Raw genomic sequence first — 144,179 nt, 5'->3', positions numbered from 1 at the left:
TGATTGATGATATAGATAGATGATAGATAATATAGGTAGATAAATAAATAGATGATAGATAGATAGGTAGGTAGATAGATGATACAGATAGAAAACATAGATGATAGATAGATAGATAGATAGATAGATAGATAGATAGATAGATAGATAGATAGATAGCTGGATGACAGTTATTTGGTGGATGGATGGATGGATGGATGGATGGATGGATGGATGGACAAAAAAAAAAACCAGACAGACAGACATTAGTGGACAGAGCTCTAAAAGGGTAAAGCTCTCTGTGCCCTCCCCTCTGCTCTCCCTAAACTCTGAATGCCACCCAGGTAATGCAGTGGGCATCATCCTCCCTTCAACATGTGGCAAATACAACCTTTCCTACATCCCAGATTCACTTTCTCCAGAGATGCTGAACCCATTTCTGCCTCTGTGGGCTTAGAATTTAGCATCAGATGCAAAATGATTTTCCTGTAATTATTCCTACATAGTATTTTTATCATACACAGTTGGAAACCACCATCCTCAAGTTTTCTAATACAGGCAAATGAATGCAACATGAATTCACATTCCTAAATGCCTTACTGGGCAGTGTTCTAAATGACTGCTGCACTTATATTTTTCTGAGTACTACCACTGGTCATGTTTCCCTAAGACAAGCCACCTTCCAGAGGAGACATTAGAACATCATACAGAAGCCATACTTTCTTCATCCCACAGCAATAAAGACATGTTCACACAAAACGGCTCCAGTGTTTAAGGCAACTTTCTCATCAGAGAGGGAGAATAAATTAAGAATTACCAGGGACTAAGCAAAGGGAAGGATGTTTAGTGCCTGAAATTCCATGTGTTAGAGATGTACTGCCCAAATTTACACTTTCAATGGCATTTGGAGCTTGGGACTCCAGGAGTGATTAGGGTTGAGGGACTCAGAGCAGGAGCACTAATGGCATTCATGGCTTTATAAAATCGGGTACACATACTAGCCTTGCTTCACCATACCTTCTGGGACATGATGACACAGCAAAGAAGCCCTCAAAGGGTAGGGCAGATCCTTACGCTTGGACCTCTAGTCTCCAGAACCATGGACTAAATCAATGGTTCTCAAACTGTGGGCCACAACCCCCCTGGAGGTCACATATCAGATATCTGGCATATCACATATTTACATTACTATTCATTACAGTAAAAAAAAAAAATCACAGTTATGAAGTAGCAAAGTAATAATTTTATAATTGGAGGTCACCACAACATGGGAACTGTATTAAAGGGTCTCAGCATTAGCAAGGTCAAGAACCACTGAACTAAATGAACTTCTGTTCTTAGAGCATTCCAGGCATTTCCATGGCAACAGGAAACAGAATCAGACAGTAAGAGATGCTGTGGTGATGGAACTATTCTGTATTGGACTATATTAATGTCAATACCCTAGTTGTGATACTATCATGAAGCTTTCTAAGATGTTACTGTTGGAGGAGATGGGTAAAGGGTACACCATGAGATTGTGTTATTTTTTCTTATAGGTGCATGCAAATCTACAGCCATCTCAGAGTTTCAAATTTAGTTTCAAAAAGAGGGAAAGAATAGAAGAGATGCCTCACATATAGAAAACAGAGTCAGGAGCTATCTGAGTGGCTGAGTCCAGTGAATGAGGAGGAGGTTCATCAATCATGACCCACCTCTACCATCCCCCTCAGACTGCAGAGGTATAGACACTTCTTGAGGAAATGAGAACAGGAGATGGGGAATGAAAGCTAAACCTGGAACCCCACAACAATAGGAAGGAGACAAGGAGAGAGAACACAGCACATCAGGTTGGATGATCTACTTTCCCATCTCTGGACCTTGTGTTAGAGAAAGACTGTGGTGATGTATTGTCTACCCTAATAAACTTGCCTTAGGATCAGAGGACAGAGCCAACCACTAGATTAGACATAGAGGCCAAACAGTTGTGGCACACACCCTTAATCCGATCTCTCAGGAGGCAGAGATCCATCTGGATCTCTGTGAGTTCAAGGCCACACTGGAAACAAAGCCAGGCAGTGGTGGCACACACCTTTAATCCTAGTACTGGGAAGCATACATGCTTTTAATCCCAGAAAGTGATGTCTGGGCAGAGAAAGGTATATAAGGTGTGAGGAAACAGGAACTCACTCTCTTTAGGTTGAGGGTTTCACAGAGGTAAGAACTAGTGGCTGGCTGTTCTGCTTCTCTGATCTTTCACCCTGATATCTGGCTCTGGGTTTTTTTGTTTTTTGTTTTTTAGCTATAACACCATTTAAGATTTGAACAACATCTGGTACCCAACATCAACTTTCCCATATCTGGACTTTGTGCTAGAGAAAGACAATAAAGAAGACAACAGAGGGGCCCCTTCCCTTAAGAGTTCTGGAAGATGTCACCAAGCCAAGTGGAACCGGTCAGCTTAGGGCTCAGCGGAGGGCTCAGTGGGATCAGGAGTACTAGACTGAAGATTCCGTTTTGTTTTTTTGTTTTTTTTTTTAATTTAGAGAATACTTTATTACTTTTTGTAATCAAACCCACGTAGATAAGACCTTACATATTTAATACAGTGTGTTACCCCTTACAAATGGAAAAAAAATTAAGTTCAACATTTCTAGACCAATATGGCTGTTAATTTCTGTACAATGCCAACTCAACACGGTAAACTGGGGTACTTTTTTCCAAAGTTGACAGCACAGCTAGTTTCCAAAAATTCAAATTATATATATGTATATATATTTATATAAAAAGGCCAATAATAGCAGTATGTTATACATCAATAGCAGCAACAGTCACTTGAACAAAATTGTAGAGACATCCAGGCAACTTTTATAGCGCGGTTCGTCCATCGGTTTGCGTCGAAGATTCTGTTTTTAATCCACTTCTAATTTATTTTTTTTAATCAACTCTAACATTTGATCAGGGAGGCATCATAGCAAGTAGATCCTAGGAGTTTGGGAGTGTCATTCAGAGACCAAAACCCCAATTCAAGAAGCCCAGCTCTTTCCTCTACTGAATTCACAGACTCACACTTGTGGAAAGAACTGAGAGAGAAGGAAGACCTCTCTACCAGCCAGAGGGTGCTGCTGGGGAAGGTGTCCTCATTACACAAGGACCACGCAGACTGTGCCCTTTGAGTGCCTGTGGACACATGATTAAGTGTTTGTTAAAGTGCCATGCTGAGCGAATTGTTATAGGTAATGATGGAGCCTGAGAGAGGGATGGTTAGCTTGAAAGAAGCCTGGAAGTGGAATATGAGAGAGTGATTGTTAGCGTGGCAGAGGCCTGGCATTGGAACATGACAGTGTGATGGTTAGCATGGGAGAGGCCTGGTGTGGAACATGACCATGTGATGGTTAGCATGGGAGAGGCCTGGCATTGGAACATGACAGTGTGATGGTTAGCATGGGAGAGGCCTGGCATTGGAACATGACCATGTGATGGTTAGCATGGAAGAGGCCTGGTGTGGAACATGAGAAGGTGTTGGTTAGCATGGAGGCCTAGCACTGGAACATGAGAGGGTGATGGTTAGCATGGGAGAGTACTGGCATTGGAACATGACCATGTGATGGTTAGCATGGAAGAGGCCTGGCATTGGAACATGACCATGTGATGGTTAGCATGGGAGAGACCTGGCACTGGAACATGACAGTGTGATGGTTAGCATAGGAGAGGTCTGGAAACTTTGAAGCATAGCTGCCATTTGACTATAAGCAGCCACACAAAGATCAAAGAGTCTTGGAGAAAGCGAGGGTAGTTCTATGGAACTCAAGGGTAGTCTCGTGGAGGTGAGGAATCATCTTGTAGAGTCAAGGATGATCCTGTAAAGGTCAAGGAGAGTTTTGTGGAGGTCTCTGTCTTTAAGATACAGTGTGATGCGAAAGTCTTGGTGCAGCATTGAGTCAGTCTACCCAAGTAGGGTAGACAGAGAACAGAACCGACACTCAGCTCTAGATACATGGAAGGCTTTCTCTACTTTGGCTCCCCTTGTACCCTACTAGCATTTGCTCTGACATAATCCTAGATATGCTTGGGAATCCATTTGATTATATGAGCATGAACATGGCTCCTACAGGATTAAAGGACCAGGGGACAGACTCAGATTCAGATTGTTCGGGAACTGAAGCTTATAAAATGTGGGCGAGGACCAGCAAGGTGGTTCGGCAGGTTTAGGCACTTGATGCTAAGGCTGATGACCTGAGTTGATGAGTCTCTGAGTTCTGTCTCTAACCGACTCCTTTAGTTGTCCTCTGACCTCCACAAGCACCCTGTGATATGTACATGCATGTGTGCATGCACACACACACTACATAAATGTGACAAATAAATAAATACGGATGACACTTTACGTGTAAATATTTCACAAAACACAGGACCAGAGAAGGACTGAGCAGGCACATGAAACCTGAGTCATGCCTTGTACAGCAAATCTGTTCTGGCCAGGGTTGCACCTCATTTTTCTTTGACATCTGGCTCCCATGGACAGCCAGAACTTGCTTAGGAACAAAGCAAAGATTGAGTGGTTCCCCACAGAAAGAGCCAAGGATGGATAACTACGGCGTTTCTTAGCCTTATAGTTAAATGGGTAGTTTGATTCCTTCCATTTCGATGGCAAGCACTCTGGTCGTCCTCCCAGGACTGACCTCACTTGCTATTTTTGCCCGAGTCCCCGAGCTGGGCATCAGAGGGCTTTCCAGGCTGTGATCACCAGGTCTATGGAAGCACACGCACGGAAGCTGGGAAGCTGGTCAGCTGGTCATGTGCTATTTGCGACCAGATTAGATAAATCCTCCAAGGTACGTGTGCTTTCATTTCAATGTTGGACTGCAAAAGAACCAAAGAAACAGAGTGAAAATGAAAGCCGGAGGTCAGTTTCAAGTGTGGGGCAGAGGGATGAGGGCTTTTTCTCAGAGCCAAAAGCCTTCTCTCCCCAGAGAACACTCGCCATCAGTAAGCCTGCCTATTACCAGACTCATCCTTCCCAGCATTGAAAATATGAAAGAGCCTATAACCCACATATCCCATTCCTCTAGACACAGAAGATTCTAGAACCATGAATCGTTGTTTCTTAAGCCCATGCCTAATTTCCCAACTGCTGTCCTGATTAATTCCCCATTCCCCAGGTGGAGTGCGTCCACCTACCTAACCCCTGATCCTGAGTGTCCCTTGTAGTTCAGATGTGTCCCTCAAAAGCCTCCAGATCCCCCTTCATCCACAAGCTCCCTGTAATCAAAGGCATCCAGATGTACAAAATAGAACCTCCACTTCCTCTTCCCTACTCCAGAGCCACAGCTGAGAAGTTAGTTAGTAAACTCACTAACCTCACTTCCATCTCTGCAGCTCTGACTTAAGACTTTGCTGCCAAGAGGGGCTCCCTCTTCAACAGAACTGGGTCGCTACTCAGTCTGGGAAAATGAGGTGCTTGTGGACACTGGTGGACACACAGAATGCTCACTCACTAACATGTCCTAGAGAATTCAATGGAGGTGGACAGGCTACCACAGTTCCTGCAACCAGGAGTAAGAAATCTTACAGAAAAATGCAAGGTCAGACAGCAAAATAAAAAAGGCATATGTGGGATAGAGGCCGAGTCCTTGGAGCACTATGAGACTCCTTTTACCTCTAGGGGACGAAGAATTCACTAGTGCACTATAGATATGACAACTGAGCATCAACCCCAGAAGAAAACAAGCCAAACACATGCCCATGCCTGCTCTTTCTCTTGATCCCCACAACTCCTCCCCAGACAGAGCTGACGGGAGTGGTCATTTCTGCAGGGGTCACTGGAAGGTCACTGTCACCGTGTTCTTCAGCTGAATCTCAAGGAGGTTCCTAAGATGATGAGGTCATCTTGGATGCCAGTCAGCTGATTAAAAATAATCACATCCCATTTGTGGAGAACTTGAGCGTTTTGTGGGTGTAGAAAGTCTAAATTTTTTATATGATTGTCTCATTCTCACTGTCACAGAGATAAAAAGAAAACTAGATTATTTCCAGCACCTGCCGTGGAGGGCATATTGATGCTGGTGGCTTTTTTTTACATTTTTCTTTTTCTTTCTCTGTTTCTTGTGTGCATGAGTGTGTGTGTGTGTGTGTGTGTGTGTGTGTGTGTGTGTGTGAGAGAGAGAAAGAGAGAGAGAGAGAGAGAGAGAGACAGACAGACAGACAGACAGACAGAGGCAGACAGACAGACAGACAGACTATATATGAATGGGGGTGTGTGAGTGTGTTGTGAGAATGTGAGTGTGTGAGAGAGTGTGGGGGGGAGTGTATTGTGAGTGTATGTGAGTTTGTATGTGTGTGTGAATGTGTGTGTCTCGAGTGTGTTGTGTGCGTTGTCTGCGTGTTGCATGCACTTGTCACTGCAAGAATGTACATCTGTTCATGCAGGTGTCTGCGTGCTTGCCTATGTGTTGAGGTTGGAGGTTGATGTCAGATCCCCGTCACCGTTCACCTTCGTCTTTAAAGACAGGGGCTCTTGGTGAATGTGAAGCACATTGGTTCAGCTAGACTGGCTGAACAAGCAGCTTTAAGAACCTGCTCACCTCCGTTATACCCTTCTGTCCTAGCGCTCAGGCCACAGGTACACACCACTATGCGTGGCTTTCTACCTGGGTCCTGGTGATCCTAATTCAGGTCTTTATGGACGCCCCAAAGACACTTCACCCACTAGTTACTTTCCTATTTCTTTTTCCAGCACTGGTGTCAAGTCTGGCTGCAAGTTTTTTATCATCTCCATGTTGAAATGATGAAAAGAGTGCAGTGTAAGACACCAAACACAAGGTCATTTTCCAAACTTCAGCAGCTGGGAGACGGACAGTCAGGTGCTAATTGTGGGGCTGTTCAACTCCAGAGCCGGTCTAGCCACTGCCTTCCCTGGGACCACCTATGCTCTTAGTCCCTCTAAATCCATCTTCCCGTAGACTCCCACAGACGCAGGCAGGCAGATCTGGCAGCCAGCTCATCTCTATCACTATTCAGGCTGACAGCAGTGAGAGCGGAGCGGAGGTATGCTGACACACAGGTCAGTCTGTCCAGCTTGACCAATGCCAGGGTTTCTCCGTCAGCCGTGCCGGAGCTGTGTGCTGGGAAGCTGGAGCCTGCCCTCCTGCTCTGCTCGTGGGCCACACACTGTAGTCCATGTAGGCATGGTGCTGGACACACGCTCCCCGTCACCTCTCTCTTCCATAATATGTTCCTCAAGGACACAGGGAGCCCAGCAGCTAGTGTCATCCAGAGATGGCATGTCACAAAGACAGAATGACAGCAACTGCTGGCTCTGCAAGAAGTCTGTCCTGATGAACACCCAATCCTTGAGACCAGAGATCGCTGGGTTTTTTTTTTTCCTAACGTGCCTGACCCATCACCAACACTGCTGTCCTCCAAGTGATTATTGATTTCAGATATATTTCAATCTCACAGCCAAGAGATTGCTCTACATTTCATTTTAAATGACTAATAGCCAAGAAATGACGGATAGCCACATACTGTTTTCTTATTAACAAAATGCCTCCACAGACATTATCACAGGATCTGTCCTGTCATGCTTCATGGGGAAAGGAATGCCTCTCTGTGTGGAACAGAGGAGGGAAGGAAAGGGCAAGATTGTGTGCTCATCATAAACACTTCCTTCCACTAGTGCAGAACCAAGATTCCAGCCCAGTTTCTTTGACTAAAAATATCACATTTCTGATGCTTCGTCTTAATGTTCCAACTTAATGAGATTTAGAATAATCTGGCAAATGCATCCTGGCATGTGCAAAGAGGATTATCTTAAGGTAACTGATGTTGGAAGAACTGCCCACTATGGGTGGCATGATCCCCTGCACTGTGATAAGGTCAGATAAATGCAGGCATCCATTGCTTTCTGATTCCTGATTGTGGGTGCAAGGTCAGCTGCTTCGAGCTCCTGCCCTCTGACTCCCCTCTCCTGATGGACGATACCCTTGCATCATAAGCCAAAAGGAACTCTCTCTCCCTTAAATTGCTGTCATCCAGGTATTTTCTTATATCAAGCAGAAACCAAGGCAAGGAAGAACTTCCCAGTAACTCAGGCTCTTTGTTTCCTTAATACTTTGCCTATCCTCCAAACAACTCAGAAGCACATCCCTGTTTTGATGTGTCAAATCCAGAAGAAAAGGAATAAGAGTGAACTCCGTGGCAGAGACCCTGGTTTCAAGCCCCAGGAATAGAAAATATAGATCCAGAAGAGAATGGGAGTCCTGGAGGGAAGCTTTGATTGTTCTTTATTCTATGTGTTCTGAAAACACCAGTTGTTTGCTGAATGTTTTTGAGTGAAAGAATAAAAACACAGAAGGATTAACTGTTTGCCCCCAAATCACACAGCCAACAGTGGTGAGGCTGGAAACTGAACCCAGTGTCTTGATGTAAACCAAGCATTGACTGACACCTAGACCACCCTGACTGTCATTTGAAGCATCCACCCCAATGTTGATGCTCTAGAGGGAAGGGAGTCAGGACCCCAGAATCGAGGGAACTCTTTTTCGTCTTTACCAGTCAATACAATTACATACTGTAATGTCCTTTTTCCACTGACGAATCAATTAATTCCGAGATCAATGCTATAATTCATCCAGGACTATGGTGGAGGAACACAGAGGGTCAGGCAGCCTCTCTCTTCCTTGTAGTGATTGCACCGAGCGTAGGGAAAAGAACAGTCACGGAGTTTGGATGCCTGCTAAGTCTCTCACAAGGGACAGTCTGTGAGAAACTGATTTTTTTTTAATTTTATGAATTGGAAAAAATTATTGACTTCAAACAGCAGGACTTGTCACTACTTAGCAACTGAGAAGTGAGAGTCATGTCCAGTGGTTGAAAGACCGCTGTGCAGTTAGGTTTTGAGGTGACATGAGAAGTCAGAGAAAGCAAAAACCCCAAGGGTGTACAGAGGTAGAGGGTATTTTGCAGAGACCATTGGGGTTGATGGCCTTTTCAGTAGAATATCAAAAAGCCTCAACTTCTCAGCTGAAGGAGACCATCACAGAAATTCACCACTTCTCAAAATGCAGAAAAGAATTTATCAAGAGGTACTGTGGTGGTTTGAATAAAAATAGCCCCCGCCCCATAGGCTTATAGGGAGTATCGCTATTAGGAGGTGTGGCCTTGTTGGAGTAGGTGTGGCCTTGTTGGAGTAGGTGTGGTCTTGTTGGAGTAGGTGTGGCCTTGTTGGAGTAGGTGTGGCCTTGTTGGAGTAGGTGTGGTCTTGTTGGAGGAAGTGTGTCACTGGGGCTGGACTTAGATGTTTGGGATGCTCAAGCCAGGCCCAGTGTCACTCTTTCTTCCTGCTCCTTTCAGATTTAATGTGGAACTCTCAGTTACTTCTCTAGTACCCTGTTTGCCTGCATGATTGCCACCATGACGACAATGGACTGAACCTCTATAAGTCAGCCCCCAATTAAATGTTTTCCTTTATAAGAGTTGCCTTAGTCAGAGTGTCTCTTCACAGCAATAGAAACTCTAAGACAGACACCCAGCCCCAACTGGAATATCTGTAACACAACCTCTAATACTCAGGGAACAGTATAGAAGAGGAAGTGGAAGGACTGTCAGAGCCAGAAAACCAGGCTGTCTGCCACGAGATAGTGTTTTCTATATACGACATGGAGCTGTACCCAACAGTGTGGCCACCTAAACAAGACCTGCACAGTGACACCAGCTGACATAGCAACATGAATGGGAGAAATGTCATAGGACCCACGCCTAGCTAAAAAAAAAAAAAAAAAAAAAAAACTACAGGAAAGCAATGGTTGCTAAGAGAGGAAGAGTCATCCTGTCCAGGGACATGCCTCCTGGTACTGCAGGGAACACCGATCAGACATGTCATGCGGTATCAGAAAATGAGCACATCCTAGATATGCAGACCTCAGAGCAGGCACCGTCTCCTGTGTCTATCTCAAGCACAACCTCGACCATCATCTCTTCCCCAAACCCTTCCCCCAGCACCCCAGAAGGACTGGCCTTCTCTGCCATGTACCTGCTTTGGTGTTGGAATCCCCTACGACATCTACATTTCACTCCTTTGCCAAGCACCAGCTCCCCCTTCCTGGAAAAGGGTGCGTCCTTGGCAGCTCTCAGTGCCAGCGCCTGGTGAGCTTTAAGTGCTGAGTGGATGGTTAGTAGATAATTGATACGGCAACATGGATGGGGGGACTCCCATAGCATTCCCACCCCTAGCTGAAAAGCTATAGGCAATTAATGGGTCCTGCTTCTATGCAGGGTGAGTAAAATAAGATGCCGCAAAACAAGCAAAAACATGAACTTGAGGTTCATGGAGCCCACAATGTAGATTTCAGATTATCCAAACAGCAGCTGATTCTATAAATAGTCACTGTTCACCCCCCATGTACCAGACAGGAAATTCTCAAACTAAAATCTTCTAAAAGAGTCCTACTCCTGTAGAAAAGCCAGACAAATAAACCACTAACTGCGGCACATCCCAGAGTCTCCAGGTTCCCTCTTTTCCTGACTAACATAGATGTTCCCAAAGTGACTGAAGCCTAAGCCATCCATGCATGAGACATTCCCTCTGTCTTACAAAGCTGCTGTCTATATGCCTTGTTAGTAGACACCCGAGTGTGTGAGTTCTGGTTGACAATTTAAGGAATATCCAAACTAGGAGACTAAGTCAACCACAGGGTGGACCAGCATGCCTCAGGCCCCAGGTGACATGGGCAAGCACAAGCCTGTGAGCCAACAGGCAAGAATCTGAGAGAAGGAAAAGGGTGACAGCTGGGTACACGCCTTGAGGGGGATGAGCTGCTGAGGACAAGGGTCCGAGGAAGGAATGGGTCCCAGTAGATAAAAGAGAACTGACGTGGAACAGGTATGCTTCTTGTCTGGACTCTTTGGTCTGGCTTCCTGCCACCCAGCAGGCTGATGGAGAGGAATGTCACATCTGAGGTGAGCCGTGAAGGACTTGTTTGCATCTCTGAGATCTGTCAGCAACAGGATTGTTCTCGCATTCAATTTCACAGATGGAGGAAGGCTGGCCTATAACAGGAAACATGTTCTAAGAGACAGGAGTACTTCAGGCCACAGAGACAGCGAAGGGGGACTGGAGATCAGTAGTAGTAGGTGGTCCGTGTTAGGGTAGGCAGCTCAATGGAAATGACATTTAAACTACAGGTACAGGAAAGGTGATGGGTGTGGAGCAAGACAGCCTTGTACAGGAAAGTCAAGTATCTGCTCAAGAACCTGGGTGAGCCAGATGGGGGTGATACATACTGGTAACACCAGTATTTGGAGGGCAGAGGCAGGAGGATCACCATGAATTCAAGCTAACCTGGCCTGCACAGTGATTTCCAGGAACAACTTGAGCTACATAGAAAGATCTTTTCTAAATAAATAAATTTTAAAAGTGGGCCCTCATGCTTATGGGCAATGGAAAGCTTGGTGAATACCTCACAGTGGCAGTGTGGGGTTATAAAAGGTGCAGGGGAAGCAGGTGGAGAGCTCTTGGCCATAGTTCCCACCCACTTGACCCACAAGGACTTCATCATGGAGTACATCAGCATTTATCATCTTGGGGTACAGAAGTCACTTTTTCCCAGTCATGTTGTCTGGGTTCTTTCTTCCCCCAAACAGAATTCCCTTGATAGATGTATTCACTATCTCCAGTGTCCCACAGGCAAATGGCACGTAGTACAAATACCATGGCATTGCTGAAGAGATGCCCACTGAATGGCCAGCACTGTCCAGGGCATAAATGTCAGCTATTAGCTCTTCTTTCTAATGTAACCTGTCACCTGTGTTCTTCAAATGTGTGGTTGCTTCTTGGTGACTTCCAGAAGATGTGAAGATATTACTGTTATGATTCCTTCTACCTTATTTGCCCTCCCATGGTTTCCATGGACTCCTCCTCCTTCCTTCTCACCTCACTTACCACCCCCATTCATCCTTGGGAGAAAGAACACACCTTTCACCAAGCTCTCACAAAAGTCTTGTGCAAGGGCACCTGAGGATAACAGATCCATGGAAAGTCAGCAGAAATGTTTACCCCAAGTTTCCTGCATGTCAGGCTATGACAGCTTGCCTTCTGTCTCCAGAGCTATGTTCATGTCAATAAATCTGTTTAACTCCCCCCAGCAACCTGCTCTCTCTTCCCAAGACAGAGAAGCTGTGAAGAATTGGGGTTCTGTCTGAATTGCACCACCACCACCCCCAGGGACTTTTGAAGCACACCTTGCTACATCACGCCTTTGAGAACTTTGTCTGGATTACATCTAAGTTTAAAAACTCCTTTGCTGCCTTCAATGTTTTACAGCAGCTACAGTTGTATGGGAGGCAGAACGCAATGTGTATGTGTATATGTGTGTGTGCTCATGTGTTTTGTATATGATATGCGTATAGTAGGTATATCAGTAGTGTGTGATATGCATGTGATATATGTAGGTTTTATGTGCCATTGTGTGTTTGTGTTGTATGCTTGTCTGTGCAGTGTGTGTGTGTGTGTGTGTGTGTGTGTGTGTGTGTGTGTGTGTGTTGTGTGCTTGTTTGTGCAGTGTGTGTGTATGGTATGTGGCATACTGTGTTTTGTGCTGTATGTGTTGGGTGTGTGAACAGTAGGTATGTGGATAATGCATGTTGCATATATGTTGAGTGTAGTTTATGTGTAGGGTGGTGTGCTATGTGGTTTGTGATGTGTGTGAGGTATATGTGTGTGTGGCAGGTATGTGGTGTGTGTGTGTGTGTGTGTGTGTATGATATGAAGCCTTGTTTCTGTGGGTGTAATTGTAATGGGGGATCCAGTTGGTCCCCTAACTTTAGGCTCAGGTAGAGTCCTCTCTGCCTGCAGAGACCCTTATATCTGAAAATGCATTGTGCAGTGGTTGAATAAAGCACAGACATTGGAGACTCAAAGACTCAAAATCAAATCCCAGATTTAACCATGTATATGACAGGCAGACAGGCAGGCAGGCATGGTTAATGGCTTCAGTTTTATTGGTTTCATGTACAGACTACAGAAGACAGTGTAAAGAGCAAATGAAAAAAGCAGATACTAAACACTGAGCTTGGTATTCGGCACATGGAAGGACTTCATGTAACAGGCTTAGGATTTTTGTCCTGCTTCACCTAATACATGTGAGATCTCTAATACACTCAAGGTACCAAATATAACCACCCAGATACCCAACATGACTCCCCACAGAGGCAATACGCACATTCTCTTCCTTCCATTGGTGGAAGAGTTGAGAGGAGAGTAAGGAAGGAAGCCAAAGACTCTCAAGACTGTTGTCACCCAGAGCTTAGTATCCCAGAAATAGCCCCTACAGAGAGCCCTACCTCCCTAGAGTACAGCAATATCACTGGAGTTGTACCCTCTCCCAACATCACCTATGTTTCCCTATGGCTCAGGAAGGCAAGCATCCCCACGGCCATCAGCCACATCCTAACATCCCATTCACTCTGCAGCTACTTCCTGCCCTTATGGACCTTCAGATTCCCAAACTGAAGAAAGCGCTTGGAAGGAGGAGTTCAGAGAGTTTCCAAACTACATCACAGTGTCCCCAAGGAAAGTAGAACACAGCTGTGAAGGAAGAGACAAGGATGTCCTGGGACCACCCTCAGTCCGCAAGGGCCAACAGCTCTAAATGGATCTGTTCAAGGTACCAAGTGCCAGCATCCCACAGATTCAACATGAGCAACAAGTACTACTCAAAGCTAAAGTTAAAGGCAAAAACAATAAAATCCAGTTTGAGTCTGACTACCATTATGATACAACCACCTCCCCATGAGGTAACAATAAACCATTTACACAGCTTCCTACCCCACACAGCTACCCCAGTTCTCCAAAAACCAACTTAAGTCACAGAACAAACTAGAAGAAGGCATTTCAGGACCTCCCGAGTCTTTGAAGAAGCCCAGAAGTTCCAGGTTTCCAGTTGTATCCCAACTCTAGTTTGTCAACAGTTCACTGGGATGGAAAGGACACAAAACCAATAAATTTTACCACTCCTGGGGGTCATGTTGGATTTGGGGTATTTTCCCTTCCAGAGCAAAAGCAGAAAGAATAGCAGGCAGCCTCACCATCTTGAGGCCAATGTCCCTTGAGGACACACAAGAGACGAGAGGTCTCGAAAAGGAATAAACTGGTAGATTAGCTTAGGGGAGGTGTCAATATCCTGGTGGACTTTGACACACCCCCATGGATCGGATCTGGCTGATCATGGGCCATGCACATGCCCAGAAGACATGAGAGAAGACCATGTTCCAGATCTTCAGAGCCTGCTGCTCATTGTGTAGGGATATGAGAACTCATCAAATACAACCAGAGGAGGACGAAAGGCTGCGTAGATGAGCTAACAGCATGGGCTCTGAAGCAGTCTCTTCCCAAGCTCCCTGCCACACAGCCCTCTCTGGTACAGACCACTTGCTGGAGCGCAAAACAGACCCAAGTTCATCTTATAATGGATTAAAATGAGAGATTTATGTGAGAAAAATGGCTGAGAAAATTCTTCATATTTAGAGGTTAAACAAAGTAATACTTTTTAAAAAAAAATGAGTCTACATGCACAAACAAGATATAGTCATCCTGACTCAGCACTTGCTCTCCAAACGGAGCCAACGACTTTGCAAAATGGAGTCACCCAGGGCAAGACAGCCTAAAAGCCACCACACAATATCGCACAGCTTGATCTCCACACACTACACTGGAGAGATGTGATCTCTTCCCAAACTGATCTAAACATAGTTTCTGCACAATCCCTATCAATATCCTAGCAGAATTTTTAATAGAATTGACAAGCCAATTTACATTTCCATGGCAATAAAAAAAACACAATGGTGAAAATGAAGAACAAACCTGGTGATTACTACCCAATTCCAAAACTTAACTCTGATGCTATATTCCGACAGTGTGGAAGGATGGGTGTAGCCGGCTGTGTTCAGTGAAACAGACTCGGGTGTCCAGTAGACTGTCCTTCATTTCCTGTGATCAGTGGATTAAAAACAGATGTAAAAATACTCAGTAGATGTCACTTTCAACAAGTGGCAAATGACGCTGGGGAGATGGGAGATAAATATGCTTTAAAACAACAAAAAATGGGTGCCTTTCTCAGTCTATATTACAAAAACTAATTGCTGATGGATCACATGTTAGAAATGGCAGTTCAAGTGAGAAGACTCTAGAACAAATGGGAAAAAAAAATCGTTGGGACATGAAGTTAGACAGAATGCTATGAAACAATACAAAATGAATAATCCAGAACAGGAAAACACCAGAATAAAACGAGGCTGGATAGATGGGGGGGCTTAACAGTTAAGACTGCTCGCTGCTCTTGTGGAGGACAAGGTTACATTCCTAGCAGCCACATCAGGCGGCTCACCATCACCTGTACCTCAGGTTCCTAAGGATCCAAGACCTTTTTCTGGCCATCACAGATTCCTGCACATATGCATGCATACACACAGAGATGCACACACATACAAATAAATAAAATCACTTTAAAAAGTAGAATCAACTACATTGGGTTCCACTAAAACATTAAGGACACCTGTACTTCAAAACACATTAAGAAAATAGAACACGGCCTGAAGAGAGGGCTCACTGATTAAGAAAGAAGTCAGGTTCAGTTCCCAGCACCCACATGGTGACTTACAATAGTCCATAACGCCAGTTCCAGGGAAAGCCAGTGCCCTCTTCTGGCTTCCACTGGTACATACCCATGCAGTACAGTTAAACTTACATACATGCAAGTAAAACCGCTCATGCTCATTAAAAAAAAAAAATAAACCTTAAAAAGAAATGAACCAACACAATGGAAGGAAATGATAATAAATCAGGTGCCAAGTGAAGAAGATACATTGAAACTTTTATTACACCTTGACGATTCCATAATAAGATGTCAAATATACCCAATAAAACATGGGCAGAGGATGTGAAAACATCATTCACCAAGGAAGACACACAAATGACCCATAAACATGTGAACCAGGACCAGGACTTAGCATTAGTAATTGAGACGTTCCAGAACCTCTAGAAAGACTGTCATAAAAGCAGCAGGTGATATGATACACTGAGGGGATGCAGAGTGACCAGGAACCCCCCACTGAGCAATGAGAGCTTAAGACAGAGAAGCCGCTTCAGAAAACACTGTGCACGTTTCTCGAAATGTTAACGTGCTTATGAAAACCAGCGGCTCTATTTCTAGAAACATCCCTGGGAGAAATGAAGATAGACTGTGACAACATAAATTGCACATGAACATAGAGTCTGTCATTGTTCATAACAGCCCAAGCGGCAGACAACCCAATTGTGCATCACGGAGTGAGTGGGTGATAAAATATATTATAGTCATGTATCAGAAGCCTCAGCAACCAAAAGAACAAAATACTAATTCCTGCCAAAGCCAATGTAACCCAGGCTGGCCCCCAAATCACTGTGTGGTAGAGGAGAGAGGCTAGCCTGTAGACCCGGATCTTCCTGCCTCCAGGTCCCAAGTGCTAGAATTGGAGGTAAACCTCCATATAATGTGTTGCCCTATAAATTTTCTAGAACTCACCGGTGTGTACACTTTCAATAGGTGAATTTTATGAAAAGTGAATTAGGAAAAAAACTTACAAAATAAAAGCAGATGGAAGTCTTGTGAAGATCAGACAAAGAATCCCTGCTTGAGACCCACGAGCTGAGTGTTCTTCTAGGCAAAGAATATTGTCTATGGTGATATTTGTGCACCCCAATAAAGCTTATCTGGAGATCAGAGGACAGAGACAACCACTATATTAAACACAGAGGTCAGGCAGTGGCAGCACAGGTCTTTAATCCTAGCATTCGGGAGGCAGAGATCCATCAGATCTCTGTAGGTTCAAGGCCACAATGGAAACAGAGCCAGGCATGCTGACACAAGCCTTTAATCCCAGCACTAACCGTAGAGGTATGGAGGGCTCTACAGACAGACAAGAAATGATAAACCTGGGTAGAAAGAGGAAGTGATGTAGCTGGGTGGAGACAGGAAGTAAGATGGCAGGGCACAGAAAGGTTTATAGGCATGAGAATAAAAGAAGTAGCTCTCTCTTGGCTGAGGATTTCCTAGCACTAAGAACGTGGCTGGCTTCTTTCTGCTTCTCTGATCACTCAGTTTTCACCCTAATATCTGGCTCTGAGTGTTTTATTAATAAGACCGTTTCGCAATTCACCTTCCTTTCAGACCAGTCCCCAGCCCGCAGGACACGCTAGAGAAGCAGTTCTCAACCTGTGGGTCACATCCCCTTTGACACACACCTCTATCTCCAAAAGTATTTACATTATGATTTATAACAGCAGTAAAATGACAGATACGAAGTAGCAATGAAAATAATTTTATGGTTGGGGGGTCACCACAACTTGAGGAACCGGATTAAAGGGCCGCAGCGTTGGGAAGGTCGAGAACCACTGATCTAGCGCATAGCTTTGTGCTCCAATTCCAATCACCCAGAGGAGTGCGCAAATGAAATGCCTCTGTGAAAGTCCTAAGTGGCACATCACGTCCGTTCTCTACCAGGGATGCCAGGCTTCACGTGAGCTCCCCTGGCCTCTGACGCTCGCCTTCACCTCTCTGAGGCCCATGTCCTTGGTGTCTCCAGCCCCCTGTGTAATGGAGACTCTAGGTTCTCCGCCCCCTCACTTCCGCCCTCCCTGTGAGGTGTGAAGCAGTCTGAGGAGACTCCCTGTCTAGGTTCCTCTGAACTTGTCAGTTCCATTTGCTAAGTGGTCCAGCTCCCTTGGCAACCTGTAATTTCTACATCTCAAGGAGGCCCCTTTGTGTGTATCTCTCTGCTACCGGGTTCAAGCTGAGCCAATCCTCAGATTATCCACACACTAACAGCTTCATAGTCTAATAATGCTTTCAGTGGCATTTTTAGGCAGGAAGTCCAATGTATGGTAATTTTCTGATATTAAATTTACCAGTTAGAGTGAATAGATTTGACCAAATACATAACAAGAAAATGCTGTGTGTTTTCAGTTCCGGCTTCTTTTGCTCCATGGCAACAGCAGAGCTGTTTTCCACTTCTACAAGCCCTCTAGATAAGGACTGTATGCACAGACAGCTAACATAGACCTGCATTTCCATTAGGGCTGATAATGGCTCCGCCAACATGGATTCTGCATGTGAAGCATCAGCCTTGCTCTACTGGCCTCTCTCTCAGCAGGCAGTCCCCTTTCCTGGGGGACAGTCTCTTCTGGAAATGGGTGCTGTCCTGAGGACACATAGAGAGTTTACCTACAAGGATGTAGATTACCAACATTCCACATGCAAAGCATGAGCAAAGGGCTGCAGTGTGAGCTGAGGCTGATTTGTAGAGATCTTTATGGCAATTGCATTGCTTCTGAGATATGAAGGGGCATTTCGTCCTTTAAAGTTAAGGCTTAGCCTATACAATACCATATTGCAGAGTCCGAACTGCAACGTCAGAGAGAAAAGATTATAAACAAAATTGACAGCGTGAAATTTATGGTTATGCATCATACCTGCCCTAGCCACATTCTCCTGTGGAGGCCACAAGGCTTCACAGATTATACCCCAACTCTGCACGATTTCCATCCTCACTTCAAAATCAGTGACTAGACTTACTCATCCAAACCAGTCTGTTTATTGATGCCAAAATGATCACTTTAAAAAAAAGCCACTGCCCTGTTCTCTACTTCTTACAGGCTCTCCCCTCAAGTAGAATACATTCTAGACATCCACCCTGTCATCCACATTCAATTGCAGCCTCTGCTGGGATGGGGTCTCCTGCAGGGTTCAGTCAAAGGTCAAATGATCCACCTGTCCCTGAGTGAACCATTCACATATGTCCACAGATCAACCCTCAGTGCATCCTCTGTGGGCTTCTTCACCCAGAGGTGTTTGCTACTGCATCAAGCCTCAGCTACACCCTGACTTCCTCCATGACAACTTAACAAGTTGATCTCTTCCTCAAAGTCAATCACATCCTTCTGTCCCAAGAGAACTTCACAGATCCATCGTCAGAAGGATTTGCCTCAATGCACTCCTGTGGTTCATGTCTCACCATTACAGAAAGACCACACACTTCTCCGGTGTTTCCTTTGTTTTTATTTGCTATAACCCACAGGATAGAACAAAAATAACAGGAAAGAAATGGCAGCTAATGGAAGAAGAAACCATGAGGAACAAGAGAGACGAAGATACAGTGACCTGACGACTTGCACCACAGAAGAGGCCTTAGGTCACCGGAGGTACTGCTGAGGAGAATACAGACATAAAGAAAACCCTGGAGATGAAGCTTAGTGTGGCATGGTGTACCAAAGGTCTGTGGGTACATGGTGGACTTGTCAAGTAGACAAATGTGTGTGTGAATCAAAGTGTTCTTCCGTTTCAAGCCTTGAGATTGATTACCCCACCACATTTTCTACCCCTTCCCTACTTCCTATTCCATGGAGACGCAAGCCCAGGCTTCCACTACCATGGTGTCACCTGTTTGTCACTCTGTTCTGGACATGGTAGACTGTACCCCTGAGACTGTGAGCAGAAACGAACCTCCCTCCTTCAAGTAGCCGATTGTCAGATATTTGATCACAGAGATGAGGAAATGAACGTAATGCCAAACTCTTCAAATGCACAGTTCTGGAAGTTGGGCCTAATGTGAACTATGGACTCCAAGTGATAAAACATGTTTGTGTAAATCCATCACTGGTAACAAATGGACCATGGGGTGCACTGCTCTCAGTAGGTAACACCGAACCTGTGTGGACACAAGGGATTGATAGAAACTAGATTTCTCCTTTATTTTTCCCTGAACCTAGAACTACCCTTAAATAATAGAGCTTATTAATATTTTTAAGCAGGGAGAAGATGAATCATCAGAGAAGCTGTGAAGGAGACATTGCTCCTGACTCACACTTTGCAGAGTTTTGCCACAGGCGAGAAGGGAGTCACGTGTCTTGTCTGGGGCTCAGCAAGTCTGGATTCTATTCATAGATTCCTCCAACCTGTCTGCTCTCAGTTCTGTCTCTACCTCGGATTCAGAAATACCAGATCACCCCAGTTCTTCAGCCTTTCAAATGCCAACTGATAATTTGATCGTCACCTTTACCTGTTTTTTTTCTTTAGTGTTGAACTTTTTCAAGTCTGGAAAACTAGTTATCACTAGTCCAGGTTCCTTACTATATTCTCCTGTCCCAACCTGCTAGTTTTCAGGCTCAATTCCGTGTTTAACAGTACTTTAGAAGAAAGTGAAGGTGACTATCTAGCACACTACTTTAACTCAGCACTCAGGAGGCAGAGGCAGGCAGATCTCTGTGAATTCAAGGCTAACCTGGTCTACGTAGGAAGCTCAAGACATCCAGAAATACATAATGAGACCCTGTCTCAAAAACAAACAAAAACCAAAAATATACATATATTCACACCTATATGGATATATGTGTATGTGTGATACATAGGTGAACTTTGGAGAGATGGCTTGATGATTAAGAGCACATGCCGTTCAGATCCAGTGAGGGGTTCCAGCACCCATGTAGCATGGTTCATAACTATCTAACTTCAGTTTTAGGAAAGCTGAAACGGCCTCCCAGCTTCCATGAGTACCAGGCACACACATGGTACAGGAACATAAATACAAATACTCACACTCATAAAATAAAATATATACATTTTTTTAAAAAAAATGCCGGGCGGTGGTGGCGCACGCCTTTAATCCCAGCACTCGGGAGGCAGAGGCAGGCGGATCTCTGTGAGTTCGAGGCCAGCCTGGTCTACAGCACAAGATCCAGGAAAGGCGCAAAGCTACACAGAGAAACCCTGTCTTGAAAAACCAAAAAAAAAAAAATTAAAAATGCCATCCTCGATGGGAATATGGGTTTTTCATGAGGCCAGAGTGGCCTGCTCAAGTTCTAAAGATGTTTTCTGGATCACGGGAACATTAGTTCTGAGATAATGGTGGCAAATCCACCTATAGCTACAATCTGGACAGTTCGTTATTCCTAACAAACACCTTAGCAGAGCTGTAGGGATAAATGACTATTAATATTAATTATTTACTTCAATAACCAAAACCACTTTTCAAATACACACATGCACACCCACACAACCTAACCTACAGTGTGACTGTATTAAGAAGAACCACCTCTGGAAGATGATTACACCTCCAGGGTGGAAGATGATTACATCTCCAGGGTAGAGCCCTCACGAACAGATTAACTCCCTTTTAAGGAGGCCTGAAAACCTTTCAGCCCTTTGCCCATGAGTATGAAGAAGTCACTGTCTGTGATGATCAGGCCTCACCAGACACGTTGACCTTAGGCCTCAGCTCCAGAACACTAAGACACTGTATACTGTTTGTAGATTTCCTGGTCTAGAGTTGAGGTGGCTCAAAGGGACTACCATGTCTCCAGTAACTCTCGGGGAACAGTGGGAGTCGGTCATTACAGAGGCGCAGCTCTCTGCCATCCCTGCGGGCTGCTGTACAGGGCCTCCTCTTATTTATTCCACTTTCCCCAGCAAAGCACAGAAGCCCTGAGATTTGACGGGAAGACAGCTGGTCTCATGAATTAGCTGTCTCTGAATGTGGAAAATTGCTGTGTTCTCCCAAACCCTCTCCCCAGCTGGTTAAATGGAGACAAACTGAGACAATTATTATAATTTTGTGCAGTTGTGGGAGTTTTTCTGCAAAAGTTACAGTATTTCTATATTTTTTACATTAGAGATAAAAAGAAATAAATGAGTTCAATTTGCTCAGCACATCAATTACAGGGCTTAAATTGTCTCAGAGATAACGGAGAAGTCGGGGATTTGGAATTCAGAACCATTCTGGGATAGACCAGCTCTTCAGTCAGTAACACAAGCAGAGCCATGTGGTCTTGTAAGAACCCGGATCTTCTCTTTCCTGTGATGTTTCCTTCCAAGTTCCTTCTTGCATTTCCTAAGTTCTCAGCAAGGGGAGTGACCACAGGTGAGCCAGAATGCCAGCTTAGTGAAGACGGGGGCGTGGTTTCGAAAGGGAAGAGCATTTTGCTGAGGATTTAGTCCCTATCATCTCTTACCTGTCCTTCAGGGAGCCTGTGAGAAGGGAAATGGTTACTAACATCAGAAAACGGAGGAAGGCAGTTTGCTGGAGTCTTGTGACTACATCACAGACCAAAGCACATGTGTGCATAGTAGTTGTGGGTTTTGTGGCTTCCCTGCTATTTTCACTGAGTTTACACCTTTAATCCTCAGTGACTCTGAACATACATTTGCATGGAGAAAGAAGTAGAATTCCAGAGAGATTCAAGATCACCCCAGAGGACCCAACCTACAGGGAAGTGTGCTCTCCCATGTATGACACTTTACATGGATGTCCTAACCATCCAGCTTTTTCTGCCTCCACATCCTACAGACATAGTTAGCCCCAGCTTCGTCCCTCGAAACCTCTGGGCAGGAAAGCTTGTTAGCATCACCAAGTATGCCCCCTTGGCTTTTGGAACACAGAGATACTTCAAGCTTAAGAGTAGCCACACCCCTCAGGGCAGTACCACTTTGCACATGCAACAGACAGGTGTTCCCTCCAAGCTCTGGCATATGTACATTTCTTCTCAAAGCCAAAGGAATTCTATCTCTGGGAATGTGCAAAAAGGACAGCATCTAGGAAGAAGTGTGAGATCCCAGAAGATTAAAGTTAGGAACTAATGGCTGCGAATAGATTCATAAAAAATACTTCAGAGATTGCTGTGGCCATTGCAATGATATGGCATAAACGTGGTGCCTGAAGACAACATGGGTGTCATCACAATGTCTCATTTAAATAAAAAATCTAATCTGTTTAACCACACTGCGCTTTTGACTACATCAATGCCTATATAATGCTAGTTCACAAATTTCAACAGGTTTCTTTGGGCATCTGGTATCTTATCAAATATTCAGTGCTGTTCTGACAAGAGAGATGGAGGTGGAAAGTGGGGGGGGAGGGAGAAGAGGGGGGAGGGGAGGTCTTCTCAGCTCTCCCACAAGCATTTCAAACAAATGCTAAGTAGGTTCACACTGAACTATTCAACTCATGGTCTCAATGCTTCGAAGATCAGCTTAGTAATTTTACAATAAAGTAAATCATGAACGCTTGAGGTTAGAAAGAGGATAGCTTTGCTCATACATACATGTGTGTACAGATTTACCTATGCTCCCAGTTACGTACATAGACATGTATACAGATACATTTAGCTGGGAAAGCAGTTAGACTTTCCTGGTCTACTATCTTCTGATTATAATGAACCTTTGACCACACCAGCCACCCCCTTTTAAACCACATATGAGTTTATACTCATGAGATGACTTGTGGCTGGAGGTAAGTAGGTAGCCTCTAAGCATGACTGGACATTTGAAAGATCAAGTTTTAGAGTGCTAAGACTTTCAACCCCACTCCCAGACCTCTAGGGGGCATGGCTCCTTTGGGGACACCCATAGGGCAGAATGTCACTTGGCACCTTGCAGTCCACTATGTCATCTTTTTTCCTCCTTGAGGAGTTCCCATCACCTTCAGGATAGGGCTGTAACCTGGGCATCGATATCCTTTCTGTCCTATTCCCTGCCTCTTTCCCCATCCACATCCCTTCCGTGTACCCTTGACAAACTGCCATTTCTCTTCCATCCTTTGCATTTTGGTTCACAAACTCAAAAGCCTTCACAATACCCCAAGCCTGGAGCTGTGACTTTCTCAACCCTAAAAACATCCTCAGTTAAAACTGCCCTCCGTGGGAAGTTCCTGAAACTCACTACAAAGATGACCCTCTACGCCTTGCACATTGTGACGGCAGCCGATGAACCCTGCTCTAGAACAGTAGTGCATGACCTGAGCATCATGTCTTCCCATGTGATTTACAAGGTAAGGACCACATATAACTCTTCTTCATATGTGCTGACTGCATCTGACACACTTAGACACTCGACATGTCATTTTTTTTGTGGAAAACTATCAGTGAATATCAAGCCAAAAATAATGCCACTAGGGCTTTGAAGATTGTCCCTACATCAGGTTTCCAGAAGAGGTCAAGGGAACATGCCTATCCTTTTCTCATCTCTCAGCTGAAGATGAAGGATGCTTTCAGGCCCCATTGACTTCATGGTAACATCCCACCAGCAGTTCCAACAACAGGGTCATTTCCTTGACATACCGCTGTTGAATGAGATTCCAACTCTCATGAGTGGGACAACTTCAGAGTTTATGACATCTCCCCATGCCACTGTTCAAATGTTGCTCAGCCATTGACCAGCACCTACAGTCCTATCAAGAGATGGAGTTCATGAGGAGGTTCACACAATCTAGAATGAGGTTTAAGAAGCAAATATGTTATTGCCAAAGGAGCAATCACAGCTTAGCACGAGGCCAGGTAGAAATTAAAATAGAATAACATAGAAGAAACTAAATTTCCTTTTTCTTGACAGGTGAATAAAACACCATTTTCATTATCCATACGTCTGTGGGTGGACATCAAGGCTAGTTCCATTACTTCCTATTGTGAATAATGCACTGATAAATATGGATGTGGAAGTATCCCTGTGGTAGGATATAAAGTCCTTTGGGTGGTATAATTGGGTCATGTGGTAGGTCTACCTTTAGTCTTTGTTAAATCCTCATGCTATTTCCTATAGTGCCTACACCAGTTTGCATTCCCTCATTTTCCCACCAGCATTTGTCATGGAATTTACTGGAAAATGAATGGATCTGGACATCATTACATTAAGGGAAGTGACCTAGCTTCAGAAAGACAAATACCACACACACTCTGCCCTTTGTGGACCCTAGTTTTATATACATATATATGTACATATATATGTATATGTATATGTATATATATATATGTGTGTATGTGTGTGTGTGTGTGTGTGTGTGTGTGTGTGTGTGTGTGTGTGTGACAATCAATCATGTACCTGGAAGGGGAACCATGAGAGGAGAATAGAGGTGTCAAAGAAATGGAGAAGGCACCAGAACACTTGTGCCATGAAAGCTGATGGAGGCTGTGAAGGTGAAAGGCACAAGGTGCAACAGGGGATGAGGGAGAAGAGGTTCAACCAAAAGAATGATGCTGGAAACTCTCCCCAAGAAACCTAATACTCTGTGTGTGCTCATTTTTAAAATAAAAGGGGGAGGAAAAAATATAAGTCCCGTGTCTGCAAAGAAGTGTTTCTCTGTGCTCGAGTGTCTCGGGAAGCTGAGACGTGACTAGGAGCAGGACCTGCTGCTCTGTCTTCGCCGCCTCCTCTCTCGTTGCTAATGAGCTTCTGAACTCTGCACTGTTGGAAGAAAGATATTGGCATCACAGTGACAGCAGTAGGGGAAGCCAAGTCTACCGAGAGGTTTGAGATGCATCTATTCGAACGTCTATCTCTTTACTGTACAGTGGGCCACAGCATCTCAAATGGAAGCGGTGATTAGCAAATAAAAGCTTGCTGCACAAGCCAGACAACCAGAGTTCAATCACTAGAACCCATGGTAGAAGCAGTGAATCAGCTCCTCTGATCTCCACATGCGGGCCGTAGCACACAGATGCCCATATTCATAAACACATGCACATGTACCACACACAAACAACAACAATAATAAATAAATGTTTTCAAGATCTTCAGTAGATGCCACAAGTTGTGGATAACCCATCCCTTCATAAAAAATATTTTGAGCAAAAAAAACTTCAATACAGAAAAAATTATTTGTAAAATCTATATTTTTATACATTTCTATTGATACAAAATTGAAGTATAAAAAGCTGGAGAGATGGCTCAACCATTAAAAGCACTTGCTACTCTTACAAAGGATTGGAGTTTGGTTCCCAGCAGCCAGGTCAGGTAGCTCACAATCACCTATATATCCAGCTCCCTCTGCTGCCCTCTTCTGGCTTCACAGGGCACCTGCACATGTGTGTGCACACACACCTACAGACAGACACATATACATAAATGAAAATAAAAAAATTTTTTAATACAGTGTGAAAGAGGAGGTGTACATGATCAAGATACACTGTATACATGTATGAAACTGTCAAAAAATAAATAAAGTATTTTTGAGGGGAATATAAATAATGAAACAATAAAACCAAATATTTTAAATGAGCTGAAGGTAAAATAAGAGCTGCTGATTTAAAGGTTTTCCTCTTTTATTTCTAGAGCAAAAATGTGTGTGCGTGTGAGCGTGTGTGTGTGTGTGTGTGTGTGTGTAAACTACATGACTGAATAAACATTTTTAGACATGTTTAAGGTTTTTTTTTTGTTGTTTTTTTTTTTTTTTTTGGTTTTTCGAGACAGGGTTTCTCTGTGTAGCTTTGTGCCTTTCCTGGAACTCACTTGGTAGCCCAGGCTGGCCTCAAACTCACAGAGATCTGCCGGCCTCTGCCTCCCGAGTGCTGGGATGAAAGGCGTGCGCCACCACCGCCCGGCTAGTTTAAGTTTTTCAAACAGAAATGTAAAGATCTAGTTTCCATTTCAACTCATTTTAATCCTTAGCTTGATAGTTTTCCATAGATGAAAGATATGACTCAAAATACACACGCAAAGGATCCATTGACAATTGTTAGCTCCTGGGAGAGGGAGGATCAGTTCTCTTTCAGAGTGCAGCCCCTGGAAAGTAGACAATGCTCCAGTGGAAAGGCCCCAAATCCAAGAAAGCACAAATTTGTCATGATGGGTAAAATATAAGTGTATATATATATAAAATGTATATATGTATGCATATGTGTGCATATATACATATATATTCATAACGTTGAGTGGATGATGAATGGGGTAGATCTGAGAAGAGTTGGGGGAAAGGTTGAATATGATCAAAATATACAAAATTCTCAAAGAATTGATAAAATTATGTATGTACAAAGCAAAGAAGTATACTGTCATGTGTCTTAGTAAAGCATATTATTTTCCAATTCTTTCCAGTGATTACACAGACTTTACTGAAAAAGAAAAAAATTCCTGAATTCCATAAGTAGTCACAGTCATCCAAACCGCAGTCATATATATAAGGGAAAAAATGCACTCAAATCAAACTTCCAAACTCTTTCTAGAAGTACAGCTCAGTGGTAAAATCCTTGCCTAGTACACGCAAGGCCCACAGCTCCACCCAGATTACCTGCTCCCAGAGAAAGGGAAACAAACCCTTAGCCAGGAAAGTTTTAACTGGCATTTAATTCTGTTGCCAAAAAAGATATCTCTTTTATTTCTCAAGCAAGCATGAATCCCTTTTAAATGATTCATTAGTTTTAGCAACAATCAAAAAAATCAGAAAACAATCCAAACATATCTGATCATTCATGCTCAATGTTCTCTGCTCAGGAAGCATTTCTTTCAAAATCCAGCTAGCTCACTTTTTAAGCATCACATTACCTTGAAGGGACAGAGTCAATAATAGACATAACCAACTTGGATGAACATATTTGAAAAGAGGAAACATATCTAACTGAACACTCACAGAGTTCAGATTGTCACTGCTCATTAAGCAAGACAGTGTGACAGGGATTTTTATAACACAGCTTGGGGATCATGAGCAATACAGGGAATATTCAACATGTGTGGGGAAGTGTGCCTCTGTTCCATGCAAGTATTAAATCTTTTCTGTAAGGTACTTGTGATGGTTAATCTTGACTGTCAACTTGACGGGATCTGGCTCAACTAAGAGGCATGCCTCTGGACGGGTGTGTGAGGGCATTTCCAGGAAGGATTAAAAGAAAAAGGATTAGAAGGAAAGACCCTCTGCCAGTATGGACAGGCAGCCTAGATATAAAGAGATGGGAAGACAAACCAGGGACTTCCTTGCCTGCCTCCCCTTCTTGCTGGTGAGTGCATCCATTCTATTACTGCTGCTGCTCTTCGCCAACATCAGAATCATTGAATGAAGACTAGAGTCTTCCCGGGAGGCCTTTAGTGGTAGATTAGGACAGAGGAGACACCCAGCCTCATGGGCTTCAGTGTCTCTATGTGCAGACTGCTATTGGTTGTAACCTATGGTAGTAAACCTACTTTACCACGTGTGTACATTCTAACAGTTCTCCCTTTCTGAGGAACCCTGCCTCTGAGGACCTGACCTGCCCCTGGGTTTTGCCATCCATCCCCCACAGACACCAGGCGCACACTGCATGAGCTGAACATGGCTGTATCACCAGTGCGTGACACCTCGTTAGAACACACATCTTCAGATTCCGAATACTTTCAAGTTGTGCTCCCTGAAGAAGCCATCCGTCCTCCAGAGTATGAAAGATGAAAACGGCCACTCCCCTCTCCTGCAAAGTGTGCAAAAGTTTTATGAGGGCACCTGCCTTGTAACCTCAAGCTCATGGAGGACAGACACTCAGTGACAGGCGGCCTGCAGTGCTCCACACACCTGAGGGACTGACCACTTTGGGGCGGGGTTTGCTCTTTTCTTTCCTAAGGTCTCCTTATCTCATATGCCCCGTGCACTGTGCCATGGGCTGAAACAGCACACTTGTCTTACATCGTGCTGGACATCCTAATACACATATTACACCTCCCAACAGGTCATCTGTGCCCCGCCCTGGGGCCCAGGCCAGCACTTGATAGACTGCTTTCCCAGACAGTCAGTACTTTAAAATAATTTACAGTGCCTATTATATGATCGCAGATGTCTCAAATACGGCCCCTGGGCTTGACGGGATATTTAAGAGTCCTTCCGGCCTCACGAATCACAAATGAAATGTCTCATATGTTCCTATAAGAAAGCTTTGGGCTTGATTTTGTTGGAAAGGCCTGAGTTTCTTCTAATAAAAAAGGAGGGAGTCATGAGGTCCTGCCTACTCCCTGACGACCTGCAGGAAGCTCATGGTTGCTGATGGTAGGGGAGGGAGAGAGAGAGAGAGAGAGAGAGAGAGAGAGAGAGAGAGAGAGAGAGAGATTAATTTTCTTCAGTGGTGTAGCTGCTGGTAAGTGCCCCATGCTCTTGCAAACTACTGCTCATCTGTGATCCTGTCAGTGACCTAATTAAGATCATTGGGTTATAAAAAAGGCATAAAAGTGGGAGATGAGTTAAGGGGAAGTGGAGTGGAGTGGGAGAGCAACAAGAAAAAGTGATGGGGGTGAATGTGGTCAAAGGTCATTATATGCATGTATAGAAATGTCAGTGCATAATTAATATGCACATATGTTTTTCAAATGGGGCCTCCCAGCCCAAGACTATTTAATATCCACTGACTCCCCTTGATACCCTCATCCCATGAGGGGAGCAATCTCCCTTAGAAAAACACTTTCCCTAAACTAGATTTGGATACTCTTTTCTTTGTTTCGAGGAAAGGAAACCTTGAGACTCTGAAGCCATGATTTGGACTTGGTTTGCAAGTCCCTGAAGAGAAAGTGTGCTTTGTTCCATTGCTGCAGAGATTTCCAGAGCGAATATCTCCTTTGGATGGCTTTCCCCAGCACAGGCCAAGATATGGCACCTCTGAGATGCCATTTAGAATGTGGGCTGCATTTAGAATGTGGGCTGACACCTTTTTCTGGCTCTCTTGACTAGACTACTCCCCAATGTGGCACAGGATGTGTGTCCCCAAGCCCAACCCAAGTCTAACAGAGTCAGTCATGAAGGACCATAGAGGGACCTTGAGGCCAAAATGAAGCTGCCTCTTAGGGATGCTAGAGGGAATTCTTGTTCTCCCTAGAAAACACACCAGAAGTAGGTTTTCAGGGATGGTTCCTCAAAAACATCACTTTTCTTTCTTCTTTAAAAAGAAGAAAATAATATTTGAAAAGAATATTTTTTTTAAAAGACCCAAAATATTGTCCCTGTTAATGGAGTCAAGACACCGTTGGATGTAGACTTTTGTATGTGGTGACCACTGTGTGGTCCCTACGAGAAGATCCTTGACATTTTCAGAGCATTTTAAAGACTTAATTTGTTTCATTTTTCTCTCAAATAGGTAAAGCACTAGAATACTGCGCCTTAAATAACCTGGAGATGTCAAACCATAAACGAGCAAATGCCTTGAACACGAATGCCTTTGTACTGGGATGAAAGCAAGAAACTTTCAGAAAAGTCTTAGGGGATGGGAGAGCCAGTCACTCTGAAACTGTATGAGGCTCTGGGTTCTGTCCCAAGCATCACAATGAATGAATGAATGAATGAATGAATGAATGAATGAATGAATGAAAGAAACAGGTAGTATGTTGCATAGTAAGGTGTTTTCCCCATACTCTGGAAACAAAAAGGCCAATGAAATCCCTATTCCTGCCCTCACCTGTCTGTCACTCCTAATGCACTGTGTGGCAAGCTGAAACAATGCATGCTAAACACCGCTGGTCAGATGAAAACGTGATCACATTATGAATATGGCTTTTGTCTCCAGAGCTGAGAGGAACAGACAGGGAATGAGCCTGTTGGGGGCACAGGGACACAGCCCCATGCTAATGCATCTTTAAGAGGGCTGCATTTCAGAGAGGGGGATGCTTTCTAAAGGGCACCAACCTGGCAGCAATCCCGTGTTCTCCAGTATCATTCTCCATCTGGTTTGATTTGAGAACTGGGAGAATTGCCATTGTGAGCTTGCAGTAAATGTTGAATGGCCAAGTAGCCAAGGTTGTTCCCTCCAGATACAAGCCTTCCAACACACTTGCTCCCATCCCCTGCACACTCACACACTCTCACAGTCACATAGATAGAGACAGAGAAAGAGAGAGAAAGAGAGAGAGAGAGAGAGAGAGAGAGAGAGAGAGAGAGAGAGAGAGAGCGCTTAACCCAGCTTTGTTGCCAGAATAAAATGAATAAAATACCCATGGACAACTCATACTAATGTGACTTCACTGCACAATTGATGTGGTTGAACAGAAAAAGAATTGCCAGAAGTTTCTTCCAAAGAAAATCAGTTTGACCCAGAAAGGTAGCATGAAGTCACAAAGCCAAGGGTTTGGAGACTTGCCTTTAAAGTTATCTGTGGCTCCTGGAGATCAACAGCAAACTCCAAAGCCAGGCATCTCCCCAGTTAGCCTTTGACTGCCCAGAAGCCAACTGCCTGGGGCACCAACTGAGATGCCCCCGTGAAAATGGAATTGACAAGTATCAAAGCCTCTAGCACTCAGAAAAAGTACATCAAGGGGACCAAGACCTCCTACTTAGGTATCCTATTATATTTAGAAATCCAGTCTTTTACCAAACCATCCTGAAAGGTTCCAGTCTTGTTTATATTTAGGGCTCCACCCACTCATGAGTAAATAAAGGTCTGCTCTGCCACACTCTGAACTAAGGTATTGGCAATTCAGACACCAGCCCCATACTGCTTTCACTTTTAGTGTCCATGAGGTACCATTTGTTAAGATATCCACGCTGGGCTAAGCTCACTACATTTGCTGCCTCTGATATCAAAAACGTATTTTGTTATTTTATCCCCATCTACTGCTGGAAAACCTAAGGTTCAGGAGGTCAAGAGACTCATGGTCACAGCTTTAAACGAAGGGCAGAACTTGCGCTTGGATCTATCTGCTCCTCTCTTCTGCTACCTGAACCACTGGGTGTGTCCCTGGTGGTCTGCCAGATTCAATGGTAGAACCAGCACTTCCCAGCCTTCGTTCTTGCCTCTTGTAGGACCATCCTCAGCTGCCCGCCATGCCGGCTTCACCTAGTGTTATTCCTCTGGCTCCCACAGAGCGTCTTGGAAATACTCCAGAACACACTATCACACATGTCCTGATGTCATCCCTTGTCTCCCTTCTTATTCATGACCACCTTCTAGCATGGTCATGAGTGTGAGCAACATGGTGGCACCCTACAGGGGACATATGGGGGCCGTGAGGCTTCCGGTCCAGCCTCCTGTGCAGTTGAGCTATTGGACCATGTTCTAGGCCTTTCCTATCTGTGAACCTCCTGCTCATGGGAGTACTAGGGTACCAGGCAGAGCTTTTTGAACTCAGCATCTTGATAATGAAGTCAGATCTGTTTTGAGGACAACCTACATGGCATTATTCTTTCTTGCCCTCTAGCTGTGGTGACTGCTTCAACTTTTGTCTCTAGCTTTCTCTTCTATGGGTTAAGTTTTCCGGGAATCTGGGAGCCTTACCTGGGTACCAAATGAGACAAGCATAGCCCATTGGTATACAGATGTGTAGAAGGCCCCAGTTGTATCCTGTCCCCTCACCACACACACACACCACTCTCTACAAAGTGAGCATCTCTTATCTGTGTGTGTCTGTCTTTATGAAGACAGAAGCTATGGTCTGTATGTGTGGCTCATGGTTAAGCCACAACATGTTTCTCCCTCAAGACTGAGCATACTGCCATTGGCCAAGAGCATCCTTTCCCAGCAAGGCTTCAAAGTTTGTGTTTTGCCCAACAATTTCAGCCTTGGGAAATACAGAGAGCAGGCAAAGGGGCTGACTGGAGGCATCGCTCAGGTCAAGTGGTGGGTATTAGGATACAGCAATCCCTTCAGGAAACACTGTGATGCAGGAAGGAGAGGGGGAAGGAGAGAAATGGAAAGCAGCTGCCCTCGACAGTGAGCCAGGCCCCATGGGGACCAATTTTCTTCCTCGTTTATACCATGCCAAGCAGCCAAAGGATGCTTGCAGTAGATTCAAAAATCAAGAAGCCTCGGAGTGGCGAGGACACAATCAGGCCAAAGTGTGAAGGCACAGCCACATAAGACACACCTGGGGGCCTCCACCTCCCTGGAGGCCCTGCGGATCCCAGGCGGTTTGCATGTTTCCTGTTCCTGCCAAGTCTGGTCACCCATGTCTTCACTGTCTTCTACCATTCACATAATGCCTACCATTCCAGGGTGTGCACTTGGGCACTCTGCTCTGTGTCAGCCACTCCAGCGAGTATCAGAGATGCAGCAGTGAAGAAGCCAGGGAGATGTCTTTGGTTTCCTACTCTCCTGGGGACAGACCGACAGGCAGGTGCTGGATATTCTAACTCCACCAGCTACTTACCTTGGCAGAAGCAGGAAGCACTGTGGGACATGTAGGTCAGGGAAGGAGTCCAAAGAGGGCGTGACCCTTGGGTAGCACTCACCCAGGGGTGGGAGGAAAGGCTTCTGGAAATGACAGAGGACGCCCAGGATATTAAAGGAGAAGCAGGATGGTCAGGGGAGACAGAGGAGTCAGGCAGAGGGGATGGGGAAAGGACAGGAAGGTGGGAGGCAGCCAGAGCCTAGGGCTTCAAAAGGGTTCTGGGATCATCACCAGGGAAGAGACATGATGTAACTTTCTTTTGGATCACCATGGCAACGCAGTTAAGGATGGATGAAAAGGCACAAGAACAGGAATGAGACTATCAGTCAGATGAAAGAGAAGAGCAACCTTGGCCTGGGATCAGAAGCTGGGGTATGATGGGAGCAGAGACCGCAAGACTGGCCACAAGATACATGAGGAGGAGGAGGAGGAGCCCTATACTTGCGGGAGGCAGGGGGTTGACTAACAGTTGATTCACCTGGCAATTGCGGAGGATGGGATTGTCATTTTCTGAGACAGAGAAAGCAGTAGCAGAAGACCAAACGTTTGGCTTTGTTCACTGTAGGTTGAGGTGACCCACAAGGTGGGGATGACAAGGACACCATTCGGTGGGGAAATGCCTGTGCACATGTGATGATTAATGCTTAATTACTCAATGAGACCACCTAGGGAAGGAGTGCAGGCAGAGAACAGAAAAAGTCCAAGGACTGAGCCTAAGGTCTCACCTTCCAATGTTCAAAGAAACAAGGAAAGGCCTTACAGCAGAGGTTCTCAACCTGAAGGTCACAAACCCTTTGGGTCAATTTGTAATAATGAAATTACATCCTGCATGTCAGATATTTACATTATGATTCATAACAGGAGAAAAATTACAGCTATGAAGTAGCAATGAAAATAATTTTGTGGTTGGGGGGGGGGGGTCACCGCAACATGAGGAACCGTACTGAAGGGTCCCAGCATGAGGAAGGGTGAGAACCACTGCTGTACAGGAAAGGCAGGAGGGAGAAAAGAGCTCAGAGAATGAACCCAGGGCAGAAATCACGTCAAAACAAAAGAGTCCTGAGCGACTGTGTCTGTGGCTCCTGATAACCAACCATTGACTGAGCAGCACAGGAGCCCTGTTGCTGACCCCAAGGAAAACAGTTTCAGGAGAATGAGAGGTAGAGGTACAGCCTTGTTTCTGGCTCCCCAACAAAAGAGGCAAGCTGCCCCTGCTCTGTTCATTAGCTGCACTCATCAGAGGCACCTCTGGAATTGGTTCCTGGCCACACAGTTCTTACAGGACCTCTTTAGTCTCCCCCTCAATTCCTCCCTCTCTATTTACCCATTCCTTCCTTGATACCTTCCCGGACTCCTGTCACCTCTTAATGGCAGAAACAGCAAGGGGGGGGGGGGGTGGCTCTCAGGCTTGACTGGGAAGGCCGGGCCCGAACTCTGACCTGTGCTCTGGGTGACACTATTCAGTAGAGAAGTGTTCCGAGAAATGTTCCTTCTCTGTGAAATGTATCAAGATCTCAACCTCCTGAAAATTCCCATGACTCTGTTCCATAGACCAACTTCCACGCTCACTCCCCACTCTGGTGTCCAGTCTCATCTTAACTCTGAGGCTTACAAAAATAGGAAGAACACACTGATGGCTGTATTTTCCAACAAGAACTCACACTCACTAGGCATGTACAGAGTTAATGTGCACGTCTCTGTGCAGAAGCGGTTAGGACAATTGGTGAGAACATGGCATCATCATGAACATGCCAACAGCTGTCAGCCCCAGAGCTCTGCGTGTACCTGGTAGGGCTATTAGAGAAAGAGGCCCCCAAATCACAACACAACACAACACAAAGGACCCTTAGCAAAAGCCAGCAATATGCTTTTGGACAGCCCTCTGCCAAACATGGGGTTACCCCACAGTGAGGGGACACAAGAACTTTTTTTTCCCTAACTTCCCCATTCTTCCACCCACCCCATTCTGTCTCTCAGATAAAAGGTGAACTGGAGAAATTTACATTTCTATTCCAGAGAATATTACAGTGTCAAAAATCAGCTTTAACTGTCATCTCAACAGTCTAGAGCACTGGTTCTCAAGTTGTGGTAGTTGAGACCCTTTGGCCCTGAACAACCTTTTCATAGGGGTAGCCTATCAGATATCCCCCATGTTGGATATATACATTATGATTCATAACAGTAGCAAAATTACAGTTATGAAGTTGCAACAAAAATAATTTTATGGTTGGGGACCTCCATAACATGAGGAACTGTGCTAAAGGGTCGGAGCGTTAGGACCGCTGAGAATCAACCCCGGGTCTGGTGTCACCTGAGAAGAAAGTCTTAGCCAGATTGTCCTGTGGGCATGTCTGTGGAAGGCTGTCTTGATTATTAATTTATGTATGAGGCCCCAGCCCATGGAGGACAGCATCAGTTCCTAAACAGGAGTCCTATGCCATCAATTATCTCATTTAAACTAGGCATGGTTGCGCCTAGTAGTGAGCCAGCAAGTAGCCTTCCTCTGCAGTTTCTTTAAGTTCCTGCTTGAGTTCCTGCCCTGACTTCCTCGGTGATGGACTGTGACCCAGAAGTATAAGGTGAGTAAACTTGCTCCCTTAGTTCCGGTCATAGTGTTTCATCACAGCAAAGGACATCCAAAGAGAACACACAGGAAGGACCAGTCAAGCTCAGCCAGTACTTTTACATCCTAAAAGGACAATACACAATCCCATCCTGAGGAGGAAATGTAAGCAGTTTGTATTTATACTATGCTACCAATGGCCTCACTCAAAGCAGAGATTGAATTCTGATATTAAAAAATGTAAACCAAGCCTGAGTGTGAACTAAGTCTTCTTTTATCTCTCATCACACAGCTGCTCTTGTGATTTGAAACAGACATCTGGGTACACCCCTTGTTTACAAGCATGGCTTTATGTTAGCTAGGGTTGCTGTGTGGCTTACGAATATCAGAAATGCATGTCTCATCTTCTGGAGACAGAGGTCGGAGGTCAGGTGCCAGTCCAGCTGGGGTCCAGCAAGGGTCCTGTTCTAGGCTGTAGATTTCAGCTTCTTGCTGCCTCCTCATAGGATAGAGAAACGGTAGCTTCCTGGCATCTTTTTACACAGGCACAAATGCTGTTTGTGAGGGCTCCACCCTACAGTAACCTTATTACCTCTATTGATACCTCCTAATGCCATCAGAAAGAAGATTCTATTTCAACTTACAATTATTTAAACTTTAACAGTCTTGTCCTTGGCATGGGGTCACACGGCTAGAAGGGGAGTCCCCAGTCATCACAGTCCCCAGACTAGAAATTATGTGCTATAATATGTCCTAATTTCTCTGGCTCTGTGTCTCTCTCTGTCCTTCCTTATGCCTGTCTCTTCCTGTCTCTCTCCATTTGTTTGTTTCTCTCTGTTTGTCTGTCTCTCTCTGTCTCTGTGTATCTCTGTCTCTCTTATCGTTGTCTCTGTCTCTCTTTCTCACACACACACAAGCTAAATCACTGTTTTAAAATAAGTTGCATTTTTCCTCCTATCTTATCGTCTACAAAAAAAAAAATGACAAAAAGTAAAAGAAAAAACTTAAAGGACTCTCCTGAGTTTTGTTCCCTAGACATGTCTTCAAAGGCTTGACAATCTTTTTGCTGAATGTTCTAAAAATGGATGTTATGTATCAGCTAAAAATATGATAATTAACAAGTGTGCTTGAATCACAGAATAGCAAACGTCATTTCTTCTGCAAGACAGGAGCGTTACTCATGAGCAGAGTCAACCTGAAACCAACGGCATTTGACAGAAGCCCACAACAGGGCACCTTGGGCTCGCCAACTCGCCAAGGCAACCTCAGTGTCCCCCTGGCGCACAGTAAAGGTCTCTGAGGGCACCTGCCACAGGATGCATGGAGAAAAAGGAGGAATCGTGAATGTCTCCCACCGGGTTGAACATGTGGCTCGCCATCTACTGTGTGGCAACCTGCCATCTCCCAGGCTCAGGTTGGATGGTGAAAAAAGAACAGAAAACCCCACTGTGGTACATTACTTCTGCTAATAGCTGTAGATTACAGGGGGAAGCAGGACTCGGCACCCTGGTATGTCACAGTGGTAGCCAGCTATACTCTGTCTTGATTATTGCTTTTTGGATGACAATTCAGCAAGCACAAAGGAGGGAAGATTGTGGTTAATGGCGCTTCCACATTCATTCATGCATTCATTCATTTTATTCACTGAACAGAAGTTGACTAAACTCCCGTGCTGGGTATCATGTTGAGTGCTGTAACAGAAAGATAAAAAGATCCTGGCAGTGGAGCAGAACAAGTCTGTGATAGGAGGTCCCTGCGGAACTCCAGTGGCAGAGAGGCAGGTATAGAGGAGGGGGTGAGGAAGCCTCCTCCATACACGCAGAGATCTGAGCTGAGCCTGGAGAGATGAGGACTGGTGTCCCCGTGAGAGCTGGGGACGCATCCTGGGCAAGAGGGCAAAGTCAGGTCACTCGGCATCATTTGCAAAACCACGGGGAGCTTCAGTGTCAGTGTGGTGCTCCAGGGGACTGTTCTTTGTATGGTATCTTCTCAAGCAGAATCATTGGCACAGGTCAAACTATGGAATCAACATCAGTTGTTCCATCCCAGAAGGGAATACAAGTTCCCTACCTACTCACTAATTCGACCAACACTTAGGATGATTTAAGTACCCAAGGAAGAAGGTACATGTGCCTTCAAGATGCTTGTTATCGAGACACTGACCAAAGGCATGTGTGTACACACACAATAGCATGGGTACTCATCAAGAGTCTTTCTGTTGCTGTGACCTAGGGAAGGAAAGGGTTTATTTCAATAACAGGTTGCCAGGGAAGTCGGGGCAGGAGCTCAAGCAAGTAGCTCAAAGAAGAAACCATGCAAGAAGGCTACTTGCTGACTCCTATGTGGGCCCATGCTGGACTAGCTTTCTTAAATAGCCCACAATCATTCTCCCAGGGAACAGTGCTACCCACAGTGAACATGACCCTCCTACATCAATTAATAGATATGCCCACAGGCCAATCTGATCCGGGCAATCCCTCCAAGGAGACTGCCTTCTCTTCTTGGGTGACTCTGAGCTCTACCAAGTTGACAGTCAACTCTAACTAGGGCAAAAAGTAAACAGCATAGATGCCTACCATGTAATAAATACCATAAATGCTTAGCATAGAATAACACAGATGACTAACATGGACCATATCCAAGAGGAAGATGTCACCTCTGTAGAAGGTAGAAAGGATCAATAGTATGGTTCACTTCATCATGCACCTGGCACTCTGGGCTTCACACTGGACTTATTTTGCCAATAGCACAGTAGAGCAGAACACAGATCACAGAACACAGATGACATTGCAACATGTTAACCAACCCTTTACCCCCACTTTGGAGGATCAGGAACACTTTCTCCTCTACATTAATCCTCAATCTGTCTCTGCACTTGCTACTCAGAATGTGACAATATCAGGTCTTGTAGAAACTTCTCAGAAATACAGACTCTCAGGCATGGCCTCACTCTTACTCAATTCATATCTGCACTTAAAAGACCTTCAGGAATATTTAAAAGGCATTCTTTCTCCAATATGACTGTGCATCAGATACCTCAAGAGAGTTTCAGAAATTAAAAGCATTTTTAAATTAACTGAGATGAATTCCTTTGATAATGGATGGAGGTAGGGCATTGTGAGTTTCTAAGCTCTTCAGATGATTCCAATATGCGGCCACATTTGAGAATTTCTGCTGTAAACAGTGTTCTTCTCTTCTTTTAACCAAAAAGCCAACGGCATGAAGGGGAGGGGCCTGGAGTTATTATGGATAAGCTGAAGAGAGAAGGAAATAGTAGGGCAGAGGACAGAGGGGAAGGGTGAATGGATGGATGGATGGATGGATGGATGGATGGATGGACGGATGGATGGATGGATTATGGATGGATGGATGGATGATAGATGGAGAATGGGTGAGTTATGGAGAATGGATGGATGCATGGATAAATGGACCAGATAGACTCAAAGGTAATGTCTTTTACCAGGTAACATCCACCAAGAAGGTGGTTTTGGTGGAGCTCCCAGAAAATGGAACCATCAAAAATGGCTGCCCTCTTCTGCTAGTCGAGTCCCATCTTCTTTGATGCCAGCAACATCCATAAGGACCCCACCCCAGGCCAGGATACCCACATCTTCCCTTGTGTAACCACAGGGACTTTAATGTTGATGTGATTCATTCTCGGCTTTGGCCCTGAGCTAAGAGACAGAGGTGAAGGAAAGGTGGGGATGCGTCCTGTACACCATGCATAGTGACATAATGTCATCAATCCAAAAAGGAAGACCGAGTCAGCCTTGTCACCAAACCAGAAAAGGTATCCCCAGCTCCCTAGAGAAAGCAGTATTTTTTCCTGAACTTTACCTTTTTAAAAGTTGTCTTATCCAGGATTCATCTAGAGGGAACTGAGTGATCTCATGCGTACTACCTCAAAGACATTGATACAGTAATAGTTTTCATAAAGACGTTATGTATAATATCCCTGGATATAAGCCAAGGCAACAACATTAAAATGCATGAAAATTCTTCTGTGGATGAAGAACATATGGTCCCAGTGTTTAGTCTGATGCCGGAATAAAAATGAGCAAGATAGAGGAAAGGATAGATAGTGTGTCCTTCAAACAGGTCCTCATACACATTGCTTCCACCTTCCATGCCCTTAATAAGGAGACAGGGCTTTCACTCACCTGGTATGGCTTTGTTTTGTCTCAGGGATGGAACAGAAAGCCCAAATAAGCAAACTTTAGGACTCCAGCCCAACAATGGAAAACAATAATGCTACCCAAGAAAAGGGCAGAAGAGGGGATGAGCCTTTGTGGTAAAGTTAAGGCAAAGTTACATCCAAATGACAGTCCAGATGTTTTCTCAATGGTTTGTCTGTCATGAAACATACATTAACCACTGGACAGGTCCTTAAATTCTATATACTGTGGCATAAGAAACATGATTATACTTTTCACAGTCTCCTTTTTAAATATCACAGGAGTCCGAGGGTCACAGTGTGTCTAAGAGGGTGGCTATGTTAAGCCACTTCTTATGAAGGAAATGAAATCTGAGTTAAGCAAGGAGACTGTCCATTAGGAAAGGTGCTTGGGGAATGGGGATGATTGGGACTAAAAGATGCCACCGTCCTTGAGGGATACTGATTGAAGACTGAAAGAGACCACTGAAAAGCAGTTTAGCTCAGGAAACAGGCAATGCTGACCACAGAGGGGAGAATGACAATTGGCCAGGCAGCCCCAAAGACTTCTGGAATGTGCTATCCCAGGAGCAGTCATGAGAATCGCAGGTTCATCCTCTTCACTCCAGGAGTCACACAGGTCCTCATCAGGAGCATGGCTTATGAAAGGATCATCAATCAGTTTGCCCTGCTAGACCACTAACCACTATCTCTGTTCTGCTTTTAATCCCCTCTGTACTGCAGGCCTCATGTCATCCATTGGCTGCCTGTTGAATCTCTTCTTTCCAATTGCCTTCACTTTTCTTGGCTTAAGCTATCATTCCTCCATTGGTCTGTTGAGAAATTCACCTAGTTCACTTCCTGTCTGCATCCCTTGGCTCTAGATCACATTCTACACTGAGGCTAGGGTGGTCTTCTTAACCATCCCAGACACCTTTTGTTTTAGGAAATGCATACCCACTTCAACTGGTTGGAATATAAATGTTTCCCTAAGATACAATGGGGAAATTCAGGAAGGTAAGAACGGAAGGACAATGGGCCTTTTAGGGTAGAGAGGGGTAATAGGATTTAAGGACTCATCTCTGGCTTTAGAAGCTGTATAATCCATCATTACTAAGTCCTTTCCCTTCTCTCTAATCTGCTAACTAATTTCCTCAGCTTACTATATCCCCAGATGGTCCCATCTCAAGAGGAAGATGTGTTAGAGACCCAGTATTCACCATCTACCCTGTAGAGACGTCGTAATACCTCCCACTTTCAGTTCTTAAAATAGGGAATCTCACTAGTGAATGATAAGTGATTAGCTGCACCTGACTAAGATAATTTCCAGTTCAGAGGGACATACCCATCATAAACCATGGCCATCAAAATCTGGCCTTGACATGAGAAATCAATATAGTCCATGGCTATTTGTTGCACGCCTGCTTCTGTTAGGTATTTAGCTGTCCAGTGGGAAGAAACAAGTTAGGCAATAGCATGAGTACACAGTACGGAAGTGCTGTAGAAAAGAAGATTACAGATGAGCTGGCGGGAGACAAGGGCAGTGCCAAGAAAGCCCTTCAGAGTAGATGTCATAGGCACTGAGTTCACGAAACGAAAGATGCTATCTGCACAGGACCGTGAGAAGGGCCTCGCTCAGGAGAGGAACGTGGGAGAATGACTGAGGTTGAAGAGAATTGTCACACGCTCCAGCTTAGTGGGAAGAGACTGTGTCAAAGGCAGCAAGGCTGGGACAGTCAGCAAGACAAAACCCGAAGGCAACAGGAACGTGTCTGGAAGTTCTGTAGGATACCAGTGTGCCTTAATCCGTGGAACCTAGTGACCTGGTTGGATTCTCATCTTCAAAGGTATCTCTGGCTGTGCAAGAAGCAAACACCGAGAGACATATGTAGAGGCAGGGAGACCCCTGGGGATGCGGTTTATGGTGATTTCGAGAGAGACAGCGGTGTGGCTTTGACTTGACTGAGATGAGCAGATGCACGTGCATGGGCTCAGGAGGTGTCATGGAAAGGAGCTGAGGGCTCAGTGGATAAAATGGGGAGAAACACGAATCAAAAAACACCCGGTTTTCTGTCTAAGCAGTTGGATGGTAATTCCAGGACCAGAGACTATTATGAGGGAACGTGAGTTGGCCCACACTTGGCTCACCACCTTCTCCCATCGTATCTGGTTAAGATGTAATTCCTCTTGTACATGAGGCCAGCAGTACAGAGGGGATTAAAAGCAGAACAGAGATAGTGGTTAGTGGTCTAGCAGGACAAACAGAGTGATGATCCTTTCGTAAGCCATGCTCCTGATAAGGACCTGGGACTCCTGGAGTGAAGAGGATGACCAGTTCCCCTCTCTGTCACTTCTACGTCAGTTCAGCACACGTGGGTGCGTTCAACACAGCTGCGGCATTGCCGATTCCACAGGGGACAGACTGTGGTGAGCTCTTCCAGGGACAGGCCTCAATGGGATACATATTGTGTATTTCTAAACTTCAGGATCCTTGACAGCTAAAGAGACGGAGAGATGTCACCTCGGTAACCTTGTGGAAGTCAGGAACTATGTCTACTTATTCCTCGAAGTTTCCGATCTCTGGGTTCTGTGATGCTCTGATGAGTGGACTAAAGAACAGCTGGGACATTTGCATACTCACTTAAAGGGAAGGTGGGACATGGTCATAGCCTCAAGGGATTAGTCATTTCCTAAGCGGGATTTCTGCGTCTTGAATTCCTGGAGAGAGGGCTCAAATTGTCAGTGTCACGTGCTTTGTTGGTGAAGGATGGGGGACCTGTCGGTACCCAGAAAAATCAGTCAAGTGTACATCTACAATCCCAGCACTGGGGAAACAGAGGCAAGAGGACGGCTGGATCTCATGGGCAGGACAGTGTAGCACAATCAGTGAGCTCCAGGTTCAGTGAGAGCCTTGTCTCAAAAAATAAGATGAAAAGCAATTGAGAAAGTTACCTGAAGTGGACCTCTGCTCTCTACATGTTCATGTACATATAACAAGCACCCACACAAACATTCACAAATAGTATGCACACACAATTTAAAATTGTTTTAAAAAAGTAAAAATACATGAGATAAAAAATATCAATGCGCCGGGTGGTGGTGGCGCACGCCTTTAATCCCAGCACTCGGGAGGCAGAGCCAGGCAGATCTCTGTGAGTTCGAGGCCAGCCTGGACTACCAAGTGAGTTCCAGGAAAGGCTCAAAGCTACACAGAGAAACCCTGTCTCGAAAAACCAAAAAAAAAAAAAAAAAAAAAAATCAATGCATAATATGGACTGAGAGGGCAGTGTGCAGAAGAGCTAACCCCAAATGCAATGCATTTCACTTGCCTGTGCTGAACTGAGAAAACTGGCCACAGCACCAACGCATGATCTCATGACAATGCCCAAGGCCGCGGGCACCTGATTGCCAAGTCTTAAATTTATCTGTGCAACTTTGCTGATTTTTACAGTACAAGTGACTCAGATTCAAAAGCGCTGGGAGTTTGTTGCCTCTTTTTTTTTTTTTTAATTAGAAGATGATGCTAAAATAGAAACATAGCTGAAGATGGAAGAGGTAATTATCTTTTTTGAAATCACATGCGAATCCAAGAAAGAGACATAGTTTTGTTTTGGTTTGGTTTTTTTAACTTTTCAAAGTCTCTTTATTGGAAAAATAACAAGCAGCCCCAAGTGCAGATTGATCCAGGCTTTTAGAAGACACAAAAAGAAGCCAGGTCCCCAATTAAACAAAACAAAATAGTGTCTCTGGAATGACACCAGTAAGACCTCGGGAACAATTAGATGTGACTAGCCAGGGAAATGGGGGGAGGGAGTTAGAATAAACCTTGGGTTTCTGTCTTGTTCCCTGAAAAACTGAGTAAGTAGAAAGATGTATGAAGAAACTAATCCCATCTTGGCTCTTCGGTAAGTGAAGGCATTCTACAAGCCACTTGAGCAGAGTAAAAGCTGGATGAGCTAGACCCCTGCAGTAGGTATGGGTGTGTGGAGAGTCCCTCAAGCCACAGGTATAGGTAGATGTGAGATATGCTCATTAGCACCCTGGATTATTGGGACAGTGGGCATGACACACGTGGGTAGGTGACTATCAGGGACTTCACTGAAGAGAAAACTTCACATTGTAGAATAAAACTAGACTTAGAACCAGGAAAATGTCACCAATTCTTTAATAATAATAAAATAAAAATTTATAGTAATGATAATTGACTATTATTATAATATAATTGATTACAATACAAGGACAGACCTTGAAGACTCTGTCATCTGTGAAAGGAGACAATGAGCCTCCTAGGCAGAACATTCCAGAACTGGATGACTCATAACATAGACAACTGATGTATGGAAAATGCATTAGGAAAAATATGAATTCAACCTCAACTCTAGGGTCTCGACTCTAGCTGTGTTACTTCTTCATTTGATGTGCGTATTTAAGGGCCTACTATGTGACTGGTCACTTCAGTCTGTCACTAGGAATACCAACTCAAGGCATCCACAGGCTGAAAGGGAGCAAGAGCTGGGAGAGTTACTCAGAGAAGGCAAACATATGCACAGCATGCAAAGCCAGGTATAGAATGGATGTGAAGAAATACAGATTATGTTTGGTCTATTGAAAACTGCTTTGCAACTGAATCACAAGATACAGGCGCTGTGGGATGGTCTTTCTGCATGCGGTGAATATGTGTTGCTATGATTGGTTCATAAAGAAGCTGCTCTGGCCTCTGGCAAGTCAGGTTATAGCCAGGTGGGAAATCCAAAAGAGACAGGAAGAAAAAAGACAGAGGCGGGAGAGATGCCAGCCTGCCGCCCAAGGAGCAGGATGCCAGCAGACTGGTAAAGCCACAGCCATGCAGCAAAACATAAATTAATAGAAATGATTTAACTTAAGATGATAGAGCTAGCTAGCTAGCAAGAAATGCAAGCCATTGGCCACAGTTTGTAATTAATATAAACCTCTGAGTGATCATTTTATAAGTGGCTGCAGGACTGTGGGGCTGGGTGGAACCAGAGAAACTTCCGGCTACATACAGGGGTGACTAACAGGAGACAAAGAGCTTATTTGAAGCAATTGGAAGGAAACACAGTGTCATAACCTTGTTCAGACATTATAACTTCCTTCATTCCAGCCCAAATGGTGCGAGGATGCTATTTTCATTTACTAAACAGCATTCTCCCAGCCTTGTGTTGAGACACTTTGCCTACATGCCTTGTGTTGGGTGACTTTGCCTGCATGCCTTGTGTTGAGACACTTTGCCTGCATGCCTTGTGTTGGGTGACTTTGCCTACATGCCTTATGTTGAGTGCCTTCTCCAGGGGCTATATGAATGAGTATCTGTTCACTCCAGTTAGGGCAGCAATGATGGATTCCAGATGAGTGAAACAATGAGTGTATTGGGTTAGTTATGGAATGTGCGTTAGGGGTTACTTATAGAAGAGCATGGAGCACTCACAGACATTGTCAAAAATTCCACCCCAACATGGGTGACAACTCAGAAGTTGCATCCTTGGAGTTTACTCTTCCATTTGCAGACCTCTCATTGGCAAGTGGTTATTGCCTTGGGAAGGGGACCTTGAAAAAGGTGTAACTTTCTGAAATTCTTGAGTCTTGATAATATCATCTACTTTTAAGTCTCCTAGGAGTCTCTACTCTCTTCATGAGGGAATGTTTCGGTTCGTAGAAAATGGCCACATAACACCTTGTGTCTGAATTACTCTTTTATTGTCAAAGAGCAAAGGTCTCAATGGTTGGAGGTCAGAAAAAAAGTGATAGCTAGATCAAGGTCCCACCCCAGAATGATTCCATTCAAGCATTTTCTGTAGAGCCCATGTATGGGCAAAATGTAGCCAGGATTGAAAAGCGATGGTTTTGTTTTTTATAAATGGTAGAAATGGCCATTCACTTACTTCAGGCTGTCTTTGGAAGATACTTAAAGGCTAATGAAAAATGCAAGTCTACTATTCAAGAAGCGTATTGGAAAACCATCAAAACTGAGCCCAAAGGACCTGAAGTTGCTCAGCTCTTCGTTGGGGACCTTAGGCCACCTCTCAGTTTTTGTTTCAGCACAGTGAGTCTGAATACTAGTCTATCTGACTGAACCCCTTCTGTCCATCAGCATAGCTTTACAAAATTGCTCATCCATATGGGGCTGGGACCTAGAAATCGACATGAGCTACCAGTACCCATAGAGGAGAATCCAGCTCATCATCAACATGAAACACATTTGAGGACATGCCTTGGTCACCTTTGCATCTTGTTGACAGCGTACCTGGTAGAAACATTGTTAAGGGAGGAACAGTTTATTTTAGTTCATGCATTGGAGGGTTTCTGCCCATCATAAGCGAGGAAGGCAAAGTGGCAGCAGTTCCACTCATGACAGTGAGAAGTGTGTGACAGAGGCAGGAAGTGAGAAATATGGCTGGCACTTGGGGCTGAACTTTAACTATCAAGGACCCACCTCTACCACCTTTCTACCATCCAGACCCCGGTTCCTAAAGGCTGCACAGCCTCCTAAAACAGCATTATGTTTAGGGACCAAGTGCTGAGGGTCATGGGAGTATACAGCAGGTGACAACTAGTGTTTGACAGGTCGACCCACCAAACAGGTGACTTCCTGTTGGGGAGCCCCACCTGGCAAGGCTGTGGGGTCACTGGCTGTGGAAACTGGTTGCTTTCTGTCTGTAACTTTCTCATGTGCCACCACTTACCTTCCTAAAAAGAACAGCTGTGGGGTTCCTTCCACAGCACTCGGTAATATGTTTTACATCTTTTGGGCACACATTTAGCTGTGGATGGTCAGGAAGATGATTTCTGTTTAAGCTGTTTAATTCTGATGTATAGAAATAACACCAGAATATTCTTCTTTACTGATACAGGAAAGTAACAGTATTCTCAGTCACAAAGACAGTTAATTTTAGACTTTAGAACCAATTCAAAACAGACTAAGCTGCCCCTGCAGAAAATATACAAAGACAAGATCCCGGGTGTTGTTTGCTGATGAATCAAGGTCAGAGATGAAGCAACTCTGGTAGACACGACTCCCTGCAACAATTCTCTTTCTGCATGTACCCCTACCACTCAAGGTTCAGCCAACTGCTGTGATTATGTCTTGAATTTCCATGTCAGAGGGTTACATGCTTGGCCAAGCATCACTGGCCAGTCAGCACGACCTTCCTAGCCTGAGAAAAACTGTGTGACTTATCTAGTTATGAGACTGTGTCGGACCCCTGAAAATGTAACATATAAATGTGCAGAGTTTGGCTACGAGAGGGGCGGAGGCAATGTAGAGGAGGAAGCAACACAGAATGTGAGTGAAGTGTGTGTGCGTGTGTGTGTGTGTGTGTGTGTGTGTGTGTGTGTGTGTGTGTGTGTGTGTGCTGAGTGAGAGATGACGAAGAAGAAGCGTGAGAGAAGGTGAGAGAAATGTGAGAGGATGAATGAATGGGGGTGTGAGTGAGCAAAGAGTGAACGATGTGGAAGAAGTCTGCGTGTGTGAGTGAGTGTGTGAGAGAGAAAGCTGTGTGAAAGAGCTGCTGCTAGGAATAGGAACTGTGTAAAGAGCTGCGCGAGAGTGAGAAGGAACTGTGTAAAGTGTTACACGGTGAAGTAAGAGAGAAAGCTACCGTCAGAACGCTTGTGTGTTTCCATACTCCTCAGACAGAGAAGAATTTTTCCTAAGCCCTCACTCCTCTGAGGCATTCTTTTCGCTACCCTGGAGCAGATCTGGGAGCTGGGCCCCCAAGGTCTGAGTTAAGCAAGTGTTCAAAGCATGAGCCAGCAGGGGACATTTCAGATTCAAGCAATATTAAAGATATACTTTTTTTAAAACAAATCTTTTCTTACAATTTATTTATCTTTATTTTATATGCATTGGTGTTTTGCCAGGGGTGTCCAGTCCCCTGGAACTGGAGTCACAGAGGGTTGTGAGCTGCCATGTGGGTGCTGGGCATTGAACCCAGGTCCTCTGGAAGAGCAGTCAGTGCTCTTAACTGCTGAAACAGCTCCTTTTGTTTGTTTTGTTTTTATCTTTTTTTGTTTCTGTTTATTTGCTTTTTTGTTTTGGTTTGGTTTTATTTTTTTTAATTTTCCTTTTGGGAGGTACTTCAAGGGTGAGGGGAGGATATGGGGGGACTAGGAGGTGATCCAAATTAGGGTACATGATATGAAATTCCCAAAGAATGAGTAAAGAAATTATATTAATTTTTTAAAAAAGGTATACTTTTTCTGGTATTTTATATATGACCTGTCTTGAAATGTGGACAGATGAGCACTAACATGTGCCTTTAAAAAAAATCAAAAAAACAAAAACAAACAAAAACTTTAGTATGCATTGGAGCTATCAGTTACCTGCTCAAATGTAACGTGGGCACCTCTGAGAAAGGTTATTTCTGTTTCTTCTGGTTTGGATTTGATTTTGTTTTTGAGACAGGGTTCTGCAATGTAGACCCGACTGAACTTGAACTCTAGGCTCTTTAGCTTCAATTTTCGGGCAGCTTAGATTATAGGTATGCATCACTGTGCCCGGGCAGAGATACATTTTTAAAATACAATATATAGTTCATTGGTATTGACATAAAATAGTCATACCTATGCTTATGGGTCTAAGTACATGTGACCTTTGGTGGGGGAAGACAGGATTTCAACAATGGCCAAGAAGACCAGCCTATGACCAAGAGCATCACCGAGGAACAAAAGCACACTCCTTTTATGGGAACACCACAGGAGGAAGAAGCTCTAGACCCCAGCTTTGGCACTGAGTTGAAAGGGATGTGGCCTTGAACTCATCTCTCTTTTCCCTAGGGCTTGGATTCCCCGCTAGGTTGAGTACCACATTGTTAAAGTCTTTTCCAATTCCAAACTGCATTTTTGTCATGGGGAAAAGTTTGCTGATGGAGTAACAGTACTTTATTTGGTCTTAGTTCTAGCTATTATTTATAAACCGGGTGACGGTTAAGTCGCGGCCTCCTTTGGTTTTGGAAAATGGTATAGAACCATTTGCTGAATGGAGTCACGAACAAAGCAGTTACTGGAACTTCTAGGGGCCCCTTTAAACTTATTGCAAAAGCAGCCATCATTTGCTGAGAATGTGGCAGGGACGCTTCATACACATCATTTAGTCAATCAACAGCTTACGTTTCTCTGAGGTCAGAAATGAAATGGGCACACTGTTTGTAAGACTCATAATAACTCATTTTTACATACAAGGAAACTTTGTGTTTCCAGCAGCACACAGATGGGGGAGAAATGTGCCAACGTCTTGAGCTGGCATTGGCTATTCAGATCCTCCAAAACTGATCGCCACTCTGTAACTTAAGAGAGACAGTGAGACCTCAGAGGCCTCCCCCTCTCTCTCAGTTACAGCAAAAGGTAAATTAACTGGTAACTGTAAAGACATTCTTTACACATGGAGGACACACACGAGTTAACTGCTACTGTTCTGAAATGGTGTCTCCCTTTTTGAAAAACAACTTATGTTATCACGAAGATTCACCCACAGTCAGGGAAAGGCTTTGCTCTTCAGTTATAACTTCCTAGATGTTCACTCTCGGGGATGCCCAGAGGCAGGTTTCCATAGTGACTAAATCCCATCAAGTTGACAAGGAAGACTAGCCACCACAGCTCCCAAGGACACCCTCCCCCTCCAGTGACCTACTTCCTCCAGCTAGTCCCCATCTCCTGAAGTTTCAAGAACCTTCTAAATAGTGTCAGCAGTAGGGACCATGAATTCAACACATAAGCCCAGGAGGGACATTTCATGGTCAGACTGACACCATCCAGCCCCACTTCCTGAATCCGAAGGAGTCTTGCTTCAACCAAGCTGCCCTGGGCTTGGACGGGCATGAAGAAGAACTTCTTTACTGTAAGAACTTGTCAGCTTGAATAATTAAGTCTCAGAATCCATCACAGGTCTCCAGAGCCTGCAGCCACCCACCCCTCACACAGCTCGTTTCCTCCTGTGTAACAAGCCCCTCCCCCGAGGGCAGCCACACCACAAACTAACATTTGGTTTGTGTTTCCCATCTGGAGGGCGGGCGCCAGTGTATGAGCTGGCAACCATCTACCTTGGATCAACTCAACTGCTTGAAATTTGTCCTTCTTAAAGTTTTTTAATTGGTATATAGTAAATATGTGTATTTATGAGTGATAATGAACATTTTGATACATGTATACAATGTGTAATGATTAGATTTGGATAATTATCACAATTATAACTTCAAACGTTTATCTTTGTGGTAGGAATGTTCAAACTCCTATGAGATATTTTGAACTATTCAATTAAAATTGCTGTAAGCCACAATTACTCTACTGTGCTTTAGAATATCAGAAGTTATTCCTTCTGCACACCTGACCCCTGAACCCGTTCACCATCCTCTCCCCACACATGCTCAACCTCTGTGAGCTAAATTCTTTTGGATCCCACCCATAAGTCTATACAGATAGCCATCCTTCTGTTCCCAAGGACCCTTGCATGCACACCTCCCCAGGGACCCTTGCATGCACACCTCCCCAGGGACCCTTGCATGCACACCTCCCCAGGGACCCTTGCATGCACACCTCCCCAGGGACCCTTGCATGCACACCTCCCCAGGGACCCTTGCATGCACACCTCCCCAGGGACCCTTGCATGCACACCTCCCCAGGGACCCTTGCATGCACACCTCCCCAAAGACCCTTGCATGCACACCTCCCCAGCACCAGTAGGACAGACACACACCACACCTGGCTCTTTGACATAGGTTCTTAGGATTGCACTTGGATCCTTAAGGTCATGTGACAAGCAATTTAATGACTGGGCCATTTCCCAAGCCCTAACTGGTTTCTTAGTTGTTCTGTTTATGGATTTCTACATACAACCAGGAATAAAATGGTAAGCATATTATCTGCATTATAATTAATATCCTCATTTTACCTTTTTATCCTATTGTGAATCTAACACCTATGAAGAATGTTGGCCTGGGCCTCCTTTTTTTTTTTTCCCTCGTGGAAAATGATGTCTAAGGTCTAGCTCTGGTCATGTCTACTGTTCCCCTGCTCTCAGCCTAGCCTAGGGAGTTCAAGAGCCCTGCCATGATCAAGGCTCACAGGATTGGAAGTGCCACTCTCTGGGCAGCGATCAGAATCTGAATATTGTATTCAGTCCGTTCATTGCTTTTCACTTCAGCACTCTGCTACAGGAAGTGAGGAAGCAGCTGTCGCGTGGCGGTGCCCTTGCAGACAGGGATAATGAAGCCCCTGGTGGACCCGTATGTGGTGCTGTGTATCATCCTGGGTCAGGCACCCCGCCCCAAACCCCAAGCCACAGGAAGGCATGTGTCCACAGGTAAGTGTTTTCACTAGTAAAAGGCCACTGTGATTATTGCTCGTACAGGACTCATATTTCGACCTGAAGAACGCAGGGGCTTTGTCGTCCCTAATGTCCGTGCACAGAGAAGGATATTTAAGGACTCTGGAATGACACGGCAGGAAATTGAGGTTCAACGCACCGCATATAAAGTGATGGAAAAATGGCCTCTTTCACTATCTCTTTTCCCCCCTGGGTCTGTGGTTCACAAACTGCACAGCATAAATTGTGGAGCAAACCATGCTGGAATATCAATAAACCTACATCGACCCGAGGCAGGAACTCGGCTTGCAGCGTGGGGATTTTTTTTCTTTTCTTTCTTTTTTTTTTTTTTTTTGGACTTTGGTTGGCAGCCAGGTAGATGAAAGAAACCAAAGAGCATAACAGCTTTGCTGCAGCAGCAGCAGCAGAGGAAGGAGTTAGAATTCAGGAAATGTTACCCCAGTGCCTGTCTGTAAATTCATGAGGAATGAAGTCTCCTGGAGGCTGAACGGCGGGGCTACTAAGGAAAACACAGGCACCACCCCAGAGGCCATGAGCCCCAGGTCTGTGTTCAACCCAACCACTGGAGATTTAACTGTGGGTTCCTTTAAAACTTACAGATGTCCTTAGGTCCAGTGCCTCAGAACACGACCTTCTTTGGAAGAAGGGTCTTTAGAGAGGGGATGCTGTTAAATGAAGTCATTAGAGGGGGTCTGATTCCAGGGTGCCTCCTAGCCATATACAAAAGGGAAATCTGGATTCAGACCTGCACTGAGATAAGGCAGACAGTATCCACAAACCTGGGCTGGTGTAAGCATGGGGGTAGGGGAAGGGCACAAGGCCACAGTGGTAGATCACAAGCTTTTAAGTCACTAGAAAGCCACTTCTGGTGTTGAGAAAAGTGTGACACGAAGCTCTACCTCACATTGTGGAGATCTTGTAGCCAGCAATATTGACCTACATGGGGCTGGGAGTGTAGCCTAGTGGGTAGAGTGCTAGGCTAGCATGCAGGAGGCCCTGGGTTCTAGTCCCAACACTGAATAAAAACACACATGAGCTAAGGCTGCAAGCCCAGAACTTGTCCAAATGCACAACACAATGAGAATGAGGTCAGCCTGAACTTAAAAACAAAAAGAGAGAGAGAAAAAAAATTGACTTAATTAAACTACCTCGCTAGCACCAATAGCAGAAATAAGATTCAGGTTCCCTCTCTCCCAGCTGAAGGCGAGTTCAGGAATCATGTTTTAGTGATGACCTAAAACATGCCACACATGAAATCACTTCATCTTTATAACCACCCAGCAGACTAGGTTGGCGGTGCATCAGCATCAGTAATCATATTTTGGTGACCACACTGAGGCCTGCAGAGTCTGGCCACTGCTCAATCACACTGGAAGTCGGCAAGCCACTATCAGCTCTCTGCTGTCACCTCTGTTTCCTCTGGGCTGTCTTCGATGTCACATATATTGGATAAGCAGGACTCTGTTCTGTAAATATTCATGACATCCATCAGTGTTATCAGCTGTGCGGGGTGAGGAACGTGCGCCACACTTGGTGTCCTTAGGCCAAGAGAAGGCAGGATGTTGCGCCAGGAACTCAAGCTATACTGAGGAAAAGGAAAATCAGGAGGATGAACAAGATGTGGGAGAAAAAAAGCAGAGAAAGGCAGAGAGGGAAGAAATGGCAGAAACCTCCAGTCAAGGGAGTTCAAAGTGCAAGGGGTTGAGAAAAGAGATGGTTCTAGAAAACTGGCCTGGCATTGGTGTCTTCGCAAGCACTGAGCTTGGAGCCGGGAGGACTAGAGGCTCTGGGGATCCTGCTGAAGAGTTACAGAAGGTTCCAGAGGGACTGGCGGGCTCACGGGGCAAGCTGAACAAGTCCAATGTCCTTCATACAAACCCACCACTGAGCACCTAAAGTGAGGCTGGACCACTATCACATTACCTCTGCGGCTTTGGCATCCTCATCTGCAAATGCGTAACGAACCATGGATGTTGATTGTGTTGACACGTGCACACGGCACAAGAAATAATATCTAGGACACACTCCCACACAGCCCGAGTTCCAGGGTTAACCTTAGGCAGATACCCGCTGAGACTGCCACTGGGTGGGGAGCTGGAGACTGGCTACGGGAGATAGTTTGCTGGTGGGAAGAGGGGGTGGGGGTGTGGGGGGGGACATTCCAAGGAGCAAGATAAACATCAGGATCGATTTTCCAGGCCAAGAAGAAAAATGCTTCTTTTGTAACCGTTTCTATTTTACCCGCTCTGTCGGAGGAAGGGAAGCCCAGGATTTCACAAGGGACAGGGGATCTGAAACTCCACCTTTGCTCCTGAAATCCATGAGACACATTTGCATTTTACTATTCCCTGTTGTCCCTCTTCTTAGCCTCCATCACACGCCCTGACTCCACTCAAAGCACTCTGCTGAAGCATTTTGTTCCCAAGGAGAAAGGTGGATTCGGGGTGGGGATCACTTCGCAGTGTGAGGAGCTGCGAGTGGGATTTTGGTAAATGAAAAGACAGACATTTTTTCCCAAGCTGGCCAGCGCTGTAGCCATCCAGGTTTCCCACTATTTACTGGGTTTCTTTCCTGTACTAAGCACTCTGCCTGATGGAGACACCAAGGTACTTCTACATTCAATCTTGTTCTGGAGCGGCAACTCTGATAGGGATGGAGAAGGGTGGACACACAGACCTTGACAACTTCAAAGGAGAGGAGAAGGCAGCAAGCTGCTGGCCAGTGATGATCCCAACCAGAGTGACCCAAGAAAAGCAGTGTGATTGCTAAGGTCAACACTGCCCGTCACATGGTGCAAGCAGAGTCTAGCTAGAAGGGACTATGATCAGACAAAGTGCACACCCAGCTCCCCTTCCCAGTCCCAGAGGCATGCTGGCTATTATCATATTGCATAAGTCATGTATTAGCTGGGCCCTTGTCTGTCAAGCCTCCCCTTGTCCTCGGGATCTTCCAAAAACATGCTTCAGTCTGAACCACAAAAATCAGCATCTTTTAGCTCACTTGTGATAGACGTTGAGCTCATACCTACTTCCTCACACTACAACACCGTCTCCTCTCAAGGAACCTTACATGAACACACGTAAGCTCTCCCCAGGTGGGTGAAAACTTTACCACAGGCCCCACTATGTTGTCAATATTAACAAGACTTTTGCTTGCATGACCATCTGATTCCATACCTCTAAGACTACATCTTCCCTCCTTTTCTAAAACCTAACACTGCCCTCCTTTCAAAGGTCTCTTCTGAAGAAAATGTAGAATTAGAGCTGTGTAAGATGAAGAATGTTGTCCAAGCAGCTCCTGATGGGAACTGGGGCATATGCATAACTCTGCCCTCTATGAAAACCATGTTGACATTCCTTTCTGTGGAAAACCACATTTGTGAGGGGTTTTGTCACCCTCCCTTCTACCTTTCATACCGTTCATTTCCTGCTTCTACCAAAAAAAAAGTAAAAGCTTAATCGGGACTGAATAAGATTAGAAAGGTTAATGCTGAGATGATTGACACCGCTCTGAGAATAATGCTTGTCATTCACAACCCTAAGTACAACTTTGAGCCTTCTACCTGCATTACTCAGAGTTGGACTTTCCATACCCACCGGTAGCTTTCAGGAAGTCGTTGCACACTGACGGTTCAGATTCCTGTGAAAGGTGGCATCTAGTCACTGTTCGATAGACAGATAAAGTGTGATGCACAGCCACAGAGCTGCCTGGGATTCCCTGAATTTAATGAAGATAAGGCACAGGGCTTGAGGTTGCACAGAACAACTTCTGGACCACTGACAGGGGAGTAGTTCACAGAAGAACCAAGTGTCTATAAATTGTGATGGTTGTGTTGTACGTGAGAGAAAGCCCCGGAATATACCAAAATAATGGAGCATTTTCTTCACATATATATGTGTGTGTGTGTGTGTGTGTGTGTGTGTGTGTGTGTGTGTGTGTGTGTATTTGTGTGTGTGTGTATTTTAAATTGTCAAAGAATAAATAAAACTGTTTCTTTATGAAAAGGTAAAGGACATTAGGCAAATGGAAATACATGTGCAGGGCAGACAGAGCACATATCCAGTGTTCTTGTTGGTACATGAGGGACAGGACCAACATGCAGACCTTCTCTGTTGGAAATTCTGGGTTTTCCATACTCTGTTGCCCTGTGTACAACACACAAGGACTTCATTTCCATTACCTGGCCTTGCCAGATAGATGGGAAATTACTTGTGTCTATGCTTGCCTCTCCAGGAAACCTGTTGTATGGCTTCCTTTTGATTTTCAAGCTTCATCTTGTGAGGTGGTAGAGAATCGGGCTTTGTCCACTAAGCATCATGACCCAGTGGAATTCTTCCATCAGAATCTTCAGAAGATTTGGAGAAGCCATAACTAGGATCCCAGATGTTTAGCCAAGGGAGGCGTAAGCAAAAAGTACAAGTAAAAATTTGAAATTTAAAAAGCTCTGAATGAAAACATGCATAGAGTGACATGAATACATTGTTACAATTCTGCAAACTAAATCTTGGAGCACTAGAAGCAACAACATGAGCGTGTAAAGGAGAGTGTTGGCAATGGTACCTTAGAGGGGTCTGCAGAAGAGATGTTCTGTGAGAAGTGTTCTGAAAGCTGTGTCATCCAGTAGCTCTGGGTTGTACCCAAAAGAAAAAGATCTCATGTGCCAGGAAATATGACCTGCAGTCCATATACCCATATGAACTCTAACTCTTTGGAACCATAGTTCTGAATAAACTCTTTCTTCCTTCGAATGCCTTCCTTGGTCATGGTGTTTTACCACAGCAATAGAAAAGTGTATATTAGATTGTAAGTCTTCTGAAAGAACCACTCTATCCATGATTACTCATTTTCCCCAATGTCCACTGTTCGAGTGTCTTCTTCAAGGCTCTCTACTAGAAACTCAATGAACATTTGTTAGATGAAAGGATGGACGGATGGATGGATGGATGGATGGATGGGTAGATTGGTAGATGGGTTGGGGATGAGTGGATGGGTAGGAGGATAGATGAATGGATGGATATGGATAGGTGGATGAATAGATAGATGAGTGGATGGATGGACAGATGAATGGGTAAGTAGATGGATGGGTAGGGGTGGGTAGGTGGAAGGATGGGTGAATGGGTAGATGGGTGAATGGGTGGATGGACAGACAGTTGAGTAGATGGATGGATGGAAGGATAGATGGATGTGGATGGATGGTGGGGATGGATGAATAGATGGGGGTGGACGGATGGACAGATGGATGGAAGGGTAGATGAAGAGTAGGTAAATGTTGATTGGTTGGATGAATAAATCAATGAGTAAAATGGTAGGGTGGTGAACAGATAGGTCACTGCATGGGTAGTTGCAAATAAATAGAGACATCTAATGCCAATGCCAAAAATAATCTCAAGTCCAATGCTTCAGGGATACTGAGCTGACTAATGATGCCACATTCCTTCTCCATTCCAGTTTGAGTCCTTAAAATCAGTCATTCAACATGATGGTTACAGGGCATGAATATCCAGAAGACAAACATGATAAACATCTGAGAGACTATGAACTGTTACTTATTCTCTCCCTTCCCCCAAACTTTGTCAAGTCATGCCAAGCCAGTGACGTCTCTGTGCATCCAACTATGTGCAATGAACTGTGATCAAGGAAAGTTTACTTGCCGCAAAGAATTGCCATTTCTAGAATCTTTCAGCTATTGCACTAATTTGCATTTTCCTTCAACATGAACTGATTTTTAAATTGAAGAAAAATCAACTTCTGCTTTGCACTTTAATGGGAGGATAAAAGTTATACAACGATGAATCCCACTGATTAGAGCGCCTGCTCATTTTCTGCTGCTTGCTAGCCATTTGGTAGCATTTTAATTTAACTTTCCACATGCATATTCTCCATTAATATTTATGAAATGATTACTAGCTGCAGCTTAGTCCTTAAAAGCTGGATTTGAAGCATTCGGGAAAGTACATTCACTAGTAGCTGAGAACAAATAATGCTCTAACAAGCTGTTAGAGGGCTTTCATGTCTTAATGCAGCTTTTCTCCCAAAAGTAAGAAAATTAAAAATCAGCATTGGCCTAATCAGCAAGGAGAAATTCCAATAATTACACTAACCTTTGTATATTATGGGGATCTTTAAACCAAGTACAATTCCAGATTTTGGACAGATCTGTGAATCTTCAGTACCCAGTAGAAAAAAAAGCAAAGCTTTTCTCCCAAGACCCAGGTTTGCATCATAACCACTGGAATGTGTCATAATTTCATAGTTGAGAAATTCTTTTATTCACACATGCTTTTAATTTTGCCCTTATAACAAATCCATGGGATGGATGGTGTTATTATCATTCCTATTTTACAAATTAGGGCACTTAGAGTAAGAAAACTTAAGCAAAACCATTCCCTTAGGAGACACTCTCTGGATGGCAGTCACAGACTTACTTGCCTCTTCTGTGCCCAGTACTTGCAGCTGGGGCCTGAGCATTCCAACCCAACCCTCTGGGAGTCCACGATCACTGTGGAGAGAAGTATTCAAGGGAACAGACGATTGCAAAAGGTGACAGACAGGACTCACAAGACCAGAGGATGGTGCAGGGTTCAATACAAATACAAAGGATAACTAATAAAAGCTGTAGTGGGGATGAGAAAGGTGGTACTGGACAATGAAGTTCACACACACACACACACACACACACACACACACACACACTAACTGAAGATTAACCCCAAGGGCATTTCACAGATCCATCATGGTCACATCCAGCACCAGAACTTTCTACTACAGAAGGAGCTAGGGATGGAGGGTTGCTTGGGGAAGGTAGCATGGTGCAGATTGAATAGGAATTCTAGGGGATTCAAGTTTTATGCTTTTGTTTCCTCTTTATAACCCACTGTTTCCAAATAGAGCTGCCCAAATGACCATGAGGTAGGACCATCCAGAAGGTAGGTGGCAACCTACCAGAAGCCACTATTTTTTAAGTAATGTGAAATTGTCTTTAAAAGTTTAGGTAACAATGACCTGGTAGGATACATGGATGGGGGGGGGGGGGGTGTTTGACAAAGACAAGGCAAGAACACCAGATAGGAATTCAGGAACAGTAACAAGGGCCTGAACTTGGCATATGGGGGTGACCTTGAGATGAAAACCAAGCTCCCAAAAGAACGGCAGAACCAACGGCTGAACCCCATTCTAGGCTCCACTCACCCTGCCTGCTATTTGTACAGATAGGCTCTGGAAACCAAGTCTGGAGGGGCTGGGCAGATGTACAGGAAGGCAGTGGCAGACTGCAGAATGGAGGCTCCATGTGTCGCTCACTGGGATTAGGGACAGTGACAAGGGCCTGCGTCCATCTCAACCACCTCCCAGGAAAAGGCTTCCTCTTGGCAGTCAGAGGAGGTGAGCATGATCTCCCTGTCTGAAAAATGATACTACCACTAACAGCAACTCAACATGCCCTCTCACTCTGAGATGTGCTACCAGGAAGTACATTTGAAGAGAACTCATCTGTGGTAGTGGAGACTGTGGAGCTCGCTGGACACTGGGGCATCTGGGGCCATGCTATGGAGCCTTGATCTTCTTCCTGTTTGCACTATACATTCTGTAGGGCAATGGAGGGGCTTCCTTCCAACACAGGCATCCTTTATTCCCACAAGCACAGTTCTCTTTGATTCCCAGGCTCAGATCCTTTCACTATGGTGGCAATTTTCATGTAAGGCACAATTTGTCACTGAGCCATTATTTGGAGATTTCTTTTTTTAAAAAAAGAGCAGTGATCAAGTTACCTCGTATAATATTGTGGGTTAAAAACAAATCGAACACCAGGCTGACCCATAAGCTTCAAGGGTGGACAGAGACCAGGACCAGAGAGAACAAAAGGTTTGTCAGTCAAGTTTCTGAGCTCTGTTGAGACCGCACTATGTGAGAAGAACTCTACCTTCTCATATACACGTATGCACACGTGAACATTGCTGTGGCTTGAAATGTCCCCTGGAGAGTTGTGTGTCTGAACACTTGCCTTAGCTTGGAGCAGGTGTTGAGTCTGACTGAAAAGGCATGGTGACTAGCTGCCGCACACTCCGGCTGCCGTAATGAGCTATTTGAACTGTCTACCACTGAACTGTGAGCCAAAAAAAAAAAAAAGACCCACCCTTTTTTCTTATGTTCTTGTCAGGTATTTGATGACAATAATACAAAAATAACCAATGCAAACATGTACGTACAGGTACACACACACACACACACACACACACACACACACACACACACACACACACACACATACACACCTGCCAATAGAAAGGACCTGGAACTTTCCCCACACCAGACGACGTCAACTCCTCATGACTTTGTATCACAAAGAATGTTAGCCTGGGATCACTTTTTTTTTTTATTCAGGACCAAAATTCATGTTCTAAGGGATGCCTCAGAGGCCAGCCATGATGCCCGGATAAGCGATGATTTCTGTCTCGCTAGCTCTCCCCATCTCACCTTAACCAGGACTTGCCTCTCATGACCTGGCATGATCACGGCTCTTTGCTTCAACTGTCTTTTCCTCTCCGGCCTTTCAGAACGTGTTTCCATCTGTGCTATCTCCTTATAACAGTTAAATGAAAACAGGTTCCAGAAGCCGGCAGAAATGAGACAGAGCTCCAGCCTTACACACTCTGAAATTTAGGACATGTCTTCCACATTTGCTGAGCCTCGTGTCCTCATTCTGTGAACTGGGATCTGGGTACACAGTTAAGTGCTCATTAAGTATTTACTTCCATTTCTTCCCATTGCCCTTCCTCCTCAGTACAACAGACACCTTCACAACATTGCTCCCTTTGGGATTCCAGAGACCACCCAAGTTCTCTGTGCCGCTTCCATTCAACGCTATTTGTCCAAAACACTTGAAGACACAATTCCCCTGGGATGACATTTCTGTGATGTCCTTTTATAGAAGAAAGATACAATATGGTATCTGTGCTCCTTACCATTGATCATCAACCTGACAGGATCTAGAGCCAGACTACAAGCCTCTTGGCACACCTGTGAAGAATTATCTAATTTAGGTTGGCCTCTGGCCATGCCTGTGAGGGATTATCTTGATTAGGTTAATGAAGGCACAAAGTTCCGCCCGAAAAGCTACAGCACTATTACCTGAGCTTTTGGGTCTCCATAGAAAGGGTATCTGAGCACCAGCAATCATCATTCTCCTATTTCTGACTGAGGATACAACATGACCAGATATCTCACCCTCCTGTCATGGAGACTTCTTCACCATGGTGGACAGCTTCCCTTCAAACAATAAGCTGAAACCAATCCCTCATCCTTCAACTTTGTCTTCTTATAGCTCTAGGGGAAGTAGCTAATACAGTATTCTGCTCATGAGCAATCTCACCTTCAAATATAAAATCTATGAGAGGCAAGAATTTAATGGGTTTTGTTATATTGTATCTGGAATTTCTTTTTCAAAATCTCAGTGTTTCTGCATGCCTGTAGTCTCTCTGAAATCAATAAAGCAAACCTATGATTTCTTGACACTCATTTGGGGGTGTATAACAGAAAACTTAGTCCATTAATTTGGAAGGTTAAAACGGGCACAGTAGGGTGAGGAGCACTGACATTCTCTTTCTACATTTTGAAGCAGTTGCCTGGAATGCTAATGCTTTGGGAAGGGCACTTATCAGCTGGGCAGCATGAAAGGGAATTAGCCGAAGAGCTCCCTTCTCAGCTCGGTGCACCCTGCGAACACAGAGCAGTGTGCTTTCATCTTAAAGGGAACTCAGTCCAGATCCACCAACACGAAGACCAAACCAGCATGGAAGATTTTGCACACTGCTAATTAGAAAAAAATATGCATTCCTTCTTTTCTCAACTAAATACTTCTGGATAGTCCTCCAAACCTAGTTCAGTTGGCCAGTCATCAACTACTGTGGTGGTGTCACCCTAATCTCTACAGCTGGCTTACATGCTGCTGCTGTCACCCAGCAGACCCTAAGCTGGTGGCCCCTCCACAAAGGCGTACTGCACATAGGTGGCTGGTATGTCCTTGTCACTGAGGCTCATGAGCACAGGAGCCACTAACATTACCCCCGAGGCCACAGCACCTAACACACCTCTTGCTATGTGCACAGCCACCATGTATCTGCTAGGCAATCAGTAGAGATGAGTCAGATGAATCAAGGAACTAAAAAGCTCATTTAATGGAGCATTTTAGCAAAAGGCTCAAGGCAGCATTGGGAGAACCAGTGCGAGCGTATGAATCACTGCCTGGGACACTGCATTCTAAGTTCTACGGGAAGTGAGAAATCATTGCGGTCATTTTAAAAATTGTATGCCAGTCATGTTTCCACCAGCAGCTAGGAGAGTGTGCTTCCTGACATTTCAAATAGTCCAATGTACTGTCTCCCAATATTCCCACACCACACAGTCCTGTGAGAATCCCACACCATACAGTCCTGTGAGAATCCCACACCATACACTCCTGTGAGAATCCCACACCATACACTCCTGTGAGAATTCCACACCATACACTCCTGTGAGAATCCCACACTGCACAGTCCTGTGAGAATCCCACACCACACAGTCCTGTGAGAATCCCACACCACACAGTCCTGTGAGAATCCCACACCATACACTCCTGTGAGAATCCCACGGTTCACACCCTCAAACTGTGGGACAAAATAAACCCTTAGTTCTTTACATCAGGCATTTCTTCACAGTGATCAGAAAAGCAACCAATCCCCCCTCCTTGAGATCAAAGATGATTGGGAATGTGTGAGGGAAGGGCAGTAACGCTCCTGACGGGAATGTGTCTGCACAGTGCAAAGCTAACAACAATGCCAGCTAGAATAGCTATGAGACTGGTGAGGCGAGAGAAAACATCCAGGTGGAAAGAACCTCAGCCGCTCCAGTTCCCAGGCTACCGCTGTCTTCCTCATGTTCAACACTAAGCCACAGAGGCAGGTGCCCCACCACGGACGAACTCAGTATCTGCCACAGCTTCCACAGCCACAGTTAGTGTGGAGGAATAGCCAGACAACTGTGGATGTCCTCCTAGTGGACAAGGTAGACACTGGACTCTCAGACCATGCAAAAGCAGCAGGAGTGACAGAGAATGGGCTCCTTGAAGGACTGACAGGTTTTCTTATGTCCCCTCATAGCGGCACATTAGCCAAGGCTACCTCCGTAAATGTATTGTGAGTATGTTGGGTAGAATTACTGCAAAGAGGGATTGCCATGATACCCCAAGACAGGGTGGAGAGATAAATACTAAGGTGGGACTTAGGTCATTTAATTTTTAAAATTTGTACTCCAAACCAGTAAAACAAATCTTTTTTTTATATTTTTAGCACAGCTTTAAGCATTTCTTTTTATTTTGTAGTATGCTTGAGATGCAAGATACATGATGTCCACAGTGGATGTAGGATTTAACAGAAGAGTCTATTTGAGATCTAGCTGTAGGTCTGAGGAGATGGATCAGTCAGTAGAGCAGTTGTGACGCAAGCATGAGGACCTGGGTTCGGATCCCCTCCTCCCACATAAAAAGCTGGTTATGGCAGTTCATGAAGGGAAGGCAGAGACAGGCAGAAGGCTGACTTTTTTTGGTGAGGTGATCTAGACGAACTGATAAGCTTCAGGTTCAGTGAGACAACCTGACTCAAGAATAAAAAGTGGGGTGCAATCAAAGAAAGACACCCAGTGGGAACTCCGGCCTTCACACGCACACATTTGTACACGGCCACTCTGGCAAGTATATCTAGCATGCACACAACTCCCCCAAAGATGGACCTAAGATCTGATAACAACTTGCCCGATTCGCTTATCCATGATGTGGGTATAATAAAAGCGATTTTAATTAAAATGAGTTTAAAAGGATAAGAAAATAAACGGTCATGAAAGGTTCTGCCAATCTCTTCAAAGTTTAGGGGAGTGTTGCACAAAGCTGATCGTACCAGTTGCTCATATAAAGAACCTCGGGTGACACGGTGACAAGATGATTCATAAAGACGGGAGTAAAATGCATTTCGTAGCTTACGCAGTAGTAAGAGCAGTCCTAACAAGATCTAGAATGTCCACCGCACAGTAATTGCTTGATTCTTGACATCCATCATTTGACATAGATACTGTGGCTCCCTCCACTCACAGATGAGGCGCTCGGTCTGGTCACTGACATGTACGTAGTAACGGCATCAGGAAGAACAAATGAGCTCCGAGGACAGAGACGGGTGACGTCACTGTTCAGTGAATATACGTCTGTCTTAGAGTTTCCTGTACTTAAATTCTCGCATGTGACCATTTGTTGAGATTTAATGTAACTACAACATTTTCTCTCTTCCCTCCAGACCGTCCCATGTACCTACCCTTCCCTGCTCTCCTTCAAATCCATAACCTCTTTTTTCACTAGTTATTATTACATGCACATGTATATGTGTGTATATATTTATATATATAATATACATGTGTGTATACAATATACACATGTATATTGTTTTATGGTGTGTATATGTGTATATGTATATATGTACACATATATGTGTATATACACACATGCATATATAATATATATGTGTGATGTGTGTATATATACATATTGTAGGGTTGACCATTTGGCACTGGATAACCATTTGGTGTGCTCTTTCCTGAGGAAGACCACACCTCTCCTACTCCCGGCTTTACTCAGTTGCCTGTAGTTCCATGTGCAGGCTTAAGCACAACTATTTTCACTAAAAGTTATAAATGGAGTTATACATGTTAATCTGGTTACAACCACAGTTTTTTGTTTGCACATAATGATTTTTTTTATTTAAAAAAATTTTCATTTTACATACCATCCATAGTTCCCCCTCCCTCCTCTTTTCTCACTCTCCTGTGGTGGTATTTTATATTAATATAATTATAATTAATATATAATATAATGTTTATATTTATTTATAAATATTTATAAAAATAAAAATAATATAATAAATAAAGCTTGCCTGGAGATCAGAGGAAAAAGGTCATCATTCACATTATGCACATATAGATTCACATCTAAATCTATATGTATGCTTATCTTTCCATTTTAGCTTATGTGTATAATTTCATATTACCTTGCTATGCTATAATTTCTCCACCTTTGGCTGGCATGATATGTGTAGTGATTTATGCAGTAATATATTATAACTCAATCCATGCATACAGCGTGCGGCAACAAAATCAGAGTAACTATTTCTAATTCCTCAAATGTTACCTTTTTCTGTCTGCTGTGACCTTCAAACCCTTCCTCTCTCGTACTGAAGTGTATAATTCATTGTCATAGAGTAGGGTCCAAAATACTCAGCTTCCGCCACCAGAGCATCTAGAGTCCCGTCTCCAGTCACCTCTATGACAATCATTCGTGCTACCAATCTTTGAAGCATTTTGTTTCGGGATCAAAATTTAATATAATTCCACCAATCTCTAACACTTCCCACTTCAGACTATAATACAATTAAAAATAGTAAAAAAAAAATTCAGCCATGGAGATAAATATGAGTAAAACTTTCCCAGAGAGCCACATAGAATCAGTGATGAGTTATAATTGTGATTGACTAGGTCAACAGTGACGGACACCTAAAACCAAATAGTAGAATGGTCTCTGGGAGAAAAGTAACTGTGGTACATGGAGGATCCAGCAGTGCTGGTGTAAAGGGGTGGGGATACAGAACCACTGACAAGATAAAAGGTAACATGGGAAACTCAAAAAGAATTTTCCATTTGTTGGAAGAGCTTCATTCACAGTGTGGTCTCCAGGATCATCACACAGGATTCAAACAGGATCAACAAAGTCTACTTACTCATCTCTCCAATGAGCAGCTGCCTCATCCATGAGGAGGGTGGATGAAGATAATTAGACAATTAGAGTGCCCATCAATCTAAGCATGATCATGGTGTGCTTGAGTAAATAGTAGAAACCAGTCCTTGGGCATTGGAGGGATGGCCCAGCCCATAAATAGCTTTCCAGGTAAGCATGAGAACCTAAGTTTGGATCCCCAGAACCTAGGTCAAAAGCATGGCATGATGGTTTGTGCCTCGAATGCCAGCATGTGGGAGGTGGAGACAGGAAGGATGCCCAGAGCTCGCTGACAGGCCTGCGTAATTTTACCAAACAGCTCCACGTTCAGGGAGAGACCTGTCACAGAAAACAAGGTGGGCATCAATAGATGGAGACACCGCCATTGATCTCCATCCTAGTCACACATGTGCACACCAGAAAGAGAGAGAGAGAGAGAGAGAGAGAGAGAGAGAGAGAGAGATCTTTTCCTGCTCCTCCACTTATTAGGCATCTACTTTGTCCCAGGCTTCCTGTTTTCTTTGCATTTCCAAGCTTATACAATAAACAAATGCATAAAGAGGCAGCCAGGTGATCAGACAGGAAACCCACATACACTTCAAGTACCTATTTTGTGCCAAGTACTAGACTATTTTCTGAAAACAGTTCACTAAGGATCAGGATCCTTGCCTTTAAGGATTGAATTCTAGTGAGAAAAGTAAGGTGTAAATAAACACACAGATATTAAATTGTTATGGATAGTGGTGTAGCTATGGACAGGAATAAAAATATATTAGGTATGAGCAGAGAGGGTCTCAGGGATCTGAGAGGTGAAATGGGGGCCAGCTCTGCTCTGAGGGTATCTAAGGAAGGAGCTTAGGGAACGAAAGAGAGTAATCAAGCTGTCTGTATTCCTAGGGGGAAAGTATAAAGAACAGCCTGTTTAAAGGTCCTGATGTAGAACTCAGCATGTTTGATGAGGGGGAGACCAGTGTATCCAGAGCATCCTGGGATGCAGGGGAATGAGAGAGATGGTTGGAAGGTGCACAACAAGGCATCATCTTCGCAAGGGCTCCAGTTCATTGTGATCCTTCCCGGAGTTGTGGATTGTGCTCTACCAGTGAAGGCTAAGGTGAGGAACAGATGACTCTGGCTGGCAGTGCTTGTATTTTGGCAGATTGTTTGGATGGTGTTGGGAGAAAGGATGAGCAGTGGGGGAGAGGGAAGAACTGGGCAAAAAGAAGGCATGGTCCATGGTGACAGTAGCTCCGACTGTGTCCCTTTAGCAGACAAGGAAACCGTCAGTTACAATGCACGGTGTCACCATGGCCTCCAGCCCTTAACAGAGCTCTGTGATCTCACGGTACATGTTTTTGAATCAATAAAATGAGATTTCAAGTGACTTGTCCAAGTGACAACTGTCAACGATAGGATGGGCACCTGATTTGGACAGAGTCAGCTGAGCTCCAAGCCCAAGAAGCTTTTCCGCCATGCCAGGATACTTCTCATGCCACAGCTCAGGCTCATGGCTGCACGTCATCTTCCCCTAATGATTCAGCTTTGACTGATAACACTAACGAAAGAGGAATGGAAGAATATTCTCTCTCACACACACACCGCTATTACTTCATTTTCTGATACTTAGAGGTCTAAAACTCATTTCGTAGAAAGAAAAATAAATGCAATAACCAAGAAAAGTCACAAGAACAGCTAAAACAATAGCTAATATCTTTAATAAAGGAGAAGTGAGTCCCTAATTGTTAAAAGGAAAGCCTTAGACTTAATATCTAGAAGTCATTTAACTATCTATCATGTTTCAGCCACTGCAAGTTCACAGGAGACACAGTCAACACGGACTAGGAGAATTGATGCCCACTTCACGTCCCCCAGTTTATTGAAAATAGACAGCAGCATCATATTCAGTCGAATGAGCTGGACTCCAAAGACAAACATCATGTATTTCCTTTCACATATGTAACCTACAGCTTATATTTGTAATATGCTATATAAGTTAGACACATACACAGGCATTATATATGGCATGAGAATGGAAGGAAGACTATTTGGGAAGGAAGATATTAGTGTGAGTAGGGAACTAGAGAGGAGAGGTCTGGGATAAGTATGTTCAAAGAACAGGTCATGCTTGAATGAACATGTCATCATAAAAATGCACCAGTTTGCACAATGATTATGCACTAACAACACGTTTGAAAATGGGTACAAAGAGTGCCCTGGTCATCTTCAACTGACAACTTGACACAGCCTAGAGTCATCTGAGAAGAGTCTTCTTCAGGGACATCAGGGAATTGCCTAGAACAGATCGGCCTGTGGTCATGTCAGCAGAAGGACTACCTTGACTGTGAGTTGATATGGGAAACCCAGCCCTTCGGGTGCAGCCCTACAGCAAGAAAACCATCAAGCAGCCTTCTCCTACGGTTTCTGCCTTCATGATCCTGCTTGAGTTCTTGGAGACTTACCCCAGTGATGGACCATAAGCCAAAATAAACCCTTTCCTTTCTTCCCGAGTTACTTATGGTCAGAGTGTTTTATCACAGGCACAGGAAGGAAACGGGAACATGAAGTTGGAGTATGTGACTCGTCCATGACCATAAAGGCAAAACAAAAATCAAGGTGACATTTTGACCTCTCTCACGAGGAAGGAGCCGCAAGTAGTGGTTGCCAGAAACTGAGCTCCTTTGGGCCCCAGCAATCCAGGATTGAAGCTACCAAGGAGTAAACATCTTGACTGGACAGTTCACTGTCACCCACCCATCTACCCACCAACACTGTAGGTAGAAACTTGGCTGATTTGAGTTGTACGTTGTTTCCATGATTGAAGAAATACACAATATTGCACTTGGGGAGGTAAGTCACATGGTAAAATACTAGTCATGTGATCATAAGGACCCACATTTGATCACTGGCACCCACTAAAAAGCCAGGCACCAGTAGCACACACATGTAATCCCAGGGCTGGGAATTAGAAACAGGTAGATTCCTGGGGCTTGCTGGCCAAACCAGTCTACCCTCATTGGCAAACCCCAGGACCCAGTAACAGAGCCTGTCTCAAGACGGGCAGCTTACACAGAATGAATGACATGAGCGACTGGCCTCTGGTCTCCATACAAGTGTTTGTGTGTGCACATGCACACACATATGCACACATACAAATATGCATGTATGCACACATTAGCACATAAACACAAATAAATAGTAACTACATCTTGATCACAGTTGAGAACAAAATGTAAAACATGCACAGGTAGAAAAGATGGATTTAAATAAGATAGGTGAGGAGCATGTGTTGAATCAGTCATCAACAGTTTTTATTCTCAGATTGCTTTGTCATAGACCAAAGAGTAGAAATATGAAGAGGGTACGTATATGTGCATGTGAGTTTATGTGTGTGTGTATTATTCATATGTTACTATATTATTATGTTATAATATGTTATTATATTATATAAATATAAATAACTATAACTATGTTATTGATTTACCTTTCTAAATTTCCCCCTTTTCTCCTTCATTTTTCTGTTGCACTCCTGCTAAAATAATTTTACTTTCCAAACTAGTATTTCTATTATCTTTGTGTTCTATTCCTGTGAATAATTAGAACCCCTCTTCTCTGAGAGATGGGAGACAGTGTCTGGACTCTTACAACTTATTAGTTCAAAGGGATCATATTTTTTTTCTTCTCATCTCTTGCTCATGGTTCACAAAGTCGGGAGCCTTCATAAGTGAAGAATAATGTTGGAGAAGCAAGCAAGAATATCATGCTGGCATTCTAAGGGAACTCTAGCTTCCTACCCCCTGTCAAAGACACTGGCAGCATCATCACTCTGGTGTGTAAGCATCAGAAAACAAATTAATATTTTTACTTCAATTCCTTGTAAGCACACAGCAGACTGACAGTTTTGCATCACTCAACATAAAAAAAACTTTATATTTCCCAAGAGAGTGGGAGGATGAATCTGAAGATGTTAACTGGCTAGAACATTCCAGAGCTTGGCCTGGTGTCTAGTATAAGGAGCTAATCGAGGGATTCTCCTTCCTGTAAGTTGGTTTCCAAGTAGTGGGGGAGTAAAGGATACCCATGCAAAACTATGCATCCTTTCACAGAGCAGATTAACTCCACATGAAACACGGATGCCTGAGCTGTTAGCCCTTCAGAGACCACAGATCTACCCATGAGCTTGGCACCCACAGCCCAGGAATCCCCACAGAAAGAGCACCTCTCTTCCAATGCGGAAGGATTTTTGCAGCCTGGTGGTGTATGGCCAGCTTCCATACACTCTGTACCCATGGCCATACTCCTATCAGTTTGATCCTGGCTCTAGTTCCGGATTGGTTGGATTTGTATTTGGTACCCAACATTCCAAGCAGACCCACTCACATCTCAGTCTGTTCTGAATGACAAGAGGAGACCTCACACGAGAAGTGACCCCCTAACCGAGAGTCCATAGCTCTACCTTGTTCACAGATTGCCGGGCCCTCTCCGTTGCTACCCACCTTGACCTTCTGTAGACACTGCTGTGGCTCTATCCTCCCAGGATGTGTTTTCCGCTGTGATACTTTCTTCCCATCCTGATGCTTAGAACTGACTGGCTCTAGCTTCCCAGCATGCTTGACACGGATGATTTAGGTCCCTTCTTCTGAGGAGGCCATGTTCACTACCCTAGTCCATTCAACTTTGCTTCCTGGGGGAAGGAAAACCTTACTATCCAGGAGGGAGAGAGGAAAACTGCCAGGCTGTGGAATCTGACAGAGGACCACAGGATGGTTCCTGAGGAACTACACCCAGTTAGGACTCTCACTTTCCATCACTTTAATGCCGAGTTCCTTGTTTTTATTTTATTTATTGATATTTAGCCTTTGATTTTTGAGACAGGGTCCCTTGAAGCCCAGCTGCCCTATCACTCACTCAGTAGCCAATGGATGATCTTGAACATCTGATGCTCCTGCCTCCACCTCTCTCATGCTGAGATTGTAGGTCTACACTACCACAGTCAGTAGACGTGGTTCTGGGGAATCAAACCCAGGGGTTTGTGCACACAAGGAAAGTACTCCAACTGAGCTTCTCCCACCTCATTTTTTGTTTTTAAATCCATAGGGCTTATGCTGTTCTTTTACTCTAACTGGCCATATTCTGAGGCCAGCAGGGTTCAACAGAACACATTTCTAACATCGGAGGTCCAGAGCCACATGTTACATGATCACATCGTCTCGATTCTTCCCCATAATGAACAATATATTGATAGAGGGTCCTATGTTCTTTGAGCTTGAAGAGGCACTCCCTTGTCTCCTCCCAACCTGCTTCCCTGAGTCATTCTGGCCCTTTCACTCTATAACAAGTACAAAGGAGACTAGAAAGCCCCTGAGGTGATGAAGAACACCGTGTCCTTCAGACCAGCTGGAAGGCAAACCATTTCCAATCACAGTTATTGTGGTCTGTTCTCATGATATAAACTGCCCAGAGTGGGAACACAAGGTTCATCCATGGAGCCAAAGCTTCCGCTGGATGACTTAAGGGTGGTGTCCATCGGCGGCTGCTGCTGCTGCTGCTGCTTCTTTCTCCCAGGGGCCTCAACCAAGGGGACACTTTGCTCTACCAGAGACACAGTCTGGAACTCTGGTGGGCTGCTTCCACTGGCCTTGCCCAGGAGCTGATGGCAGATGGTTGGGAGCCCCCAATTTTATGCAGCTCAGTATTTAGTTACTCTGCTTACTGTATACTTACGAAACTCACACATTCAAAACAAAAAGCTGTATGTGGCTGGGGTCTGGGAGAATATTCCTTGTAGGTGGGGTTGGCTCTGATAGTAATGTAATATTAAAGGTAGCAACTTGCAGTAATATGGTCAGTGCAAATGCTATTAGCTGATGTCTCTGGAGCATGTAACAGCTTATGAAGCAGTTTTAGATCCTTGGTCTAGCTTGAGCCAACCAACCATTCTGTTCTTCCTATACATCTCTATGATAATGTCTAATTTATAAATTAGGCACCGTCAGGGATTAATAACAATAACTAATTAAAAAATTCAAAAAGAAATTCCGTAATAAACGTGCCTGAACCACTACTCTTGTACTTTGGGCCCATTATTAAGGAAAACTGGAGTCACCTGAGCACAAGTGGTGGGACATTACAATAATCAATTTCATAACTAAGACAGCCACTGAGTAACTAGTGGGAAGTGTATATATACGCTGAACAAAGAGATGACTCAAGTACCAGGTAGGATCAGGTGGGGTGGACTGAGACAGTGGAGGATTCCATCCCCTACTCAGAGGGACTGGAGGGAGCAGCTGCGAGATTAACGTGAAAAAGAAGCCAGTGGCAGAGGACTAGAAACCCTTTCCCACTTGGGCTATAGGCCACAAACAGATCATGTGTTCTCCAAGAAGGCCACACCTCCTAATCCTTCCCAAACAATTTTATCAACTGAGGACCAAACATTCAAATGCGTGCATCTACGGTAGCCATTGTCATTTAAGCCACCACACTAGGGAAACAGCACAAAGGGGACAGGGGAAATATTGTAAGAGCCAAAGGACCACGAGATCTGCTGCAAGGCAGTATCTTCTAGATAAGACATGGGAGCGGCACCCACAAAATCTTGGCCATAGGTTGTCTAACAAAACTAGCACAATGATACCAGCTGACATGCCAGTGTGGATGGGGTAACTCTCTCTCAAGGCCCCACTCCTGGATGAAGGGCTACAGGCAATCTATGGATCCTTAAAGAGAGAGAATCACTCTATCCCAGTGATAAGCCTTCTGCTATCTTATCCAGTCCTAAATTGTCAGCCCACACACAGACTCTCTCTTTCTCTCTCTCCCTCTTTCTCTTTCTCTCTCTCCCTCTCTCCCTCTATAGATAGATAGATAGATAGATAGATAGATAGATAGATAGATCAATAAATAGATATAGAGATATAGAGATATAGATATAGATATATAATATCTTTCATGTTTGGTTAAATTAGATTATTCTTCCTGAAAGGATGAAATCCTTTGTTATATCAGTAACAGTCTCAAAGCCGGGGCTTAGCCCTTAGTGATCGACAAGTAAGTTAATCTTGCCTCCTCTACCCCAAAAGAAATGGTGTATTTCTAACTTGTTGGGAAAGCAGTGGAGAGGAACCATAAGGAATCAAGAGAAAAAAATATATACATAATATAAATACAGACCAAGGTTCTAAAGGGGCAAAGCAAATTCACTTTACAGAGCAGAGTCATTTTCAGGTCGTGACAAGGGACATACTGGCTTCTGGGAGACCCATCCAGGGTGGAAGCTGAGACAAAAATGACATGAGGCGAGGGTATAACACCCATGAGAGCCAGAGGGGGAGCTGGCCAGGCAGAGGGAGCCCTGAGCCAGAAGCCCAGGGGAGTAAGGAACTCTGTACACTGGGACCCAATGAGGTGAGGGGCAGGAAGAGAAGGTAGTGAGCCATGTCACAGGAAGCCTGGGACAGGCTACTGGAGCCTTTCCTTTCTGGTCTTTTTCTTTTCTTAAATTTTGTCCTTAGAGCATAGGGTGCTGAGAGGATCCTGAGAGCAAAGGGACCCAATCTCAAACGTGACACGAACTCTTTTGGCAACTATCCGCCAAGTGGATTGTTTGAGCACCAAAGAGTTAGATACAGGTTTGAGGAGAAGCTCAGTCATCCTGGTAAGAGGGAATGGTGCTTTGGTTGCATGGAATGGAATTGACAGGTACAGGGTCTGTATTTTTGAAGTAGCATTGATGGATCATTCTGGTAGATGGAGGTATGGAAAGAGATTCAAGTGTACCTCATAGCTTTTTTTTAAAAGTGGGTGATAGTTTCAGCTATAAAGAAAGGCAGAAACACAGATACAAAGACAGGGTGGTGTCAAGGTGATGGGTGTGGGTGTCCAGCTGAAAAAGAGAAATAAGCTCCATTGTTCTGTAGCACAGTAGTTTGCCAAGCACTAATAACAATTAATTGAGTAATATTCAAAAATCACTAATTCAGAGAATTTGAAATGTTCCCACACAAGAAAAGATGGAAGTATCAGATGATAGATTTTTCCATTTAGCAATATCTTACCGTTACACATTATGCACACACGTCCCAAGAACACCAAGGCACTACCAAGCACTCCAAAGGTGCCAGTTCTCCTAGAGTGTCCTCGTCCTCTGGCTCAGCGTGTGCTAGCTCAGCAGTGCCCCAGCTCAGTTCCAGAATGCAACTCAGTTCTTCATGTAACAAGAGCAAAATGAAACCAAGTTCTCCTGGTAGGTTTTTTTTGGCTGACTCATGGGGAGCAAAGAGGGCTTACGTCTCTGGACGGCACTGTCTCAGCATGCTGAGGATAAACCAAATGCTATTCAGCCATCCCTCCCCAATGATTCTTATTATTTTTAAATAAGGTCTGTTGTGTTCCCGACTATCCTTAAACTTGCTATGGAGCCTAGGATGGCCGTGAATTTATTCACCTGCCTGTACCTCCTAACAGCTAGTATAAGAGCTGTGCTCTTATAAATAAAGAAACCACCATGTTGGGTTTATGGAATGCTGGGAACCAAAGGCAGGGTTTCATGAATACTAGGCAAGTACTCTACAAACTGAACCACATCCTCAGCCCCAACCATAATGACTTGCACTGTCAGTGTTTGACTGTGCACATCATGTCCAGGGCTCAATCTAGCACTCTTTGTTTCGTCTTCATGAACTAAAGCCTGCACAGCACTCGCTATCTGGAGCACAGCCATCCATCATGAAGGAGGGAATCGCTGACTCGTAGCTTTTGCTTGGAAGGGGAGGCTCATCAGTCTCCCTCACCGTTTATAGACTGAATGAAGCACGTCACAGGGCCAACATTAAGTTCTGAGAATGCAAGAAGGAGTCTCCCCACAAGAAGCAGAGCCAGAGATGTATGATTCTGTCTGCAATCTGCTGCATCAGCCTTTTTAAGTGTGACCGTGGATGTTATCATCTTAAAATACTTTGGAAGACAATAAAGATTTCAGTATCCCTCATCCCTCTACTGCTTCTCCCATCCCCACCCCCGCCAGTATCAATACAGCTCTCCCTCTTGTCTCTTACAAGCTCTTTGGTTTTTAGCTATTAGCAATACACAAATTCATGGCACCAACTGCATATCAAAGTATTCCTTTTGAAAAAGAAATGCTGGTATCAGTTGTTGGAATAGTCATACTTTCTCTGGGGCTGGAGGTAAGAGCACTGTCTGTTCTTGCAGAGGATCCAGATTCAGTTCCCAGCACCAACATGGCAGCTCACAACCAACCATCCATAACTCCCGCTCTAGAAGATTTGACCCCCTCATCTGAGGAGCCTCTGAGGGCACCAGGCATGTGCAAAATGTGCTCCTAGACATGTAGACAAACAAAACATTCACATGCACACATTGAAAAATAAATCTTTAAAAAAATTTTTTTCTCCACTTGATCTGCAAGAAATCCTATGTAGTCGAGAGCAGGGAAAATCAGAAACCTGAATGATGCCAATGGTAACTTTACATCAACGTCAATAACAATTCCAAACACAAGAATAGGTATAAAAAGAAGTTTCAGTTTTGGAAAGACAGAAGAGCACCAAGTGGGAACATTCTGGGAGCTAGGCTTGTTTTATTCATCTACTGTTCACAATTGGATCTGTAGTTCAAAGAAAGTTCTAGCCATGACAATCATGAAGAGAGAGTAAAATCAAGAGCAACCCACTGGCCAGGAAGGACGCAAGACCCATCATCTTCATTTTGAATTTGAAATTAATAGAAGAAAAGAGCACCTTCCCATGGAACTATTGGCTCTTTGTACAATTTATGAAGTGCTTGATCAAATGATTCTCTCAATAAGAAAAAAAATCACAAAACCCTATTTTTATCTTTTTAATTGATTTATTTTATTTAGTTTTTTGAAACAGGGTTTCTATGTGCACAGTGTGTCCAGGTGCCTATAGTGGCCTGAAGAGGGTGCTGGATCCCCTAGAGCTACAGTTACAATAGCAGGGAGCCCCCTAACATCTGGAATGGGTGCTGCAAACTCAACTCAAGTCCTTTGCAAGAACACTCTTCTGGTGTTTGTTTATTTGCTTATTTTGTTTTGTGGAGTTTGATTTTTGTTTGTTTGATGTGTGTGTGTGTGTGTGTGTGTGTGTGTGTGTGTTTGCCAACTTTAAATAAACTATAGTGATCTGTGAAGAGAGAACCACAGTGCAGAAGACTGGATAGTAGACAAGCTTATAGGGCATTTTCGTAATTAGTGATTATATGGGAGGATCCATCTCACTGTGGGCAGTGCCACCCCTGGACAGGTGGTCCTGTCTGCTAAAAGAAAGTAGACTGAGCAAGCCCTGGGGAGCAAGCTAGTAAGCAGTAGCCCTCCATGGCCTCTGCTTCTATTTCTGACTCCACATCCCAGCCTTAAGTTTCTGGCCTGACTTCCTTCAGTGATGAACTGTAACCTAACTGTTGTAAAATGAAATCAATTCTTCCTTCCCCAAATTGTTTGTGGCCATGCTGTTTTATTTGCAGCAAAAGAAATCCTAATGAAGACAGCAGTATTCCCTCATAGCTCCTGAGCCATCTTGCTCTCAAAGGGCAGGAGATGCAATCCCACATCTGCACTCTGCTGTTGTTGCCTATTTCCAGTTTTACTAAGAAACATTGCCCAGACCAAAGCTAGAGCACTTTCTCTGCATTTTCTTCTAAAGCCGTGGTTCTCAACCTGTGGATCACAATCTCTTTGGGGGTTGCATATCAGATATCCTGCATATCAAATATTTATATTATGATTCATATAGCAGTAACAAAATTGAAGTTGTGAAGTAGCAACAAAATAATTGTATGGTTGGGGAGGGTCACCACAACATGAAGAACTGTATTAAAGGGTTGCAGCTTTAGGAAGGTTAAGAATCACTGTTCTAGCCGGGCAGTGGTGGCGCACGCCTTTAATCCCAGCACACTGGAGGCTGAGGCAGGCGGATCTCTGTGAGTTCAAGGCCAGCCTGGTCTGCAGAGTGAGTTCTAGGAAAGGTGTCAAAGCTACGCAGAGGAACCCTGTCTTGAAAAACCAAAACCAAAACCAAGAAAAAAAAGAAGCACTATTCTATAGTCTTACGCTTCACACTTTTAACCATTTTGCACTTATGTGTTTCATATAGTGTGAAATAGGGCACCAGTTTCATTCTTTGGACTGCAGAGTCAGTTTTCCAAACATCTTGAAGAGAATATTGCCACCCCTACCCCAACCTAACCCCCATTGTGTGTTCTTGTCATTTTGGTCAAAAAGCAGCTGACTGTAAAGACTTTCTTTCTAGACTTCTGTCCTATTCCAGCTGTTGGTGTGTCTGTTCTTATCCCCAGAGCCGGGCTGCTTTTACTACAGTAGGACTGGAATCACATCTGGAAATCGGGGAGTGCGGAGTCTCCTGCTTTGCTCCTTCTTTTCTCAAGGTTGTGTTAGCCATCCAGGATCTCTGTGTAATTCAAAGGCTTGTGTGCAACAAAGAAATAGGGAATGAAGAGACTTCTCAGGAAGGAAGAGTGTTTGCAAGCCACACCTCTGACAAGGGATTAATAACCCAAACATATAGGAAGCTCAAATAACTCAATGTACAGGAAATAAGCAGCCATCCACCACCTCCGCGGTAGCTTCAGCCTGTGGCCCCAGCAACATGAGAGGCGAGAACAAGAGAACTGGGACCTGGAGGTTGACCTCAATTACACAGTGACTTCAAGAGTTCAAGACCCGTGCTACTTGAAATCCTGTTTCAAAAGACAAAGAAAACTACCCAATTTACAGTGGGGCCAAGGGCTTGGATCAACATTTTTCAAACAAAGAGATTCATATAGCTAAAAGCTATGTGAAAATATGCTCAGTGTCTCCAGGTCAGAGAGATGCAGATTAAAATAGCTATGAAATTATTAGTCTATTTGCTGGAGGGGTTATTATCAAAAGGACAGACAATACCAAGTATGGTAGTATGGAAAAGAAGGACTCTTGCATGCTGTTTGTGGAAAGGTAGACCAATAAAGCCTCATTAAAAAAAGTACCTACAGATCTAAAAACAGAAGTAGTGTATGGTCTAGGGACTCAACTTCTGAATGGAGACAGACAGACAGACAAAGTAGGTAAGTAGGTAGGTAAGTAGGTGAGTGGGTAGCAGGAGGCACAGACAGATTGATAATAGGTTGATTGATAGGTATATAGATAGATGACAGATCATAGATAGACAGATATATATATATATATATATATGATAAATAGATGATAGATATATAGATATAGCTATATAATAATAGGTGATAGATGGATGGATAGATAGATAGGTAGATAGATAGACAGACAGACAGACAGACAGACAGATAGATAGATAGATAGATTTTCAAATGATTTTTTTTAATGTCAAAGAATTATTGATATTTCTGTGTTTGTGTCAGCACAATTCACAACAGCCAAGACCTGAATGCAAATCCTATGTCCATCAGGAGAAGAAGAGATAAAAAAAATAAAATGTTATGCAGTCTTTAAAACAATGAGGAAACTGTCATTTACAACTTAGGGAGAACTTGGAGACATTTTGCTAAGTGAAAGAAGCTAGGCACAGAAAGCTACTCTGTGGTCTCATGTTCGGGCTGTAAGATGATCATAATAGTAATTAATGTACATCACCACAGGAACCGAAAGCAGAGAAGGGGAACCAGAGACCAGAGGGGACTGAGGTGGTAAGAAAGGGAAGAGAAGAGGACAGAAGGAGGACAGAAGGAGGACAGAAGGAGGACAGAAGGACAAAGCTTCAACTCTACCAGAGAAGTGACTTCTAGAATTCTACCACACTGCACAGTGACCACAGCTGATAAAACTGCCTAGTGTATTTCAAAACTGCTAGTAAAACAGTGTTTTAAAGAAAAGACAGTGGTAGCATAATAAACATGTAAATTAGAGTCTTTTATGATATATGCATAGATCAAGCATCCCATTTTACCCACAAATATATCCACATGTATAATCACTGCATATAAATAAAAAATAAGATTTTTTTAAGAGAAAGGACAATGCATTCAAATATGTACTAGGTAAACAGAAGCAAACCAGCACTCACCTAAGGAAATAGACTTGACCTGACCTAAATTACTACTATAACAGTATGTTTTAGGAGGATCCAGTATAAGAGATTTCAATATTGGGAAATATGAATCCTAGCAGACAAATTGGATAGCTATTTGACTGTACATACTGAAAGCAAACACAACCCCCCACTACGAGCTTGTACGCTAACTCATCAGGGTGTCCCAAGTCCAAACAAGTAGTTCTCCACGGAGAGAGAGCTGGCTGGGCAGGCATACCCAGGGCAGGTTTGTTGGCAGGTGTCAAGTGCTGGAAACAGCTGCACTCATCATCAACGGGAAAATGAATCCATAGATGGGAATGTCAAATAATGGCGACACCTAAAGATAACCAGCCACCAGTATGCATGTGACACGGGTAATTCTAGAGAAGCAGACGTTGAGTGGAAGAAGCTTAGCACAAACACTGCACTGTTTGTATACAGTCCTAAAGGAGGGACATCTGGAGTTGGGAGATGGATTGGTGGGCAAAGCATGCATCACACAACTGTGGAGTATCAGTGGAAGTATTAAGGCAACTCCATGTAGTTAAAAGGGAGGTTTATTTGCAGGGTAACTTACAAGTGAAGGGATATGTAGGTAGAGTTTTCCTGCCTGGCCCACAGTCAGGACAAATCTCTCTCACCTGCCAGTCCCACAGCCGTCAGACCCGACCAAGTAAACACAGAGACTTGTATTGGTTTCAAACTGTATGGCCATGGCAGGCTTCTTGCTAACTGTTCTTTCAGCTTAAATTAATCCATTTTTATAAATCTATACCTTGCCACATGGCTCGTGGCTTACCGGCATCTTCACATGCTGTTTCTCATCTTGGCGGCTGGCAGTGTCTCTCTGCCTCAGCCTTCCACTTCCCAGCTTTATTCTCCTCCTTGTCCCGCCTACACTTCCTGCCTAGCCAATGGCCAATCAGTGTTTTAATTATTGACTAATCAGCAACACATTTGACATACAGAACATCCCACAGCAGGGATAGGTTACAGGGTCCGGGAAAGGTGTAGCGCAGTCCAGCGGTGTTCTCTGGAGAACTCTGCTCGGTCTACCTTCAGCATCCAGGGTCCAGGAACCAAGAGAGCCTGCATATCCGGATCTCTGATCTTAAGAGCTCCTCTCTCCGGCCCACCTTGTAGGCATGACAGTTACTGGAAGCCTCAATGGGGGTAGTACTTCTAGGTCAAAGCTGGAACAGCTACCCACTACAATGGGAATGGCAGTTCTGATCTCAAGTACAGTTGGATGTGATAGAGTGAGCATCCACAATGAAATGGGAAATGGAGACAGGAGAAGTCCTGAAAGCTTGTGGGCTAGCCTGGGGTATGATCAACCATCAGACTCTGTTTCAAATAGGTGGAAAGAGAGCTGATAGCTGAGCTTGCCCTTCACACACACACACACACACACACACACACACACACACACACACTGCAGTACCTGCATATTCTCCCTCCCCCCACACACATGCACACAGACACAAGGAAAATCTAATTAAAGTTTCTAGAAACCAAAATGAGGTTATTCTGGGGTATAATACTGATAACAAGAGGACAGAAAAGACTCATGGGTCCTGAAAACATTTCAAGCTTGTTCTCTATGGTAACTTTAAAGATATCCATGACATTCTGTCAGTTTGACAAATGTACATGATCTTTAAATACTTAATGTACATGTGCTACACACCAATTCAAAAACTGAAGTCTGTCATTCTTACAACATCAATGACTCCCAGGAAAAATGAATGTCCACATTTCTAACATAATCTTGGCTTTGGAAAGCGTAAAATAAAAGCCTTCCTGGTATCTGTCCAATGATTGGTGAGATCGAGTGAAAAGAGAACTGGGCTTTAAACATAGAGAAGTAAAGCAGGATGGGAAGAGCTGTGTTAGAACCCTGAAAGCAGTGCACACACTATAGCCTCGGCATGGAGAAATTCGGAATGATTAGCCTCTTCAGAACACACTCATGGATTTCCAGGAAATGGGAATGCTTTGTATAAATGTGAGGTTGCCTAACAGGCCCAGTTCAGTGAGTCATTTACATAATTAACATTTTTTACTCTGGAAACACACAAAGAAACTAGTGCTCTGTTCTCTCTGAACTTGGGATCCAGCAGGTTCCAAAGGAAGCCAGAAAAATCTGGCCTGAATTTGCACATCAATATCTAGTCCCGAATACAAGGGCAGGGGGGTTCAAGGATTCTCAGTTTTCCATGCAAGGGGCAGCAGTACTGTTTGTGAGGATGTAGCCCTGGCTTCCCTTTTTACCGTCCTTCATGCCATCCTCAATTGTCCCCAGACAGAATGCCTGTGGGATATAGACTAGTGATTAAAAATGTCTTATTCATCACTGTGAATGTCAGCCTCTCAGCTGAGACCAAGGAGCCCCAAACACAGAAGAAAGGCACAACGCTGGCATCCTCAGCTGGTACCTGACTATTATGTCAATCATTGTTGTGGCTTCTTGACCCCTGGGTGGCACCTTGGGATACTAACCTCGTGGGAACAGACTAGACGTGATTAGATCCTGCTGTAAAGCATCTCTATGTAACAGTTCACTCCTTTTATGGCCAGGGAAGCAGATTAGGGCCGAGGGCCTGGGCCGGCCACAGAGACATGTGATACTTGCATAGGCAACGTCATCAAGTGAATGACACCAGAGGGCTTGTCGCTAGTTTGGCCCTGTTCTATCACTGGTTGTACTCTACAGCTTCCTTCCCACAACCTGTATCAGGAAGGAAGGATTGCTTTTCTAAGTTAAAGACATTGTGGATCCTTATCTCCCAACTATAAAACCCTGATATGACTGCAGAGGTGATGGGAGAATATGTAACTGATCATAGGAAATTTAAGCAAATGAAGATAGACAGCACGCTGTTTACTTCTGTTGAATGTATCTCTTTATTCCATCAGGCTTGGGGGTATCATCATAAAAAGAAAAATTATTGTGATAACTCCTGGGTTTGGAAAACATGAGGATCAGGACTGACCAGCTACAGAAACCAGTTCCTATGGTTGTATGCACTAATTGGCAGCAAGGATGGAGAATCATGCACGTACTAAGGAAAGAGCTACAAGCTCACTACCACTGATCTGACTCTGTGTGTGCTTGTGCTAGGTAGCAGAGGTGGCCAGAAGACAGGACCAAATGATAGATTCAGATTCCTCTCTGGAATGCTGCAGATGATGGCCATCACATCTGAGAGGAGGCTCTAGGGAGTGTCAGTTTGAGATGGTGTGCTGTGAGTTTGTGTTTAGATGTGTTGGGTTTTAGGTGCTGCAATAAGAAGATACTCAAGATAAAGCCACCCTCTTCAAACAAGACCTGCAGAGTCATAGACAACAATAATACCACAAGAGTAGGCACCCAAGAAGGGACAGGAAAAGGAAGGAATCAAAGATTAAAATCAAGCAAGACCTGAGGAGGCCATAGACCATTAAATTCTCAGGTTGGAGTCTGGTAGATGTTTAACACTATAGCAAACACTTTTAGTTTAAAAGAAAACTACTGAAGAAAGTTAGTAGAATTTTATGTCCCCTGCCACTTGCCTCAGGAGGCACCATGGAGGCCTATTGTTTCCAAGCATAGCTCCCCCATTAGACTAATGACTTCTGACTTCTCCAGCCATCTGTCCCCATCTCTGGTCTTACTAAGCATGGGAAAACATCATCACCTCTTTTAAAGTGGGAACTAAGCTGAGGCTGAATCCAGCATTCCTCTTTGTCTAGAGGCTGCCCTTCCTGTTGTTACTGAGTGACAGTTGGTCGTAGCCCCCTCATCCACTTAACCCACATTACGCCACTGATGAGCAGAGCAGCCAGGGAGACCACTGCCATCAGCTCTGTTTGTGAACAATGCAAAGGAACTCACATGTGGGCAAATCCCATCCATTATCCTGGTGTCAAACGGTCAACAGGGGTCTAAACCTGTGCAGCACCTCTGTGTCTCCCATGCATTTTCTACTAATAAGGATCTGATGAGAATAAAAGTTTCTTCAAGACAGATCGGTCTTCCTGGTTTCAGGTTGAGTTGTGGCTCCGCCTAGCTGTGGGACTTTGCAAAGGCTATAGAGCTCTTCTGCATCTGGGCTTCCGACCCTGTGAACTGGGACAGTAAAGGCACCTATCACCTCCAGTGTGCGCAAAGCAAAATTTGTACAAAGCTAAGCAAAGACACTGAAATTTAATAGGCTGCCTTATAATGTTAGCATTCCCAAAGGATGCATTTTCTTCAGAAGTGCATATCAAACTTTGGAGATCACTGCACTGTGAGACAAACACAATAATTACTTCCTTATTTTTTCCCAATCATACTTGTTGTAAAAACACTTAAGGCTTTAATGCAAAAAAAAAAAAAAAAAAACACATTTAGCAGGATAAAGAAGAAAAAGTGGTAGGGATGGAGGGAAGGAGAGAGGAAAGAAATGAAGGGGGAAAGGAGGAAGGGTAGAAAGGGAGGGAGGGAGGAAGGGAGGGAGGGAGGGAGGGAGGGAGGAAGGAAGGGAGGGAGGGAAAGAAGAAGGAAGTAATTCAAAGCTAGATTAAAATGAAGCAAGACCTGAAGAGGCTTGTCATGTTTTGAATGAGAATGCCCCCATAGGCTCATATATTTGAATGCTTGGTTCCCAGTTAGTGGAACTATTTGGGAGCATTAGGAGGTGTGGCCTTGTTGAAAATGTGTAGCAGGCTTTCTCAGACCACCAGCCCCCAAATAATAACATGGAGACTTATTATTAGTTATGAATGCTCAGCCTTAGTTTAGGCTTGTTCCACTAGCTCTTATAACTTATTTTAACCTTTTTCTCTTCATCTATGTTTTGCCTCAGGGCTTTTTACCTTTCTTTCATTCTGTATTTCCTACTTTCCTGCTTCCTCTGTGTCTAGCTGGCTGGCAGCTGCCTGTACCTCCCTCTCTTTCTCCCTCCTCATCTCTCAAGCCTAGATCCCCCCTCCTACTTATTCTCTCTGCCCACCAGCCCCACCTATCCCTTTACTGCCTAGCTATTGGCCATTCAGCTTTTTATTAGACCAATCAGTTGCCTTAGGCAGGCAAGGTGAATCAGCAACAGATCTTTACATAGTTAAACAATTATTCAGCGGCATAAACAATGCAACACACCTTTACATAGTTAAACAAATATTCTGTTCCACAACAGAGATGTGTTACTGCAGGTGGGCTTTGAGCTTTCAAAAGCCTGTGCCGGTTCCAGTTTCACTCTCTGACTGCCTGCAACTTTCAGATCACGTGTGCTCTCAGCTACTGCTCCAGCACCATACTTGCCTGCCTGCCATCCTACTCCCTACCATTATGATCCTCTGAAACTGTAAGCAATCTCTCAATTAAAAGTTGCCTTGGTCATGGTGCTTCCTCACAGCAATAGAAAAGTAACTAAGACGTGTCCCTAGACCCTTGAATTCACGAGATGAAGTCTACTACACTATTAACACTGAAACTACAAGTTCAACTTGGGACTTCTGGCTGTCAACACAAAGTGGGAAATATGATCCAAGAAGCCCAAGCATGTAGCTAGAGTTTTCCCGCCTGGCTCACAGTCAGGACAAATCTCTCTCACCTGCCAGTCCCACAGCCGCTCAGACCCGACCAAGTAAACACAGAGATTTATATTGGTTAAAAACTGTATGGCCATGGCAGGCTTCTTGCTAACTGTTCTTACAGCTTAAATTAATCCATTTCCATTAATCTATACCTTGCCATGTGGCTCGTGGCTTACCGGCATCTTCACATGCTGTTTCTCATCGTGGAGGCTGGCAGTGTCTCTGACTCAGCCTTCCACTTCCCAGCTTTGTTCTCCTCCTTGTCCCACCTATACTTCCTGCCTGGCCACTGGCCAATCAGTGATTTATTTATTGACCAATCAGCAACACACTTGACATACAGACCATCCCACAGCACAAGCACCAAAGAGTCATAGAGGAAAAGCACAAGTCTTTGAGTTATAGGAGTGCCCCAATATTCACAGCCCAGTGACCACACCAACACACTAGTAACCACCTCCAGTGTGGGGCCCAGCCTGGTCAACACATGGCATCTCTTTAGGAGTCATAGCCCAGAGGACTCAACAGAATTCAGCCTAGGTGAGTCAACAGCGTCTGCCGTGAACATATTTTCATTTCCTCCAAAGCTGGACCCCTTTCCCACAGGAAGTCTTTCTTTTTTTCCCCTCCATTTGCTTGGTTCAGGGTTTGAATGCTAACAACTACTAACACCGTGATGTTTTTCTAACAAGCTGTCATTTGGGTGGGCTGTGCAGTGCTGGGCTTCTCTCAGCTATCTGTGCCGTCAGCGGTTTTCTTGAAAGAACTCAGGCAGAGTAGGATACTACAATCTAGGCTCCACTGGTCTGGGTTCCCCTACGGTTTGGACCCTAATCCAAACCATCTTTCTCTTAGGTCTCTGCTCCAGATGAGACAGGTGGGGATTCCCCTTATGCCCAGTTGGTCCTGCCCAGATCACTCCTCGGTTCTGCCATCATCCACAGGCACAACCCCCAAAGGACCCCAGATGTTATCCCTGCCCATGCCTCTACTTGGTCACACATTTTCCCAAGTGCTAAGAGACTTTCCGTAGTGGAGGCTGAAGATAATGCTTTTCCATGTAAGTCTCTTGCATCTCCTCTGTGGACATGACAGCTCCCATCTAACTCCCTAGACATCTTTTCAATCCCTCATCACACTTTACCTGGATTGTACTGATTCACATACACAGCTCAACTGCCCACTTCAACCAGGACTTTCTTGAGGCAAAACCCACACGAAGTGCATGAAATGATCTTTAAGCATCTGATCAATATTAACTATGCAAAAGACCTCTTTGGGGAGCAGAGCAGTGGGAAAGGGGTGATGTTCTCAAGGAGTTCCTCACAGTGTAGATGAGCTGAGTACCTGAAAGAGCATGATTGTTAATTCAGATCTGGGGGTGCAATGGTAGTCTAAGTTAAGTGCCCATCGCATCCAAGAAAAAAAAAGGTTGCCAGTGACAATTTTAGCAAATAAATTATTTATAGCAAGCAACATTTCTTTTTCGAGACAGGGTTTCTCTGTGTAGCTTTGGCATCTTTCCTGGAACTCATTCTGTAGCCTAGGCTAGCCTCAAACTCACAGAGATCTGCCTGCTTTTGCCTCGAGAGTGCTGGGATTAAAGGCGTGTACCACTACCACCCAGCTTGCAATCATCGTTTTTTAAAAAGACAAGAACCAGCCACGGCAAAGACTAATGGGAAATATTGATAGCTATCATAATTTTTTGTACTGAACATCCTAGCAGCCAAGCTGATAAAGGAAATAAGATGCTCTGTAGGGAGTACCAGATCTAACACACCACTTACAGAGAACAGACCCACTCGCCATCCTCTGTCTGACTGCTGACGGCACCTGAACAGGAACTGGGTTACATGGAGAAGAACAGAGCAGAAATCATCATTTTACATTACATAAGCAACAAATTCAAGGGAACAGTGTCGATCTCTGTGGAGAAAGTAGATCTCTATGAGACACTGACTAAATAACAAGCTGACAAGGATGTGGAGAAATGGGGGGAGGGAAGCATGCATGCAGTGTTCGTCACTTAAAAAGGCCAGATATGTGCCTCTCAGTTACATCCTCGGGATGGTTAATGCTGTCAGCTTGATAGGGTCTAAAACCAGCCAGGAGACAAGCCTCCGGGCACACTTGTAAGGGAGTATCTTGACTAGGTTAACGGAGATAAGAGGATCCTCCTTAACTATGGATGGCAGCTTCCTGTGGGACATCGCCCTGAACTGGATGAGAAAGAGAAAGTGGGCGGAGACTGGCAGCCATCCTCTCTGCTCCATAATTATACATATGAGTGCTCAGCTGCTTCAGGCTGCTGCTGCCTTGACTGTGCTACCAGAGTAGACTGTGCCCCTGAGCTGTGAGCTGAAATAAATCCTTTCTCCCTTGAGTCGCTTTGGTCAGGGTATCTTACCACAGCAACATGAAAAGAAACTAAGACGCACTCAGAAATTTACCCAAGAGAAATGCAGTGTTTGTGCGCAAGAAGCTAGGACACAAATGCTAATGGTAACGTGGTTTGTAATAGGCAACAATGTCAGAGGGGAACTTCAATGGCCTGCAACTTGTGCATGGTTCAACAAACTGGGGTAGGACTGTGACACGGAACACAGCACAACAGCATGAAGGAATGAGTCATCAACCCACGAGACAACCTAGATATATCTACAGAGAGTAAGACTGAGTAAAAAAGTCACTCTGCAAAGGTTACATACCACACAGTCACATTCATACAGAGTTCTTAAAGTAACAAAAATTTAAGAAACAGCAGATAATTGGTTGGCAAAGGAGCATGCCTGGAAGGTGGGGTAACATATGGAAATCCCTGGTGATGGAATGAATGTTCCTCTCTTGACTATAATGATGTCAACACTCTGGTTGTGACACTCCTGTTCCCATTGCTGAGATCTGAGTAGATGAGATCTGGAATCTTGGGCTTGCTCTTGTATGCCTTAAAATTGCATGTGATTCTATCATTTTGATCACAACATAAAATTTAATTTTATAATATTGAATCCTTAAAATGATATGTCTGTTTTGAAAAATATTTGGGCAAGGTTTTTGTGGTTTTGTTTTTTGTTTGTTTGTTCTGTTTTGTTTTGTTTTTTTAATTCAGTATAGATGTCAGTCCTCCAAAATGCAACATACCCCCCAAAAGACTGCATATAAGTATGTGGAGTGACTTCATTTGTAGTTTCTAGAAAAACTGAAGCAAAACTCAAACTGCCTTTATACTGGGGAATGGGTGGACTAGGTGTGGCCTGCCCTCCACATGGAATAGTCCTCAACAATGAGAAAGAACTAGTAATTCATGAACCAACAAGGGTGGATACCAAGTGCATCTGGCCCTGTAGAAGAAGTCATGCTCAAGCCACTACCCACTATATAATTTCATTTATATGGTATTCCTTTTTAAAATGCAGAAACAGATTGATGGTTGACAGGGACTGTGGGTTAGGGTAAGATACGAGCCACACTGGGAACACCCTAGGGCATTTTGGAATGATGGGAATGTTCTGTATCTTGACCGTAGTAATAGCTAAAGGATCACATGCGATGTTTTCAAAATCCATAAAGCTGTCAACTGAAAAAAGCAGAAATTTATAAACTATCTTTCAATAAAGTTTTTTTTTAAAAAAAGGGGGGGGGTCTCATGTAGCCTAGCTGGTATTGAACTCATTATGTAGCCAAGCCCCAGATGACCTGGAACATCTAATCCTCCTGCTTCTACCTCCAAAGAGCTGAGATTACAAGTGTGCATTGGGTCTACACAGTGCTGTGAGCTAACCCAGGGTGCTGTGCATGTTAAGTAAGTAGTCTACCAGCTGAGTTATGCCATTCCCAGCCCTAAATCTGAACTTAAATAAATAAGTGAATCATTAATTCTCTATTGTGATAAACTAGAACCCAGAGGTCTTAAGGGGCCATCAGATATAAACCGTGGGTGACATCACAGTATCAGGTATGTTAATCACTGTCTGTGCCATATTCTCCCCAGCTTACACCAGGATAACCTTACAGCTAAAAGTATGTCAGTCAGGTACATGGAAGAATGCCCAGCATGGAGAGATCCACTGTGAATATCACTGGCATGGGAAAAGATCAAAATTCAGTAATTGTGCATCACATCATCATGAATCAGGTACCATCCACATATATCATTGCTAGTAAAGGACTGGAGGATGAGAATTGCAAATTGCCAATTCAGAGAGCAATGGTTGAGTTGACAGTGGTGTGTACACTCTGTTCTTTAAAAAAACAAAAAGAAAAAAAAAACACCTAGCTTGGACTCCTGATAAAGGCCCCTTCCCATGTGGACAGGAAATGCCTATAAACATGTGAGCTGGGCTCAAATCTGCCTGTGGATGTAGTTTCTGATCCTTGGGTCATAGATGATGTGTGGTTTTCTATCCAATAGCTGCCTGGTGAGATGATTCATCTCTCAGGCAGCCAAGGCTCTACACTGAAGTAATAAAAACACAGGCAAGAAATACTGAAGCAAAGACCTGCCCTGCCCCCATCACTACCCCTAGCCTCCCCACAGGCCCAGGAGGAGTCCCTAGAGGAGCCATCCATACAGAAAACTAGTCCCACCTACAATGAGACCAGCTCAAATAGCCTGTGGGTGTCACTTATGGCCTCTTCAAGAGTGTCATCCCCACATTCACTCACTCAATGTATGTTTCTAGAGGGACCCAGAGTTCTTAACTGTGGGATCCAGGGTTCACCCTCCTATTTCCTCAAGGGATTCTAAGCTTTATCTTCCACACGAGGGTCAAGGAAATCCATACCTCTAAGATACCTCCCTCGCCTGGCCCACAGAGGAATGGGTGAGCTCTCCTTGGTGCCCCAGACTGTCACTGCCACCTTCTCAGGGGTCAAGGTCAACCTCCCTTAGCTGATTACCACTAACTCAACCCTAGTGACTGATATGTAGCAGAACTTTAGTATGTGTTTTCAAGGGAATGAAGAAAAGGAGAAGGAAAGGGATGTGGAAGAAATCAGCCAGAGCTCCGTGATAAGGGCCAGCATAGTTAAGGACACTCAAATTTATCACTTCTAAAATCGGTTCAGGGAGCCACAGCAGACTGACACTCTCCAGAGATATTGAACACTGGGAAATAATCCACATACAACTAAGAAGCACTGCTACTTTGAAGAGTATTCCTTCATTTGTTTAGTAAATATGAGGGACTTGCAGCAACAGGCAAAACAGCGTACATGATCCTCTTTAATAATCTGCCCAAATAACAAATCTGAAGACACCCATTCACATCATGAGGAAACAGGGGCTCAGAGAAGTCGAAGGAAATGGCCGATGGCACACAGCTAGCACATTGAAAACCAGAGTTTGACTCCCTGGCCCTCTGACTCGAATCCTGTGCTGACGGCCCTGGATTGGCCCTCATGTTCATGGCCTTTATTGTCTCCCCTCCCCCAGCCCTCCCCCTTCCTCTCTCTTTAAAAGTTAATCTGAGGGCATAATGTGCTCAAACGCAGATGAGAACAAAGGCCCCTTCTTGGAAGGCTAAGGCATGGCATCTTAATTGAAACAAGATAATTCAAACATTTACTTCACCCAACGTTTACAAATTCCATTTCATTGACTTATATGTTCACAACTGACTGTCATGACAAAGTCATTTTATTTTCACAGAAGTTAGGAAAATACAAAGAGGGAAAGATTTAGAACAAAGTGCCTTACAACACAGCGCAACCCTCTCTTGATGTTGTAAGATTTGGGATGCGTCTAAGACAAAACACTTTGACGCCATTCCCTGTGAGACCATGTCCCATAGGACGGACCCTTCAGAAGTCCTGGATTGCTGGGAACCATGATCCTGGCTTCCAACATCCCCTTCCTTTGTCCAACCCTGACATCATCTCCTAGAAGGACGCTTTTTACAAGATCAGGAAGAAACAATGGCTGGGAGTGTCACCGTCCCCCAGCCCCAGCCCCAGCACCAAGGAAAAGGCTGAGAACTTTGACAACCAAAGCCAAGTTTTCTCCCCTAGAAACAATCCCAGTTCATAGTGAATGCCAGCACTTAAGGCACTTTTTAAATAGAATGGAGGCAGCAAGCTCCATGTTAATAGGCAGAAATGCAAGCAGAGGGCTATAGTATGCACCTCCAGCCTAGGGCCCATCATCCTCGGGATGGTACAAAGAAAGCCAAGACCTCTGGAATCAGTGGAGTGGCCTTCGGCCACAGGCTCCACCCCTTGCATTTAAAATACCTGGAGTTGAGTTTTGGAATCCAGAAAATGGGTATCATTCCATCTATACCTCTACCTAATGGATTTGGCTATGACTCTGGTGACGTCATGCGCATGCAGCCACCTGAATGACTGTTTGGTGATGCAGTGAAGGCTGTCCCTGCACAGAACCCTCTGAGTCTTCTCCATCCCTTCTGAAGTAGATCCAGCCTTACCCCATGACACGATGCTGGGCAGGACCAGGAAAACTTCAGATACAAAGTGTAGTTACACAGGCAAATCTTGGAATTCTGAGAGACATCAGAAGGGTGTTCAACCAACCTTGGGCAGCTGGAGGCCTCAGAAAGACACAGGTGACCAAAAGCATGCTGGGAACGGGCTTGACCAGTGAAGAGCAGAAAACAGAACTCTAGAATTTGTATCTAAAACAGAACTCTAGGCCGGAGACTTGAGCTCATCTTCTAAGACAGTTGTAACCGATTACAGTCACAAGTTTAGTGATTTGTAGTGATATAAGTTTACCATTCCTTTACTGCTGACAATCATCCTTTTAATCCTGTATGGATTTCACTAGACTGAAATCAGTATGTTGGCAGGAGGTTCCAGGGGGGAAAGTATTTGCCCTCTCTCATCCTTTCATTTCCTGGAGTGAGGTCCTTGTATGATTGACAGCTGTCAATTAAAATCCCTTCCCAATTTAAAGGCTGTCAGCTTCCTTTGGGTTTTGGGCCCCTTCCTCAAACTCCAAAGTTAACAGCAGTGAGATGAGCCCTTCCTTCAATATCCCCTATCCCCTCTTATCTAGTTGCCTCTCTGGTCTACTCCTCTGTCCTCATCTTCCATTTTTTTCTCCCCACTGGAAGGGAAATACACAGAAGATTAAATGAACTACGGTGTGTAAACAGCACAGAGACAGTTAATACAGCCATCACCTCTGTCTAGTTCTAGACTATTCCCACTGCTTCACACTCAAGCATCTCCCTACTGATCACACCCCCCTCCCTCCTCTTCTAGCGCCTTCCAATAACATCTGGCTCAATGGACTTACCTAGTCCAGACACTTCATATAAATATACAATCTGACCGATGTGCCTGCCTTTATTCACTTGACTTGATGTCTTAGAGGTAGTCCATCTAGATCGCACCACATCTTGATGCTTAATTCCATCTTAGCACCAGATCAAATATCTTTGTACGAGTAGACACATTGTTTGGATCCACTGTCCATGCACTGGTGGGTATTTTTTTCCATTGTTTCTGCCTTTGGCTGTTAGGACGAGCACAGGTGTAAACCTATGCTGAGCACCTGTTTCTAGCTCATCAGGGTAGACACCATTCTTCCACTCCTCAGAGATCACATGGTGACATCAGACCCATCCAGACAATCCAAAATCCTCTCCCTTCACTGTGCCTGCTAAGGGGTTCTGTCACAGTTTTGCAGATTCCAGGCATGACAGCATGGGCACAATATTCTTTATTTCTCTGTGGCTGTGATAAAATATCCTGACTTCAGCAACTGAGGGGTGAAACGGTTTCTTTTGGCTTACAGTTCCAGAGAGGACACAGTCCAACAAGTTTGGGAAAGCAGCACAGTAGCAGGAGCATGAGGTTAGCCTGCTAACTAGGAAGCAGATTGATGACAGGAAATAGCAAGAAAGAACAGGAAGTGGAGTTAGGTTATAAAAGCCTCAAAGCCCACCCCCAGTGACACACTTCCTCCAGCAAGACTCTGCCTCCAAAAGGTTCCATAACATTCCCAAACAGCACTACTTGCTGGAGAGCCGATGTTCAAACACATGAGCCTGTGGAGGACATTCCATAGTCCAACCACAGCAGATACCCTTGGGAAGGGACTTTTCTGCCACTGAAATACTAACATCATCCAAGTTTGGGAGCAGGGTGACAGCTACAGGAGGCTCTCTAATATTGTATCGCCTCTGTACCAGAGTTTCTCAAAAATTGGGAAGTACATGCGGCTCACTTAGAAGAACAGAACTCCGTGGAAGAACACAACTGTTTCCCCTCCCCCTACCCTGAGAAGTAGTTCACTGTCAACTTGAGCCCTGGTTCTGATGTGGCAGCAACACCAACGTGAGCATGTACACCTAGATCCTTTGGAAGGAGCTTTTAAAGACAATCATCCAGCAGTTCAGAAATATCCCATTAATATTTTTAAATTCATCATCAAATACCAAGAAATTCCCAAAAATTCTTTTAACAGTCACATATAAGAGTTCGGAGTCCCTTAAGCTCCCATATAGGTTGTCCAGTCCCAAATAGTCAGCCTTGGACACATGTACACAGGAGCAATGCTAAAATGGACTTAGTAGGTTGTATATACATGTGGATATACAGACAGGCAGAAAGGTAGGGGAGTGGGTGTGTATGTGCATGTGTGTGTGTGTGTGCATGTGTGCATGTGTGCATGAGTGTGTGCGTGCGTGTGTGTGTGTGTGTATGTGTGTGTGTGTGTGTGTGTAAAACATTAATAACTAAAGGAAGTCATGAACTTGGGAGAGGGTGAAGTGAGGAGTTGTAGGGAAAGGGGAGAGAACAAGAGTGATGGACATGCATTGTCCATGTGTGAATTTCTCAGAAATAAAGAGAGTCTGGAGTTCCTCAGTATCACTGGATCCCAGCGTGAGAAATACGGGGCCAGTGTCCTGGACCAGTTTCCTCTCTTCTAGATCTCTAATACTTCGGCATTATTTGGCTCTTGGAAAGCACTCCAGAAATACTGAGAACTGAATAAGCAGAGGGTAGCTGGTGTGAAGAGCAATGCTGGCAGAGACCCAAAGGCCCACACACACTTCTTTAGCATGTGCTCTGCCCATCACTGAATCGCTTGAGAATCCTTATTGTCTATGTGTCTCCCTTGATGATTACCTCTTAATGTCCTCCCATACCTTTCACTAAGAGGGAGGAGAGGCACGTGCAGATCTCTGAAAAAGGACCAGGGCGATGTCCAGAAAAGTTTCAGAAGAGATGGCAGTGGAAACACACTTAAAGGCAACCACGATTCTTCTGTCATCCTGTCCACCCAGGAATGTACTGTGCATAAGATCAGAAAGAAAAGACATTTGGTGAGCCAGAGCATCGATGGATGAGAAGCAGCGCCAACTGACAGTGAGGACTGATTGCCCGGCAAGTGTATAAATCAAAGCTAGAGACCTGTTTGGTTGCGTATCTCATTGCCAAGGGTACAATGGGAGAGAGTGATTTGGGTCCATATTTTATAGGAAAGAAATCCCTTAAACCTAACTGGTATGTTCTAGTGTCAACGGTCTCCCTGGAATGAATTCAGAAAAAAAAAAAAAAAAAATAGGCTTTGGTCTCCAGAGGCATTCCTGAGATTTCTATGAAGCAAAGACTTTTCATTCTTGAAATGTAAATATAGGACTTTTCATGTTACTCTTTATAAATATCACTCGGCCCCCAAAGCTGATCTGTCTACCGCAAGGAAAGTTTGCCCCAGCCTAAATGTCAGAGTCATACAACTAAAAACACACCCAACAAATAGGCATTGCTTCCTACTTATGTAAACATTGCCTTTTTCCAACCTTTGAAAAATCTTCAAAATGGGCTCGCATCCATGTGTTTCAAGAGGGCTGTCAACGGGAATAAAGACGTGGTTATTTTTAAATGACAGAAATGCAAGAAAGTCCCTTTCTGTAAAGCAACTTGTGTTAATATTTGAGTTCAAACTAAGAAATCTCAAGGAAAAACTCTTTGCAAGTTGGTAGTTGCGGAGAAAAACAAGGCCCTCGCCTGTGTTTCCAGACTCTCTGCCTCTAGAGAAAGCTCACAAAGTGAGCCATTCACACAGTTTAACTGGGAATCCCCAGCACTCTTTCGTCATCTAGTGTCGCCCCCTAGAGACAGTCATGCCCCATCTCTGGGCCTCAATTTCTTCACCTGTTGGAAGATGGTAGCCAAAGGGTCTCCTCCACCAGGAGTCTGTGAGTTCTTGGTCACATAAGTTGAAGAACTCAAATACCTCCCCTGACCCTGGAAATGTGTCCAATTTCCAAAATAAACAAGTCCCGTTCCTTCCCCAAATACATACTTTCTTTAGAAAAATAAATTTCCCCTCTGAAAGTATGGAAACCATTCTCTTTTATAGACCAGTTTAATGTGATGGCGTTAAGTGTTTCCACCTGGGCCTAGCGTGGACTTGGCCACCAAATCAAGACACAATTAGCTGGTTCCATGTTGAGCCAGGTTATGTGTTTGAAAGACAAGAAACTGAGCTAAGGACTTAATGGCAGAGTCTCTGAGATCCCCAGAAAGAAAGAAGAAAAGCACATCTTTATTGGCAGTCAATATTCTGAAGGTCACACACTTTCAAGGACAAATATTTCCAAGCCTACAGTTAGAAACATTTGCCAACAGTGGCACTCCCCCGGTTCATGCGCCACAAGTGCCTGTGTGTCCTTCACCAAAAATACCTCATCTCTCTTCATAGGACCCCTCCCTTGACTGTTGCCTTTGCTGGGACTCTGCTCCCTCTTCTTTAAAGTTAATGTATTTGCCTTTATTCCCACCCATTCTATAGCCTCCCCATGGAGCCAGTGTGCATTTATCACTTTTCATTGCTGAGTCAAAACCCTTGGAGCAAGTCAACTTAAAAGGAAGAAAGGTTCATTTAGCTCCCTTTCAGAGGTTACAGTTCGAAGTCAGCTCCATTGCTGTTGGGCTGTGATGAGGCAGAACATCATGGCAGTAAGCGTGATAGCATTTGGTAACATGTGATAGCACATGGGAGCATGTAATAGCATGTGGTGACATGTGGTAGTACATGGCAGAGTGTGGTGGCAAGCACACCCAACCTTTAATGTTCCAAGACAACACCGTCATCTAAGAACCACACAATCAAGTTACGAAACAAGCCACTAAATAAATCTCATCATGTTTTAGAGAGTTTATGATTTCACGCTGGGCTGCATTCGCATCTGGCTTGGCCCTGTAGAGAGAGCCTGAGGGCTGTGGGAGGGCTACTGGTCAGTTAAAGCAAAGCCTCTCACTTGAAAGCAGTCAGGAAGCAGAGAAAAAGCAAAAGGAGAACAAGGTATACTCTTGAAAAGTTCCTCCTTCTAAGCCCCTCCTCCCAAGAGCTATGATATGACCAATCAGTAGATCAGTATCTACTGATGAGGTCAATGTCACCACGACCCAGTGGCCTCACAGTGTCGTCACCAGCACTGCTTCAGCATCTGACCCGCAGCTGGGTCATGACCCTGGGGAGCATCCATGTCCCTTTAAATGGCAACAAGAGCAAGGATCGGTGAACACCAGATGCTCCATCAAAGAGCAGAGAACACAGACTGAGCACCCATGGTGAAAGAACGTGCTTCACTCTGCTAAGAAAAGATGGGTTTCCTACTAAAACAACTAAGTAGACGCGGCAAAACCTTGGTACACCGTTCTTTGAGAACTGCCCTGGGTACCTCACATGTAAGGCAAAGGTCATTTCTTGATGAAGGGCCAGGGTTACGACACACTGTTTTATTTCATACATTTGTGATCCACCTTTAAAAAATATTATGGAGCAAAAACGTGGGATCCAGGCACAGAGAAAGTATCTGTGAGATCTCATCTGACTCTTCAGAGGTTCTAAAGACAAATGTGATAATGAGGAAGATGGAAGGGATGTGGACATGCTGGACCCCTGGGTGATGTGTACAATGCTGGCCCTTGTTGACTGTTCTTTCACTTCAATCCCAGACCTGCACTGAAAATAGACGCTAATTCTCACCCTCCTGTCCAGAGGAAAGTTCAGCTCAGAGAACATGTGGCTGAGCTAAAGTCCCATCACTCATGAGAATCCCTGTATAAGGTAAAACGGAACGGCATCTCCCAAGCCTGAATCTTTCTGCTCCCTAAACCTCTGTCTGCAAATGGCTTCACATTATGATCCGTTCGTCAACAAACATTTTGAAACACACCAAGAGTCGTACGTTGAAACCTTCTAAATAAACTGCCATGGAGATACTGACAATATTCTAGACCCTGGACTCAAGCACCATCCACCACCAAGCCCCCAGACAAGCAGACACCCTACCCTGACTGAACCCCACCTTCCTCGTGGCCCCAATGCAATGACAATGGGTTCTCTACAGGCTCACTGCTGGAATAAACGTCAGATGAACCCACGTGAGGGAATATCTTCCTTGAGTGTCAAATGCTGCAGATGTTTGAAGAGAGTGTGTCTTTGTTTCCACAGCATGTCTTAAAGGAAGCTGGGGCTTCTGAGGGAGAAAATGAAATGTGATGGGCTTGAAGAGGCCTGTGTTGTCAAATGCCCCCATCTTTCAATGGGTCGCCATGGCTTACAGAGAAAGCTGAGCCACGGCTGCTCACCGAGACCCCCTTTCGTGCTCCATGGGTAACATCAATGAAACTCCCAGAGAAACATACACACAACCACACACACACACACACACACACACACACACAAAGACATGAAGGTAGAAAGGGGTCTAGAAGGGAATCCTCAGGAGTGTGAGGGGACAAGAGAGGGTAGGTAGTGGATGGAGAATATAATCAAGACACATTATATACATGTACAAAAGCAAAATAAATGAAGCCTATTACTATGAGTTATTAGCATATGCTAATAATGCATGAAATATAATCATCACTTTTAGTTATTATATAGGACTTCAGCACTAGCTAAATATATTTTTTGCTAGATATTGATAACTTTCCATAGGCTTTGCCGCTAAAAGCAGAGATATGATGTGTATCTTTACATGGGGGAGACACCAGAACAGTTTTAGAAAGCCAAATGGGGGAGTGGCAGATGGGATCCTATTCCATTATATATAAGTATGAAATTTTCAAAAATAATATTTTAAAAACTGATGAAGTTAATAGAAACATATCTACTAAGCTCTCAACCAGAAGCCACATGAACACAACTCTAGACATCAGCACCCACAGCAGCAGGAGCCCAGGCTTGATGTGAGACATCACATGAGGCCACTGCCAGACTTAGAGGTCATTGGTTTCTTGGTGTCAGGACATAGTGGAGACCTGAACACAAGGACAGGGTCCTGCCTTCCGGGAGAATATTGGAGTCCTGTTTAGCAAGCATGATCTCCACAGCCAATAGGAAAGCTGTGTTCTAGCAGATTCGAGGCATAATGTCTGCAGCAGAGCTTTGAGGGGCAGTGGTGACCCTCTGGTTAAAGGTTCTCTTCCACATCCTTCCCTCCTGAACTCAGTAAGGACCGCACCCCCCCCCCCCCCGAAAGAAAACCTCCAGCCACACTTGTGTCTACTGATTCAGCACAAGGCCAACATGCCTGTAAAGTCCCATAAATCAGCCACCTGTCTACCCCAGTGTGAAGGGTTGACTCATGTCCCCACAGAACAAGATAAGATAAAGTCTTAACACTCCCTAAATCAGACTGTGGTTTTGTTTCGAAACAGAATTTCATTCAACTCACCAAGTACTCTGAGGTTCTCAGTGTGGGCCCTAAGCATAAAAACCAGTGCCTTATTCATCGAAAGGAGAAGTTTGGACACAGAGACAGAGAGCCTTGAAAGACAAAGAACGAACCACAAAAGAACCTACTAGAAGCTCAAATGGGCAAGGAAGGATCCTTCCCAGAATCCTCAGGGAACACGGCCTTGCCCAAATCAGTCTTGCATGCACAGACTCATAGACAGAGTAGACTCACTCTGCACTTGACTCTGAGCCACCTTCTTTGCGGTGCTCAATGGACTCTGGTTCCCGTTGAATTAAGATGACCAGCTTATCTAGAAAAGTACGAATAATCCCAATGACTACATGCCTAAAATCGTTGGAACTATGCCTTTAAGTATCCTATTTTGCACTCCTGTTTACTCATCTGAGCCAACAGGCCACCACTGCCAAGTTTGTCTAAAACAGTTTCCTTTATAGGAACTGTTCTTCTTTTCTTTTCTTCCACCAGTTCACTTCCCATCTACCCAGTTTTCCCTCTCTGCTCCCCAAGTCCCATCCCCTCATAGATCTGCCAGTGACACAAGGAGCAGTCCGCCAGGGTTTACTCCATGGGTCCAGCATTACCACATCAGCGTCAATGAGTAGAAGAGAGGCATCTGCCTCCAAGAAGCGGAAACGGGCATTTCTACACCTGTTCACACCTGCAGTGTTCACACTAAACAAAGGTGGAAAGTATTCACACACCCACCAACATATGGGTAGATAAGCAAGATACACCACGCCATCCAGGCATTGGAATGACAACCTGAAGAGACCTCTCCAAGGTCATAGTAAGTGTCAGAAGTCAGACACAAAGGGTCACACATTAGATGATTCCCTTAGTATAAAGTATCTGGAGCCATATTTGCATATGTAAATAAAGGGTTTATTTACATACTTACATATGTAAAACCTTACCACCAGACACACTGTCAACCTCAGGTCAAGCACTGCTGTGCCCTTTGTCAGGGGATGGTCATTCCCATCACTTGGATTCTCACACCCAACCTAGTGACCACTTCTCAAAGGGACTATCAAGGAGTAAGCATTCTGGAAGAATATAACTCATTCTTTCTTGGGACTTCTGAAGCCCCAAACTCAGATGTGATGTGCACAAATCAGATGGTACTGAAGGCACCCTGTGGTAGAGTTAAATGGTTTTAGCTATTTGCTTGGTTTAATTCAAGAATCAAAATATGGAGGTTTACTTTGCATGTGGCACTGTGCTAGACAGAGCATGTGGACTGGAAGATGCTCTTGCAGCTCTCAATAGTGTGTGTGTGTGTGTGTGTGTGTGTGTGTGTGTGTGTGTGTGTGCGCGCGCGCGCACACGCACGTGCCTTATTAGTTCACGGATGGTCCGATATTTTTAAGCCTTAGAAATTAGGTAGCCCCATCTAAGGATAGGAAGCAGAGTGATATATGTGAAGGCTTCACAGTCCCACATCCAGCTCTTACTTGTTGGTTGGCAGGATGAAATCTTGACTTCCAATGTGGAATTTGAAAAGGAAAATAACTACAGTGTTGGTTAGTTTTATGTCAACTTGACACAAGCTAGAATCATTAGAGAAGAAGGCGCCTCCTTTGAGAACATGCCTCCATAAGATTGGGCTGTAGGCAAACCTGTAGGACATTTTCTTAATTAGCAGTTGATGGGGGAAGGGCCAGTCCATTGTAGATGGGGCCATCCCTGGGATAGTGGCCCTGGATTCTATAAGAAAGCTGGCTAAGCAAATCATGGGGAGCAAGCCAGTAAGCAGCACCCCTCCATGGCCTCTGCATCAGCTCCTGACTCCGGGTTCCTGCCTTGCTTGCGTTCCTGTCCTGACTTCCTTCAGTGATGAACTGGGATATGGAACTGTAAGCCAAATGAACTCTTTCCTCCCCAACTTGTATTTTGTCATGGTGTTTCATTGCAGCAATAGAAACCCTAAGACCACCACCAATTCACAGGGTTTACAATGACTGAATGAGACATTTGACACGCCCAGCCTCAGACCTACGTAGGTAGTTTAAAAATGTTGGCTCTGATGACATTGACCATAGCTGCACCATGGTTTAGTGAAGAGCCGGGACAATAAGCAAGGTTTCTTTCCTTCATATTCCAGAATCTATTTCTGGACCTTCCAAGCTAAGCTCTCTTAAAAAAAAAAAAAAAAAAAAAAGTTTAACAGAAGAAGCGTACAGTGGTGGCAGCCAGGACTGACTTGGGTTCTTCATCTCATCTCTACCTTCTCCCTGGAAGAACATCCCCACCCCACGCCCTGTGTGTGGATTTTAGTATAGTTTGTTGCTATAGAGTATCAGTATATGTTCTGGAATTTGTTTCCAGTTTCAGGCTAGAGACATCAGGGAAGGGGAAGCAGAAAAAATGTAAAAGCCAAAGGACGGAAGGGTGATGTGAGACGCTATCTTTGAGATGTGTGGCCATTGCACTCATGAAATCAACGCAGCTCTAGTTACCTGCAGGAGACTTGCATAAGATCACAATAGTCAAAACTCCTACATGGATGGGAAAGGACTTCCAAGGCCCCCACCACCATTTGAGAGTGATCCACTGAGGTTCATAGGAGCACAGATACAGCTTTGGCTATGAATGGCACCACAAAAAGATTGGATAGGGGAGGTAGATGATGATGATGTAGACTATTTGAAAAACTAAAGTCAGGGCTGGAGAGGTAGCTCATTAATTAAGAGCACTTGCTGGGGTTTGTTTGTTTGTTCATTCGTTTGTTTCAGAGAATAAGAACTCAATTCCCAGCACCCACATCTGGTAGCTCACAACTGCCTCACAACTCGAGAGAATCCAACAGCCTCTTCTAGGTACTGCACAGACACACATAAATAAAGTGAATTTTAGAATTATGAAAGGCAAGAAAATGTATTCCAAGCTGAAGAAATGTCTTGAGAGTTAGAAAACAGGGACCATATACCAAAGCCCACTGTGGCTCCCCCTTTCCTTGTTCCCATACATCATGTGGTTTTCCCAGACTAATGAAATGCAGAAATACCTGCAGGATCCGCTATTGATTTCTTCACAGCAGGGTCAGAGCAGGTTTCCAGGGAAAGAAAAGGGTCCAGAAACAAGGTTTCAGCACTTACAATATGCCAGAATGCATTGAGTTCTCTGCAGTATAGCATTTAGTCCTTACAAGACCTCCACAAGCACACCTCTTCCTCATGTACAGAGCAGAAAGAGGTTCAGAGGGCAGTTGGTGAGCCAAGCTTGAACCCCTAAAAAGCAGAGAAATCTATCCGAATCTATAATCACTGGATGTAAGACAAGACTCCCTGACACTCCACACTGACCCACAGCTCATATCTAAATACCAAGAAGTTTCTGTTCTGTAAGTGACTGTGAAGTTGGGGAAATCACTGGGCATCTGAAGACTCAAGCGGGACAGGTAGATACAGAGTAGATTCACAGAGCTAAGTTACAAAGTGTGGCCACTAAAAGCAATTCTGTGGATTTTATGTAGCCAAGCTCAAATTCTTCCTGTGAGACTTTGTCCACATGGTAGAAATGTTTCTTTATGTCAACAGATTTGTTCCCAGTTCTAAGAGAAAGTCTTGCAAGACCGAGAACGGTCAGGTTTAAGCCTGTGTCTACCATGTCACACAAAAGCAATTATAGCATTCGTCCAAAGAGCTACGAATTCGACTGTGAACACTGTTAAATATTTACACAAACACATTGATTACCTACATTTGTAAGCCTATGGAAGCAGCAATCTGTTCTGTAACACAACGGTGGGGGGAAAGAATGCAAGGTTCTTCACAACTACAGTAATCAGTCATATTCAGCGCTCATTAAACTGACGCTTGAATCACTCTTCATTCTGTTTGCAAAGATGATTCACATCTGTGCCAGCACATCTGTGGGTGTGTTCAGAGGGAGGTGTGCTTTGGGCTAAAAATCTAGAGGGGGCTTTTGGCACTTAGGCGTCTGTAAACAAACAATAAAAACATGGGAGGCGGCAGCCATGAAACTTGTTTCTGTGGATATGCTCACTGAGGGCGTTGTTGACATTAGAAGTTTTGCGCATCACAGGACCCTTGAATGGGAACTGTCACAACTGATAGCAAGCAAGATGGATGTGTGTATGTATGTGTGTGTGTGTGTGTGTGTGTGTGTGTGTGTGTGTGCGCGCGCGAACACCTGAGTGCGTTCTTGCATGCATGTGTGTGTTTCTGTATACATGTTCATGTGTTGTGTGTGTGTCTGTGTGTGTGTCTGAGTGCTTTCATGCATGCATGTGTTTGTGTGCACGTGTATGTGGGTGTGTTTGTGTGAGTCTGTGTGTGTGTGTGTGCCTTAGTGCATTTGTGCAAGCATGTGTGTGTGTTTCTGTGTACATGTGCATGTGTTCTGTGTGTGTCTGTGTGTGTGAGTGCTCTTGTGCATGCATGTGTGTGTTTTTGTGTGCATGTGCATGTGTTGTGCATGTGTGTGTGTATATGTGTGTACACAAAGAAGCCAGAAGTCTTTCTCAACCACTTCTTAACCTTTTAAGGTGGTCTGGACAGTGACTCCCCAGGGGTCCTTTTCGCCCTGCCTCCCCAGCGCTAAGAATTGCAAGCACGTGACACTGCCCCTAGCTTTTGCTGTAGATACTGGGGATCCAACACCAGGTCCTTGGGCTTGTGCACCAAGCCCACCCGACTGATTCATCTGCCCAGCTGCCTTCCCACCGTTATCCTCACCTTGACTTTTGTTTGGATTCTGACGGCAAAAATGCACTGGAAGAAATCAGGTCCCCGAACGGTGACTGGTAGAGCTGCAGCCAATGGGCACACATGACATTTAGTCTGTATTTACAAGCTCATGTGGCAGAAAAACGGGTGATTTGCTTGCGTGCTGATGCCAATCTAGAGAGGCTCCACTTTGCGTAGTGCCCCTGTCAGTGAGTAGACGGAAGGAAAAGGAGAGCTTTACAACTGTGGCGGAGTTAGAAGAGAGTGCTGAGGTGCAGGGAGTCTAGCAGCGACCTGCTTTGTTTATTTCTGAGCACTACAGAAACAACTTGTGACTCCTGTATAGCCGTCTTCTCCCTCCCTCCCCCTGTAAATCAGCTTAAAAAGGGAAAATAAGACCCCCAAATGTTAATAAAAATCCTAATGCCACATGCAAATATTACCCAGAAACACAAGGGGGAAGTGACTGGTGCTCTGTAGAGCCCGTGTGGCCATTGCTGAAGGAAATGTACGTGTGTGTGTGTGTGTGTGTGTGTGTGTGTGTGTGTGTGTGTGTACATGTGTTGATAGAAGAGGGCGTTAAAGATCCAACATGAACAGAAAAGGGTGAATTGAAGTCCTAAGGTTGCCTGATTTTGACAGCGAATGACAGGAAATCACTGGTACCAAACAGATTCTGCAAGTCAAAGGCTTGATTCTAAAATAAAAGGTCTTAGAAGTTGTGGCTTGGCACAGGCTTGGAGAGGACAGCAAGGCTCAGGCCAGTTAACACACTGGCAACTGCCTCCCCTGGACTCAGCACTCTAGAGTCAGGTCCAGGGCAGAGTTGACCTGCCAGGGAACAGTGTGGGCGGTCCTTCCGAAGGACCTATTTTTCCGGTCGTGCTTGGCCTCTCTTCTGCCTGCCACTTCCATGACTAGATATCACCAGAACCGCAGGGAAGAAAAGAGGAAGGTCAGTTTCATGAAAGGGAAGACGGGGAAAGGTTTGTTAGATGCCACACCCAACAGATGGCCTCCTCAGCACTAATAATAGTCAAGGTGCCACACTTGGAAATGTTACTTCTTTCTTAAAGTACATGAGAGCTTCTCCCTAACATAATGTCACCTGCACACTAATACATGACACACATTTGGAAAGGAAAGAGGGCATGAGAGTGAAGAGCAAGAGATGGCAGCTGGGCATGGCACTGAGCCAGAGTTCACCCAGCCAGATCCTTCCCCTCCGTCCAGGTACCAGGGAAGGAAGGTGCCTGACACCGACGTATCGCTTGCTCTGTGTCACCTCCAAGCGAGAGAAAATCGTCAGGGTGGGTCAGACACTGCAGCTACCAAGACTTCAAATGATCTAGGAGGAGGATCTTCAAAAGTAAGATCTTATTCGCACACGCACGTGCACACACACACACACACACACACACACACACACACACACACACATGCACGCACGCACACACACACACACACACACGTTTGTTGACACATTTTTGTGTGCGTGTGTAAGCTACCGTATTGAAAGTGTGCCTGTAGAGGTCCAGAGACAACCTCAGGTGTCAGTCTTCCACTTTGTGTTTGTGACAGATCCTCTTGACAGAATGGAACTTTACCAGGTGGGCTGGGCTAGCTGACAGGGAGCTCTAGAGATCTGTCTGTCTGCCTGCCTCCTAACTCTCCAGGGCTGAAACATAAGGGCAGGCCACCATGCCTCGCTTTTTTACATGGGTCCTGGGAACCGAACTCAGGTCCTCATAATCATGAGGCAAACGCTTTACTGAATGAACCATCAGTCTAATCTTCCCACGCCGGTCTAAGAGACCACCCATGGACTTTGCTCTCAAGTATCCAAGTCTGAGAAAACACCTTCCATCCCACGCTGGGATTATCGAAGTGTGCTGCTGCTCCACCACACTGTCCCTACCCAGAATAAAGAGCCATTCCAAACCCTCACCATTGGCTTAGCAGCATTTTCACATTTCTTCTGGAAGACTAAGGGAGTATATGCCATGGTCTCAACCGAGAAAACAATTAAATTGGTGGTGTTGCAACTGCTGTTGTTTTGAAACGTTTCTAACTTTGGGGGAGGTTTCTGGAGTATCTGTTTCGACACTGGGTGCTCGGGCAGCATCCACAGCTTCTGTGTGAGATGTGATACACACTTGTGGAGACGGGACTGTCTGCCAGACTGCGTAGAGAAAATACTAAATTGAATTCCGCCTGACCGGAAATCCATCCACCTTGGTCACATGACACAAAGTCAGTTCCTGGATTGGCATAGGAAACCACTGGTCAAGAGTCTCTCTGCTAGAAGACATCCCAGACAAGAACTGGTAAGTTTAGGAGAGTGGGGAAATTGGCATCAATTGAAATTAATATTTATTTTTAATTTTTTTTTTCCTGGCAAAGTGACCGTGGAAAGTTTAGGGAAATGGCAAGGGCTATTTAGCCTCTCAGTGGGAGCCTTCCACTCCAAGTTGTGTGAGGGGTAAATACAGAAAGCAAAAATATGCTTGTCTTGCCTAAAATAGAACTTAAAATGTTGAGATACATGCCTGCTGTTCCCTACTTCATGCTCAGACTGCCCATACAGTAGCTGAAAGATGCTGGCCATCTATTGATGGCAACTGTACCTTTAGTTGAATATGCACTGGAGACAGTATACGACTCAGGACCTAAGACACAATGAGAACATGCTAAATGCTATCAAATTAGGGGAGGACTAGATTGTATTGGCCAGGGTTCTCCAGAGGAGCAGAACCAATAGAGTGAACATATATTGTGAGAGGGGATTTAGGGATTTGATAGATTGGCTTGCCCAGTAGGGGCTGAATAGTCCAACAGTTGCCGCCTGCACACGGCAGAGAACAAGAACCCAACAGGCACTCAGTCCACGCAGCCAGGTGCCTCCGTATCGCAATCGCGTACTGACACCATGAAGATTCCTGAAGAGCCGCTGGTATAGAGTCCATATCAGAAGAATCTCTTTTGATGTAAATGACGGCAGCCCACCATCAGGACAGATACAACCACAGCAAGGAGCAAAGACAGGTAGGCCAGCAGAACTGCTCTTCCTTCAGACCTACTGGGAGGTGCTACCCACTCAGAAGAGGGTCTTCTCCCCTCAGCTACTGCTTCCTTGAAATATGCTCAAAGATGCATGTTGAACAACTCCTGGTTGATTCCATATCCAATCAAGCGTACAGTCAAAATCACCCATCACACAGACAGAGCAGAAACTGGGTCCTAGCTCCTCACCAACACAGATGCAGATTCCTACCCTCAGCTCAGCTACAAAGTTTCCAGATAATGTGCTGTTGGGGAACCCACCTCTTAAACAAAGTGATATAATCAACCATGAAGAGCTCCAGAGCTCTGGCCAAGATTTGTCTGTACATAATGCATGGGACACAGCATTGGAGTCACCTCAAGTCCTGGATATCTTTAAGTGATGAGCGGAGACTACGTCCTAGACTATAAGACACAGACTGAAGAGCTTGGCTATAAATATGCTTTGTACCTACAGAGCACATCTAAACTGACTTTAGTACCTTTACAAAGAAATGGAACTTCCTGGATTGTTTGGTTGCCCTAGCCCATTCCTACCACCCTCCTCAGTCCAGCTTTACAGCAATGCCAAGGAAGACCCTCAGGTGCCCATGTTCTCATGCATGCTGATGGGAAGTGCGAATAAATTTATCTCATCTCCTTGCTCTCTCTCTCTCTCTCTCTCTCTCTCTCTCTCTCTCTCTCTCTCTCTCTCTCTCTCTCTCTCCCTCCCTCCATCATTCCCTCTATTTTGCTGTCCTTGATGGCTATGATCTCCTATATGTCAAGTAAAATTTTACAAATACCATGTCATAAGCACAAAAAGGGCAGCTGAGTTTTTTATATTGACCTCAATCCAAACAAAGGCACCACCATGTAGGCTCCACAGTGTCATTTTAGACACAGAAACTGAGTCTAAAGAGGCTATTAAATAACAAAATTCAAACCCAAAGAAAAATTAATTTGTCTCCAAAGATCAAGCATCCTTAAACGCTACTATTTCAGTAGGAGAAAGGGAGCCCAAGTCAGCCCATGCTTTTCCACCCCAGACTACATGAACCTCTGGTTTTAACACACATGGAACAGTTGTTGGGGAATGACAGAGATTTCTCTCTCTCAGCTTTCTATCCAACAATCCATCCTCCTGACCCTATCAAACCAACATTTTGAGCAACTCCCTTATAAGTCTCTGGCTTTTTCACATCCTAGCTTCTGGAATTCCCTTTCCCATTTCTGGAAATGGGACAGTTATCTCAATAAACAGGGCAAAGAACATCTGTTCAAAGCCCTATTCTAGCCCTTAGGGTTTCATGATCCAGAATACACAACTGCCTCTGAGATTTCTACTAACCAAGAACTCCATTAGCGCTTCCATACACACTCTGCCACCTTCCCTGTATGAACTTCAGGATCCGAGGACAATGCTCTGTAATTTTAGGCCTGACCATTTCCCTAAGATGACCCTGAAGATTCCAACTGGTTTTCACTGATAGAGAGGTGGTAGCTTGGCCTTGGTCACTTTGCTCACCCCAGAGACCATTGCTTTCCCCAAGATACATTTGCGTAGAACCTGAAGTGCTGTGGGATGGTCTGTATGTCAAGTGTGTTGCTGATTGGTCAATAAATAAATCACTGATTGGCCAGTGGCCAGGCAGGAAGTATAGGCGGGACAAGGAGGAGAATAAAGCTGGGAAGTGGAAGGCTGAGTCAGAGAGACACTGCCAGCCGCCACAATGACAAACAGCATGTGAAGATGCCAGTAAGTCATGAGCCACGTGGCAAGGTATAGATTAATGGAAATGGATTAATTTAAGCTGTAAGAACAGTTAGCAAGAAGCCTGCCACGGCCATACAGTTTGTAACCAATATAAGTCTCTGTGTTTACTTGGTTGGGTCTGAGTGGCTGTGGGACTGGCAGGTGAGAGAGATTTGTCCTGACTGTGGGCCAGGCAGGAAAACTCTAGCTACACTGAAGCTGAGTTTATTCCTGAACCCAGGGAGTCTAAAGAACTTTCCAAGGAAGAGCTACTACATCGAGTTCCAAGAATCCCAAGCTTTCTACTCCCATCAATTACAACATCAGTTCTGCTCCCTAAGATAAGTCCTTTGTGTCCAAGATCCTTTGCAAGCCAACACCAACCTGAATCATGTCCAGTGCTCCCAAATCCTTTGGATACTGCAATATGACTTTTGACTCTATATTTTAGTGACATGCTGGGGCCCGCCATCCTTCTTGCCTTCACATCAAAAAATGCAAAAGCATGAATTTAAAGGTCAGGAAAACTAATCTTGAGTTCTGGTCCTATGTCCCCCCTCCAACTATTCTACTATGGCCTCTTGGGTTAATTTCACATCATCATTGGCTTATGACTTTGATGACTGACTAAATCAATTTATATATACGTATAAGTTAATAGGCACATATTAGCTGTATTTATGTATGTATTTTCAATCCCATTATTTCATCTTTTTAAGGTCACTGGGCAAGGTTTACATTCTTTGCAGCACAATTAACCCAAGACATACTAAATAAGAAATATTATTTTAAATATCTAGGATTGATAGTTCAGTGAATATCAGATGTCACAGCTGTTGTAATGATATCCTCATTGCTGCAACCATCACCTATGTTAGTGGAGCCTCTTAAATGTACTGAGGACCACGCTATGCACTTAATAAACACCACTGTGCATACCGTAACCCGACAAGGCAGACATCATTGTCTTGTTTTCTGCAGCCAGAGAAACTGCAACTCAATAAGAAGTCCTTGACTCCATGTCACACAGCCACTGAGTGATCAAATCAAACTGTCCGTTTGGACCTGACCACTGTCCAATCCTCCTCTAAGTCACAAGTAAAAGAGACAGAGAGGGGGAAACTCAACACAGGGATTCCCAGCTGTCCCACAAGCCACCTGGAGGAACAGGACAGAGTGCACCAGGCAACAGTCGGTACTGCAACTTCGAGGAACTGAGCCAAGAAGAGAGATGTGCACGTGCCAGGGAAGGTAGAAGTTTCAAGACCAAGTGGGCTTTATCCGGACCTGAAGGTGAGGAGAATAAGGAGACCTTTCAGGACCGCGTACAGAAGAGGATGAGAACTAAAAAGTAAGATTGCTGGGGTAACCATGGCAACCCACCCTCCAGAACATCTATTGTATTCTACCCAGCTCTGGACAGGACAGCACACATCAACTCCTTGAGTCCCAGGAGAAGGTCAGGAAAGTTCATTTGAATCTCCACTCTACTGAAGACAAACCATAATCACACAAGAGGAGATAGTGATGGTCAGGGTAATGCAGGACGTGGCTTCACCTCAGGGCATGATGGGGGTGGTTGTCCAAGGACCTGTGGTGGGAAAGCATGGTCACCTCATATGATCACATGGCATGACTTGGGGAGTTCACTTTGTTCTGACTTCACCAGCTCAGCCATGGCAAAACTTGATTTAAAAAAATGGGGGGGGGGGGGGAATCTTTTCTTTCATGATTCAATGTCTTTTATATTTAGCCATGGATCCCTTATTCTGTCTTCTGTCATGGATGCTGGGACAGAAAGACCTATGATTTCAGAGACCTTGTCTCTAAGAAATTCTCTCACCTTACTACTGAGCTCCCACAAAAATAGTCTGCTTCTGCCATAAGCATAATGCATCCCTCAAACCTGCCTCACAACACAGCAAATGTGTCTGAACTGTGATTCCTTGTTGTCCAGTCCGTAACCCCACGACCAGCCATAAATAATTATACAAACACTTTTTCTTGTCACACTAACACCACTAGTTAGAGAACACTGCCAAGTATCATTAGCATAAATCAATCCAGCACGAGTAAATCACCCCAGTCCCGTTCTTTCCTTGGGATTCTGTAGATGTCTCGGTCTTTTGTTTTGCAGTCCAGTTCCACTCAAATTGCTAAAGCATGCGAATGACCTGACTAGGTCATACTCTCCCACCCACCTTGGCACTGGGCAGGTTAAATGTTGATAATAAGGAGATACTTCTATAGATTCATATCTGGCCAGTCAGATCTCATCATTTCCAACTGCCCCGTAGCCAGCTAGACCTGCTCTTCTCTCCTCCTTTGGCTTAATTTTATGGGCTGCATCCAGACCCCAAGGCTTGGGTTCAGGTTGCCTTGCCATGATAGTTCCATTAGCACAGAGATTTATTTGTGAAGACATTGCTCCCAGCTCACAAAGAGAAATAACTCTGACGCAATAAAAAGATGTCAGCCCATAAGACCTGTGTTCAGTGCATGGCCCCCCCTGGTTCTCACTTGGCTATGGAGTGTCAAAGAGTCCCTCGAGCCCACTGATGGGGCTTAGGCCCTCCCTATTGGCTCAGGTGCATGCCAGTGTCTGTCTCAAAAGATGAGTGGGATACAGACATGTAAGTACATCATAAAATGCTAGCATTTCCAGTTTAAAAATACTGGGTGTGGGGCCAGGCTAGGGAGATGACGCAGTAACATGCATGCCTTGCTAGTACAGGACCTGGGTTTGAGTCCCAGAACCCATGCCAGAGAACACCAGGCATGGTGGCACATGGCTGTAATCCCAGTGCTGGTGAAGCATAAAGAGGATCTCTGGAGCTTGTTGGCCATCCAATTCAATCAAATCAGGGGGTTACAAGCCAATGAGTAGCTCTGTCTCCAACAATCAAGATAGACAGCACATGTGAGGAATGATATATGAGGTTTTCTGGCCCCCACATGTGTGTATATATATATATACATATATACATATATGTGTATATATATATACATATATACATATATATGTATATATATATGCTACCACACCCACTTACTCATGTGCATCTGTACACACATGAACATACACACACAAAGAAATTGACTTTATTTTGTAAAATACTGGCCGTATCCCAAACAGGGAAAGCAGCAGTCTCTAATGAAGTAAATACTCTGATTGCAGGGTCATTGCTGGCAATGGTGTTATTTGGTTGTGAGGGGTTTATCCTCCTAGGAAATAAGCCTGTCTGCTCACCCAGCTCCTCAATAGTTCTTCCCTGAGCCAGCTGGATTCCACTCAGACCTCCAACTGGTCTACCCAGAGCCAGCTGGCAGCCTCTCCTGTTCTCCCTTGCCCTTAGATGTGACCCTCGCTACCTCTTCATAGGCCACTGGAGACCACTGTTCTTGCCACCCCCATGGGTCCCTGGAGGGATATCTACTTCCTCCTGTTACTCTGAGGGCACAACAACTGTCACAGCTGTAACTGGAAGCTCCCAACCCAGATATCAATCTACCAAGAGGCTAAAAAGCTTAACCCTGGGTACTCCCTCATGCATGGCCATCCTCTGAAGCACTGAACTTCATTTTGCATTTATAATTTTACATTCTGTTATGACAGGGGTTCTCAACCTTCCTGATGCTGCCACCCTTTAATACAGTTCCTCATATAGTGGTGACTTCTAACCATAAAATTTTTTGTTGCTACTTCATAACTGTAATTTTGATAGTTATAATCATAATGTGAATATACAATATGCAGGATATCTGATATGTGACCCCTGAGAAAGGGTCATTTGACCCCCCTCAAAGTGGTCATAACCCACCTGTTGAGAACCATTGTGGTATGGGTAATCAGTGCCCTCTCCCCTGGAAATAGCCCTCAATACCACAGAACGTGATTGTATTTGGACACAGGGTCAATAAAGAGGTAACTAAGAGGAAATGGGGTCATTGGGATGGGTTCTAATCCGATCTGGCTGGTGTCCGTACAAAATGAGATCTCAGTAAGACATACAAAGACCAAGGAAACACGGAATACCCTAGGTCCAAGCAAGAGGGGGAGCGTTCCCAAAAGACCCCAGCCATGCCAGCATCTTGATCTTAGGCTGCCAGCTTCTAGGACTAGCGCAGAAGCCCTCAGTCTACAGTTGATCATCCTGAAACCCCACGATGTTCATACATAGTCTCTTTTAAATGTCAACAAAGAATGAGACACAAAGGCACCAGACTTCACGGAACTTCCAGACGAAGAGAGGAAAGTGAGGATGGGTGCAGGCACTCCTTGGGGTAGGTAGGAGTGTCCCCAAAAGCCTGTGTCTCTAAGTCGAACAGCTCAGTCAGTCAGACGATCCACTCTCCTCATGCTGCAGGAGTGCCAGGGCTTCTAAAAGGATTTTGCACTAGAGTATTGGAGATCAACTTAGGAAACGAAAGCTATACTCTGACATGTTGAAGTTTCATCTAAAGTTATTAAGATATAGACTTTCCATCTGGAGAAGGTGCTGGAGAAAAAACCCATATAGCACATTGAAATACATGCAAATATAATCCTGGTGTATGTGTGGGGGGAGGTGCATGTGTGCACACATGCGTGCATGTGCATGTATAGGTTATATACAAATACTGTGTCATGTTATCTAAGCCACTTGAGCATCTTAAGGTTTTGCTATTACAGTAATCTTAGAACTCCATTTGCCACATCTAGATCCAAGAGGAACATGGAAATCCTACTGCCAAGGTCCCCAGGAAAGGAAATGTTAGTCGTTCTCCCATTCTGGCTCTGAGAAAGCCTGGCCTGGCCTCACAAACCTGGACAAACCAAGAATGAATCATACCTTGCCTTCCAAATGTAGACCCTGAAGCTCAGCCAAGGTCTGTTTGGAGTTTTGACTGATGGAGTCGCATGGCCACACCCTGGAGGCTTGGCTCTCTCATTCAGAGAGCCAGGTCTTGGAAACTGTTCCTGTTTGCAAATCTTCCCGCTTGATGAGTTGTGACAGTGTTTGCCTGCACAGCCCCTCCTGTGATCGTGGAGAGGCATTGCTCACACGCCAGTGGTACAGACGCAATGTAAACATAGAAACCATCTACCCCGAGGGTCCGAGAAAGCTTTGTTATCACGATGGGATACACTTTGCTTTTGTTTTATGAAACCCACAGAATTATCGTTATGGCTTTCTAACAATAATACTGTGTTGTTATGAATTTCTGAGCCAGGATTCAGAAATGAGGCCCAGTTCTAGGTTGAAAAGCTTTACAGCTAGAAAGATATCAACAGCACTGTGAGCCCCAGTTTCCTCTGTGCCGTGGGGCTGAGGGTGCTCATTTCATGGACAGACACCTGCCCTTTCTGCTTCCCAAGGAAGAGTTAAGATCATCAACCAAAAGATCCAGGAAAGTAAGATGTGGATTCTAAAGCATTGTATAAATGCAACATGTATTATTTGTCTCAAATCTGAACCCAGTGAAATCTTTCTGTAATGCCCACAGGGTCTTTGGGGACTTCTACAATACCTGAATCTTCAGAAGCGTGGGTAAAACACACAGTATCTGTGTACAATCCACCCACACCCTTTCTTGAACTTTGCTAATGATGTCAGACAAACGCCGCGGAAGTCCTTGCTACATTATTTTGCTTAGGGAAAGACAGTAGCATTAGAGTCTGCAGGCTGGAGAGATGGCTTAGCAGCCAAGAGCACCTGTTGCCCTTGCAGAGGGCCTGCACGTGACCCACATAGCAGCTCACAATGACCCATAACTCCAGTTCTAAGGGACTTAATGTCCTCTTCTGACCTCTACAGGTATATGGAATATAAACATGTGCAGCCGAAACATCCATGCATATAAAATATAGCTAATGCAACAAATGAATACAGTCCTACAAAAGATGTGGACTTTTTTAAAATTACTGTTATTTTTAATTCTGGGGAGGTGGGTATGTGCATGTAAGCACAGGTGTCCGTGGAGGCCAGAGGCACCAGGTCCCCTGGAGCAGCAGTTATGAGTGTAATGTTTAAGTTTTACACTTGTGCCGGGAACCAGGCTGGAGTCCTCTGAAGGAGCAGTGGCCACTCTTAACCACTGAGCCATTTCTTCAGCCCCAAGAAGTGGGCTTTCTTGCATGGGTCTGAGTTGGTGTAGGAAGGAGAGACACAGTGAAATACACTGGCCACTTCAGGTGCTGTGGTTTGAAGTGACTGATCTCCACCCCCTTACGTCCTGGGTATTGAAAGGTTGGTCTCCATCTGGTGATGCAATCATTGGAGGTTCTAGAAACTTCAGGAGGTGTGGATTAGCTGGAGGAAGGAGGTCACGGGAGGCAGGCTTCACTCTCGGTCTTTCTACTTCCCATGTGTCAGGAAGTGAAGTCACTTTAATGCTCCCAACATCATGATGCTGTATGTCACCACAGGCCTAGAATCAACCCAGCCAAGGACTGAGGGCTGAAACCTCAGAGACCATGAGTTAACAGGAATCCGTCCGTCGTCCTTTAAGGTGTTGATAGCAGGTATTTAGTCACAGAAAAAAAAGAAAAGCCTACCATATCCACTCCCCTGTTCCCCTGACAACCTCAAACCACCCTCATCAAATGGGGGCCTTAGTTTTTCTTCCCGTTTGCTGTGATGAATCCCTGGACAGAAACCACTCAGAGGAGAAAGGGTTTACTTTAGCTCACAGTTCAAGGTACAGGGGATCATGGTGGGGAGTGCAGGCCGCAGGAACTTGAAGCCTCTGGTCACACCCTATCCACTATCAGGAAGCAGAGCACAATGAGTGGTTTTTGCTCTGCCAGCTTTCTCTTTTTCATTCACTCTATGACAAGCCTGGGGAGCAAGGTCACCCACTTCTGACCTACATCTCCCCCTCTCAAGTAACTTCAGTAACATAATCCCTCACAGGCATGGCCAGAGGTGAACTTTAGTCCCTCACAGTTACGGCCTGGAACAGTAGTTCTCAACCTGTGGGTCACGACCCCTCTGGGATCAAACATCCTGCATATCAAACATTTACATTATGATTCATAACAGCAGCAAAATTGCATTTAGGAATTAGCAACAAAAATAATTTTATAATTGGGGGGGGGTGTCACCACAACGTGAGGGACTCTATTCAAGGGCCGCAGCATTAGGAAGGTTGAGAACCCCAGGCTCAACCTGACTGGGAGGGTCAGTCTCTTAGATGATTCCAGATCCTGTTAAACTGACAGGAGAGACATTTACAAGCGAGGAAGTCAGGGGTGAAAGGTCAACTGCAGACCATGCTAAGAAAAAGAGATACGGCTGAGGTTTTCACCTGTTCGGAAACAGAAAAGTTGATGCAAACATCCCCTTGGGAATCCCCCCATCGTAACCCCGGACCCTTGGCAAATGGCAAGCGGCTCAGCTTTTCGGGGCCTCTGTCTTGGTGTTTTCAAATGACGATATGAACCTGGCCAAACCTTTCGGTGTCGTGCAGCTGTGACCGGCTAGGCAGTGTGGAGTTCCTGTCTGCCTCCCCCAGGTGACACAATCCACAGGAACGTGTGGCGTTCAGCATTGCATCCTCACTGAACCGTTCGACGTCTGCACCCTAATTGGTGGCTTTCTAGGCGGCTTCTCCGGGCTCTCATTCTCCCCCAGCAGCAGCACAGTATACTTTGGCACGAGAAGGGGAGGCTTGGGCGCCTTCGCCAGGCTTCGTTCCCTGCAGTGGAGGAGGCATCTTCGCCCGTAACCAGAACCATCTGTGCGAAATGACTGGGAGGCACAGAAAGGGCCGGAACCACAAAATTCCAGCTTTGCTTTTGGCTTTCTGGCAGCAAAAGAATAAAAACTCAGCTCTCGTTTCTCCAAATATTTCCCGCTGCACGGTCTGCTCAGCTGCCTCTAGCTCTCCATCAACAAACCTGGGCATTTCTTTTTTTTCTTTTTTCTTTTCTTTGGCCTGCTCTCAAATGGTTTTGGAGGCATTGACGGAATGCACCGTAAGGTCATGGTATTGGCTGGGAAACAAATGATTGCTTTTTCAAAAAGGAGGAACTTCATAAATTCTGCCTCGTGCCCACACAGGTGTATAGAAGAAACAAACAAACAAACAAAAAAATGTGCTTCTCTTCCTGTGTTCAAGACTCACTTGCCTAGGCCCAAGTTGGAAAAACAAGTTGAGTTTTTGGTTATTTTGGCCCTGTCCGCCACTGCATTTGTCCGTTAAGCACTTGGGGTAAAACCTAGACACCCGAAACCTCTTGCCCTCCGTCTACCCACCTGCATGGTGACACTTAAGATTCACATGTGACAACTGATGAGGACCACAGTCTGGTTGGGCTGTTGGAGTGGGACCAAGAGAGTCACAAAACAGTGAAAGCTGCTGCAAAGTTCACCCTTCTCGACACCACGGAAAGTGGCGTCCAACGTGGTGGCAAGAGTTTCCACCTAAAACCTGAAAAAAAAAGATTCTAAAACGGAGCTAAAAACAGTTCCTAATTGTCTCTCTCAAATGAGCGGCAGCTGCCGGTTTGAGCTACTGGCGGGTTGCTGGCGTGCGCGCTCGACCTGCAGTATGGCGGGAATGAGGCCTCAACAAGTGGCACATTAAGCTACATTGTGGATTTAGCCTTTGCTAGTACAAAACAAAAAAAGAGGTTTCTGGGCTACACGCTGCTTGGATAAAAGCATAGACCCACGATGGCTCCCAGAGCTGGCGGTAAGCATACTGCCGCCATGTTGGGAAGCTGAGGTGGGCGGAGCCAGCAGCCACAGCAGCTGCAGCTTAAAGCAACAGATTCACAATAAGACAGATTCAGATGTAATAGTTTAAAATGTGTGTAAAATATACGTAGGCTTAAAAGAGACAAAAAAAAAGGTGATATATACAGTATAGAAACAAATACATGGTTTTAAAAAATAAAGTCTTTAAAGAGACAGTAAAATTAATATAAAAAATAAGCCACGTAGAGATGACTATTACACAGAGAGTCTGGATTGTGTTGTCTTTGGGATTCTTAACTACAGAGAGATATTTGATTATAAAGGAAGCTGAGTTAAACCAGTATATATATTTTAAAGATACTTTGACTTCAAAATTTGGATGTAAGGATATGTTGCTTTGGAAAAGAGTCTCTTTTGTTTCCACAGAAAGCAAGAGGCTATGGATTTGTTCCAGAGTAAGATACATCAGGTTTGACCAGCCAAGACCCCCTGAAAGGTCTCCGATGACACCATGGCCCAGATGATCCAACATCCAGAACCGTTTCAAGACAACTGGCTCAGATGATACAGCCTCACGGACTACTCCATGATCCTAAAATTTTCTTTGTTTCCCCAGAAGATACAGCGCCCCCCTCCAGCAGGAAGTAGTAAGAAAAGCTACGCCCAAATTCCCAAATATACCAAGCTGACTTTGGAGATATGTAAAGGTTAAAACCTTCCTTTTTAAGAAAAGAAAACGGGAAGTGCTGTGGGATGGTCTGTATGTCAAATGTGTTGCTGATTGGTCAATGAATAAATCACTGATTGGCAGTGGCCAGGCAGGAAGTATAGGCGGGACTAACAGAGAGGAGACTAGAGAGAGAACAGGAAGCTGGAAAAGAGAGACACTGCCAGCCGCCATCAGGACAAGGAAGATGTAAAGTACCGGTAAGCCACAAGCCACGTGGCAAGGTATAGATTAATAGAAATGGATTAATTTAAGCTGTAAGAACAGTTAACAAGAAGCCTGCCACGGCCATACAGTTTGTAACCAATATAAGTCTCTGTGTTTACTTGATCGGGTTTGAGCGGCTTGGGACTGGCGGGTGAGAGAGATTTGCCCTGACTGTGGGCCAGGCAGGAAAACTCTAGCAACAGAAAGACTTAAAGATCCAAACCAAACCAGAGCTCGCTCAAGTTTCAGGAGATGTCAAAGCATGTGGTCCAAGAGCACAAATGATTCTGGCTATAAATACCCTCCAGCGCCCTCCGCCAAAACCTAAATGCTGTGAGGTTTCACCCAAACGAATGGTTCCTTAAATAAACACAATGGGCGGGCAGAAATGAGCCGCATGAACTCAAAAGTAAGGACTGACACCAGACGTAGAGTCTCATGGACATGAGAGGCACGGCTGAACCTCAGGGAACAAGTAGTAACTGAGGGGCCTTCAGAGGGTCGGGAACTGGCCAAGCTCATCCAAATCCCTGTGTGAAATCCTCCCTTCAGGTCTGCAGGAGGAGGACATGGGTGTGGGAAATCCAAGACTCCAGACAGATGAGAAAATCTGCTGCAGTTGGAAGTCAAGTGTGTCTGGTGCCAAAGCCACTGGTCCCCTGAGTACACGGCAAGGTCAAGGGTGCTGGCCTTGTTGGCCCTGGACTCTGCAGCACCAGGAGGCACCCTGTCTTGGGAGCCATTGTTCCAGTTTCCTCCTGCAGAGACAGCGCCACACACCAGGTAACTTAAGACAACAGACACATTCTCTCACGGCATCGAGAGCTAGACAAAACACACACACACACACACACACACACACACACACACCCCACACCACACACTCACACAGACACCATTCACATACCATACACACTCACATACACTCACACACACAGACACATTCTCTCACGGCATCGAGAGCTAGACAAAACACACACACATACCTCATAAGCACACACAGCACCACACACTCACACAGACACCATCCACATACTATACACACTCACATACACTCACACTCACACACCACACACTCACCACACACAAACACACATCACATCCACCACACACTCACATACATACAAACACACAATACATACTTATACAGACATACACACTACACTCACACACAAACACATATACACTCTCACTCACACAAATACACAGAGACACACACCACACACTCACTACATACACACCACACACTACACACACACATCATACACACACCACATACCTCACACACCACACACTCACACAAAAGTCACACACTCACATACACACATGCACACATCATATACACTCATACCCACCACACAAACACACTCACACATCTACCACATACAAACACACACATACTCACACTGACACACACATACTCTTACAGACACACATACACATCACACACCATACACCATACACTCACACACACTACACACTCACATACATTCACATACCACATACTTACATAAACACACATGCACATAGCATAAACATATACTCCTACACACACACACACACACACACAGACACACACACACACACACGATTTTTAAAATGTTTAGCTTGTTAATAAAGCTCAAAGTCAGGAAACTGTAAAAACTACATAGGAAAATGGAAGCCCATTGGGCAAGAAGCATTTGCATACAGTGTTCAATGCACTTCCTGCCAGGTGTGTGCAGCAATGGCCAATGGCAAATCTGAATGGAAAAGATAAGATAGCCTTTTTCTGGCATAGACGCCACTTCCCGTGATTAGTGGGGCAGTGTTCTGAAGAGTTCAATGCCCACACCCAGGGCTGTTTCCACTACCTTCCACTGCTCCTTGGCGCAATGACTACAAAGGGACATTTTATCCTTCATCTCCTGTCATCTCCCTAGAAATGCATCAGTCACCTAAGCCTGGAGCATGTGAGGCATGCCCCAAGGCACCCTGGGTGGCAACATCAAGCTCTAGGAAGGCCTAACTCCCCTAGAGTGCAGGAAGAAGATGACGTCAATAAGCAGGGAGTTGCTTTGTGTGTGTGACGGTCAGTCTGGACTAGCGTACACAGGACTGGGTTTCGTTACACTATTTTCAAACGAAATTTGTTTTCGTTGAGTTTACTCCTCCCTCTCCATCCCTGTCCTCCCAGTCCTAGGAGTTGTATTGTCCTCTCCACCTTCCGTACCATCTTTTTCTTCTTTTCTTTTCTTCCTCCCCCCCACCCCCCACCCCAAGACAAGGTTTCTTTATGTAGCCCTGGCTGGCCTTGAACTCACAGAGGTCCGCCTGGCTCTGCCTCCCGAGTGCTGGGATTAAAGGCGTGCGCCACCACCGCCTAACCTTCCCCTTTTATTCACCTGTGTGGATCCTTCTAGTGTCGTTGCTCTACCCACATTCACGTCTGTATATACACATATATAAACATGAAAAGTCAGGGCACACACACACGAGAGAGAGAAATGTCAGATTTGTGCTTCTGAGTTACCTCATTCACTATAATCTCAAGGGTCACCCATCTCCCTGAAAATGTCTTAGCTTTTTCTTTTTTTCCTGAACAAAGCTCAACTGTGGTTGTAGAGTACATTTTGATCACCCTAAATAGAAATTCGAACCACGTTAAGATGTAGTCTAAATGTTCCTCTTATCTAGAAATTCTGACTGGTACTCTAAGAAGTACCAGAGATGAGGGAGCACACGGCCCAGTCCCATCAGTGGCCCCCAGCTCTGCATTTGTCCCACCCACGGCATCCCAGGACAGTCTGATAGCATTCTGCATCTGCATGTCACCATGGCTGTCAGATGGGGAGCTTTGCTTTAGACCAGCGGTTCTCTTCCTAACGCTGCAATCCTTTAATCCAGTGCCTCATGTTGTGGTGACCCCCAACCATAAAACTGTTTTCATGGCTACTTCATAGCTAGTTTTGTTACTGTTATGAATCGTGACGTAAATATCTGATCTGTGACCCCCGAAGGGGTCGCGACTCTCAGGTTAAAAGCCACTGCTCTACACACTGATCTGCCTTGGCCTTGCCCATGAGTGCAGTAACTGTTTAATGTCAAAAGAGAATTTTCAGGTCAAAGCTAGAGAGCAGAGAAGCAGCTACTGAGAGGGGGGTGGAAGAGTGTAAAGGGTGAAGAGAAGAGAGACAGACAGGAGCACCAACAAGGACAAATTTTGTTTGCAAGTCCATAGTGAGCAGATAAGGAGATGTCTCAGTGGGTCACGTGTTCACTGTGCAGATAAGAGGATCGCAGCTTGGATCCCCAACACCCACATAAACGTTGGGTTGGTCTTACAGCCCGTCTGTAATTCTAGTGCTGGTAGGGTGGATCTCAGAGACCCTGGGGCAAGCTGGCTATGAACAGCTAGACCAGGCTCAGCAAGAAGAGCCTTGTCTCAGGGAATAAAGTGAAGCAAGATTGAGGAAGCACCCAAGTTTAACCTCTGGTCTCCACACACACGTGCCTCCACACAGTCAGCCATGCATACATTCACACATGCATGCACACATTTTGTTTTTTTAAAAAAAAGGAAGAAAATGCCTCAATCAAACCTAGTACTTGTCACATTAATTAGGATGCCTGGGATCCAAAATATATACTTAAATATGTACATAAGTACAGGTGTATGAAAACTCTGCACCAAGTGTGGAGAGATTGGACCCTCTGCACTGGTAGAAAGAAGTACAGTGGTACCTCAAAAACTAACACAGGACAAGGCTGGAGAGATGGCTCAGTGGTTGAGAGCACTAGCTGTTCTTCCAGAGGACCCGGGTTCAATTCCCAGCACCCACATGGCAGCTCACAATTATCTTTAACTCCACTTCTAGGGGGTCCAATGCCCTCTTCTGACCTCCATGGGCAATGTGTATGCATGCTGCACACACATGCGGGCAAAACACGAATACAAATTAAATAAGTACTTTTACAATGTAATACAAAACTAACATATGATCCAGAAATTCCTCCCTGGGTGTCTAGACATGCCAAGCAGTTAAAATGAGGTCACAAAAGGGCACTGGTGCTGAGTTCAAAGCCGCATTTTTCACATTAACCAGATTTCCCAGCAATGTACAAACACACAAGCAAAATGTAGTCCACCCATCCAATGAGGTATTAGTCAGTCTTGAAAAGGGAGAAAATCTGATCACATGCTACCACTCAGATGATCCTCAGAACATCCTATGTGAAACGGATAAACGCCAAAGAACAGATGCTACCCGAGTCCCTCCACACAATCCAAGGTTTCTAGAAGAGTCAGACCCAAACCAAGAAGGAAGAAAGGCGGTGACCAGAGTGTGGGTGAGGCACTGAGGCAGAGAGTCTGTGGGAAATAGAAGGAGCTCAGAATGTGTGGTAGCACTGGCGGCACAAACATCCTCAGCGCCACACTAAACAACACGCTCTGACACGATCATGGTGCTAAGTGGATGCACATCTCACCAAATGGGAAAGGAAGCGAGCAGATGGATCCAAGCCCACGGCAGCCTTCTCCAGGCGGCTCTCGGCCCCAGCACACCATCACCTCTTAGAACGCGGCAGCCTGACGGCAGACTTCACAACTACACCTGCAGGGTGTTTGGGGCATGCTTCAAACTTACACATTGCAATGCAAACACCTCTCTCTCTCTCTCTCTCTCTCTCTCTCTCTCTCTCTCTCTCTCTCTCTCTCTCTCTCTGTGTGTGTGTGTGTGTGTGTGTGTGTGTGTGTGTGTGTGTGTAGAGACAGAGAGGAGGAGAGAGAGACAGAAAATGTGTCTTGGTCCACATGTGTCCTTCTTCCTGTGTGATTTGCAATGGACCACGTTTTTAAAAATAACTAAACCATGCAGTAACTCATTCAGCAGTGCTCAGTGCCACAAGATGAAGCCCATGAATGTTCTTTCCTTCTCAGTCCCTGTCCCCAAATGGCTCACTACTAACAGTTGCTTAGCATATCCTTTAAACAACAACAGCAGGACATGCTTAGACCAATCTGGTGATGCATTTGTGTGTACCTATATTTTTAATTTTCCACATAGCATATTTACCTTTACACTTTATTTTACATGTTTAAATTTCCTATTTACAAAGCGTCGGCAGCTCTGCGCATATGCTGGGTAGTTTTCAGCTTGTGGTGTATTCCCTTTGAAGACATTCTGGGGGCTTTGCTAAGTTGGGATATACAAAGCTGTTTGGTGATTGTTGGGTGTTCCAGATTTCTTCGCCTTTTTTTAATTTTTTTTTTTTTTTTTTTTTTAGGGTTGAGAGAGAGGGTCTAGCCGTGGTTCCTACCGAAGGAACTGGTGGTTCAGAATCTAAGCAGTTCAATTCTTAATGGGCATCAGAAAGTTGTTGTCCATGATGGTGGTGGCAACAGTTTACCCCTCTCTGAGCCGAAGAATGCCTGCCTCCTCACAGATCCTAGCAGCACTGTCCCAGGACATTCACCTTGACCTTCCTAATTCTCATTTGAGTCTTCCTTGAAGGCTGCACTGAAGGCCTGAGGGAGGGCTCAGTAGACAAAGCACCTTGCTGCACAAGCCTGGATGTGGGCCCTGGCCCCCCATTGTGAGTGGCAGCCGCCTTGCTTGCCGACCTTGACCAGATGTCCTCCCTATTCAGATTCCCTGCCGGTTTCCTTCTCACCTAATGTTCTACAGGAGGTTCTTTGTTCCTGTATCCTGCATTTGGTGTAAACAGCTTAGATGCAAGAATGTAGAACATTCAGTAGCAAACTTCTGTTTCCATGGGATCCGCCATTGCGCTGTAAGCCTGTATTTAAGGTTTCTTCCCTCTTTCAATAAATGGCATTCGGCTGGCACTCGGCTTTCAGCCGTGGCGAATGACTCGCTGTCTCTTGTCCATTATTTTTTAATCCACAGCCCCTCGCTCGGACATGGGGAACGGTTGGTGATAGCGCGGGCGTTATCCCTACACCTGGAGACCAGAGTTCAGATCCCGGGACATACCTAGAAGCCAAGCCTGCCTAACAGCCTGTCTATTAGCCCAGCACTCCGGAGGTGAATTCAAGGGCTCCTCTGAACAAGCCGACTAACCAGACGAACAGAATCCACACGCTCCAGGTTCTCAGAGCCTGACCTCCACAAAGGAAGTGAAATACGAGCTAGGCAAACACCTGTGGATGCTCTTATGCACACCACACACACACACACACACACACACACACACACACACACACACACACACACACACACACACACACACACCAAGAGAAAAGGGCTACACAAAATCCTACAAACATGTTACATGTCCATTCTCCTTTTCCTTTCCGTGACATGTGTCAAACTCCACCTGACTTCTCTCCGGCCTTTCCTCCGTGCCATTGGTGACCACAACCATCACTGCTCCATCTGTCACATGCCCTGAAGACTCTCTCCCCAGATTTGTTTGTTTTGCTTTGTTTTAGCCGTTCTCTGCCAAACAGTTAAAAAAAAAATTGTTGCAAGCTCGTATGCTTCCATCTTTTTCCTTTACAGATTCTAAATTTTCTCTCATGCTTGGAAAACCCCTTTCTATTCCAAGTTCAAAAATAAACACATGCAATCTTGTAGGCAGGCTATCTCGGCTCTGTTTGAGCAACAGCATGCCCACAGCATTACCCACAGTGCTGCCCGCAATGGATAAAATGTGAGATGGTGAATGAGAACATGACAGTCAGCTATTAAAATGAGGGAGACAACACTCACATCCATCCAGTTTTGAACAAGCACACTGAGATGAGTCAACCAGAGGAAGGAACCTGTGTCTTAAGTGACATGGAGACCACCAGAATCAGCAGTGTTCATCAACAGTGAAACAGGTTTTATATGTTACCTATAAAACTGACCCAAAATGGATCAGAGGCCTGAACACAGAAGAAAAGACTCTAAGAACTCCTAGAAGGAAGTATAAAAGAAAAGGGGCTTTGTGTCAGGTGATGTTTTCTTACACAGACACCTAGGCTTGAGTGAGGACTGTGGTGTAGTTCAGAGGTATACCACTTGCTCAAGACACCAGGATGGGTGGCCAGTACTGAAGGAGTGAACAGGGGAGGGAGGGAAAAGAATGGAGAGAGAGGAAAAGAGAGGAGGAGAAAGAGGGAATGAGAGAGAGAGAGAGAGAGAGAGAGAGAGAGAGAGAGAGAGAGAGAGAGAGAACTAAGAAAACAGGCAACCAAATTATGGAAACAGCCCAATGAACCCTAACAGATGACTACATAAAGAAAATGTGTTATATTCACAAGTGGAATATTACTCAGCCTCTACAAGTAATAAAATGCCAATTAGCTACAACACGGATGAGCTCTGCCAACATCATGTGTTGTAAAACTATAATCATAATGAAGGGCCACCAAGTTTTCCCTAACTGCTACCAACCACTAGACATTTGTCTCCCTTTTTTGCTCATATATCAAATGCCCAAGTATCCCACACACACTGAAGTCCTGGGTAGGATATGTTTCCCTGTGGACAACTGATGTCCTAGACAGTGGGAATCAGGCTGCCATGGCAACTAGGCTGACCCTCTCTAACAAACTGGATGCAGGTGATGGCGCCGGTACCCTGGCCACGTACTCACTTCCACAGCAGGCCCTTGGAAGGCCATGATAGGCCTTTTTTCTTCCAGCAGTCGGGACTCTGGAGAAACCTGCAACACTAAGATGTCCCCCTAGTATGCTGAGATGGGGACATGCAGGTCTCCTTCTGGAATCCCTTCTAGAAGAGACACAGTTGATGCCTTGGCAATTGTTAACAAGGATCCGCAGGAGACGACCTGAATGGGTGTGTCTCCAAGGGAGGATGGACCGGAGCGTGCAGAGAGGCGAACAGTGACTGAAGATCTAAACCTAACACACTGCACAGCTCAAACAGCATCTACTTAAGCTACAGAAGATGTCAACTGATGCCCTCATGAAACCTTGTCGAGCAGACAACCATGGGCTGTGTAGACAACAGACACCGATGTGAATGCCAGACATGCCACTAGCAGGAGCACAGGTATGTGGTAGCCCATGCTTTCCCAGCCAAAGTGGGTAGCAAGACCACTGGACCCGAACCTGAGGCTGCAGTCACTCTCTCCTGTACCTTCCAGCCAGTTGTATGTGGTTCTGGCCGGCTTGAATGTGGTCATACGGGCGCTGCAGATGCCAGAGTACAGAGATGGTGATGGGTGAGCTGGAGGACAGGCCTCCATCAATGCAGCTGTGAAGAAGTCATCATCCACGCAGGCTGAGACCTCTATACGGCTGGCTGGCTGGTGTGCAGTCACCCACGCACTGTAAGGAAGCCCCATGAAACTCACTGATCCCCCCAAGGTGAACTTGGGTGGAATCCAACTTCAGTTTGTCATTGAGCATTTGCGTCTCCCCAAGAAGGAGCTCTCTCAATAGGTTTTGAGAGAGGAGAGCAGGAAATGTGGGGAGGCCACTAAAGAGAACGTCATGGCCTGCTCATCAAAAATAAAGGTGCAGAACATGTCAGGTGCCCCTTGCCGCCTTGAGGACCCAGACTCTGCAGAGGTGCAGTGGACAGGAAGAGCTCCCCTGGGCTGGGAGACAGTTCGCTCATCATAGAAAGCTCAGGCACAGCAAGGCTCATGACCTCAGTCGGGATCCCTGGAACCCACCCGAAAGCAGTAAGTCTGGGGCTGGAGAGATGGCTCAGTGGTTAAGATGTATGTCTAGCTCCTCTTTCAGAGGACACAGGTTCCATTCCCAGCATCCACATGGCAGCTTAACAACCCTCTCTAACTCCAGTCCCAGGGGATCTGATGTCCTCTCCTCGTCACCATAAGTACCAGTGCGCATACCTACTTCATGCAAAAGACTCAGAGACAGGACATAGAAATGAATACATCCTTAAATATATATAATATGTAATTTAAACAGAAACAAAGCAAGAAGAGATAGCATAGGTCTAATTCCAAAGCTCCTAGAGGATGTTTAGCAGAGGTAGGAGACTATGAGCCAAGGTAGCGGGCTAGCTACCCTGTGCATACAGTGGTGAGTGAGAAGACATATCCTACATCAAACAAGATGGATGTAAGAAATGACACCTGAGATTGTCCTCTGGCCTCCACATGGGTGCCAAGGCCCAACTGTGCACACACATGCACACACACAGGAATATGCACCATATACACACACTCATACTCAATACATAGAAATATGTACACATCCACTCACACACACTCATACATAGGAATATTTACATGTGTACACACATTCACACATAGGAATATGTGCACACACAGAGGGGGGAAGAGGGAGAGAGAGGAAAGAGAGAGAAGAGAGAGAGGGAGAGAGAGAACACGCTCTCATCTGAGCCTCACATCTCGTGCATAATAAAGATCTGCTTGGAGATAAGCTCTCTAGGACTCTGTTCTCCACTGGCTCTGCTCCAAGGTGAATTTGGCATTTCCCAGGGTGTTAACAGCCATGTCTGTATTTTAGCTCTGTACTTATTAGGAGTTCTCCAAAAATAGCTTCCAGCTACTTCTGATCTCTGGTTCTGAATGTGGGGCCGCAAACACTTGCAGCTGATTCTAATTTTCAACACTTCCTTCTTCCTGAGGAGAAGCAGGGCTGGGACCCACACAGTTCCCACAAAGCCCACATGGCAGCACCCCTCTGTCTCATGGAACTCACGCCCCACAGAGCAACAGGGTCTGATGGTGATTGCTTCCAACAGAATTCAGAGTTTTGTGTCTTGAACGTTCAGCACTAATCTATACCCATTAGTTCTAGTTTAATTTTCAGTAACTGTGATCAACATAATGACCAAAACCAACCTGGGGGAAGAAAAGGTTTGTTTGACCTACAGGGAACAGTCAGTCTATCACTGAGGGAAGTCGAGGCAGAAACTCCATCAAGGATAGCGCTTGAAGCAGAAACCACTGAGGAATGCTACATAATGGCTTGTTCTCTTTCTCACCCACATCCAGCTTCCTTTTATACTCCAGGCCCATCTGCCTAGGAATGGAAACACCCTCAGCAGGCTGGACTGTCCCTACATCGATATAAAGTTATCTAGAGAAAAATCTCTGGGGATATCTGTGATGTATTTTCTAGGTTGGATGGTTTGAGGTGGGAAGATCCATCTTAAACATGAGTACGATTCCACTGCATAAGAAGGTGGACTGAGCTGGGCGCTCGCACTGAATGAGAAGGTGGACTGAGCTGGGCGCCTGCACTGAATGAGAAGGTGGACTGAGCCGGGTACTTGCACTGAATCAGAAGGCGGGTTTCTTTCTCTGCTTGCTGACTGCAGACACCATGTGGCCAGACATCTTATGCTCCTGTTGCCACATCTTCCCCAACCATAATGGACTGTATCCCTCCCTAAACTGGGAGCCAAAGCAAGCCATACCGCCCCTGAATCACTTCTTGTTAGGTAATTAGTCACAACAACAAGAAAAGTAATATACCAACCAACCTTTTAATATGAATTTTGATCAGACCAAATGTTACGTGCAAAAGAAGATTCACAAAGGAGGACCAAACTAAAAGGGGGAAAGAGGTATATACAAAAATGTAACATCCAAATACATGAGGACCAAGCGAAATGTTGAGGTGGGGCTCTGCATTCTTTCTTCCTTTGATCAAAGGTTCCTAGATGCATCCCAGGAAATTTTGTGGGTGTCTTTACGATTCATGACATGGGAAGGAAGTCTTGGGCACCAGCGTGTAGATGAAACGGGAAGTGAGTGACTCCGTCCAGGTTACACAGCTCATAGTGAGGACTCACATCCTGTTCCTCCTGCCTCCAGTGTCCATCTTTGCTGGAAAACGTGTGTGTTCCAGTACAGCACTGCTGAAATGGAATGCTTTGCTGGCAGTTCCCTCTGTGGGAAATCCACCAGGCAAAGGCACATGGATTTGGGAAATCTTGACCAAAGAGACATCCTCACCTACTGACAGAGCAGAGCTAGTGAAGAGCTTCCAGAATCACGGGGAAAGTCTTTACAGCTGCTGGGCAATAAGCAAACTCACCCCCATTCTAGCCTCCCATCCATCAGTTCACTCTACACAAGCATGCACTGAGCGCCCACCGTGTCTCCAGGCTGGCAGGAGGTACCTAGAGCCTCCATACAGCAAGAACCACATGCACAACACAGGATTAATACCGCCACTTCACAGGGTTATTGTGCGAGCTGAACAATAAAATCATGTTAAGTGGTTAGCGGCCCAAGATGAGGCATTTATCACCCCGTATCTTCTCTTCCTGGCCCATGCCTCATGTCAGTAAGTTTAGCTTCATTGCTGGTTCACACTCATTCTGCCCTCCTTCTGCCACGGTTCTTTTGTGAGGTCGGCCACCATCCGATCACACAATAGGCAAAATCAGCTACTCGGTAGAGCTAAAAGCCAGGCAAGACGTGGTGATGTTACCTAGAGAAACAGGAGGGACTCTAACTGCCCCGGGCAGGACTGCTGTGTCTGAGCACCTCAGGGTGACGTGAGCATTGTGAGGATGTTGTACCGGCAGCTGTGTGAGCAGGCGGGGCGGTACACCACATGTGTGGACCGGTTGTGTCCATGTGAAGGAGAACCTGGGCACAGTTCACGATGTAGATCACGCCTACGAGGCTGGGGTCATCCCAGTTGAGATGCATTTTAGCCTCTCATGAGTTAGAGCTGCTGCAGACCAGTGGACAGGGTTTTCCACCCGCCTTGATAAATGACTAGGGAAGTGAATAATATTCTGGTTCACCCACCTCCGAGGCATCTGTTCTCAAGATTAATTGGAAGGTTGGCCCGCCTAAGCCTCTCATATTTCTTTGGTAAGGAAAAAAATCATAAACTCATGTGACCTTCATATTTGGTTCGTAGAAGAAACAAATCTTCTCTAGCTGCTATTTCCAGGGGGACTGTGGGGAAATCAACCAGGAGCCATGCTTACAGGGCAGTAAACTGTGCAATCACAATGTGCTAGGAGAGCCATGGCGGGAAGTACCAATGCCGGTGTGGCGTTGATGCCAGAATCCAGCACACGGCAGCTCCAATCCTCTTCTCCAATGATCTCCCAGGCCTTCTGAGACATGGTCTCTCTGTGGTAGTGACCAAGGAGACAAAATCAGAGGAAAAAGCTTCAGACGACCCCTGCTGAGGAAGAATGGGAGTCGAGAGGAGCTACAGAGTCTACACCAATTGTCAGAGGTGGGGAAACTGAGGTAAGAAGGGAAATGACTCATCCTGCGGTCATGTCGTGTTTGAGGGGATGGCCCGACATCAGCGGCCGTGTTCATTGTGAGCTGGTCCGTAGTCTCTCTCTCTCTGTCCTTCCATCTTCTCTTTTTCTGTCTCTGGCTCCCAAACACCAAGAGCAAGCACATGTACAAGACGCACACACAGCTGGGCCTGCAGTGCATGTTTGCTTTAGAAGAGTGGTGGTCTGAATGACGATGGCCCCCAGAGGCTCAGATACCTGAACTCTTGGTTCCCAGCTGGTGGAACTGTTGGGAAGGATTCGGAGGTGTGGTCTTGTTGGAGCAGGTGTGTCACTGGGGGTGGGCTTTGACATTCCAAAAGCCCATGCCAGGCCCAGTCTCTGTCTCTGTCTCTCTCACTGTCTCTCTCTCTCCCTTTCTCTTGTCTCTGCCTCTGTGTGTGTGAGTGTCCATCATCCATCTGTCCGTGTCCATCTTTGTTGAGCTGTCTGTCTGTCTCTAACTGTCTGTCTCTCCAGCTGCCTGTCTCTTTGGCTACCTATCTCACTGTCTGTCTGTCTGTCTCACCATCTCTGTCTGTCTCTCTATCTCTGTCTCTATGTCTCTCTGTGTCTCTCTCTGTGACCATTATCCATCTGTCCTTCTGTCTATGTCCAGCTTTGTTCAGCTGTCTGTCTCTATCTGCCTGTCTCTCCACCGTCTCTCCAGCTGCCTGTCTCTCCGGCTACTTATCTCACTGTTTCTCTGTCTCTCCCTGTCTGTCTCTCCCTGTCTGTCTCTCTGTCTCTGTCTCTCTGTCTCTGTCTCCCTGTCTCTCCCTGTCTGTCTCTCCCTGTCTCTCTATCTCTGTCTCTCTGTCTCTGTCTCTCTGTCTCTGTCTCTGTCTCTCTGTCTCTGTCTCTCCCTGTCTGTCTCTCTATCTCTGTATCTCTGTCTCTGTCTCTCTGTCTCTGTCTGTCTGTCTCTGTCTGTCTGTCCATCCCTCTGTCCATCTGTCTCTGTCTCTGTCTGCCTCTCTCTGTCTGCCTCTGTCTCTCTGTCTCTCTCTGTCTCTGTCTCTCTGTCTCTGACTCTGTCTCTGTCTCTCTGTCTCTGTCTCTGACTCTGTCTCTGTCTCTGTCTCTCTGTCTCTATCTCTCTGTCTCTGTCTCTGTCAAGCTCTCAGCTCCTTCTCCAGCACTATACTGGCACCATGCTTCTTGCCATGATAATGGACACAGCCTCTGAAACTGTAAACAAGCCCCCAACTAAGTATTTTCCTTTGTAAGAGTTGCCGTGGTTATGGTGTCTCCTCACAGCAATAGAACATTGACTTAAGAAAGGTTACACAGCACTGAACAGAGTCAGCAGTGGCATACCAATTAGTCTTCCTTGACCGGGAATGGCCTCACATGTGTATTTATTTGTTTAAAACATGAAGAAGCCAGGCACAGGGAAGCACAGTGTTAATCCTAGCACGCGGGCGCAGAGACAAGGAGACGTTCTGTGTTTGAGGCCAGCCAAGACTATAGAGTGACACTTTTTGTCTCGAAAAATGAAATATAAATACCTACGTCATAAAGTATCAAGAAGCCCCTGTAACCTGATTAACTGAGTCAACAGCGAGGGTGATCTAGCAAGCCCTATCTCGTGTGTTCCTCTTATTTCCCTCCTATCTCATCCCCTAACCAAAGTACGCAAAGAACATACTGTACGTCTGGATGTGTGAAGAGTTGTACATCACTCTGCTTTCTTCCTCTTCAGACTTACCACAAACCATGAACTAGGCTGTGCTTTCCATTCACAATTACGTTAATATCACTCTCCAGATGGCCACTCACATTCCTCACTTGCATTTTCGTCTGTCTGACACACTCTAGTTTATTAGTCCTTTCCATTCCCAACACACACGTGGGTTAATTGCCTTTTCTTCTTATAAGGAGTATAACCGTGACTATTTGTACACTTGTTTCCTGCTGTTTAAGGCTCCGTCTTTGTTACGTCCTTACAAAGGAACTGCTAGACAGCCATAAAGGTGAACATTTCAATTCTATAAAAGAAGCCTCAGCTACTTCTCAGAGTGATTGCAGAAGTTTGTGTTTTCTTAGCCAAGCAGAAGCAGCAGCGTTGATCCATCTCCTTCTGGAATACGGCGTTGCAAAGCACCTTGACTGCTCCCATGCAAATGGTCTTACAGTGGGATCCAGTGCAGCACTGGTTTGCACGGACACGTGCTTAGCTAGCATGAGCTGCATTCTCCGGGATGCACCTGCTTCTCCCCTTGCTTTGGGTATCTCACAGTGAGCTGAGGATTTCCTACTGACAGGACGCTGTCAGTCTTTGGTGCACGTGACCCCCTTGTCCTTTAGACCTTGTCTTCTGACTTCTTTTGCTGTTTATTTAGAGGACGACTTCTTACTCTGAATGCAGTGGAATCTATCAGTCCTTAGATTTATACTTCTGCATTTAATTTTAACTTCTCCACCTGCTGCCCGCCCACCCTGATTTCCATTTTGCTGTGTTACATGGCTTGGGTGATTTCAATCTCAAAATCTTGGTGAATGTGGTTCTATCATCATCCTCTGTGTGTTGGGAGAGGTGTGTGTGTGCAGGTGCACCTGTGTGCAAAGACACGTGTGCAAAGGTGTGCTTGCGTGGAGGCCAGTGGACCTCTTCTGTCATTCCTCATATGGCATGCATTTGCTTGTCTGGTTTTGAAACAGGGTTTGTCACTTGCCTGGAGCTCGTCAGGTAGATTAGGCTGGCTAGCCAGTGTGCCCCACAGATCTGCATGTCTCTTCCATTTTAGCATTACAATTTTAAACATGCACAACTAGGTCAGACTTTTTTTTTAAATGTGGGTTCTGGGGCTCAAATGTGGGTCTTCTTGCTTACAAGGCAAACACGTCACTGACGGAGCCACCTCCTAGCCACCATGATACGCCATCTATAGATGAGTCAATTTCACAAAATTGATTAACCCATGGTCACCCAACCCACAGCAGCTCTCTAGAGGTCAGACCCCTAAACCTTGGCTGTCAGCACTGGTCTGGCTTCAGATGCCCTTGTTGCCTCTCTCTGCTCTGCCATGGATATGCTCATTTGCAGCAAACCCTTCAAGGACCCTGCTGCGTTATGCACAGTGCAGAAGTCTAGGGACAGAGAAGCAGAGCGTGATCTCTGTCCTTTAAAAATTGGCGTTATAAGGACTCTGTCTTTGTAGGAGACATCTGAGCATGGATTTTACAGGAGATGTTTCTACAAGGGTGGGAGGAGTTAGAAGGGATAAGAACATGCTAGAAGAAAATGACACTAGCATAGGTGTTCTGACTACAGTGTACATACATGTTACACGTGTATGTACGTATGCATGTGCGCGCGCGCGCGTGTGTGTGTATGTGTGTGTGTGTGTGTGTGTGTAGGTTTCCATTTGTGTTTAATTGGGGAAAGTTTCTTCCAGGAACACGGACAACTTCCCAGTGCCTCCCCCCCCCCGCCCCCCGAAGCAGACCCTCCTTCCACCAGTAATCATAGCTGCCTGTAGACCCTCACAGCTGCAAATAGAAAAGCACTTATCCGTGATAGTATACTTGGGAAAAGGACAATGAAAGTCCCCGGGCTTCTCTCCCTGAGAGAGATGTTCTTTCCCGGAGCTGGAGCTCACACTCTGACTCCATTGCTCATCACAAGACATATTTAGAAGATCAGAGGAAGTCAGGTCACTGAAAGGCAGAATAATCGTATTTATGATTTTTGAAAAGTGATTTATGGCCAGAGATAAAGCAGGGGAGAAAAAAATACCATAGAAGTCTGGAATTCAAATCCCAATTTGTCATCTTTGACATAGGAATTTAATACCAAGGCTTCAGGATTGTTATAAGGAATATTTAAAAACAATGACTGCATGAGACACAGTAAATGATTAATTTTAAGTCATTATTGCTTAGATGAGGGTTGTATTGGCTTGCTAAGGTCACCACAGCAACAACATACCATAGACGGTATCATAGCCCTAGGTGGGAGAGCAACGATGTGATGTCACCTTATCATGGACTGAATCGTGTCCTCCAAATTTCCTACAGTGAAGCTCCAACCCCCAACAGAGTGTCTCTGGAGACAAGGTCTTTCCAGAAGTACTTAAGGCCATAAGTGCCCCTTCCAACACAACTGATCCTAAGAAGAGACTTGGATACAGACAGCTTATCTCAGAGCAATGGTTGCCTAAGAACACTGCAAGGTGACCAACTGATAGCCTAGGAGGTGGGCCCTAGAGCAAGCCAGTCCACCACACCTTCATGAGTAATTCCAGATTCCAGTGCCTAACAAAAAGAAATGAGATTTCTGGGTTTTACACCACCCATTTTATTATTATGTTAGCAGAGTCCAAGCAGAGAACACATTTTTTTTCTCTCCAAGGAAATTTACTGGAAAAAGAAACCTGATTTTTCACTTATTTGTGAATTTAAAGTGGGTTCTGTAAAACGTACTGACAAATTAAGAAGGAATGAGTGGTGTGTGTGTGTGTGTGTGTGTGTGTGTGTGTGTGTGTGTGTGTGTGTGTGTGTGTGTGTGTGTGCTTATGGCAAAATGACACTCTCTCCCAAGTGAAATCACTCCCATGACTCACTCACCCTGCTGGCTATTTACAAAAAGCGCCTGTGGGTGTATAGGGGCGCTTTGTGTGTGCATGTGTACACTTATATTAGTGTGTATGTGCATGTCTCTATGCAAGTATGTATGTACGCCTTTGTACACATTATATGTATGTGTATGTGTGTGTGCATGTGTATTCTCCATGTAGTCCATCCAGTGACAGAAATTCCACATGGAGCACCTGGGTGTGCATTTGGCCTCAGAACCCTCCCATACAATGGAGGCCCTGCTGAACCAGGCCTCATCTTGGCTGGGTAAGTTTCTCTTTCCCCAACCTGCTGCCCAATTCCAACCTGCTGCTGCATCAGCCTGATGGAATGCAAACACTAGGCCTGCACATCTCTGCTTAGGCCTTCTTTTATTTATGTTTATAACATTCTTAGGGACTTAAATCTCATCCCTGGTTGCCGGGAACCCAGGCTTGCACTGGATTATTGAGGGGATATAACAAATTCACCCTCATGAAAGCTGAACTCAGCAAATGGCTCAGTTAAAGCCATCCAGCCCCAAGGCTCCAAGCGAATTTCAGCTCATTGCCCTTGTAAGATTGCTAGCCATCAGCAACCTTTCGATTTATGTAACCTAAGTGAAATTCAGTAAAACTATGCGCTCATTACATAAAGAACACTCACGTGCACTGGTTAAATTGGGACAGGTGAATGAAACCCAGAAAACCAGGGCAAGGAGGCTCCCAACAGCTTCAAATCCACTTTCTTTAAATTCATAACAAGGAGATCATTTTTTCTGTCCTTCCCAATAGTAACAGACATTTATCAAACATCCGTAAAATGCCAAGCTTTCCTGCAGTTGGGCTCCAATGGAGGAGCAAAAGATTTTTTTGGGGGGGGAGGGGTATGTAACATTTAGCAAGCTTCTCCCTCCTCTAAATATCCACAAAACACTAGCCCCCCACACCTGCCTTACAGAGTCGTGGTGAAAAATTAAATGGTTTTGCTAAGTAGCTGCTCATTTCGGAGAACGTCCTAGTCTACCGCCCTTAACTGATCTTGTTTAACACTTGGAGCTTCCTGGGGAGATTCTTGCTAGTGGCCCTACTAGAATCACGTTTAGTGAGGAGATGGTCACACTGCCAACGTCATGTTGCTCTCATGTGGCTGAGGGACCTCCTCGCTAACTTACTGGAGGCCAGCCCCCATTCTACAACCCTCAGGTTATCCTGCTGTCATGTGGCTGAGGGACCTCCTCGCTAACTTGTTAGAGGCCGGCCCCCATTGTACAACCCGCAGGTTACCCGATCTGTGGTTTGCACAGGTCTTTGGGCTTCTGTGCCTTTCCTCTTGGCCACCTGCCAGCTGGCTCTTTCCCTGCTAATTAGCACCTCAACCACAGTTCAGCAGGGGAAATCCTAGCTCTAAGCCTCAGCTAGCAGCTCCACTGTGCGGTTTAAGAGCTTTGGAGGAGAGGTTAAAGACATGAGAAGTTTGGTAAAGAGGGATGGCATCTTAGCATGGTGCAGGTATTTTCAGTTGTCCCTGAAAACCAGCTCTCTGCCCTCTCCCCCTCCCCCTCTCCCCTGATTCCCTTCCCCCCTTCTCCACTCTCCTCCCTCTCTCCTCTCTCCCTTCTCTCTCTCTCTCCCCTCTCTCTGTCTCTCTCCCCTCTCTCTGTCTCTCTCCCCTCTCTCTGTCTCTCTCCCCTCTCTCTGTCTCTCTCCCCTCTCTCCCTCGCGCCCTGTCTCCCACTCTTACCTCTCTCCCCCTTCCTCCATGCCTATGCATTACTGGGGATTGAACCTAGGATCTCTGGCATATGAGGCCAGTCTTCTACTACTGAACTGTATCCATAGCCTCCTTACTTTTTGTTTTAAATTTTTTCACTAAGCACCCCAGGCTATCCTTGAACTTCTGCTATAGCCCAAGCTGGCCTCCTTCTTGAGGCCCATTCTTGGCGATCTCGGCCCCTCCTACTAGTCAGTAATTGAGAATGAAATGCTCTATTTAAGAAGTTGTCTGATCCGAAGACTTCAAAGTTCCTTTGTCTATTCCATCTTTAAGTGGAAAGGGATCACGAAATTCTCTCAGAATTCCTGTGCCCCTTGGGTGTCAGGTGTCACCCCCAGAGGCACTGGTCTGTTAGGATATCTGCCAGCTGCTGTGGGACAATGTGCAGTAGCCTTCCCCACAGAAGACTGACGTCATACAGACAGAGTCAAGAAAGGCAGAGATTGCACATGAAGATGGGTGCAGACCCTGGGAGTCCTGGGTAGGATCCTTTCCTCAGTCGCATGCTTTTATGTTAAGGCAAAAAAGAATGAGCACTATGAGGAGTCGTGTTTGCAAGGAAGACTTGAAAGAACTCACCACAGAATCACCTTTCAAAATCCAATGGGCATCACCCCAACTCAGCACAGCCTACAGTTGCCTCTTATTTTAAGTTCTCACACAGCATCTTCAATAATAAAGGCAATTAAGTTATCAAAGTGCATAAACTCCAGGCCTGCAAAGATATGAGGAGGTGGTGCATTACAGGGCTCGCCCTCAAGAAAAGGGTTGAGTGAAATGTCTTTACAATATGTGTGACTTTTGATCTAATCATTACAGTTCTTCAAGTCCCTTCCCAGGAAACACGTTTCTTCTGTTGACTGTGCAGCGTGTGCATGCATGTATATGCATGTGTGGAGAAGAGCTCATGTGCATGCACGTAGTAACCTCAGAGGTCAATGTCTGTCTAACGCTCCCCGTCTTGTTTTCTGATGCAGGATCTCTCACTGAACCTGAGGCTTTCCATTTCAGCTCGCCCGGCGGACCGGTGAGCCCCTGGAATTCTCCTGTCTCTTCCTGACAGCCTTCCTGTGCTGCGGTCACAGACACACACTACCACATTCAATTTCTACATGGGTGCTGGGGAATTCAAGCTCAGGTCCACTTGCTTGCCCAGTGTGATGGTTTGAAGAAAAGGTTCCCCAAAGAGAGTGGCACGATTAGGAGGCGTGGCTTCATTGGGATAGGTGTGGCCTTGTTGGAGGAAGGGTGTCACTGTAGGGGCGGGCTTTCAGTTCTCATATATGCTCAAGCCATACCCAGTGTCTCAGTCTATTTCCTGTTGCCTGCAAGATGTAGGACTCTCAACTACTTCTCCACCATCATGTCCGCCTGCACTCTGCCATGTCCCACCATGATGACAATGGACTGAACCTCTGAACTATAAGCCAGCCACCCCAATTAAATGTTTTCCTTTCTAAGAGTTGCCATGTATCATGGTGTCTCTTCATAGCAACAGAAACTCTAAGACACTCAATAAGCATGTCACCTTCAGAGCCATCTCCACAGAAGTCATTTCTTAGCATTTCTAAGTAGATAATAGACACAGCAGGCATAGTGAATGCTCCCCATGGGTAGGATTAATTCATTTTTAATTACTTATTATTTATCAATTTTCATTGATTATTTAGTTAATTCAATGTTAAATTAATTGATTCAATAAACTGTACTGTGCAGCTGATCTGTGTATACCCAGACCTTCCTGGTAACAGGATAGAGAGCAAAGAAGTAACCACAGCTGTAATTGATGGATGAGTGGCAGGAAGTGTCCTTCCCATTGTTAATATACTGTATGATATGTGTGATATCTATAGCACATCAAAAAAGTACTGCAGACCCATTCAAACCAGGCTTCTTACAAAAACTTAGTGGAAGGGGCTTATAGCTCTTCATGGTACAAAAAAAAAAAGTAAAAAGCTTGTGTGTTCACACATACATGGAGACATGTTTCTGGATATATGAAGACCTGAGAGGTCTAGATTGAAGTCTTCTGCCTGCAAATCAGAGCGGGTCCAGAGAACACAGAAACTGCTGACCAGGCAACAGAGTGAGTAACTGGATTGGTGCGTGGCTTGAAAATGACAAGATGACAACACAGTGTTGACCGTAACTATGGCTGTTCTAACAATGAGTCTCTTTTGTATATTTCAGTTTTCACCATATGCAGAAGGAAAATCCAACACATTTTGTGTGGACACAGGAAAATCCAGCTATGTTGTGTGACAAAATAGCCATGGGGGTGCCTTATTCTCTCCCTATATGTATGTCTGCTGCCCATTCTTTGGGGCCCTCATCCCAGTTTCTCCTTCAGCATCTAGACTCTCCAGCATGGCCCCATTTGCTACTCTGCCTCTGTTGCTCCTGGATTAAGAGCCTTGTGCCATCTGCCCTTCCTTGAGGGGATTGACGACAGTGCATGGCTTTCCCAAATCTGCTCCATGGGACTCCAGCACAAAGACCACCTCGTTTTTTTTTCCTCAGCATCCCTGCTGTATCTGTGATCAAATCTTAGTTCTGATGCCTGGCAACTACTCACATAATTTCCCTGCATCTTATTCTCCTAAAATACGAACTTAGAGAAAAGAAGTTCACAGTATGATAGTTAACTTAACCCCAACCAGAATCACTGAGGGAAGAGAGTCGTAATGGGGAATTACCTAGATCATGCTGGCCTGTGGGTATGTCTTGGGGGACTGACTTGGTTATTCAGTGATGTGGGAAAACTTAGTCAACTGTGGGTGGCACCATCCCCTAGGCAGGAAGTTCCAAGCTTTATGAGAGGAGAAATCAAGCCAGGAAGAAGCAGGTCTCGCATATTCATTTCTCTCGGCTTTGGATTAGCTCCTGCTGTTGTGACTTTTCTATGATGAGGGGCCATGATCTAGAACTGTTAGCCAAATAAACCCCTTTCTTCCACAAGCTGCTTGTTGTCGGGGTGCTTTGTTCCAGCAGCAGAAATGAAACTAGATGTCCTAGTCACTAGTACCTACCCTACACTGATGTCCTCATTCCCTCAGCTTTGGTACTGGACAGTATTAAAGTGAGAAACTAGCTGAGTCTGAGCTTTTCCCTCGGCTTCCTGACTGCGGATGCAATGTAATGAACTGCCTCAGGTTCCGGCCACCATGACTCCCTGGCCATGATAGACTGTACCCTCAAACTGTCAGTCAAAAAACTATTTCCCTCTTTAGTGGCTGCTGTCATGATATTTTATCACAGCAACAAAAAAATTGTTGCTAAGACACATGGGTATTAGGTCGAATGTGTTTTCCTAATTCTCTGCAATTAAAAGATGTCACTGTTGTTTGGTTTTTTTGGCTTTTTGAGATAAGATACCCCATGATGTGGCCCAGACTGATCATCCTCAGCCATCACTCACTGAGTGCTACAATTATAGGTTTGTGGTGCCACACACCTGCCCCCACAAATGCCATATTTATAATGAAAAGTAGGTGGGTCTGTGCATGTTCTTAGTATTACTCCTGATATTCTTCAGGAGTTTGCAAGGTACCCCAGAAATCAACAGGTTTGTATTCCAGTGACTGTCATCAGTGTTCCTATCATTACTGACCGCCATCGATGTCCTTGTCATGAACCATAAAGCTCTGGGAAAAATATTCCTAGAAAATAGTGATCAGGAATTATAGGTTCTTTGGTTTCTTTGTTTTTTTTTTTTTTTTTTCTGAGATGTGAAAAAAAGGACCAATTCGCCGCTTTTACCAAATTCATCTTTTCTGGACCTATCACAATCAATAATGGGAACCGAGACAAGAATAAAGGCTCCTTTTTGTATTTAAATTTTACATGCTCAAAATCCCAATCTTTGCCAAAAAGGAAAAAATAATGTTTTAGTGGAAAGAACTAGTTTTGAAGCACAGACTGTCATCCAGACCCTTAAGTTCAAAATAACTTACGCTTTCCCAAGTTCTCCACATAAACAAAGATATCTCATTCTAAACTGTTTCCACACAACTTTGAAACACGCCCCCTGAATTTCTGAAACATATTTTATGTATTTCTCTGTACTGAGAAATGCCCAGGAACCAATCCAGGGACTGAAATGTTCATTGATGGGGATCATGAGGGGGAATAAATAATCACTCTCATACCTCCAAAGTTCTTCAGGCACCAGTTCAATAGTAAAGAGCCACCCAAACAGGCAGATTCCAGATTTCCAGACCCTACCTCACAAGTGTGGGCAAGGACTTTCATAGGTTTTTCAGGATGACACAAGCTAATAGGTTCTGCAGCTTAATCTGTGATTTGCCTATCAGGAGCAGTTTTTCTGGATAAGACAAGGAGCCTCAGATGTGACGGTTCCGGGGCTCCTGAGGAGTGACCATTTCATAGAGCTGTTATATACAAGCTCAGAGAGGGTCATGGGCCTATCTAGTTCACACAGCAAATTAGTCCCAGTGGGCTATCCCAGCCTCCCCACTGAAGCAGGGTCCTAGCCTACCACACACAGCTAGATACAAACCTTCAAGGAAAAAGTCCCCTGAGCACTTCTTCCAACCTTCAGGTGTCCAAAAAGAAATATGGTCATGGGAGAAGAGTACAGACTTCCAGACCAAACCAACTCAGAATCGAGTCCAATTCTGCCTTTTACTACAAACTTTTCATAATACTCTTTATTCTTCTCACCACGCTGTGGGAGGATTGTTACAAGTCACACACAGCCAGCAAAGGGCCTGAGATATTCAGTGTTGCATCCTTCAACATGACTGTTCAGATCTGTCTATACTCTAACCTGTGTCTAAGTATGTGTCTTAGCCCACGCAGGCTGCTATAACAAAGCACCACATGTGTGGGGCTTATAAATAACAGAAACTTTTCCACTCTTAAACTGGAAAACCAAGAGCAAGGTATGTCCTATTTATGATATGGCTCAACTTCTGGTTCAGAGGCTCTGCTTTCCCATGGGGGAAGAAGCCAGGTAACTCCTAGAGTTCAGAGTTACGAAGTCACTGGGTCAGCAGTCTGTACTCATGACATCTCACCACCCATCACCTAAGGAGTTAGGACCTCTTGAATTTTGATAAGACACAAACTCAACTCAGTACCTAATATATAGATACTATATACATATTCTAATGCAGTGTGCACTATATATATACATGCGTACACACACACATAAATGACTTCCCTCTATGACGGAAGTGACATGGAACTTGAAGCTAACTTGGGATACTGTGCAGACATACAAACTCCATGTAAAATACATTTTACATCTGTCAGAGGCAGAAAAAAGTGGACCTGTGGCAGCTCTGAGGCTTTCCTAGATATTAACAGAGAAACGCCTATACAAACCCCTTCGCAATACAAAGGCCGTAATTCCCATTTTGCCTTTGAGTTCTATTTGTCATAGAAAAAGAATCTCCAGCCAAAATCCCTTCTTTAAAACTTACATAAATAATTTGGCAAGGAAAAAGTCAAGTTTTGGTCTTGAAAGTCAAAGGAACTCCCAAGTATGGCATGACTTTCCATGGGGTGCGGTGGGAGGGTGTCTGCATATGTGTCCCTGTGTCTGTGTGTATCTGTGTGACATCCTGGCCCCTTCTGGTCTGATGTGCCTCACTGACATGACCCCTATCACTGTCAATCTGGCACAACTGCCATCTGCCACCATCAGCCACTCTGTCCTTGGACTGCCTTAATTATTGGCAATCTTTTTTCTAGATCCTTGCTTTCTGTAGTCATAGCAGCCAATCTGTTCCCTAGTCTAACCCTTAAATACTGATAGTCCTAATTCCTTCTGCCACTCTTCAAGCAGAGACCATGGCTAGAGTGAACATGCCTAGAGACAGAATCTCAGGCAGTATCTGCCTCAGTACCACAGCAAGTTGAGCTCATGGCCACAGCAGAATGTGAACCACCAGGTGCAGGACACCCATTTTATGGATGTCTTTCTGTACACTGTGAATATGTGTTGCTCTGATTGGTTGATAAATAAAATGTTGACTGGCCAGTAGCCAGGCATGAAGTATAGGTGGGGCAAGCAGATGAGGAGAATTCTGGGAAGAAGAAGGGAGAGTCAGGAGTCGCCAGCCAGACACAGAGGAAGCAAGGTGACAAGGCAGAACTGAGAAAAGGTACCAAGCCACGTGACTAAACATAGATAAGAATTATGGGTTAATTTAAGTGTAAGAGCTAGTCAGTAATAATCCTGAGCTAATGGCCAAGCAGTTATAATTAATATAAGCCTCTGTGTGTTTACTTGGGGGACACAAGTGGGAGGGATTTGTCCTGACTGCCAGCCAGCCGGGACACAGGAAAACTTCCAACTACAAACAATAGTCAAGAGTATAGAGAAACAAGTGCATCCATGCTGTGTTCTTGCTCTCATCTAGACCTCTTCTCTTTTCTACTCCTTGGGCCCCAGCCCAGGACACGGTGCTGTGCACAACTGACTGTATCCTCCCACATCAACTAGCAATCAGGACAATCCCCCACAGACATGCCCACAGGCCAACCTGCGCTATAGACAGCTCCTCAACTGAGACTCTGGATTTTGGCAAAATGACAATTAGAATCCAAACATCATGCACCTGTACCTCTAGTTGCAGGTGAACGTGCAGCAGGTGGAGAAGCACAGGGTGTTGGGGGTGCAGACACCCTTGCAGATCTGGAGAAAAACAGCAGCACTTGCTCAAGGGTCAGACATTCCATAATGGTATGGGCGAAGCCTCTATGGTCAGGGTGAAGAGGACCCATTTCCTTCTCAACTGAAACCCTCACACTGAGCAAAGCAGCTCACTTATAGCTTTGAACATCCAACTCACAAATGAAATAGCATTTCTTTGAAAAATCATACTCCCCTGTTAAAGTACAGTTTAACTTTGAATTAGCTATTTAACAGCCATGCCGTACAAAAGGCACACTGGGACACATATTTAATTACTGCTCTCAGGTGGCCCACACCAAGCAAGCTGGCCTGGTACAATGGGTTTTTCACCGTGCTTAAATATGCAAGCTCATTGGCCATCATTCCATCCCTTGTCCTGCACTCCAACCCCCACATGATCTGCTCAACCTGGGCTTCCCTTTGTGAAGAATGCAGGCTATTGAGACTCTACACCGGGAAATCAGGAGACATTAGAGACAAAGAAAAAAGAAAAAAAAAAAAAACCTTAGAGGCAAAGCAGAATTTGGATGAGGCCCACATTCCCATATTCCAAAAGCAGTGGGCATTTCTCACCTTTTTTGTTACCTCGGAATCAAGTTTCCATGGGCATTATTCTGTTGTGGGCAATGAAGTCATCGAGGTGTGATGGTCACGTGTCCACATCCCCCAAATAACCCCAGCTTTTCCTACTCTGTCAGCTTCCTTTTCTGTCCAGGTCATGCAAATGTCCTAGAAACCATCGTTCCTTATTGTCAATATTTGATGCCTTGCTACACTGCTTTTGCATCTTAATGTCCTTTGTCAGGAAAGGGTGTTACCAATTTTCTCTGTAAAGAATATTAGTGTAATCACTAATATTGTATTAGTGTATTGTATGAGTGATGTTGTATGAAAAATCCCAGAGAGATCCAGAGCTGAAAGAAACCAGAGATTTTTGTCAAGTTGCATTCCTGCCCCACGTATTCCTGGAGCAAGGTAAAGATGGCTTTGCAGACAGAGTCCCTGCTTTGTGTTCACTGTATCTTATTCTGTTGCCATGTGGTTAGTGTTTTCCTGAAGAGTTAATGAAAAGGATGGGAAACGGACTTTATGGTAGAATACCGTATTGCATACACATGAGCACATTTTGAACATGACTGAATATACTCATCACTGTTCCATACATAATGAGTGCTGAGCTTTAAAGACCTTTAGTAATTTCCCTGAAATCAGAGACCATGCCGGGCGGTGGTGGCGCACGCCTTTAATCCCAGCACTCGGGAGGCAGAGCCAGGCGGATCTCTGTGAGTTCGAGGCCAGCCTGGTCTCCAAAGCGAGTTCCAGGAAAGGCGCAAAGCTACACAGAGAAACCCTGTCTCGAAAAACCAAAAAAAAAAAAAAAAAAAAAAGAAAAGAAAAGAAAAAAAGAAATCAGAGACCAGACCTGCTGAGATTTGGGAGTCCACATCCACAAACCTGACAGATATGTAAAAATCCAGATTTGAAAAGTCCTGAGACATATTTTGTTCAAAGCACTGATGTCTCACATTAGCAAACTAAGCAATCAGAAAAAGCAAGGCTCCACTTTGAGGTTGAGCAGTGGCTCCGGCCTGATGGGGACCCAGGCCTCCTGAACCCAAGCCAGGGCCCTTCCTTCTGGACCATGAGCTCATCCTTGCACAGTGGACCACCCTGCACAAGTACTGCTTAGCACTTCACCACCAAAGGCCGAGTGACTGACACGGTGTGGGGTGTTGGAAGGGAACAGAATGGATGAGGTTATAGATGACGTGCATCTGGATTAAGCTGCGCACAAGGGGCCAAAGCAGACTGGGTGAATTTGGAAGCGTCTTCATCGAATTCTTTTTCCCCGAGTTCCAAGAAATCAGTCACTGAACCAGAAAGCCACTCTGTGGTCACCTGATAAGATGGTGGAATGAACAGTTTGAGATGAAAACTTGGGGGTCATCTTACAGAATTCCATCCAGCATGAATTGTGAACCAATAGTGGCTTTCTTCCTTTCAAAATGACTAATCTCTTCCAGACACTCACTAGGCCATTTACATAAACATTACCATGCATATAAAACCATCTAGGAAAAAATACACACATCAGAGGATTATTAAAAAATTATCTGAGAAACAATGTATAAATGGCAGAAGCAACTTCCGTATAGATGATGAAGAGCTGGATATGGAAAAGTTCCAAGATGCATTTTTGCTTCCCTAAGCTGAACACAGGGGAGGCCCTGGAAGTGATGCTCCATCTTACAGTATGATTTTTATTTAAGCGGACTTTTAAATTTTAGTATGCTGATGGAAAGGCCACTCATCATTAATTAGCAAGTAAGAACTTCGAGGGTAGGAACAGCCCTGGAGTCGGTCTATTTTGGCATCAGGGCACTTGCCTCTAATATGATCTTGGGTATTAAATCAGTGGATTAGGCTTGCCCCAGATGAGCAAAGAGCATATAATGCTCTTCTCTCCCAAAGTAAACCACAGTCAAAACTAGGTCACAGATGCCGATGAAAATAATGACTAACATCTGCACGGCCCAGTTAGGGCTTAAGGACTGGATTCACAGCCATTATCTCATTGGATGTACACACAAGAAAATTGAGGCATATATTATTTCCACATTAAGGCTCCAAGTTGGAATGACATGGCCAAGGATGTGCGATGAGTCACTGACAAACTGACGTTCCTAACGTCCGCCTCACTCTCTACTCATCCACCCCACCATCAACTAAAAAAGTACACCTATCACAGAATACCTGTAAGTTACCTGGAGCTCAAGTAACAAAGATCTACAAAAGTTTCGGCTGTTTGCTTTGTTGGTTTGTGGGAGGGGGC

Source organism: Peromyscus californicus, unplaced genomic scaffold (genome assembly GCF_007827085.1).
Source record: "Peromyscus californicus insignis strain IS unplaced genomic scaffold, ASM782708v3 Scaffold_1__1_contigs__length_55948999, whole genome shotgun sequence".
In the NCBI taxonomy this organism is placed as follows: domain Eukaryota; kingdom Metazoa; phylum Chordata; class Mammalia; order Rodentia; family Cricetidae; genus Peromyscus; species Peromyscus californicus.
This window is presented reverse-complemented; position numbering follows the sequence as displayed.